At 33.5% G+C, this 144,179-nt stretch overlaps 1 protein-coding gene across 7 annotated transcripts; it reads right to left on the reverse strand.

The window, feature by feature from the left end:
- Window positions 1-1,595: 1,595 nt before the first annotated feature.
- Window positions 1,596-115,484, reverse strand: DMXL1 (Dmx like 1). Of its 7 annotated transcripts, XM_072957823.1 has the most exons (46): window positions 114,925-115,484; window positions 99,945-100,070; window positions 97,210-97,281; window positions 94,237-94,315; window positions 89,700-89,832; window positions 85,896-85,962; window positions 84,617-84,792; window positions 80,442-80,631; window positions 79,069-79,237; window positions 75,432-75,644; window positions 73,285-73,514; window positions 72,498-73,182; window positions 72,243-72,364; window positions 69,723-69,812; window positions 69,540-69,642; window positions 67,173-67,292; window positions 66,699-66,914; window positions 63,780-65,465; window positions 62,418-62,525; window positions 60,214-60,387; window positions 59,600-59,693; window positions 58,439-58,604; window positions 57,378-57,639; window positions 53,986-55,076; window positions 53,316-53,507; window positions 50,749-50,825; window positions 48,455-48,582; window positions 47,695-47,943; window positions 47,236-47,349; window positions 42,377-42,555; window positions 37,776-37,906; window positions 35,499-35,584; window positions 34,164-34,365; window positions 33,018-33,135; window positions 29,781-29,843; window positions 24,269-24,355; window positions 22,539-22,660; window positions 22,030-22,171; window positions 18,544-18,594; window positions 18,226-18,286; window positions 15,356-15,483; window positions 11,529-11,621; window positions 10,686-10,777; window positions 9,438-9,490; window positions 5,497-5,714; window positions 1,596-3,783 (listed from the first exon to the last, which is right to left on the reverse strand). In XM_072957823.1, the coding sequence occupies exons 1-46, from the start codon at window positions 115,009-115,011 to the stop codon at window positions 3,559-3,561; spliced, it is 9,270 nt and encodes a 3,089-aa protein (XP_072813924.1). In that variant the 5' UTR covers window positions 115,012-115,484; the 3' UTR covers window positions 1,596-3,558. The 7 variants fall into 7 exon arrangements, with proteins under 7 accessions (XP_072813924.1, XP_072813930.1, XP_072813926.1 ...); XM_072957829.1 differs by lacking the exon at window positions 47,236-47,349; XM_072957825.1 differs by lacking the exon at window positions 29,781-29,843.
- Window positions 115,485-144,179: the final 28,695 nt, after the last annotated feature.

Raw genomic sequence — 144,179 nt, forward strand, 5'->3', positions numbered from 1 at the left:
AAAACTTAAAACAGATATAGCTTCAAGAATAACTGAAGCAAAAGCAATACGCATTTCTGACTGACAGGTGCATTTCAATAACCCATGTTTAACTTTTTCCAAATACTCTTAAGGGTAACATCTTAACCTTTCCACCTAAGTAACAGCAAGTATCAAAAATATCTCAATAATTCAAAGAAGACATAAGACCACTTCATGCAACAGAGCAGGTCTCAGTCATATGTCCTATTTGGTATAAAAATTCAGCTTTTCTTCTCCAATGCACACAACTATTTCTGGTATCACATTTAAAGGAGTTTAGAATGAAGTACCACCTCCTCCTTCCCTTCTCCCATGTTAAAGTTTTGTGTTTTCTTCCATTCGTATTTCTATGTCTCTACATATATACTAAAACTAAAGATTAAAAAAACCTGCAACAATATGGGATATAATGCCTTTAACTTAGAAAATTTTTCTCACCAGCCTCTTTTCAGATCAACGGATACAAATCTAACATTCTTTTAGGGTTGACAGAACAGTCCACTGTATGGATGTACCACAATTTATTCCACCATCTACATACTAATTAACATTTAGATTTCTATTTTTCTTGCTCTACTAGATGTCTCAATAAACATCTGTAAACTTAGTATTTTTGTACATAGGTGTTTTTACCATAAAGGATACTCTCAAAAAATTATGTGAAAATTATGTTTTCAATCTTAATATGTACCTAGGTAACTTTGTAGTTTTGTTCTGCCAGCAATGTTTCACAGTGCCTACTTCCTTGCATTGTCGCCAAACTGCTATCACTGTTTTGACTTCATACTAATTTAATGAGCAGTAGTATTACATTGTTGCTTTAAAAAAAAAAGCAGTTGTCTGATTTCTCCATTATTTATCACTTTAAAATTCTCTTTGTATTAGGGACAGTAATACTTTTCCTGTTTTTTTGGCTATGGCCCCCTGCATTATGACATTTAAATTTTTTGTTCAGTAAAATATGTCTCTCTGGGTTTCCAACACTGTTATAAAAAGATCATCACCACTCTAAGGTTGTATAAGGATTTTCTTTAAGTAGGTGTATCTCTGTATTGGGTTCCAATTGTTGAGACCAGTTTGAGAAATTCTGCAACGGTTTTTAAAACTTCTTTTTAAAAGAAATGAATTGGAGCAAGAAAAAGAGAGCATGAAAGGAGAATTGAATTGACTGTCCTATGATTCTACATTAAGAAAAATTCTCCATTTTAGAAAATGAGACTTGCAATGTTGTGAATTCCTCCATCATTACAAAGCCTCATTCTCAGAAAGCACAACATTTTAAAAATGTATTTTGATGTATTCCTTCCATTAGTGTGGATGAAATTTTACATATATGTACATCATTTTATACTTAAACATATATTCCAACTATTTTTATCCTCACCTTTTTCGAATAATGCTTACCCATTAAATAAAAAATATTCTAGAAAAGGAAGAACAGGGTATCTGGGAAAGTTATGCAGTCCTTTCCACATTAACCAAATACAAATACAGAAATTCTCCAATTTAAAATGTCACACATACTTCAAGTCAACTGAAGTGGCAGAAATATTACTTAAAAATGCTAAAAAAAGTCACAGCATGATTGTTTATTTAAAATATTATGACTCTGGATGTAAATACATATGGGCTTACATAATTTATTATTCATATAAACCCTCAATTAAAATGCTTAATTCTTCACCTATAATGCCGTTTTCCTAATAAGCATAATAGTAAATTTTCTATCTCACCGAAAGTGTTCAAAGCCTTCTGAATCTTGAATCTTGATTTGTGAAGAAATTAATGAAAAATAACTTAAGCTTAACTACATCACACAATAGTACTGTTTGCAATGCTGTCACAGATTTCTCCATGGCAAAATAGTCACATATCGTTATTGCACAATTATAGGTACAGGTTATCATGTGCACATAAACTTTCTACATAATGACAGTGTCTTCACTGCAACTTGCTCAACACATTTAAAATTATGAATACAATTTACAAAATCTTTTAACAATATACTTTTAAGATAAAAGTATCCTGAGGATATTACAAAATTCATTTTACCAGCCCTTCATTTCTCTGCTTCATTTGACTCTTTAATTTCCAAAATAATAGCTGTCCATATTTTCTTACATAAAAATGTTCTATTAATGTTCCTATTAACAAAATATATTTAAGCTAATAGTATATAATTGTCCCTTAAACACTTAGTCCCATCTGCCTCCAGTCTCCTTGGTTAAAATCAAGTATTATCAAGTTTTCTGTAATTCTGAGTCAGAAAAGGTAGAGCACAAAACAGACAGAAATAGGGTTAGCACACTTAAGTTAAAAGCATTGTGCATTTTTAATATTTTGGTCATATTTTATAATAAAATATTTTGGCAAAAATAATAAAATATAAGGTTTAGTTTATTTTCTATTAATGGTAGATCCGGCAGGTATTTTACATTTGTAAATACTATCTATTTAATTTGACTGTTTTCACATTTGTGTCTAAAAACACTGCTATAAGGTTTTCAGGACTTTGAGACTAAAAGCACCTAAAAGACAAGAAATAAAATAACATTTAAGTAAAATATCTGGTGCTCAAAAATCCTTTGACAAATTTATAAACTTACTTTTAAGTGCTGCATATATGCCAACAAAGAATCATTGTTGCCTACTAAGACTTATTTGACTCAATGTAATCTTTAAAATAATAATCTTGGAAGTGTTCCTGAAGTTTATTTGAAACTTAGAATGAGAATTCGAAAATTAAAAAAAAAAAACAGTTATGAAAAAAGTTGTTATTCTGGTGGCAGTAGTTGTTATGGCACAAAAACAAACGGAAAAACAAGTAGTTTTCTCTTACATATATATATATACATACACACACACACATACACACACACACACACACACACACACAAACTAAATTCAAATAAGATGTGTAAGATATATTACATATATACACAAAACCACACACACACAATTTGGGCTCCAGAGGAGAAATGATGAAAACTTTACGTAACGAACTATTTGGCTCATTTCTCACAGAAGTCCCAATGACAGTCTTAATGGACATGTTCATTATTTTTTTGACTCTTATCCAAATATCAATCTATCATTAATTAAGACAGGAGTCTGAGATGTATAAGTTTGAAAAAGGAAGTGAGAGTGTGGTGACTTAAGTGATGACTAATGTGCAACTGCCTTTACATAGAGGGTATTTTTACTGTGAAACAAACTCATGCAGAGATATCTGCAGAAGAATTTATCAACAACAGAAAACAAAACTACTTTTACACTATGATATACTCACTATAACATACTATAAATATGTATTATTATAGCATTACTTACACATTCTACTTTAGGCAATATAGTCTAATTCTGAATGACCTTGTTAATTTTTAAGGCATCAGTGCATCAAGGGCAAAGCTCCATAAAATAAATATGAAAACAAGAAAGCATTAGCTTATTTGTGACAAGGAGAGTAATCACTGTACATCGTATGTGTTGGCCACTTCATGGAATAGGGAATAAGTTACACATCTTATTGTCAAAATGCTACAGCATAAATTTCACATCATTTTTCAACACTTCATTTAATGGGCTAAATTGATCCGGCAGTATTCTCATTTTCATTGTTCCATCAGCTCCACATGAAAAAATGTGATTTGCTGGCCCTGTCTCAATTTGCATCACTCCAGTTCCAATATTTCTGAAAATGGACTGCCGAGCATGTTCATTAATAAAGGTGTGGAGAAGACTAAAGGTAGAGAGACTCCAAATCTGAAAGATATCAAGAGCAAAATAAAAATTAGGGTTAAAAATCCTTAAAAATGTTCAAATTTTAAACCTTAAAAATCCAAACAAAAGATTTAGGCATGTCTTCCTGTACAAATAAAGAATTTCTATGGCAAAGATGGAGAAAAATCCATGTAGGCCTATAGTCATAACATTTTGATTCTGTAGAGGGTGTTATAATTTTCCAAATCTCTTTGATATTATTACATTCTTCAAAATCAATCCAGCAAAAAAGGAAGGTATTTAAAACCCTTCGATGGAGATGAGAAAACTTTAGGAACAAGGAAGTAAAGTATACAACCCTACAGAAACTTGTAATATTATAGGGACTACAATCAAGATTTCCTATCTCTCAGCAAAATTTTTGCTATGCAGTTGTACAGTGGGGTAATCCTTTCTCCATAATATATAGTACCCACCAGGTGATCAGAACCATTGGAAAGAGGAAATACTAAACATCTAGAGGTCTTCAGACCAGGAAAAGCCATATTCCAGTGGCAAGATAAAGTTAATTATCATAACTTCCTGACGTTTTGAGATCACAGTTAAAAAAAATCTTTCTTTTCCCTAAGAAATTTATTAATTCATACTTCAATAGATATGAATATTAAATTTTAAATTCTGAATACTACCTGGTATACTATCAAATCTTTTAACTTCATTAAATAATAAACCTCAGGATCAGGATACAAACTAATCTAAAGAACTAATCTAAAACATAGGATGACTTATTCTAAACTGCAGGCAGTTCAAATAAGAAACTATCTTCCAACTGAAAAAAAGAAAAGAATTCTGTATGGAAGTTGGTGCATATATTTGATTTTAAGAAAGGTCTTTTCAAAATTCTACAATTCTAGTTAATTTTTTTCTGGCTGAGAATTATGAAAACAATATGCCAGTTCTAAAATAGTCCAACTTATTTGTACCAAGTAGTATCACTAGCACTTCATGGATTCTGAAAAAACTAGACTCCTCCAGTGGGTTGCTGGCCATTAGAATAATTTAGGGACAAGTCTTATGACTGCAGATCTTCCCAAATGTGACCAGAGACCTCTCCATCAAAGCCACTATGTCTGTGTTCTAAAAATGCACATTCCTGAGTCTAGGACTTACAATTGAGTATTTTGGGGATGAGACCTAGCAACAGTATTTCTGGGGTGGGATGCATTTTTCATAAGATGCTTAATATTTTCAACAAGCTGCTTAACATTCAAACTTCTAGATTTGAAACAGAGTAGAGTTTGAGAAGGAGCCTTATAGGCAAGGCTTATCCAGGTACACTCAGAATTCTTGAATCAGGCACTGAGTGGTTGGATGCTAATACAATGAACGACAAAATAGGGAGAAATTCGGGATAAGGGAAAATGACAGTATATTTCATAGCACTTGAAACTGAAGAGTTCATAACTATGAACATGGAGTCAAGACTAATTCTAATGTCTGAAATACGTTTATATCCATGGAAAATTCAATTCTTTTGTATGCATTAATTAACCATATTTGAAAACAATAAAGAATACAATTTTCAAGTTAAGTATTATTTCATTCATTTTATTAAACAGCAATTAACATTGTTGACCACACAGGGGTTAATATTCCTATTATTTAAATAAACTGGTGTCATCAAAATGATTAAAGACCTAAGATTTCTAAAGATTTCTTTTTATTTTGTAGACATTGTGGCATTACTGTATTTACCTTTATGTTGCCTTCGGCAGATCCTGTAACAAAATACTCTTCAGTTGGATCAATAGCAATGGCTTTAACAGGAGAATCATGGCTCTGGAAAAGCTGCCTCTGTTGTCGTTGCCGAAGGTCAAATACACATGTAAAGCCTTTTCTGCCACCTGATATTAGCACCTGATGTTTTGGAGCATATGCTACAACAGTGGCTCCACTATCATGGCAAGTAAAAGCTGAATAATAGAGGGAAAAAAACGTAAAATTTATTTACGAGTATACAAAAGAGACTTTTGGCATTTGGCCAAAGTGGAATGATGAACTAGATTTAGTCTCCTGCCTAAAATAGTTACAATATCAAATGATATACAGGAAACAATGGTTTGAGACACTGGATATTAGGCAATGAAGAGTCATCTCTGAGAAATGTGAAACAAAATGGGTGAGTTACATAACTGCCCCCAGCTCACTGTGTACAGAGTGTTTTCTACCCATAGCGTAATAAAGGGCAACCCAAATTGATCTGGTTTCTTGTTCCCACCAACCGTAGTGGAAAAAAAAAACCCTATAATTCATAAGGCATTCTAGAGTATTCAGGAGGGTATTGCCTCAACAGTAGGGTAAAATTAGCCCTATACCAAAGGCAGCTTTGGTTATGTTTAACATAGGGCCCCCAAGTTGTTTCCACGTAACTTAGTCCCAGAGCAAAGCTCAAAAATATTTACACAATACAAAATAATCAGCCCCTAACACGGTAAAAAATTCACAATGCCTGGCATCTAATAAAACATTACTAGGCATGCAAAGAAGCAGGAAAGCACAACCCAAAAGGAGAAGAAAATCCATCAATTGAAACTAACCCAGAAATGACAAAGATGACAGAAGTAGTAAATAAGGAAATTAAAAGTCATTATAAGTGTATTTCCAATATTCAAGATGCTGGATGAAAGACTGAGCATGTAAAGCAGAGATATGAAAAGTATTTTTTAAAAGGACCCAAATCTTTAAAAGTCTAGGGATTCAAAACTATAATGTTCAAATGAAAAAATACTGGATGGGATTAAAAGTAGATTAACTATTGCAAAAAAAAAATCAGTGAAGCTGAACATAGCAATATAAATATCAGAAATATAAGAATATAATTAATATTTTTCTTAAAGTTTAGCCTAACAAATTTTAGGGAAAAAATTGTTTTTAGGTCAAAGACAATACGGTATAATGATAAAGAAGGAAGATGTGGGAGTCAGATCGCCAGAGTTTAAATTCTGGTTTCTGTGTGGGTTTAAATGTATACTTTAGGTGAATTATTATCATTTGTAAAAGAGGAAATAATACCACCTGCCTAACATGTATGTGTTAAGATGAAATTAATTAATACATTTAAGGTCTGTACAATACCTGGCATATACTAAAGTACACAATAAAATTTAGTTATTATTTTAAGACTCTAAATAAAACTAATTATAGAGAAGAGTTTTTTCTTTTTTTATTTTCCAGCACTTGAGATATAATTTACATGGAGTAAAAGGCAGAAATTCTAATTGTACACCCTTGATGGGCTTTGACAAAGGAATACATCTGTGGCACCAACACTCGGATCAAGACACAGAATGTTTTCATCATCCTTGAAAGTTTCCTCATGCCTCTCCCAACAAAGGCAATCACTATTCTGATTTCTATCCAATTAGTTTCACCTATCTTGAGCCTCACAAAAATGGACTTTTATAGTATATACTTTTTTTGTGCCTGGCTTCTTTTTCTTTAACATAACGTTCATCCATGTTGTCCCATGTATCAGTAGGTCATGCTTTTTAATTTTGACTAGTATTCTATTATACACATATGCCACATTTTCCTGTTGGATGTTTGTGTTGTTTCCAGTTTTGGGCTATTATAAATAAAGGCTGCTAAGAATATTCCTATACCAGTCAACATGTGGACATGTGTTTCCATTTTTCTTGGGTATATATGTAAAAATACATACTACTGGGTTATGCTAGATGCATGTCTAACTTACTTAAAAATTGCCAGTTTTTCAAGGCAGTTGTACTATTTTATATTTCTGTCAGCAAATCGTGAGGATTCCAGTTGCTCCATAGCCTCACCAACACCTGGTATCCTAGAATCTTGAATTTTGACCATTTCAGTGTTCAGAGTAGTATGATGAATTGCGGTGAATTTAGTTTGCATCTCCCTGATGACTACTGATGATGAGCATCTTTTTATATGCTTATTTGCTATTCAGATATTGAGAAAAATGGTAATTTAAAAAAATCTTAAATATATTATTTCTTTCATGGATCATGCTTTTGGTATTGTCTCTAAATCTCATTGCCAAAGCCAAGGTCACCTACATTTTCTTCTATACTTCCTTCTAGAAGTTTAACAGTTTTGTTTTTATACAAAGGTCTATGATTCATTTTGAGTAAACTTGTGAAAGGCATGAGGTTGTACCTACATTCATTATTCCACATATCAGCACCCAACTGTTTTACAGCACTTTTTGTTCAAAAGACTATCTGTCTCCATTGAATTATCTTTGTATCATTATTAACGATCAGTCTACTATTTATGTGTGGGTCTACTTCTGGGTTCTGTATTCTGTCCCATGATCTGTGTCTATTCTTAAGCCAATACCACAATGGTCTGATTACTGTAGCCTTATTTTAAGTCCTGAAATCAGGTAGTGTGAGTACCAATTCTGTTCTTCTTCAGTATGTAGTGTTCTAGGTCTGTTGCCTCTCTACACAAACTTTAGAACCAGTTTGTTGATGAACACAAAACAGCTTGGAATTTTAATTAGCACTGCACTGAATCTATAAAGTTGGTAAGAAATGACATCCTAACAGTATCAAGCCTTACCATCTGGGGACATGGAATATCTTCCCATTTGTTTAGATCTTTGATTTCTTTTACCTTTGTTTGTAGTTTTCACCAACAGATGCTATACATATTTAGATTTATGCCTCAATATTTCATTATTTTGGATGCTATTTTAAATGGTAATTTTTTAAAAATTCCAAATTCCAATGGTTCATTGTTGGTATAAATGAAAGCAACTAATTTTAATGTATCGATCTGGTATCCTGCAACTTTGCTATACCTGCATATTAGTCCCAGCAGTTTTTTTTTTTTCTGCATTCTTCAGGATATTCTACACAATCATGTCATCTGTGAATGAAGATAGTTTTATTTCTTCCCTTCCAGTCTATTTACTTTTTATTTCCTTTTCTTGTTTTACTGCATTAGTTAGAACTTCTAGAGTGCAAGGCTGAATAACAGTGGTAAGAGGGCATATAATACAATGCATTAGCTGTTATTTACAATGATGATCTGTGGCTATAAGATCCAAAGAAAAGACAAATGATTTTTGTATTATCTATGTTCTACTGTCCTTCATTAAAGTACAGTGAAGAGTTAATTATGTATATTGCACTTTTCTACTTTCAAACTCTGCCAACTATGGCCAAAATAAACCTCACAGGCTAATGAATATGTGTCATTAAAAACAGATTTATTTTAAAATCATTTTTACTTTATAAATTTCTGATTTATAAAATCCTTTCAGAGAATGAAAAATACCACATGATATCACCTACATGTGGCATCTAAAAAAATGACACAAATGAACTTGTTTACAAAACAGAAAGAGACTCACAGACATAGAAAACAAACTTATGGTTACCTGGGTGGGAAGGGATAAACTGAGAGTTCGGGATTTGCACTAACTACTATATATAAAACAGATAAACAATAAAGTTCTACTGTATATCACAGGGAATATTCAATACCTTGTAGTAGCCTATAATGAAAAATAATATGAAAAGCAATATATATATGTATGTATATGTATAACTGAATCACAATGCTGTATACCAGAAATTAATAACACTGTAAACTGACTATACTTCAATAAAAAAATTAATTAAAAAAATAAATAAAATGCATTCAAAACTTACCATGTACTAAACTATTGGCAGGTGCTACAAGAGTGTCCCACAAACATATGTTTCTGAGGGGAAAAAACAGATTACTTCTTAAGTGACACAACAGAATGAAAATCAGTATGTCTCACATTATATAATTATAAAGGGATCAATACAAGATGAAGATATTACACTCATTAACATATACACACCCAATATAGGAGCACCTAAGTATATAAAGGAAATACTAACAGACATAAAGGGAGAAGTTGATAATAGTATAATAAATAGTAGGGGACTTTAACACCCCACCGACATTAATGGACAGATCACCCAGAGAGAAAGTCAATACCCCAGAAATAAACCCAAGGACCTATGGTCTTTTAACGTATAGCAAAGGAGGCAAGAATACACAATGGAGAAAAGACAGTCTATTCAACAAGTGGTGGTGGGAAAACTGGACACATGTAAAATAATGAGATTAGAACACCACATACAAAATAAACTCAAAATGGTTTAAATATATCTTTGCTGAGCTTTTACATTTCTCTTGAGGCCTCCCTTTGCACTCAAAATGGGAATTTAAGGAATATCGAGTTTTCAGCCCATTATTCCTAGAAATTCTTACATATATTTGTGCCCTCTTTGTAACTCACAGAAAGGAATAGAAGCTGCTTCTATTCATAGCAGAAAAAAGTTTTCTTTGTGCTCAAGAAAATCGTTGCTCAGCAACTTCAGAAGGCCTTGACCTCAGAACTTAGCTGTATGAGGGAAGTCAAAAGTGTGTGTGGACATGGAGGCAAGAGAAGACATTTTCTTACGGATTTAAGCTTTTTTAGGAGACAGGGATGAGCTGCCACTTACTAGCTATTATATAACTAATACGTCTTCCTGAGTTTCTCGTTTTCTTACTGTGAAACAGTTATCGATATAATAAAGCTATGGTGAGGATTAACTAAATGGCATGGCTAATAAACAGTAATCTTTTTGGCCTCAAGCTAACACATAGGAAATAATATGGAGAAAATCTCTACCAACAATCAAATTCTCTTCTACTAAAGCAAAGTCTTAACATTAGAACATTAAAAATCCAGGAATGGATTTTGTTTTTAATCACCAAAATTTCCTTAGCTTTACAATGAGAACACTAAAAATGCTCTAAGAAACAAGTCTTTGTAATGAAAATATTTAAAGGCATAAGAGATGTAAGGACATCAAGCAATCAAAAGATAAAGCTTAGCTAAACATACACAGACTTCAATTTCAGCTATAGTCTCTTACCTATTGTCAGTCGAAAGACCAGCTGTAGCTATCAGAGAGGAGGAACTAACGAAGACAAAATCATTGGCTGTTTTGTTGTGACACTGCCAAGTCTGTAATGGTTATAAACAACAAACGTTATTGTTGTCACTAACAATTTTATAAGCAGGTAGATGCATTAATCAAGAAGTGATTATGTAATCTGTCGCTTACTTAAATTTTTTAGGTTTGCTTCTGCACCCCCAAACTTTAGAAAAGTTGGAAGAGTAATAGAGAGAATTCTCACAAACTTTTATCCAGATTCACCAACTTTTATTATTTTGTCACATTTGTTTTGCCTCTCCTTCTCTTTCAGACACACACACACACACATTTTCCTAAATCATTTCAATAAGCTGCATATATCATGACTCTTTTGAGTCCCTCTGCTCCTGTTTAACCAGAAGTTCAAAGGGAAACAAAAGGAGGTTAATTTCAAATATTTTTCTTAAAATATTTGTGAAAATTTTTGTATTAGAAGACAAAAACTAGAATTTTAGGTTATCTCAGACTAAACTATTTACTTTCAGAAATATTTAAACTTTTAAATAATTTTTCAAATGTGAATAAAGACATATTACTAACAGTCAACAAATTAGAAAAGTTACTAGTTAATTTTCCAGTTCCCAGAGACTAAGGATTTTTATACCTCATAGAGTAATTTTCACATAATACAAGAATAGGAGCTTACAGTAAAGTGATAGAATACATAGGACTACAGAGACTTTATATTTTGGCTTTGCTATTTCTTGTCTCAAGTACATATTCTTGGTTTCCTTAAAATAAAAATTCAAAAAATTTTAAAGGTAGGAATTCTTGGCTTACCAGGTACGGCTTAGGCATACTTCCAGTAACTGGACAACATTTCCAGTTTGTTTGATACAAACTTAAATATCCATCAGCATCAACTATTCCAAACTTAGAGAAAAAAAATATTTAAAAGCATTTTAATACAAATACAAAAGCACATATTTACCCTTATCCTTACTGTGAATCTCATATTTTAAACATTTGACTGATAAATTGTTTGACTTTTCACTTCACCTATGCATGGATCTAGTCCATAAAAACACTAAGTTAGTGCTTCAAAGAATTCCAGGGTGAATATAAAGCAAACTAACATCAGATACCCATTTTATTATGCTAATCAACAACATAGTCTGTATATTCTCTATATGTAATTCCAAAAATAGGAAACTGGATTTACACATTAAGCCATGTGACAAAGTCTTAGTACATATAAGATAAAAAGCTATTCATTCTGAAAAAGACAAATAAGGACTTCGAGAGATACATAATAAGGAAAACAGGTAAACAACAGTAGAAAGCAAAATGAAACAAAGATTATCACAGTGAAAGAATCCCACTTATGGGAACTCTGTATTTTCTGTCAATTCTGCTGTAAACCTGAAACTGCTCTAAAAAAATAAAGTCTACTGAAAAAAAAAAAAAAAAGAATCCCACTATGTATGGGAACTCAGAGCAGTTTGATTGGGAAAATGGCAAAATAATGCAATAAGGGAGTATATAATACATAAAATAAAACAAATGTCTAATTTGGATGCCTGCCTTTTCCCATCTATAGATATAATAAATATTAAGAGTTTGCTGTGTTTCCTTTCAGATTTGTTCTTTGAATATTCAAAATTCATACATGCAAGTTTTTTTTTTAAAAATTAGGATAATAATATACAGTTCTACAAATACATTTTTTACTTTTTTAGCCATTGTCCCACACTGGTACATAAAATCCACCTCATTCTTGTGCTATGTAGTACTACACTGTATTGTATTGTAACTTTTTAAAGCTTTTCCCTATAGAATTTCCTATTTTCCCTACTATAAAAAGCCCTGCTTTGAACATTCTTACATATGTACCTCTGAGTATTTATGCAGGACAGACATCTAGAAAAGGGAAAGCTTTGTCAAAGGGCGTAATTTAAAATTGGTAGATGAAGTCAAAATTAAACCCTAAGTGGTAATATTAACTTACACACCCATTTTTCTTTATAGTCAACAATGTATACTACTAGAATTTTAAGTATTTATTAGCTTACAGAAAAAAAGGCTCATTTTAATGTGCATTTCGTCAGTTATTAGGGAGTTATTGGTCATGTATAGTGCTTTTTTTTGGTAAACTGATTATTCATATTGTCTTATTCTCTATTAAGTCGTCTTTCAAAAAAATTGAATGATAGAGCAAACAGTAGGAATACTGACCCTTTGTTTACTGTATTTATTATAAATATTTTTCCAGGATTTATCCTTTTTGTGGTTTCTCCTATGTTTTTTGGAGTAGGTCTAGGTACATTCCTTAGAAAGAGTGTTTGGAATGTGCTAGGTCTTTGCATACTTAAAAATGTGCTTTACTTTGCCACCAAATCTGAATGACAGTTTGACCCCATTCCTTATTCAACAGAATTTCATGAATATTGTTCCACAGTCTCTGTGTAAACTCTATTTATGAGTAGGTCAGTGCCATTAATTTTAAATGGGGGGCCTGGAGAGGTTGTAAGTAATCATTTTTAACCCTACTTCATCCTAGAAAGCTCTCTTTATCTTTCAATTAAAAAAATCAAATAATCAGGATGTGTCTAGGCATGTGTTGTTTCTCAATACTTTTGCCTAGTACCTGGTAGCCCCTTTCTTTCTTAAAATTCCATTTTCTGCTTTGGGGAAATTTTTATTTTTCCTTTTAATGTATGTTTCTCTTCCATCACTTTTTTCTTCCTCTGAAACATCTTTTAAATGCCTTTTATGAATTTTCCTGGATCTAGTCTCAATGTACTTTTGGGGTTAATTTCCTAATGTGTAGTTCCCAATCAAAAACTTGATTTTCAAATATTTGCATTTTGCTATTCAGCCCTTGTAATCAGTAGTTCCCCTCCTCACACGATTTTTGGGAATCATGTGTTGTTAATTTCCAAAAATTCCTTACTGTTCTGCTGCCTTTGTTTCATAGCATCCTGATATTGTTTTTACAAAGGAGGATCTTCCTGAATTCAATGAATTATTCCTCACAGGTCTTTTTTTCTGCTAAATGCCCCCTTTAGGCTCTTAGTTTTTCTGATGTTCAATGACTTCTGACAAAATGATCAGTATTACTGTGATAGAGTATGGGTTATCTGTTTCATTTATTCTAGTAGGCTTCCCTACTAAGGGAGATAGTTGTGCTATTTGGCTCCATAGTGGCTATGGTGAATTAACAGTAAGTTGACTGCCAGTCCAAAGATACTAGGGCAGGCAATAAAGAATAGTTTGTTGTGCCTTAAAATAGCCCATATGGAAGGTTACAGTGAGTGTTAAATCTGTAAAATAATTCCAATTGCAGAAAGACTTCAATGTCACACTAAAGAATTTGGGCTTTTACATACAATAAGCAAGCTGAGGGTTCTTGAAAAGAACAATATTATCTCATCTATAGTATAGTTATATAATTATGCTATTTGTTATATAACTTTGTTGGCAACATGAAGGAAGCATTAGAGAGAGAAGCATTGAAGTACAGAGATTAGTTAGGAGCAATATAATACTGACAAAGTGGGAAAACATTAGCATGTAAATGATACTGATAGGTTATATATCTGAAATCATAGTAGAATTCTAAAGGCTTCTAGATGAAATCCATTTAATTTCCCAATAAGAAGCAAAGAATGTTTCTAATTGGTATCAGGAAATTATTTGCTCTCGATTTTGCTTCATAACTACAGGAAAAATTATCACTGACTTCTGTGAAACAGCAACAGTCATCTGATAAATGTGGTGGGCAAAAAGGTTGCAGCACACCATGACACAAGTAACATGTGAGGAGGGTGGAACACCTGGAGGTTGAGGGTAAAGGAAAGGCAAGATGTACTATTAGCTAAGGCCTAAAGAGTAGGCTGATTTCCCCTTTAATAGTTGTTTTAAGTGCCAGTGAGATAGCAAGGGCAGAGACAGGCAGTTTGAGGAACAGAGGATTATGGGAAATGAAGACAATAAGAGCAGGGTTGGCAAACTTTCCTAAAAGGCCCATACAGTAAATATTTTAGGTTTGCCACTATAAAGTCTTTGTTCTCCTGAACTCTGTTATTATACTGGGAAAATATCATAGAAAGCAAATAATGAATGGGTTAGCTGTGTTCCAATAAAACTTTATTTACAAAACAGGTGGCAAGGCCATAGTTTGTAATGCCCAGTCCCAGTGCAGTGCTTCTCAAAACTTTAATGTGTACAGATCACAAGAGTAACTGAACAAAATACAGATGATGATTTGACAGATCTGGAGTAGAGTCAACAACCTACATTTCTAATAAGCTCCCAGATAGTACTTACTACTTGGTATTTGACCATACTTTGAGTATAGGTTCTAAGATAAAGAAAGCAGAAGTATTTAATAAAAAATGTGTAATATAAGGTAGTGCTATAACCATTTGGTCCTTAAGCATCATTTAGGAGAATTTTAATGGACATACATTCACTGACTTTCCAGGAAGAACCAAGTGAATTTAAGTTTCCTTTGAGATAAATTTTTTAAAAAGGAATTCATAAGGATGAATTAATACTTCACCATTAGCTCATTGAGCTGCTTTCTTTAGAAACCCAAATGAGTAACATTTATAAACCTCCAACAAAAGCAAACCATTTTCTCTATATACATTTTTATGTACTACCTTATTTCCCTGATAGTTAAATCTCATTCTTGTAACTCTTGAATTGCCACCAGATCGGAAACAGGTTATTTGTTGAGAATGGCCCCATTCAAACATTCTGACACTTCCATCTTGAGCTCCTGTCAGATCTGCATTATGAGGGAAAAAACTTCAAATTTATTTCAGGAGTCTTTGACAAATTTATTTTTTAATCCAATGAGAAAATCTTCATGGAAGAAATACCTAAGAAATGAATCATAGTCAATTTAAGTGAATTTACCTTCATAAGAAATTCCCCTTGAATACTCTTAATCCTAAAAACAGATAATTATATGATCTTTTTTTCATCTGACTGAGAATATATCCTTCCACAAAATAAAAGAAGCAATTAAATCAGACCTCTATAAACTTTATTTCCTATTGAAATTATCTCAATTATGCTCTAATAAGCCTTTAGTAAATAAACTTTTATGATAAAGACTTAAATTCTTGGGATTACTTAAGTTTGTACAGTGACAGATGGTTAACTATACTTATCATGGTCATCATTTTGTAATGTATAAAAATATTGAATCACTACAGCTGAGACTAACATAATATTTTAAGTCAATTGTATTTTTTTTTAAAAATTGGCGATTACTAACAGCCAATTCTTATCAATCATATTATTAATGTTTAAAAATTTATGCATTCTTCTCTGAAAAAAAGATTTTGGAAGGTCTGGAAAGTCATGCTAAAAAAATCATTTCTAATGGTTACTATGATTGACCTGATATCTCTAATATATGTTATCTGTTTGTTTTGAAATGTTTTAATGCTGGGCTGGGATGGAACCTTGGGTAGAATTTCTTGAGACTAGGGATGTTAATTCTATTCCCTCTCCCATATAATCTTCCTCAGCTTAATCAAAAAAAATTAATTAGATGAATTTTAAAACCACTCAAATTTTTCTATTATTTATGATTTTATTTAATTTATTTGAAAAAAATCCCTACTAGAAGCTTACATGTAAAATAATAGGCTCTCTTAAGAGAATATTTAGTTCATAAACTAAAATTTTAAAAAACAAAGGTTTCTGTAATCAGGCTGTCTGAGCAAATATCCCTCATTAGTATCTGAAAAGAGTTACATCATATAAGTAAAGAGTTAAATGCAATCTTAAAAATCTTAATATGTTCATTATTTTTTGTAAAGTGGGGCTTTCGTTTTAAGACTTACATTTCTATTTTAATACAAACCAGTAGATTAACTTCTAAAAAATTTCTCTGGAGTAGAAATCCAAAAGTATTTGTTTATAATGACTGAGATTTAAAAAAGAAAGAAAGAAAGAAAGAAAATCTACTCCAAAGGAAGAAAGCAACTGTTTTGAGCTATCTGTAATTCAGAATAAAATTTTTAAAATTTGTTTCAAAACACTTCTAGTACATAAAAAAAGCCTACTATGGAACTAAATTAGTATCTGTGGGACTTGTTCATGACATGAAAAAAATACTGTAAAAAAATTTCCGTGATTAATTTAATATGCATTTAATTTTTCAAGCTCTTTATCTTCCAGTTATGGTAGTTCTCTGATTGCAGAAAGTACTTACCCCAAGACAGAAGTGACCTGATGTTACCCAATAATTTTGAAAATAAGTCCTTAATTGTCTTTGAGGCCAGGGATCATTTAAATTAGTCACCTGTCATGACACATGATTTGGGGCTGAGAAAAATAAAGTCCCTTCAATATTTCAGGAAACTTCTAAACCCTACTGCATAAAGTATAGATTTTAAGTAATGCCAAATTTTCTTGCAGTGGGTGTAATAATATTTAAGCTTTGTATATAAAACACCTTTGACTCCTTACTGTATACGCTTCATGACTGTTTCTGGTTCTCACTTTACGTTAGACTTGCAGACAGAAAACATATACTTCTAGTGTTGAATAAATTCAGTGTAGTGAAAAGAAACTATAAGGTTCTCCTGAGCCCTTTAACTGGACATTGGTATACAACTTTGATAATATATGCTTACAGCACCTATGATAATTAGGTAGAAAGGATCATTAGTTTTGTCATTTGTATTTTATCAGAATATCTCTCATAAAAAATGTGGTACCTATAGGTTATTAAATTGGAGGGACATAAATATCTTTTTAATCCACATGCATTGTTTTCACTATTTTTGTTACTGTATTATGTTATTATAAGATAAAGGGCACAAATTAAAAATTGTATTAAAAAAACTTGAAATACTCACATGCCAATATGAATACTGATTCCAACCCACCAGTTAATTTTAAAGTTGTGTTTATTATTTTGTCTCTGCTTCAACACTTCCAATAAATTCCCCATTAATTAAGCTCTTTGTTAAAGGAAGAAAAACTTTTGAGATTCCTAGGAAGATTAACTGAAAATAAATATATCCTGCCTTAGAATCTAGGAACTTACTAGAAACCATTTCCTATACTTACTATTAGTGTATCTGATAAAAGAGAAATTGACAAAATATCAATAAAATAAAATAAAATATAAACTGATTATGATGAGGCTATAAATGACCAAGATATGGTTCTGGTCTATTTTAAAAAGAGATAAGAGTGATCCTATTATTAAAGCGATAATTATCAACTATAATTTAACATTGTGTAAAAAGTCTAGAAATGTTCAAAAATAAAATGTGCCAACTTAGAAACATGCAGTCAAAATATTATAAATTTACACATTAAGTTAGCCTTCTCTATTAATTCAGGAAAATTACTTTTTCTATTTTTACCCAATTTTGAAATAATTTTATTTGCTAGAAAACATTCTCCACAAAACATAAATAAAGTAAGTGCTGACTATCTTTCAATTGAAACTAAAAGTTCTCTTTAAATTCCTTAAAATAATGGCTAATTATTATCAACTTACAGTAAGGAAGAGTTGGATGAGAAGTCATTCTTCTGACATTATTAATGGCTTTTTTAATCATCTGTTAACACATAAAAATCATTCTTTTATAGTTACAATAAAAAGTAGTATTAAAAATTTAAACTGTGACAGGAAATTCAAGTAACATTTATTTATATGTGATTACATAACATAACTAACATAATGGGTGCTAAAAATACTAAACGTAGTAACAAATAAAATTAAATAACTCAGCTCTCTTACATATTAGTGTACATAAATTTTCTGGGTCACTGACTTGGATCTAAGAACAAATTCACCTCAAGAATTTAGTCTTACCTCCTTTCTTGCCAATTCCTTTCTGATCCCATTAAATTTATTGGAATAATCCTGAATAGTATAAGGTTAAAAAGACAGGCAGAGCATGTGAAAAAAAAGAGGTAAACAGAAGATTGTATAAATTTTTAATTGATAGTTTGGAACTATTTATTTACCCATTTTTAAATCATGCTTAAATCATTTAAGTAGCCTGTCAAGTAAGGGTAAAGAAATATGTGAAATTAAAGGGATAATTTTAATTTATAGACCATTTCCTATTTATACACTGTAACTACAGGTATAGGTTATCCTAAGATTGTAGCACCAGTCTCATGTACTTTTTTTGTTGTTATTATTCTTTTGCATTTTAAATTGTTTGATTAGCCCAAGGTTGTAGGTAAAGTGGAGATTTCATAGGGAAGGATAGGACTAGGCCAGCAGAACTGCTGAGAGACAGAAACAATTAAATAAACATATGGAAGCAGGTATACTCCAAAACAGCAGAAACTGGTCATAACCTGTATTCCTTTTCATTAGTATTCACAATTTAATAACATAATAGGATTAAGAAAATATTTGATCAAATTATCCACACAAAAAAACGAAAATCTGCTGAATGTTACTTTTGTTTAGTAAACTCCATGTTTAAATCTCATGCTCCTTTTAATTAAAAAAAAAAGCCTAACGATTCCTGTTCTTTCTTTTATCACTTTTTTCTGATTAAAGTATCAAAGGAAAATAATGAGTAAAAAAATAAACAGAGGGTAAATACGTTTCTGAAAGCATATGTAGAATATTATAAGCGAAAGAAATCATTAATGATTTTATTAGATCCATATAAAAAGGAATCACTTTATTATGTTGGTGTCTTTTTCCTGAGGATGGAGTAGGGTAATCTGAATGTTTGTGTTTACAAATCACAATGACCCCAACTAAAAAGATGTCCTTCTAAGATTTATGTATGAAGAAATTGCAATCCTAAGAGGAATGACAAAAGTGAATTTCCATATTGTAATACTCTGGAGAATAAACAAATATTTTCTGAGCACCTACTAAATATTAAACACCATTGTAGTTAGAGATCATCAGTGTATAAGGCAGGCATAATGTAATCTCTCAAAAAGCTTACATTGCAGAGGGTATAAAAAAGACAACCAAATAATGAAGAGATAATTTCAAAACTGGTAAAAGCTGTAAGGATGATAAAAATGGGATAATAAGATGATAAAATGTGACTAGGGGTAGAGTATGAAGGAGCAGATACTTTTCCTAGGTAAGCAAGGGAACTCTCTGGGAATTTGAATTGAGGTCTGAATGGTAAACACAGAGCATTTTAACATGCTGATCACCCACCGTAGATCGGGTGTGTTTCTTGTGGGGCCCAAATTCACACTTCACTGCAGTATGATGCACTAACAATATATGCGCTTACAAATGATTTGTTTGTTTTTCCAGTATAACTGGAATTGTTTTATAAAACAATTTATTTTCAATTTTCAGCCTCTTTACACTGCTATTTCTTCTTGGAATGTTATTATTCTGCACGGAATAAATTCTGCATAACTGGGATGAAGGAAAGCATCACCCATATCTGGATGATGAGGCCCCTGAGGAAACTCAACTGTCACCCAGATTTGGATGACAAGGCGATCAATGTGTTAAGCAGAAAACAAGGCTAAGGCTCTGACATGGCAATAAACTTGATGTACTCAAGTAACAGAAAGAAGACAACTGTGACGAGAGCAAAGAGAATCAGGTGTGAAAAAAGGGAGACACTGCAGCAGGAGCTAGCAGTGGTAAATCACACAGGACCTTGGAGGCCATGTTAAAGACTTGTTTTAAAGTTATACTGTGAAATCTGAAAGTTTTAAGCTGGGGAGTAATAACCTGAATGGTGCCTTAGAAAAGAGAAACTAGCTGATGTGTACAAAACAGAAGGAACAGTGTAGAAGCAGAGAGACCAGAAAGAAAGTTGCTATAGGAAGTACTGTACTGTATTTTCTGAAAATGGAGTTTGAAAAAGTCATTATTATTATTTTTCATATATTTTGTTATATTCTCTTTAAGTTCTCCTTTAAAGGATAATAATATCAGTAGGTTTTACAAGTGAATTTTAATGTATCTGTGCACTGGGAAAAAAATTAAATATTAATGACCAACTCTTTTCATTTGAATAATTACTAGATGGCTTTTCAATTTCTTCAATTTAATACTTAGAATATTTCTACCCGAAATCGCTGAGTGAAGGGGAATGGAGGGCTTTAACATAAGCACTACCACAAATTTGAGACAGTGACCTGAGTTAAATTCCTTGACCTTTCTGGATCTGAAGCTTCAACTAAAGAATGGTAAGTAGCAGTAATTATAACAGCTACAACAGATATCTCAAACAATAATATGGTTATATGAGTGATAAAGGAACTGCATTAAATATAAAATATACCAGGTATTATTAAAGATGACTGAGCCTTTATTTAATTAATTACCCCTATTAACTGGTAAAAAAAATTTTTTTTTGTTTTTTTGGCCAAGGAAGGAATTCTACAGGACCTAGGAAACTGGAAAGGAAAAAAAAAAAATAAAAAAAAACAAAAGACCATACAGCTAGAAAGCCACTGAAAGAATTGCTGAGGCTGGGTTTCTTTGATTCTGTGTATCAACTCCTATACCCTACGTGTCAACAAAGGAATCTCAAGATATAAACATGGATCAAATCGTAGGTAATCAGGGCTCAAGAGGATCCTCCATTACTATGGAAAAATTCTGTTTCAGTTCATCTGCATATTATATTTTGCTTAAACTTAACAAATTTGTATCGTTTTTATTTGTTCAAAAAAAAGAACAGTATATTTGTCTCAGCATTAAAAAGCCATATTCAATATAGGCACAGATGTTAGGTGATAACCATTTAAAAATATTATCTAGACTAGGGGTAGACAAACCTTTTTTGAAAGGACCAGATAATAAATGTTCTGGACTTAATGGGTATATGGTCTGATACTCAATCCTACCAGTGTAGTGTGAAAGCATTCATAAATAAAATACTAAAAAATGACTGTGGCTATGTACCAATAAAATTTTATTTACAGACAGTGAAATTTGAATTTCATATAATTTTCATATGTCACAAAATATTACTGTTCTTTTGATTTTTTTTTCAATGGCTGAAAAATATAAACAGCATTCTTAGCGTGTTGTCCACATAAAAACAGGTGGCAGGCAGGATCTGACCCAGACTAGTGTGCTGAGGCCTGATTTGGACCAGTAAGTTCCAAATTATTATTTGATACAGCTCTTTGTATTTTAAATTTTATTTTATTTTATTTAAAATAATTTTGTTATCCTTTTCAAATGAAAACATACTGTTCTTCATAATCAAAATTTACAATTTCCAGCAAGTATGATTTACTAAAAAAGTTAGGAATTAAAAAAAAGTTTATATCATCCTTTATCAAGTTAGAGGGAAACAGAGGACATTTATACACATATATTTTAATTTTTACATACCACAGATGCTCCTCTGCCAGTCTGTGTGCTACCAAGCCATGGCATGTTAATTGGAGTACCAGGATTGCTATGTGTATATGGGGTTGTACCTTGCACAGCTGTTAAATCATCACGAGCATGTATAACCAAGAAATCTTCTGACCTACAAAGGAATGCCAACCAGAATGAAAGCAACTCATCAGTTGTTTATTTCTTCTCTTATACCTGGAAGCTCTAACACATGACTGTATTTCCCTATAAAATTAATTTTCTTCAGCTCTTCACTCTTAATTTGTAAACAATTGTTTCATACATGAACCATTTCAGATCCTTTCACTTATTTTCTTCTAAACCTCAACTCCTTTCTTTAAAACTCCTGCCATCCCTTCTTTACTCTTTAGCATTATCAGCTTCTACTTTGCTTACAATCTAGAAATATTCCTTTAAAAAAATCATTTGAAAATTATAGTTCTGTGGGTATCATCATTCATACTGCAATGTCATTGAATAAAAACCAAGTATAACAGTACCCTTTGGTTTCCATTTCTATATCATCATCTACCCAAGTATAGATCTGTGTGGCCAGAATTCCAGAAACATCCAGTTCTTGAACATCATGGCTCGAAGCAATTGCTATGCAGTTTCTATTTGCCTGAAAAATAAATCATACAGTAATCTTTAAATAAAAAAGCATAATATGTATATGGGCTACTTTTGAAAATGGAGACTACAATAGTGTCTCCATAAATGATAACTTTTAAGGTACAAAATACATACTAGTCTCACAAATCAGCATTTTAAATTAATTTTAATAATTAAACTTTGAGTGAAATAATCATCAGCTTGAGCTTAGAGATATGTTTATGTTCTAAGAACTCAAGAGTATCCAAAAGAAAGCCAGTTATAAGTGAAATGCATGTGCAGCTTTATTTCTTCTTCCAGCATTGTCTCTCTAGTGTACTAAAATGGTACAATCTCCCTAAAGTTTGCACAGCTCAGACATGTAGAAGGAGATGTTGAGGAAGACAGGAGCCCTGGAAGGCACAGAAAAGTGAGGGAGATAAGGAACACCAAACTAAAGAAATAATTTTTTAGCAAAAATGTGAAAAAATTAAATGACACACTCTTATACAGTCAATAGCAATCTTTGTATATATGGGCCACTGTTCATTACTAGTTACTTATACACACCCAAATAAAAGAAAAAACCCAGTTTGTTTTATTGCAGAGAATGTTTAAAATAATATTTTCTTCAGGGGAAGGAAGGTACTTATTGGGTGTAGATAATAATTTTGTATTTCACATGTATATATCATATTTATATCTATTACATCATGAGAACTGCCTGGCTAAGGGCTAATTTCAGCCTCGACTGTCTTGTATCTATAGTATTCAAGAGTGTCTATAAGGAAAATGAGACAAAGAACACAGGGAAAGATGAGGCCAGAATGACAAAGGAACTACCTAGGAGAAATGAAAGAAAAGATAGACACAGCAAAGGAAGATAAAGAACCAACTGGTGAAATGATTATTAAATGGGTAATGCCATAGGATACGTATATAAATTTTATTTTTAAATTATTTTAAGAATAGGAATAAGTGAAAAAAATGTGTGTGTGTACACACACATACACACACACACATACATATCCTTTAAGTTAATGGAAATAAAAGGAAACAAGTAACTAGAAGTCACCGTACATTTTACACTAAGGCAACAAGGAGAAAATGAGTAAGACAAATTTTAACCTTGGACCACTGTACCTAAGGCTATCTCTTCTGCGAGTAGCTTAGAGACTCTTCTAAGAAGAATGCTGATTAGAAAGCTAAAGAATACTAGCTGGGCAGGTATTGTAGCTGAAAGTCAAAGAGGGAGAATGTCTGTGAGTCATATATAAGCTTAATTTTGACCTATATTAAGAATCAGATTCAACATATTCATATAAGGAAAATAGAAAACATTTTCTTTGGATTACTGTTACAATCTGTTGTAAAAATTCTAAAGGCTATCAAATACATAAAAACTCGATACTTCTCTCTGTGTAGTAATGAAAGATTTTATCTGCTATACATCCAAAATCAAATAAATTATCAAACAATATAATCATTTTATTTTAAAAGATTATTCAGATTACAAACTGAGGAGTAGAAAGTAGCTTTAGGAAAGGGAAATACTGATACTGAATAAACTGATAGAACAGGAGACATTCTCCAACTATGAATACTTAATCAAAGAAAAGAAAAATGTCTATGTACTTACTTTATTAACAGCAAAGGCAGTAATGATGTCAGATTCTTTATGAATAATTCTTGCTTTACCTCCAGGATATCCCAAATCTGCTTCTATCTAAATGAAGGGAAAGAAAATATAAAAATAATTGATTTTAGTAATAGAAAAAATTAGTATATGTCAGTCTTTCATTTAACAATGGCATAAATTAAGAAACTTCTTAGATATTTCAAATCCAAGGGTAACATTTTACATGCTAATTATTTCTAAAACAAACAAAATTTGGCAAGAGGAATTTAAAATTTTCTAACTTGCTTTTTCATATATAAAGATTGATATACAACTTCATTAACTGCTTATGTTCTTAAGCTGCAATGAGTTAACTGTAAGACGTTCTAATGATTAAAGTAAGTTTACCATGTTTCTTGGCATTATAATCCCTTGATAATATTTTATAAATATTAAAAGATCAGAAGGTAAACGTTCTAGGTTTTGCAGACCATAAAGGGTCATGTTGCATATTCTTTTTTTTAACAACCTTTTAAAAATATAAAGACCATTCTTAGCTCGTGGCCTATATAAGAACAAGTTAGATACAGCCAGTTGAATGAATTTTACTGACTCCTGTCTATAATAACTTTTAATTTATAGAAGAAACCTGAAACCCTGAAAGGCACAGTAATTTGCCCAAGTCAGTAATCATTTTAATAACTGAATAAACCACAGTTCAATGTATCTTAGATGAGGGAAATATATTTGATCTTTTGCTTACCCCTTTAACTCAGGTGTATACACCTTTCAACTCAGAAGAGAGTACTGTATAAAATCAACATTTATTAAAATAAACACAGGTAAAATGAAGAGACAGTTGTTAAGAGTTAGAGATGTTACTTAATGTAGGACATTGTTTCATTTTATTTTATTTCCTTAACCTTCAATCTCTAAAATACATTACTATAAAATGTTTCACAACTCACTGTGAAGTGCAAAAGTTGCTAATTTGAAATTAGAAAATAAATTTACGTCCTGTAAAATTTGGATAAAAATATCAGTAATCCCCATCCACTGTCTGACCACAGAATTGAGCAGGGTTAGCAGTATTTTTAAAAATGGCAACTAAGGTGACTGTTCATTTGCAAAGTTGAAAGAGGCTTATAATACAGCCAAACAGAAATAACCATATGCAAACTAAACTCATAGTCACTAGATGCAAGAATGTCAAATATATGCTAACCCAAAATGCAACTTGATTACAAACATAAAAGAATTTCACTGTTCATAACAGCATTTTGGTTGATTTGAGGGTCAAATTCTTTTCTAAAGAAAGTCTTAGCTCTGGCTGAGACCTACCATGCAGTAAGAATGTCTAAGTCAAATTGTGTCATTTTATGGCAAAAAACCAATTTAACCACCTATCTGCCTGGTATCTAAAGCATACTAAGTGTCCACTACTGGGTTCTGAAGACATTGGAAATAGAGACAAATGGTATTTCTATGGAATAGAGGAATATGCTATTTGCTGGTAAAGAATGGGTGGGTGGATAGGGGAAACATAACAGTTTCCCTGGCAGCACTTCTTCAAACTTTACAGTCATGGGAAGGAAAGCTGCAGGCATGGACTTCAAAAAAGCTTCTTCAATGCGGGAATATCTTCCTGTCCTCATATTTTCTAGATTTTCTAAAATACTGTTTCCTAATACTGTGGTTCCAAGATAACCTGCATGAGAATCAATTAAAGGCAGTGGGAGAGGAGGAATGGAGTCTAGCATCAAGAGTTTACACATATTAAAAAAATGCAAACACCTCATAGCTTGAATGAAAACGTGGAAAGTAAAAAAAAAAGTTTATGCATATTTAATTTTGAGAATAACTGTAAGTGATAGGAGGTGAGATGGGAGAAGCAGGCAGGGTTCAGTTTGTACAGGTCCTTAAAAGCCATAGTAAATAGCTCAGATTTTATTTTAAGGCTAATAAAACTACTGGAGGGTTCTGATAACTCTGGATGTTGTGGACCAAAACATAAAGGGTACAAGAATGGCTACCAGGAAACTAGTTAAGAAGCTACTACAGTAGCTAAAGTGAGAGGCAGTTGGGGATTTGATTAGGGTAGCAGGAATGGTGGTTGTGGTTAAGTGGCTAGAATTATGATGAATTTCTGTAACAGCTGAAACTGCAGTATGAGTACAAGAAAGGAAGCAAGGATGACTCCTGGTTTTCAGATCTGTCTCAATAAATGGTGTGAGACAAAAATGAAGGAAAGAGTGGGTTTAGGTTTAGATGAGGGGAAGACAGAAAATTCTGTTTTGGCATTCAGAGGGAGGTAACTATTAGATTATATATGCAAATATGGAGTTCATAACGTGAGTGAGGCTAAGGAGATTTAAGAATTATCAGCCTATGGATGATATTTAAGCCGTAAGATAATCCAAAGAGAAAGTAAAGATAGGAAGAGAAAAGGTTAGAGAACTAAGTCCTGGAGCACTCAACATTTCAAGGGTGGGAAAAAAAGACTGGCCAATTCAGGAGTGGGAAAGAGAAACAGTGACACTAAATAAACTGACAGGAGACATTCTCCAACTATGAATACTTAATAATCAAAGACAATGTTATGGGAACCAAGTGAAGCATGAGTTCCAAAAAGGCAGCTAGAGTCAACACTAACAAAGGATACTGAGAAGGTGAATTAAAAAAAGGCAGAATTGATTGCTGAAGTTAGCACAGTCATACACTGGAACAATTTCAGTGGAGTGGGCTGGAGATAATACCTAACTAGATTAGGGAAATGTGTGACCTCTGGTAAATAGGGAGGGAAGTCCCTTAGAGACATAGAAAACAAACTTCTAGTTACCAGGGGTGGGAGGGGGTGGGAAGGGGTAAATTATTGGGAGTTTGAGATTTGCAGATACTAACTAATATATATATAAAATAGATGAACAATAGGTTTATACTATATAGCACAGGGAACTACATTCAATACCTTGTAGTAACCTATGGTGAAGAAGAATATGAGAACAAATGTATGTTCCTATGTGACTGAAGTATTGTGCTGTACACCAGAAATTGACAAAACATTGTAAACTGTCTGTACTTCAATAAAAATATGTTTTTTAAAAAGTACATGAATGATAAATGCTGGAAAGGGTATGAAGAAATGGGATCACTCCTACATTGGTGGTGGTAATGTAGTTTGGTGCAGCTGTTATGGAAAATAGTATGGAGATTCCTTAAAAGACTAAAACCAGACCTAACCATACGATCCAGCAATCCCATCCCTTGGCACATATCTAGAGGGAACCTTAATTCAAAAAGATACATGCATCCCGATGTTCACAGAAGCAATATTTACAATAGCCAAGACACAGAAACAACCTAAATGTCCATCAATAGATGACTGGATAAAGAAGTTATGGTATATTTATACAATGGAATACTACTCAGTCATAAAAAATAATAAAATAATGCCATTTGCAGCAACATGGATGGACCTGAAGATTGTCATTCTAAGTGAAGTAAGCCAGAAAGAGAAAAAAAAATACCATATGATATCACTTATATGTAGAATCTAAAAAAAAGACAAATGAACTTATTTGCAAAACAGAAAGAGACTCACAGACATAGAGAACAAACTTGTGGTTATCAGAGAGAGTGGAGATGTGGGAGGGTATAAATTGGGAGTTCAAGATTTGCAGATACTAACTAATATATATAAAACAGATAAACAACAAGTTCATACTGTATAGTGCAGGGAACTATATCCAGTATCTTGTAACTTATGGTAAAAAAAAGAACATGAAAACAGATACATGTATGTTCATGTATGACTGAAGCATTGTGATGAACACCAGAAATTGACACAACATTGTAAACTGACTATACGTCAATTAAAAAAATATATATACATGTATATATATACAAAAAAAAAGTTAACCATACACCTACAATATGATCCAGCCATTCCATTCCTAGGCATCTATCTACACAAGAGAAATGAAAGCAAATGACTACACAAAGAAATCTGTGCGTGAATATGATAATTAGTCTTACTTGAAATACCCTCAAAATGGAAAAATCTCAAGTGTTCATCAATAGGTAAATGGACAAACAAACTATGGTATAGCTGTACAACTGAATATATCTTAGAAATAAAAAGAAATGACCTACTGAAATACACAATATGGAGGAATCTCAAAATAATTATGCTAAGAGCAAGGACACTGGGAAAAAAAGACATACTGTATAATTCCATTTACATAAAATTCTTGAAATGCAAACTAGTCAATAATGTCAGGAAGCAGACTGGTAGATGCCTGAAGAGGAAGAGGGCAAAGGTAGGAAGGGGTTAAAGTTTTGGGGGTGATGGACATATTCATTATTTCATTGTGGTGATGGCTTCACCAGTTTACACATTCACCAAAAGTGACAAAACTACACTTTAATAAACATATGCAGTTACTTTAAGTCAGGTATATCAAATAAAGATGCTTAAAATAAAACATAGCAGAAATCTTGGAAAATTCTGGCCAAAAATAGTTATGATGTTAACCAAAAAGAATGACTGTCTTTTGATATAGTTTGATGACTATAGAAATATATTCTAATTATTAACATCTCATAAATAGTGTCAAAAAGAAGTCTTAGGATAAGAATTTCTGATAATGTACAGACTGCAGTATTTAATGATTACACAGGAAAAGAATATTGTTAACCAATTAAATACATGAATTACATTGTCTCAAAACTTCCAAAGGCTATTAGAAATTTCCAAAGTATGAGCTGCCTACATTTATTTTGCCAAAATTATAATTATAAGATACACTTGACATCAAATCAGTCTTTTTTTTTTTTGTATTAATTGCATAGAATCCTTTGGGAAAGAAAAAGAAGTGGGAATTAGCAGCTTTAAAAAATATTTTGAGAAGTTTTCCTCCTAAAAATTACTCTTTCGAGATTGTCTTAAAATCAGAATATGAAACACATGAGTTAAAGATCAACTTAATATAACTTATATTTGAATGTGTGATCACACAACATTTGGGAGTTATCCATGATTGTACAAATTCTCATCCTTTTTGTTCCTGTTCTCAAGTACTTCGAGAATACCTGTATGCACCAGGCAATGTGTAATCTGCTATTGGTACCACAGTAAAATAAATGCTACATCTGATATATTTTTAAGAAATTAATATCAGAGGAGAGAATTTTAACTTCAAAAGTGATAGTTGCAAAAAACAGATTACGATAGTATACTTCTATAATACCTATTGTAATTACACTTGATTAAGAACTTTAGTTTTATTTACCCAGAAAAATCTGTAGCCAAAACAAGATACATTCAACTCCCTTTAAAATTGCATTCTCTTAATAAAAAAAGAGAAACAATTCTTATGATTGCAATATTTAAGTTGTTAAAGAAAGAATAATTTGAAGAAACAGTAATTTAATGACATTGGAAAAAAAGTCCAGATCAAAGCTGAAATGCAAACACTTACTTTTTCTTGTTAAAGAATGCAATTTCTAATTTCAGTTGAATGATATTTTGTACCTTATTGATGTTTGGCTCCTCCATCATAGAATTTTTGATGGTTTCACAGCTGTCGTCTAATGACTTCATCAAGAAAGAATAACCACATGACAAAGAGTAAAGATGAGATGTAACATGCAAAACACTGGGGATATTCTTTAAAATTTTATTTTTAATCAGATTTACCAGAAAAGAACACTGGACTGAGTTACTATTTTTTAAAATTTCAAATATCTTAAAAGAAGCATGTGTGGGATACATGATTAGGGGTTAGGGAAAACTTACTCCCTCAGAACTCATTTAACCATCACTATAACTTTTATTCTATTTCCTAAGAAATTTTTACTAAATTCACCCATTTCAAATATTTACTTTAAAGCAAGACTGAACCCAAAATACTTTATACTACAAAGTTCAGAGCTACTGGTGCCAGAGTACTAGCAACTGAAAATTAAAGTCAAATTGTTCTCTTACAACTACATCTGTCTCTATTATGATACCGTATTCCTCAAGGAAAACCTCCTGATTAGAAAATTTTGATTTTTAGGTTTCTAATTCTCTTCTCTTGATTTAGCCAGACATAGGCAATAAAGTGCTTAGAGGAACATATCCTCCTTCAAAGGGGATATTAGTATTTGTTAAAGAAAGAGTTGGTTTAAGGCTTTTAGTTCTCAGAAAATGAAAGAAAACAGAAAACAGAACTGGGCATAAAGATGACAGCTGCAAAGCATGTTTTTGTTGGGAATGGTTCAGCTATAGTCCACTTGTTTCCAAGTAAGTAAAAACAGGGACGAATTTCTATATTAAAAATGCCTGTGCCAGCAAACTACATTACGCAGGAAAATAAAAGATCTGAGGATACACCAAAACTTTAATGTCAGATGAAGAAAGTTTCATTTCCAAACACATAAAGGAATAAAGAAACAGGAGCACTCCCAAAATACTCTCCATCGTCTCCACTCAAAATAGAGGGCCTGTCGCTTATCTATTTCCTAACCGTCTGAAAAGTCACAGTGACCTGAACTCAACTAAGTATAATTATCATTTATAAAACAGAGAGGTGAAAGGCAATTTTGTTAATACCAAAAATAGGCTGGACAACTTTCTAGTAAAGATGAAATAATTCTGTATCAACTCTATAAAGTTAATGTTTAAAAAATTCCATCTATTCTATGTTTCATGGTGTAAAATTTTTCTTTTCATATCCTCTTTATCAAAATGTCACTAACTTTAAGAGTACCACCATCAAGAGTAAAACAAAAAAGCAGTAACAATAAATTTCTAGTAACTACCATTAGTGATGACAGGTTTTAAATAAGTTAAATTTGCTTATCAAAGTATTACAAAGTGCATCATATTCATTTTGGAGATTAAAAAAACTATAATTAGAGAAAATATTTAGTTTACTGATAGCTATAAATCTTAGTCCAACATTCACATTCATGCTTTTGATTAAAATAATTACAAAATAAAAATACCTAAAATTTTCTTCAGATAGCATGAAACTCCTAAGAAAACTAAAAATAAAACAGGAATTTAAAAGGTAAAGTTGTACTCATTGATCTGCTATCCTTTCATTACTCATGCTGGCTTGATTATACTCTTCTATTCCCTTAATGATTTTATTTTGTAATTCAACTAGGCAATCTAATAGTACAATAGATTTTTGTTTTGTTTGTTTTGGGAACGATTCCATTTCCCAAATGTACTAAATATATCAGCATTAGAGAAATGTTTTTATTTTCACAACTACATTAATCAAATATGGCAATGTTTTTAAAAAAATGATTTTGTACTTGACATTATTTTGCCAAACGTGCATGTTCATGTTACAAGGTAACATTAACGAAGCCAAAGAAACGAGCACAGTGAGCATGCTTTTTATACAGAACAATACAGCAGTGCTTTATATACCATTATCAGAATGCCCTGATTTGTAATAAATTATTTTTTGGCAAAGATATATTTAAAAAAAGAAATATTGCCTCACCAGCAAACATATCCTAATTAGTCTGACACTCTTGTCTAGCACATTCATTTTAAGTTTTATTTATCCAAAAATTTTCTTGAGCTGTTTTAATGGTAATTCATATGCTAAATATTTAAGATATAACTCAAATAAAGTTAAACAGAAATACATTAATTTGTATTGTATCTAACTGCATCTACCGATTGCCTAGATTTCAATGTTACACTAGGTACCCCTGTGAAAAGTCTTCTAAGTTAGCAAAACACTATATATTTTATTTCCTGGCTTGGCTAATTCAAATATATTTACATAATCAAGCCAAAAGTAAATAACAGCACATGCAGTTGCCTCTCATAATTAGTTCTTAAACCCAGAGACAATGAAATACAGGTAATTTTCCTTTTTCACTAAGGTTAGACGACATCTTGCCTTTTGATAACTTGTCTATTAAGAAGCCATTCTATTTCCTTATTTTTCCAACTGAAATATCTTTCTTTTTCCCTCCCACTTCAAAAACAGCAAAAAGCTTGCTTTCAGATTAGTCCAGTTCTTCTCAAAATGTGATTCACAAAACAGCTGCCAGTCTTGAACTCTACTGATCCATGAGAAGATCAGGAACTAACTACATTAGGTTTATATGTTTTAATAGCAAAACTATTTCAAAAAAGAAAGCAGTATGTCAATTTACGTTCTGGTGCAAGTTCCTCATATCATCAAACTAGAACTGATTAGTATCACTGAACTTAATGAGAAACATAATCTTTATGATGATAACATCAAGTTACAAATCAACTATTATAGTATAATTATAAATTAATTTGAGTTTATAAAATTTCACTAAGAAGCAAAATCAACATAATAAAACATATATTTGAAATATTTTCAGTATACAAATCTAGTTTCAATTAAAATTCCTTTTTTTTCAATTAAACTTCTAAGATAAACTTTATCACATGAAAATAATGGGAAATTTCTTTTTTGTCTCTTAAAATGGTAATCTTGACAACTCAAAACATAGGAAAAAGGATACAGAATCTTAAGTCAAAGAGTATATTTTTGGGGAAAAAAAGCCCCCAATACATCTGAATAAGTTACTTTCATTTAAATTGGTTAGGAAAATAATTACCCTATCCTTTTCAATCACTTTTCTATGCATTAACTGCGTAATATATGTTTGTGATATAAAAAAAGTTTTTTAAAAGTCTGTAAAATGTAACTTTTTCTTTACAGTTACAAAATACAAATGAATTCAATAATAAAATAACAAACAAGTTTCAATTTATACAGACCTCATTTAGACACCTTTTCTTTGTGAATATATTTCTAATAAAGGTTTCTTGAATTTCTTCCTGTTTCACCAAGTACTGCCAGAGTCTCTTCACAGACAGTGCCAGATGGTGTTTTGATCTATAGAGAGACAGTATATTTATACACTCCAGAGATTTCTACTTAACCCGACTACCATTTCCTTGGTGCTATTAAGAATGCTTATAATAATAAATTAACTAGAATGAGACCACATCATCTAGGGCAGCAATCAGCAAACTTTTTCTTAAAGTTTCAGACAGTAAATATTTTAGGCTTTGTGGACCATATGGTCTCCCTTACAACTACTTAACGTTGCCACTGAAGTGGGAAAGCAGCCATCGGAAGTAGTAAAATAAATGGGCGTGGCATGGCTGTGATCCAGTAAAACTTTATTTACAATGCAGAAAAACAGGGGTGGATTATTTGGTCCCATGGGCTACAGTTTCCTGATTCCTAACCTAAGACCACAAAATCTAACAAAGAGGTGCACTTCCTATAAGAGATTAAGAAGCAGAGCTACTCAAAGCGTTGTGAACACATACTGGACCATGAAGTCCATTACTGATGCACAATCAGGTAAGAGCTTGTGAAAGAATGTTAAGTCAATCATGTCACTAAGCCATTAAGTACACTGTTTAGTTCAGTTAACATTTTTTGTAGTGAGACTTCCTTAATGAAGCAAGCATTGAACTGATTTACCCTTTTGTGCACATGCTTTATCTCCTCACATGCTAACTGACTATTCTGAATAGCTCTGCTAAAATGTAAATGTCAGTAAACACCGCGCCATAGGTCAAATCCAGCCTCCCTTTCATATTCTAAAATAAAGTTTACTGGATCACAGACATGCCCATTCACTTACTTATTGTCTATGATTGCTTTCACTGTACACTGGCAGGGTTGAATAGCTGCAACAAGGATTGTAGGGGCAGCAAAGCTTAAAATATTTACTATGTGAATATTTGCAGGAAATGTTTGTTAACATCTACAACACGTACCACACAAAAATACAGATATAAGCCTAGAACAGCAAATTAAACACAGAAGCACTTAAGTAGCTTTTCTTTAAACACCACCTGATTTAGTAAAACTCATACTTAAAAAACAGTACCCATAAGAAAACCTACTTGAAAGGAGTGTTTGTAGGTTCCAGCAAAGCTTTGTGGCGGAGAATTGCAGGACCTGCAGACACACTGTCTTCAGAGGTATGACTTGCAATATAGTTTTGAGGTGGACCACCATGGATTTCAAGTCGTCGTCGAAGAACTTGTTCCCAACACTGTAGAGTTTTTAGAACAGCATGACAAAGTGGTGAACTAACTGGAAGCTCTAAAATGAGAAAATAAAATTGACTCATATTTATCTTCTGCAATAAAATGCTATATTCAATGGTAAGAATGACTGAAATAAGGTACTAACACACATTTTGGCAGATTAGATATGGAAGAGAGGTGGGCATAGAAATCCAGAGGATTGAAAGGAAAGATGTCATAAATTTGTATAGCATTTCAACATAATTAGGTGGCCTTGGACAACAGGAAAAAAAGAGGGCAATCTAAGACAAAACTGTACTACTAGAACTTGAAATAATATTTATGACTTGTGATTTAAATAACTGCTACATCAATTACTGCTTTTGACTTAAACTTTACATAAAAAAGTACCTGAATATTGTAAAAATATGTCTGGGAGGAAAATTGCTTTAAACCTTTGTATCAGGCCAATTTTGATATGGCATATAACTAGACTTATTTTGAAAAATTAAAATACACAAATTGAAAAAAAGTAAAATAATATTACAAAACTCAGCACTTTTCAGTTCTACACTCACATACTCCTGAGTCCTGATCCCACTTTCAACTGTCAGCTATTCCTACCATTTACCTTCGAGAATCTAAGTAACATGCTTATTGCAAAATCATTTTTTTCAATTTTAGAAATGATCCACTGATTTACTACTATGGAATATGAGAGTAAACTTCTCCTCTCTCCATCATTCCAATGTAGTCACATAATAACCGTTGGTTAAATTGGTTATTTTAGTGTCTACCTTGTTGTATATATGTAAATATAGATCACAGCTGAACTGCTTGATATACTATCACGCCCCTTTCTTTCCTGTACAACCTTTTCCTCCCTCAGAGTTAGTAATTACTAAGTTTTTGCATTTGTTTAGTTTCCTATGCATCAGCAACTACTAAATTCCCAATACCTTAGCTAGAGCTATAAATACAGTCTCAATACAGTCATTTATATCAGGCTCAGATACCCTGCTTTCCTGGATGCTGTCCTCCTAACAGCACCTAACAATATGACAGACCCATTCACAGATGGGTGCTTTGGTTAAAAGAACCCTATCTTCTACACCAAGAAGTTACTAAACTTCTTCACTATTTGAAAAAAATACAAAGCAGTAAATCAAAAGCAATTGCGATATTAGTGCATGTTAACATATTTATTACCTGAAAGATCATGACCTGCAAAGGGATAGAAAGTCTTCAAATTGCTGAGTACCAACTGCACCATTGCCAAACGCATCAGTGACCAACTGAAAATAAAGCAACAGTAGGTCTGTTAAAAATTTACTTAGAGATTTAGAAGAGTACACCACTCTTCGTTCCAAGAATTCACTATTAAGAATCTACCCTGAAGATGTACCTCCACAAAAACATGTCAGTATTCTCCACAACAGCAAAAGAATAGAAACAATCAAATTACCCATCAGGAAAGTAATGGCTGAATAACTACAGTTTTGAATCATGGAATATTACAGTAGCCATAAAAAAAGATCAAACAAGGATCTCTAAATGTTAATATGGAGTGAACTCCAGCAGGTATTAATAAATAAAAACAGGTTATAAACATTACATATAGTATCCTACCCGTTATCCTCTGTGTAAGAAAGAAGGGGAAGTAAGATTTTACACAGACACACACATATTTTTGAAACCAGAAGGATAAACCAGAAACTAGTGTAGAGGGTGTAGAGGAAGACTTGGGTGGAAGAATTATATGAGACTGTGGATTTTATATTTTCATATATATTCCTTGTTTTGGGGGGGGGTGGTTTTCTTTTTTTAGCCAAAAAAAGCTACTTCAGTTTCTTTTGTTTTTTTTCCAAGCAAAACATTTATTTCTTAGAGTGCTGGCTTTTTATTAATCTAAATTCTGGTAAAAATACACATGACAAAGTTTACCATCTTAACGATTTTTAAGTGTATAGTTCAGTGGCAATAAGTATATTCACACTGTTGTGCAACCATCACCATCATCCATTTCCATAATTTTTTTCATCTTGCAAAACCGAAACTCTATAAACATTGAACAATAACTCCCATTTCGCCTTCTCCTGGACCTGGCAATCCCCATTTTACTTTATATTTCTATGAATCTGACTATAGTAGGTATCTCATGTAAGTGGAATTATGTTAAGTACTTGCTTTTTGTGACTGGATTAGTTAACATCCTCAAGATTCACCCATGGTGTACATGTATCTGAATTTCCATCCTTTTAAATGCTGAATAATAATCTACTCTATATATACCACATTGTTTATTGCATTTAATCTGTCGGCAGACACAGACACTGGGTTGCAGTTACCTCATGGCTATTATGAATAATGCAATTATGAACATGGGTGTATTGATACCTATTCAAGGCTGTGCTTTCAATACTTTTGGGTATATATCCAGGAGGGAAACTGCAAGGTCACATGGTAATTCTATTTTTAATTTGCGAGGAACTGACATACTGTTTTCCATAATGTTTGCACCATTTTACATTCCTATGAATAGTGCATAAGGGTTTCAACTTCTCCACATCCTTGCCAACACTGCTATTTTCTGAGCTTTTTGATAGTAGCCAACCTAATGGGTATGAGGGGATCTCTCACTGTGGTTTCGATTTGCATTTCCTTAATGATTTGTGTTGTGAACATCTTTTCATGTGCTTTTTGGCCATTTGTATATCTTCTTTGGAAAAAACATCTGTTCAAGTCATTTACCCATTTTTTAAATTGCACTATTTTGGGTTTTTTGTTGGTGAGTTATACAGTCTGACTTTTGAGCCATGTAAATATTTCATATATTCAAAAAGAAATTGAGGTAAACAGGGGAAAAAAACAAACAGTACACCAGGAAGTAAAAAACTCGATTTCTCTTTTCAATAAAGGAGTACTTCATTTTCCCTAATATAGTTACTGGTTTCTTTTGGAAAATTTATATTTTTCTGTCACACAATTTACATAATCATATTGTAATAAAAATATACACACTTTTCAGATATAAACAACTTGTCAGCAGAGACAGGATAATACACCCTCACTGATGAATGTAAGGACAATGCAGCACTGAAGTTGAGGGTGAGCATTTTGAACATTTATGATTTTCATACATAGAAGCCATTTTCAAGACAGTAACCATTGACATCTTTGAGTACTAGTGTTTTACTGAAAAGACATTAGATTTTTTTAGGCTAAAACAATGGGGTTTAGGGAGCAAAGGGAAAGAAATAATAAGATAGTAAGATCCGTGAGAATTGAAAAAAAGTATAGACTGTCCATTCATGAATAATCAAAAATAAACTGTGGAATTATTGTCAAATAAGGAACTTAATAATTTCAACTAAAGAAATCTGAATTATAACGTGTTATAATTTACCAAGCTATTAATTTCATGTGTTATTTAAAAAAATACATAGTCAATTTTTAAAAAGAAGCTTAAAATTAAATATTCCATACCTATATGAATTTGAATTAGAGTGCTCTTGGAGATGAAAATCTGAAGCTAAAACATCTTCATCTTCATCATCACTTTCCAGACTCTCCTCTGAATCATATTCTGCTCTACTTTGAGAAGGGGGTAGAAAAGGCTAGAATAAAAAAGTTACAGAATTTATCATCTAACCATCTGATTAAATACATTCGATTATACAGTCTGGTATCAGCAATTTAAGCCATTTTCAGGCACTGCATTCTAAGAAAGCAAAGTAACCAGTATTTGGCTGTTGTTTCTTTAACATTCTATGCCTTCAACGTCACTTTACACAATTCCCTTATTTACTTATCCAATCAAAGGAAAATTTTTAAGTATCCACTATGTATCAAAAGTATACCCAATATAAGAAATCTTAAGACATATACAGAGTCACTGCCCTCCTTGAACTTTTATTGTAGTGGAAAATAAAACAGGCAAATAATAGAAAACTAAACATAAATAGTATTTAGTTGTGTTATTAAAAAAGTAGTGTTGACAGAACGGATGGGATTACTGTGAACTGGGAAATACTGTCAGAAACCAAGTTTTGTATTAGAGGGCAGAAATTTTACTATTATCCAAGCTTTATCACCTAGATAACTGAATAGGTAGTTTAATATGTAAAAGTCCTATAAATTTATGTGTTTTTTTCAAAATATCATTACAAAATTTGTCTAATTAGAAGACTGTCTCTATCAATAATAGATGTGTGTGTGCATGCCAATAAAACATGCACAAGTGTGCATACACACACACTCACAACAAGCCATTAGAGAAGTTCTAGTTTTCACTCCAGTTAATGGATGACCACTCTCCTGCTTCGATTTTTGACATCATGGTGCTTGATAGGTCCTGTGGTTCAGATTCTTCTAACTTAAGCGTTAAAGCTTTGAATAGATAAACAAGTGCCAAAAATAAATACTCTGCTTTCTTAAAAAAATAGTGCTGGGATTGAAATATTAAAAAAGTTGAGGTAAGCTGATTATGAAAGTTCTCTTTGAAAAGTGGCATTTAAGTGAAACCTAAAGGGCAAGAAGGAATAAGCAATATAAAAAGAGGGAAGCAAAGCATTTTAGGTAGTAGAAAGAAGATGTAGAAAGGTTTAACATGTGGAAGAGTGTGGTATGAAAAAATTAGTTTGGCTGAAGCGTAACGAAGAAAGAGGATAAGTGTTGGGAGAAAGCTGAAGAGAACAGCAGATGATACATTAGGTAGAGTTTTCATACAACACAGTAGAGAGTGTAACAGAATGCCACTAATGACTTTGAAGTAGAGGACAGGTATTGAGATTTATGCTTTAAGAATATTACGATTACCACTATCTTATGAGAGTCAAATGGCAAGACTAGAAATGGAGACATCAGTAACTAAGGCAGGAACTGGCAGTCTGGATACAGGTGTTAATGATGGAGATGGAAAGAAATAACACATTCATGGTGTATTTGGGGGGGAAGCATCGACAGATTTGCTATCAATTTGGAGAGCAAGGGAAAGAGAAGGAAAAGATGATTTCTGGGTTTCTGGTCTGAGCAACTATGAGGATGAAGATGTCATTTACTAACCTAGAAGGACTTTGGTTGTGAGAGGAGAAGTACTGCAGAAAATAAACATCAAAAAGCCAAATCTTGAAAAAGTTTAAGATTCACACACAGGTCAGGTAGAACAGGAAGGGTGAAAGGAGACTATGAAGGAATAAATAGTAAGGTTGGGGGAAGAAACAAGAAGACACTGGTATCAAGAGAATAAGAGAGAAAAGTAATTCAAAAAGGAGGAAATGATCACATGGGTTGAATATTGCTAAGAGGGCAAACAAGATAATGATATAGAAATTTGTTATATTTGATAATAGGATGCCACCTGGATCTCAACAACAGCAGTTTCAGTGGGTTAGCTGTATCAGAAGTCATACAATGAGTAAATATGAAAGGGACCAATGGTAATAGAAGGAAAATGTGTACACCATTTTGAAAAGTTGAATGAGGATGGGAAGCAAAGTAATGGGATAATAGCTGGAAAAAGTTTTGGAGTCAAAAGCAAAATTTGGAATGGGAGACAGTAGGGCACATTTCCAGTCTGATGGGAAGGAGCCAACAGAGAGAAAAGAACTGAAGACATACTAAAGAGTAGAGAAGAAAAGCAAGGATGGGATTCAGAATAGCACTGGAGTCTCTGATAGGAAGGACACTTTCTCGATAATAATGGGAGGAAAGTATAAAGTGGGAGCTTCACGACAGAATGATGAAAGGGTTTTGTCTGGTGTTTTTTTTTTAATTAAATGACTTACAAGATGAGGTCATCAGTTAAGAGTGAAGATGAAAGAGGAGAGGTGGGATGTTTGAAAAGAAAACTTACAACTTATAAAATCTTGGGTTCAAGGAAGCCCAATAAGAAACACAGGGAGGACAGAACTGGAAAAGCTGAGTGAGGAGCTTAGTAAGTCCTCTCCCCTAAAAGTAGTAATAAAACTAAGTAATTTGTTGAAAACAATCATTTATAGATATTGGAAACTGACCAAATGCATACAACGTATAGAGAAGCATTTATTTAAGAAAAATCTACCGAATTAATAAAAGTGAGCATTTGGCATTTTGGCCAGGGGCTACTGCTACCCCCACCCCTGCCCTATGTGGCCCATTTGTCCTATCAAGGCCAGCATGGCAGTTTGCGAGGACAAAGAACTCTGCTGCCAGACTAGTGGGGGCTGACTTTAATAAGAATTCCGTGTCTAGCAGCTTTGTCAAAAATAAAAGAGTTCTAAGTAGCAAACAATTAGGGGAGGCTAACATCTCAACTAGCCTGAGGCTGTGACAGAGACTGGAGCAAGGGCAGACCAGTCGAAATTTAACAAGATCCAGGAACAAGACAACTACAGAAGGCTTTGCTAATCAAGAATCATATACACAGCAAAACTGTGCTTTAAAAAGAAAGATGAAATAAAGATATTCCTATATAAAGTACTCAATAAACATTCAGTGAATGAATCAACGACTCTGCAAAAGACAATGTGCAACAAGGTGATATAAATGCCTTTCTTTATCCTGAAGCATGCAGGATACAAGATAAATAAAATACACTGCTTAACAGGCCTCAGGGATTGGTTCATCAGGAAATAGTGAGGTGTCAATTAATATAAGGAAGTAAGTAAGGAGAACATCCAGAAATTCAGGATGTGAGGGATCTGGCTGATCACAGGAGAAGCGTAAGAGATACACATATAGGCAGTTCTTCCTTGGCTTGGTAGTGCAGGAATGTAAAAATAATGACACAAGCTGAAACTATGAAAAGCAACCTTAATAATTCATGAAAAAATTACAGTTGTTCTGTGACCATTCAAAAAATTTGTCAAAACACTAATAACCTTTACAGTCAGTTATAAATGTACAGGAAATTCTATAAAGTAAAAATAATAGTATTTAGTACACTGTAACCAAAATATTAGAAACACTGAGAACTAAAGTGTTTTATTTCTATGAAATTTATCAAGGGTACTTTGAATAGTGCTTGCCTTCTTCTAACTTTATAACTCAGAATAGAAAGCAAGCATCTCTTTTAATCCTTAGCAAACTGTCATACTCCCTTTTAAGTTTGTATCAGCTTCCAACTTTTTACGTTTTGTACTTTCAATGTTGTGAAATATTACTTAAAGTTCCTTTAATGTGAAGTTTTTTGTCTATTTCACTTTCTTCGGGATATCTTCATCCTCTTGTCACATTTTCCTCATTTATGCTGATAAGGTGTCCTTCACTAGGTTCCTCTGGCTTCACATCTAAAGTCTCTCAAATGACAGCAACGGCAATATTCCCAGTTAGCTTCTTCTTCTATAGCTTTACTTACAGTGGGTTGCAATTTTACTTCCAGTGCTATCACTTTTCATTTTTTGGTTCCCCTTTCATCTTTGTCAGCCAATTCCCTCTTCTGATTAACAAATTTTGTGAAATGTGACTTGGGTATATCACAGGAGATAAGGAGGCAAGACAATGACATGCTCTTCTGTCTGTGTATGAAATGAATACTGAGTAACAGGTACCAAATGACCAATCACCAACAGACTTTGGAAGAACGGTTGTGACTAGTCACTGATTGTCCGGTGCCTCTGTTACTTACACACAGATTTGTAGACCAAAGAGATAGCACGAAGTTTGTATTTTATGGGGTTAATCATATTTAATATATTGTGGTAACTTCAAATTTTAACTATGTTGTTGAAGTATTGATGTTATTTAACTAAAAACTGAAACCTCTGTATATCAGAACAGTGCAGGACTGTGTGGAGTACAGAAAAGGAATTAGAGAATGGATGGTACTTTGACTTCCTTGATTGTTAAAGTGTTAATCAACCTATTCTTTCATCTTACTAGGAACTTTGCTTTCTTTAAAATGCAAAAGTCATAATTTTTAAAAGAACTGTATTAAATACTGGTTGAAATATGGCCAAAATATTTTAGAGTATATTTTGTCATAATGCAGCCTGATGAAAAGAAAATTTTCTAAACCAGTGTGAGAAAATATTGGGAAACACCAACAATTATGCTAACTTAAAACATTTTCATTTCTGTTTAAATGATCTGTATAACACTTCTATTACCTTGGCAATGAAGTAGTCCCAGATACTGAGCTCAGGTGGGATGAATTTCTCTTTGACTGTCAGTGACTCCTGGCTTACTGGTGGTGAGGAAGAGGTCACTGGGGCAGATTCTCTGCAAGACATTTTTGATGGCCTAAAACGTTTGCTCTGTTTCTCTCCTTCTTCCACTAGTGAAGAAACTAATAAGAATAAAATAAAGTATTAATAAAATAAGTACTATTTACCTGTACTGATTTCACTTATTTTTACATAAGACCTAAGATTAAATACAAATAAGTATATATACAAAACTGAGATTATTATTATGATAGGAAAGATGGTGTGAGAGAAAAATTACCTTGTATAGCAATTTTTGATTTTGTCTCAACTTGTCCCTTACTCTCTGAATGTAGTTAACAGGGTATAATATCTGCCTGTAAATGAGCCTGTAATTTAGCTAAGACCCATGACAGAAAATTATCTACATGTTTCTAGTCTTTTTTTTTTAAGAATATCATGGGGGGTTGTGGAAAGAGTATCATGAGATGTCAGCAGTAATTAAAGGCAACAACTCACTTATCAGATTCTTCACTAATCACTTGGCCTTCTATCTACTACAAAACTACATTTTTCACTGCTAATGTAAGAAAAATTTAAACACCATAACTACTTACTAAACCGATTCAGACCTTTAGAAATGGCTTGAAGACAGAATTTTCTAGTCAATGGAGTAGCAAAGAAGGAGAAAATCCAATCTTTATTGTTTTAACTTCTAAATATTTAACAGTTAGCCAATATTCTCTTAGTATTTTACCTTAGAATATAGAATTACAAATAGAATTACAAATCTGTAATCAACACTAAGCCACAAGATGCAAAACACCAGTAGAGAATCAAGGATCTCCTGGACATAGGCATGATCTAGTAGAAAAGTAAACAACTCCATATTGACACACCAGTATTCTCCTTCAATGGTTCCAGTGAGAATTTACTTACCTTCCAAAGGAATACAAGTATTTGTACTGTAATACGATTTTGTTTTACTGCTTGAAGCTACTCAGCTTGCATAAACAGCATGCTCATGCATTATATCAAGCTACAGCCAAGCCAAGTTTAACAGAGTAATTATTTCAGAAAAAATGAAATTAACATCAATAAAATTAGTATACTAAGAGATTGCTAAAAAGTGGTATGATTAATACATAATCTTTCAAATGACTTTAAAAGGAACCATCAGATTCAATGTGTAATTTTTTTCTCTGTTCTTATAAGCAATTGATAAAAAATAATCATGCTTCTAATATCTGTTGCATGCATTTACATACATTCTAAAACTTGAGCACTGGTTTTACCAAATTCTCACTAAGTAAAAAAATTTAGAATACAGAGGTATTTTTTTATCTGTCAAAAACTAATGCTTTAAGATAAATTTATCATTTCATTTTCACATTTCAAATTTATTATTTTACTGTTTTGCCTGTTTTGGTTTTAGATTATTAGAAGGCATGTAACGTGAACATAGATTCTTAGGAAAAAATAAAACTTACAAACAATGCTAAATTCACAGATTTTTACCAAGATTGCTATGTCATAATAAAGCAGAGTTTTCAAAAGCAAAACATAGGAAAAAGTTTGTTTACAGAGAAAAACACTTGGAAGTACAGTGTGTAAACCCAGACACATGACAAGAAAATAAAAGATCAACCACACTGCGGGGAAATGTCTAAAATTTCAAACTCAATTGCAGGAGTATAAAACTACTTATCAAAATACTTGTGATGAAAGGACAATAGGGGGAAAACGGCAAACAGGTTCATAGTACTGAATGTTGTATTACGTGAAATGCTACAAGTAGAACGACCTAAGTGACACCTCTCAGCAAACAAGAAACGATGTGTGGCCTGGCATTGGGGTAGATCCCCCTTCTCCTTCAAACTGCAGTTAGACTTGAGACAGCTTTATGCTTAGGTCATGCTGGGTGTATCATGAAGCGCAGGGACACCAACAGAGACTGTACAGCTCTGAGTGCTTGACCATTTGTCTCTGAAAAGAGCTAGTAATAAAATATCAAGAACTGTGCAACTCCTTGGATAAAAACTGACTCTACTGTTTATTGTTAAGGCAGTGAATGGCCACTTTACTAGTAATAAAAGAAAAAGTCAGTATTAGGGAGAAATAAAAAGGAACACGGGTACAGATAGAGCTTAGGAATTGTAAGGGGCATGAAGATGCTAGAAAGTGGGTAAAGAAAAACTAAGGTATGCATCGGAATAACAATTCTTATAACTGCAAATATTATTATGAAACAATAAAAGTTCTTTAAAGATTTTGTTTCACTTTACCATATGTAATAAAAAGTGAAAGTATGGATTTCTGTTTGCAGAAAAAAAGTAAGTTTTTGAAAACTGCTATTATTTAGCTGATTGTCCACTTTAAAAATTAACCATAGCAACAAAATAATTCAGAACTTCATGAACATACGTTCACATTATAGTTTAATTAATTAGAAAAAATAAATCCCTCGTTAACAGGTAATGTGGAAATCACAAGGTAGATTAAAATTAAAAAATAAGTTACTAATTTATGTACATTAACATTTTTGTTAAGAATTCTAACCTGCCAAGCTAAAGTCTAATAAAAATCAACTGTCATGTTCCTATATTATTAAACTTAAGTCATATTTAAATTTGTCACTAAAAGTACATTAAGCATACAACATACATGCAGAGAGAAAAATAATTTAGTTCATAAGACCATCACTGTAAGAAAATTAAAATCAGAATTTACATCAGAACAAGGAAAACAAATGGTGATTTTTAAAATCCTCTTAAAGTACCAAGTTTAAGAAAACACTTTTTAAAAGACAGATTTTTAGGGGTTCTAAGCATGTATTTCACCTTCAATATACAATACATTGATACTGAATAAATTGTCAGGAAAATGAAATATTCTAGACTTCTCAGTTTTCATTTGGCCAATTTTAAATACTAGAAATTTATATATATACATAAAAAGACTCTTGGCTGAATTCAGATCAACTTTTCTAAAACACACTATTTTACTCCCTTGGTCAACAATGTATACTGAATATTATTGAGTGAAGTTACACTCCTGGGACATCATGATTACGTTTTGCAATAATTCAAACATGCAGGGTTGCTGCTTACTTATAACCTAAAATTTATCAAGCTGCCATGCTGCTGTAGTTGGTGTGCTTTCAGAACAACATAAGAATGCCTTCAAACCCTGAGATTTCAGAACTTTGCCTTATATTGAAAGCCATCCTTGCTTGTCTCCTGTCTTGGTTGATTTTCTGTTCTTAGATTTTGTCTCTCCAACTGTCAGTTTATCCACTTCACAGGACTACTACTCCTAATTACTATTACTACCTTTACTATCTACCATTGCACTTTTCCTTTTTCTTTTGTTTTTCTATTTCTTTCTTTTCTGTCTACTCTTACACAAACTAGATCAGCTTTAGAAACAGCAGGCCTTTGGATTCATCATTAAATGAATATACTCCTTTTTCCTGGTTAGCAAACTGATGAATCAAATCATTCATGTTTTCTATAAATGCTCCTTTAGTTACATCCATGATTGATTGTATTCAGAAAGGTTCCTGGGTTCTCACAGACAGATGACCACCATATAACCTGGGATGTGCTATATCCAGCCCTACCACTAAGTAAACCACATGTTTAAAGTATCCTATATTATTTGACTATCATGTTTCAATCCAAGAGATTAAATGTATAGATGCAGATAATTTTGTTCATTTTGATTATTTAGGATTTAATAAGTGGTGAGATAGAGTTTACGGTATGGTATTTGTAATTATAGCTAAATCTGAGTGGTTAAACGAACAACCTGGACTTTGAGTAAGGTTGCTTATTCACCTGTGCTCAGAAATGCTCCAGGAGTTGTTGAAACTGAGACCTGCTGACTGGTTAGTAAGAATGTATTTTTAATTTTTTATAGCTATATAGACATTTGGTATCAAGAATTTATCCCTTTTTAACATTTTACATCAACAAGATCAGAGTCTTAAATCATTTTTTCTTAGAACATACTACAAAATAGGGCAAAATTTACCTATCAATTATTTATTTAAAACTAATTTTAGTAGACTTTATAAATCTTACTCCCTCTTAGACTTTGAAAGTTTTTCTTTAAATGAATTCAAATATCTGAAGTTAAGTATATGTTCCAAGGTAAGTGTCTAAGTTAGCTTTTCCTTTTTTTTAATCCATATAAAAAATAAAACACAGGAAATTACTCTTTAAAAATCATAAAGAGGATGTTACACAAATTAAAATATTGTTAAAAATTTGAATACCAAGATTATCACATATGGGTTAATAAATTACAAAAAGAAAACTTAGGCAGAAATCATCATGAAGATGTATAATACATATTGTTTCAATATTAGAGACTTTAGAAAAGAGGATACAATTGTTTAAAATATTTATTTTACATGGTATTATGAACACTTACAAATCTAAAACCCCTAATGGCTGGAATCATAATATGCAGAACATAAAGCAACCTTATTTGAAATGTTTTCCAGTCACTTCAAGTCATAGTCTGATTTATTCTGGTTAGCACTGACATTTCTTTATTTCTACACATTTAAAAATGTTAAAGTCTAAGGAATAGAAAATACCAAAACAAGTAATTTAAAAGCAGAATAAAAGAGCAGAGATGGTTTTCTAAAATGCTAATTGTTCTAAATCAAGAATATGGCTTGATTAACGGAAATTTTTCAATTCTCTGTTATAAATGCCAAACAAAATAAAACTTGCCCACTGTACCCCAACCCCTCCAAAACAACACAAAGCAAGCTGAACTATAAAAGCCTATTTCTAAAGCTAATATCTTGCCTGCAAGACTGGGAGGGCTATGAGAACTGATGGTTGAAAGAGCTTTGGAAAAGCCCACACATTCCATGGAGAATACCACTACCTGGTGGGGACTAGGCATAGCAAAGTACCTTCCTGCCAAAGAAAGAAGAGAGAAGCTGTATTTGGGACAGAACAAAAACCAGTGTTACAGTATATTTCAAAACAAAAGAAAATTTCAATAGTAAAAGGTTTAAAATTATATTACATAGTTCTAATTACTGGTGCACAAGTATTTTAAAGTTTGAAAATTACACCAGAAATTTTATAGTGCATTTCTACCATGGAACAATTTGTTCATGCTTTGAGAAAATGGTCTATAACAAGAACTTTCTGTGAATAAACTAAAATGTAATTACTTTTAACAAAGTTATCATTCACATGAATAAATAAAACTTCAGCCTAAAAAAAATAAGTAAATAAAACAGATTAAAAACTAACCAGGTACAGCTTTTGAGTGCGTCTGTTCTTTGCTGGGGACATGTGCACCTCCACCAAATACAGCAGACCACATTTTTTCATTTAGAGGATGGGCCACAATCCGAAATAGTTCGTTACTAGAATGTGTTGCCAAGCCATGGATGAAGAGACTAAGATACACCGCTGTGAGAATCTCACAGAGTAAGACTGTAAGCCCTGACTGGGCTTCTTCCCCGGAAGAATTCAGAAGTCGAATTAGAGAAGTTATTCCTAGGAGAAACAACAAATGTAGTTACCATTGACAATAAACTTAAAAAATTTAAAATTAACCATATTTTCTAATTTTTGAAAAAAACTTTATTGCATCAGGATTAAAACATTTTCTTCTCTAAATTCATAGACAGGTAGCAATTACTGTAGTTAATGCATAAATGCTGAGCTATTTGCTGAATTTAGAGAAACGCTAGAAACCTAATCTGATTCAAATCAGATAGATAAAATTTAGTTGTCACAACAAATGTTTTTCTATTACAACAGAAGTAAAATTATAAAAAGTGATATAACAAGACATTTGAGTTATTATAATATGACAAGCAAGGAAAAACTAATGTTATGTAACTAGATAATTTATAATGAGTGGTGAATAATGAACTGGTATCAATTCTAATAATACTTAACAATAATGATCACATAGCAAAACCAAACCAAAACTACTTTTTCCTCATCTGATTAAGTTCAATAAGGCTAATAAAAAACTCACACATATATAAATTATTTATACCTGGCCACTGAGCTGGTGATGTATTGGGAGTGATGGCTTCATCTAAGCTTCCTGTTTTCAAAGAATGTCGTCGGGGAAGCAATACTGTCTGATACACCATTCCAGTAAACTGATTTGTTTGAAATGAACTAAGAGAAAAAAAATCAATAATAATAATCTACAATGATAATAAAAACAATATAATAAAACAACAGCAATAATAATAATATATAATGAACTAAAATAATTTTCACATGTAACATTTTCACGTCTTTAGATCTAACTTCTAGGATACCTTAAATACAAAATTTTGTGTATTAGTTATACTGCTTTACATTTAAGTACTGTACTTTTCAGTCCAGTACTATAATACAACAAAGTGTTCTTTAAATTATCTAAATTAAAACAGATATGAAAGCTTTTAAATATATTTACTAAAAGACACAGAATATGTACAAATGAGAGAATCAAATCATTATTGACCACAAATAGCAAGCTTATATATCACAATTTAAAACAAGGTTATTGAATTGAATATAAAGCCAGTTTAGGTTCAGTGTGATATTTAATGGCTATTCTACCCTACATCATGCTAGGTTACATTAGATACATGCACCAGGTAACCAGCCATTTAATGAAAAACCTGGTTTGTCTTCCTGTGAAATTTACAGTCTGATAGGGAATCAGACACACATAATTTTATCACATTGCTTTTAAAGACAAAAACCTGTGCTCTGATAGCCAAAGAGTAGTATTCACACAATTTGGGAATTCAGGGTAAGCTTCTCTTAGTAAATGGCTAAAGCTAAAATAAACTAAATAAACAGATAAATGAACTAAATAAATTACAGCTTGACATAAACTATGAAATAAATCTGAGAGAAAATGGTATGAAAAATCTGTTAAATACTGTCAGTAGTTCCTATATAACACGTTAGGTAAATGAATATAATATTTAAATATAGCATATTTATTGGTTTAGATCTGTGCTAACTGTCAAGTCTTACTAGTCACAACATTTTGATGCATATGTAAATGGTTCTCTTGCTTTACTTTCCATTTTCAAGGTGGCAGAGTAACAACAAAAGAATCCCCCCTGCTAAAGTAAGTATAAGGAAATAATGAGAAGGATTAAAAATAGGTTGATGAAAATAAATTCACATTTAATAACACGGAAGTGAACTTTTGGAGGACTAAGTTAAAGAAAATCAGGATGAAACTACCACGGGATTCCATAATCAGAGTTGTAAGCTGAGGTGACTCATGGGAGAATTCAAACACATAAGATAAATAATCAAAAATCAACACAAAGGAAGGCTGACATGTTAAGAGACAACAAACTCAGAGAAATGCCTACACTTGAGGAAGCAGACTTAGGAGAACATTAAAGAAAGTGGTTAATACACAGAGAAGGTAAAAAAAGAAACTCAAGAAACAGTAAGTTACAAAAAAAAGTGGCTACTTAAATCAATAAAGAGATATTAAAAATGAAAAATAGAATTTCTAAAATATAAACTCAAATAGCTAAATAAAAGATAGGACATTGCTGAAGAATGAATTAGTATCTGGAAAATGAAGCTAGGATTTATTCTTAAATGAAGCAAAAAGAAATAGAGAAGAGGATCATTTGAGAGGAAAGCTAAAAGGCAAATAAGAGGGACACATACAAGTTCTAATATCTATCTCATAGGGAAGGAAAGAGAAGAGTGAAGATAAAATATTTAAAGAAATAGAGTAAGGGAATTCCAAAGAACTAAAGAAAGACACAATATCCCAGTGTCAAACTATTTTTTAAAAGCCTAGATAAATTATAGTGAATGTGAAACCTTAGGACATAAAGAGAAAAATCATAAACATCAAATATCGTGTAAAATTTTTCTCAATTCCAAGTCAGTCACTCCCTTCTCTGTGCTTCCTGAGACATTTACTATCTATTATTTTATAAGACGTATCATTTAAGTATTATGTCATGCTACATATCATTAATCAGTTCACATGGTTGTCTCTAATTAGACAGACCTTAAGGAAGGAGACCTTATTCCAGCATGTATCACAATACCTAACACTAGGCAGTGAAAAATAAAAGGCTGCTAAATAAAGTTATATTGTGAAGAGTTTACTTGAGATGCATTTGCCATAAAGACATAAGCTAAAATTTCAAAGATGGAAACAAAAAAAGACTCAATACCTCAGCCATATGCTTTTGCATTATTTAAAGTGGACTGCTGTGTACAGTATTTCTAAATCAAAATCCTACAAATTATCAAACCTCATCAGTTACTGCAAACATTCTTAAATTTCACAAAGATATTTACCTGTAGTTATGACTACCACAAAGGCACTGATAAATACAAGCAGAAAGTGAGGCTGCTAAAGTATGCATTACATATACCTGGGGGAAAAAACAAAAAATTACTTTAAGTATAACTTTATTAAAAATTTATTTTCAAGATCCAATATAACCAGCATTTTTAAAAAGATGAAAAAACTATTTTCCCCTTATAAACTGTTTCCTTTTTCCCTTAATATTAATTTCTGTCTGGAGAGGCCTTGCTACAAACAAAACCTGAGGCCTCTGGCAGAAATTATAAAACACACATCTGCCACCTAATTTCTATTTCAAGCACAAATGAGAACAGACATTAGATATTCAGTAGTGCAATGAACCATGCATTAAAAGCAAGCCCCCCAAGACTCAACGTGCTCCTTCCTCAAGCAAAATATGAAGCCCAGCCTGATGATGACAGTTCACTTACAAACAGATCACTGAAGAATATGCTTCTGCACATTCAAGTTACTAAAGAAAGCAATTTGGAGAGTGGCATTTCAGAGAAAGAGGAAGGTATGAATGACAGCAACTGAAAGGCAAATATTTGAAAAGGAAAGACAGGACTCTTAATATGGCATGAGAAGAGAAATAATAGAAGTAGATCTGAGGATGGAGACGCTTAACCTAGGTAAGAAAGTAGACTAGACTCTTAAAAGGCCAGGTTCTTGATCTGATGATGAAGAATGATACTCTTACGTGCAGATTAAAATCTAATTGCCATTTTTCCTTCTATTATGAATAGCCATGTGATATGAATTAAAATCAAAGGTAGCATCATATAAAGGAAGACAGCAAAGGCCTCATATAGGAGACTACAAAAATAATCATAATATTTTCCAGCTTCTCCAATCAAAAGGTGAAGTCTATTTCTCCATTTATTGAATCTGGGCTGACTTGTGATGTGCTTTGCCTAAAAGGACCCAGCAAAAGTGATGTGTGATTTCTGAAACTAGTTCTCAAAAGTCCTTGCAAATTCCACTCTTGCTCTTTAAATTCCTGGAACCACTATGTGAAATAACCTAGGTGAAATGGTTAATTTTATCTGTTTACTTCATTAGGCCAAGGGTGCCCAGACATTTGGTCAAACATTATTCTGTGTGTGCCTCTTAGGGTGATTTTGTATGAGATTAACATTTGAAATGGTAGACTGAGTAAAGCAGATTGCCCTCCCTAGTGTGAGTGGCCTCATCCAACTGAAGACCTGAGTAGAACAAAAAGGCTGAGTATGAGGGAAATTCTGCCTGGCTGCACTGAGCTGGGACATTGGTCTTTTCCCACTTTTGTACTAGAACTGAAACATTGGCTCTTCCTGGGTCTCAGTCCTGCTGGTGTCTGGACTAGAACTTACACTAATAGCTCTCCTGGTTCTCAGGCGTTTGGACTCGGAATGGAACTACAGCATCTGTTCTCCTGGGCCTCCAGCTTGCCATCTGAAGATCTTGAGACTTCTCAGCCTCCATAATTAAGTGAGCCAACTGCTTATAATAAGGCTCTTTCTACACACACACACACACACCCCCTATTGGTTCTACTTCTCTAGAGAACTCAGACTAATACCCTAGGGTTGCCCGCTGGTGGATAAGACACACATGACCCAGTCTCCTGTCAGTCCTGCAAACAGTCTGCCAACCACCAGAAAAGTAAATAAGGCCATCCTATGTCATCCAGAATCCAGTCTATCTGCCAGCTGACCAAAGACAAGTGAAAGTATCCAGCTATCAGTCGAGCTGACTCAAAAGAGAACTGATGAGCCAATCCGCAGAATCATGAGCAAAATAAATCATGGCTATTTTGAGCTACTTATGTTTCAGGATGGTTCTTTAAGCAGCAAAAGCAGATATACCAGGGGCCTACTTATTATTAAAGTTAAATACAGAATAAAGTTTGGTTAAAATGAGCACAATCTGAAGAAAATTAAATTTCTAACTGTATAATACGCAATGTGGGCATTTATACTACTGAGCAGTATAAGAAATAAACTGGCAAAATTAATTTATAAAAGTTAAGGTTACCCAAGAGGGTAAAACTATAGGAGAAGCCAACATTAGACAAGAAGAAAATGGAAATGGCGTGATATCACAGCCATCTGATTCTCTCCCAGATGACAGATTATGCAGAGAAAAAAAAAAGAGAATCAGATGACAGATTATGCAGAGAAAAAAAAAGAGAGACACTTACACACTAGTACTTTTACATGATATTAAGTTTCTGTCTCTAAAACACCACCAAATTTTTCGCTAAGTTTACTGCTAAAGAATTACTCATACATGTGCATACACACTTATTACTCTTACCTTAATGAAGTGGTTAAATAAAACTAAATAAAAATTAAAATTTCAAGTACCCTATTAGGTATAAGTAACATAAGTAAGATGAGCCTGGCCTATAACCAGAAATTTTCTTTGATCAAGATCAATAAAAACCTGGTAATGTAACAATCTGAATGTATAGTCTGATGTTTAACATTGTTTATAAAAAGCCTTAACACTTATCTTTTCGTTTTATCATACATAGTATACAGGAAATTAAATGTCTGAAACCAAGCATACTTACTTTATTGCTCTGGACATCAGGATGGGGTGGTGAATCAAAGTTTATGATGGCGTGTAGAATATCATGTGTTAAATTACTAAGGTGCAATAACGGATTGGCAACTACTGTTTTGGCACTGGCTGTACAAGCAAAGAGAAGAGGTACTGAGGTTTGTTCTGACAGAGGGCTAGAAAATATTGGTTCTGCTGTTTCCTTAAAAACAAAGCAAAAAAAGGTTAATTAATTATTTATAGTCACAATCCATTACTTAAGTAATTCAGGGGTCTCTCTGAAAAACTTCAGAACAGTTAAAATTGAAAGCATAACAGAAACTTTCACGGGTAGAAGTGACCTGAGGAGGTCAACATTCTACCCATTACAATGAAAAATGATGGGACAATACTCTATTATCACAAGGAGAAGCTCATAACCTCACAAGGCATTCATGTAAGAATGTTTAATATGAATTAAGCAGTTCATAGGGTCTGATAACAAACTGTCCTTAAACCACAATACATACATAACTCTAGAAATTCGTAATATGAATTTCACAAAAAATTTTGGAGCTTTACTTAAAGGAACCATAATTAAGAAAATCAACAATTTTAATACTTAAAAACTAAAAGAGCAATCTCAAAAACTGTTTTTCATATATGCACTATTTTGACTGGTTATCACGTAAGTTACATACCTGCTGAGATTCTTGTAGAAGCAAAATCAATTCCATTCTCACAGATGCAAGACCCCCACCGTGGGACCCATGCAGTATGCAGTAACTAAGAAACATCCTCAAGAGTGACTGATACTTCAAAAGCCACTGTCTTTTTTCCTGAAAATTTTCTCTCAGTTGTTTCACTTTTGTTTGGTGAAGCAAATCTTCAGCATCTTCATTTAATCCAAATTCATCTCCATTTTCACCAAATGCAGACTGTAATTCTTCAGGATCTGAACAATAGTCACAAGTCCTCTGAAGAGCGATCACCTCTTTTTCAAGCCAGTGGTACAGCTGATACCGCAATTTCCCACCATCTATTTCATAACCAGTAGATAAGGTACGGAGTTCTACTGTGAGAATCTTTAAACATGCTCTAAATTTTAACTGAACTGCAATTATATCTTCTGATGGATCTAAAATGTCATTTTCATCTAGTGTGCTGAGAGATTCTGAGTAATTAGAACTTGTTTCATCTATTTTTTTCCCTATTTTTCTCTGTAAAGGTTTTAATTCTTTCATTGAAATAGGGAGATCCTCATTTTCTTCATCATTATCACTGTCCCATTTTAATTCTAAAGAGTCATCTTGAAATACAATACTTGGTTGGCTCCAGTCAAAAGAAAGAGTGGAATTTGACTGCTTCTCTGAGGAACCCTCTGAAGAAGATCCAAAACCATTTAGCAGTGACTGTGACCAATCAATAGCAGAAGACTTATCCTCCTTTGCATCCAATTTTAAGGAAGAAGGCGAACACACTTTACTAGTATCCAGAAAACTAGATGTTCTACAAAAGGGTTTCGTTTTCTTGATGACTTTTGGCATCTTGGATAATACTTCCAAAGCCAACATGGGGCAGCCAGCTTTTAAATGAGCACTCGCAGTAGTAAAAAATAATCTTCTTTCACTTAAATTAATTGTTCCTGCCAGTCCACTTTTTCCTGTTAAACTCATGTGTGTGGAAAATGCATCAGATGATCCGAAATGACGTCTCAGCAAAAGAGGATGTGTTCTTAGATAATTGTAGAAATTAAAAACTGCAGGATTACAGGCTGACATCATGACATGATCTGAAAGTAAATTCATTTTATGAGCCAAGAAAAATTCTCCAAGAGTTGTCCTGTAGTCATTTTTCTCTATCACGGCATCTTACCCACCTGGTCTTGTGAGAAAAATTTAAGGCAACACGAATACATAGCATCAAAGAGACAAGAGCACATTTATAATAAGAATGTTCTAACACAGTCAGAAATGCTGATTTCACATCTCTTCAGGTAAAAATCTAACACATTAAAAAATATCCAGTTACACACTCTTAGTTCTTTTTCTCCTCCTTCCCTGGACACTCCTCAGTCTGCTTTGCAAGATCTTCCTCATCTTTTCTACTTTTAAATGTGGAGTGTCCTAGAGTTCAGTATTTGCCTTCTTTTCTATCTACACTCCCTGAGTGAACTTCTACAGTCCAATGGCTTTAAACACTATCTATATGCTGATAACTTGCACATCTCTATTTCCAGTCTCAACTTCACCTTGTGAATCTAGAATACTATATCCAAAGGCTTACATTTCTATTTACATGTAAAAATCTCTTGCCTCAATGCCCTTTTTATTTAGTGTGCTCTTGGTCTAAACCACTCTTTACCCAAATATCTGCACTGACTCATCCATTTCAATTAGGTCTCATTTTAAAGGTCACCTTATTGAGAAAGTCTTCTCTATGTAAAGCAACACTCTTCAAAATCTGCTCCTAGCTTTCCCCATATCATTTATCTACTGCTCAAATTAAAAACCCAGGAGTTAACCTTGACTCTTAATTCCTTCACATTCCATATCCAATCCAGTGCTATCAAGTCAACCTTAAATTTATATTCCAAATCCAACCACTTCTCTCTGTCTCCACTCCTACCATCCTGATGCAAGCCACTATTACCTTTTATTTTTTTCTTTTAGAATATAGGTTTAATTGGCTCTAAAAGTATATGATCATGTATGAATCCCAAATCAAAACACATCTTTGACATGAAAATGTATAGGTATAAAAAAAGTGACTGGAAAAGGCTTTTCTTTTCCCTTTTCATTATACATAGGCCAGTTGGAAAATCTTCAGTTCCAATGTCTAGGAGACTTAAAAAACTGAGTAACATGGCTTCCTCGTAAGTCTCTCCTAATAAAGACACACATTACTTCCTGATTAAATGATGCTACGTAAAAAGCTATGAACTTTTTATTAACCTTTTCCAATTAGTACACCAAATGATATGACACCTGCTATACTCGCTAAATATATACTACCCATGGAAAAATATTTGAAAAGCATAGCCCATCATTTTTATATTAATTTAAATAAAGAATTTCATTTTATATTAGCCTCTTGAAAAGCTTTAGCAAAGAGGATTTCTAAAACAAAAGGCAGCAGTAGAACTCAAATGGGTACATTAAAAAAAATTCCCTACTTTATTTATCTCATGAACAAGACAGTCAAGAAGTTATTTAGCTTATTCATCACATCAACTTTCTCTATACTGAATATATTTTTACTATAAAAATTATAATAGGATATTACTCAGCCATAAAAATAATAAAATAATGCCATTTGCAGCAACACGGATGGACCTGGAGAATGTCATTTTAAATTAGGTAAGCCAGAAAAAGAAAGAAAAACACCATATGATATCACTGTATGTGGAATCTAAAAAATGAGACAAAAGAACTTATTTACAAACCAGAAGCAGACTCACAGATATAGACAACAAATTTAGGGTTACCAGCGGGGAAGAGGGTGGGAAGGGGTAAACTGGGAGTTCAAGATTTGCAGACACTAACTAATACATCTATATAACAGATAAACAAGAAGTTTATACTGTATAGCACAGAGAACTGTATTAAATATCTTGTAGTAACTTACGGCGAAAAAGAATATGAAAACGAATATATATATGTACATGTATGACTGAAGCATAATGCTGTACACCAGAAACTGACACAACATTGTAAACTGACTATACTTCAATTACAAAAAAAATATATATATATAAACTGATAACAAATACACTAACTTCCACCTAAGATAAACTGACTTTGTATCATTATCTTCTTCAAAACATTTATATTGAAATGTTAATAACATCTATGTTCAATACATCAATTACATAAAAACAGAAAATCCAAAGTCCTTGGTTTTCAAAGGATTTAGTTTCACAAGGAAAAAAAAACCAACGTGTATATATAACTCTGTGTCCCCAACTAAACCATAAATCTTAGATCATGCTTCAATTTGCTTTGTATTATCCCTTAGCACCCAATGGTGTGTTCTGCACCTAGCAAACACTAATAAAACTCCTGATTATTAACATCTTAGAAGTGTAGCTTACCATCATCCTCTCTGATAGGTTGGTTTATTAATGTTTCCAGAGCATTACTATAATCTTCCAAAATCCAATATGCCATACTCCGAAGAAAAGGATCATAATGCATATTTATATTCAATGAATTGAGTTCATTGATAGGAGAATCAATTCCCAAGACTTTTTTACATAAAATAGATTTGTATGTTGCAGATGCATCAAATTCAGACTCATAGAGTCTTGCTATTACAAGAGCCAACTGAATGTCGTTCAATTTCTCAAGACATACCTTCAAAACAAGAAATTTTGTTTATAAATAAGCAAGGGTATCTTTTGTTTTAAGGTAAACTCAATAACTAGATGAACACAAAGTTTTATTAATATCTGAAATTAGTGAAAAAGGATAATTGCAAACAAAACAACCTTCAGCAAATTTACTTGGCAATATTTATGCTAATCTAACAGTAGTACTAAATATGTATTTGTAAAAAGAATTAGCCTAACAAGGAAATACTGAATAATTCTTAACAGCATCATTTCAGATGACATATTTTGTTGTATTCTTGAACTTTTACTCTTCCCCATCTACCTCAGCAGACTATAGTGTTTCCAAATCAAAAAGTTGTTTTGAGTTACTTGCATGAAACTGAGCAAAAGGATAATTTGAGAAAAATGTTACATTTTAATTTTAAGTGTTTATAATTTTTTAAGGTTTACTGAGAAATAATCAGTTAAAAATTTGCTAAGGTTCATCAACTAACACAGAGACAAATACAGGTTCACACATGATAAAAGTGATAGGACAAACTTTTTATTTCTTTAATTTGTTCATAAATATTCTTAAGAGTCAAATCAACAACCTATCTCTACCAACCAACATAGGCTGGTGAATTTTAATTCTGTATAAATATCATTCAAGCTAAAAGACAAAATTTTAAAGTAACTATTAAATATTACCAGTTACTACAGGCATTAAGCCTTGTGTTATCTAAACTGAAATTAAAAAATAAAAATTTAGGCTATGGCTTAAAAAGATAAAAGAGCTTAAAAGGATGACAATGCTATTTTTAAAAATATTCATTCATTACCTCAATTGCATCTCTGAGGCAACCAGCTAAAAGAAAAAATGCTGCAGAGTGTTCAAATCTTTGTTTTCCTAACAAAGAAAAAGCATTCTTTAAAGCTGCTTTACGCCATCTTTCATCCTCAAAATTGTGTCCGAAAAACTGTGTCATCTTGGAATCTTTTTGGGATCTATCAAGAAAAAAGAAAGTATGAAAATTCTGGAACACAATGTTTCTACATCAGACCCAGTAAAGCCAGTCACTTAAAAGTTAAGACTCTAAAGAAATATTTACCACTTTATAAACTACTGTGTATCTGCTTCTTTTCTGAGCAAAAGGACACTTATGGTAAACATTTGCTTTTCCATATAAATTCCAGAGATTACTGAAAAAATTTATTTCAAACTACAAAGAAAATTGCATTAGCAGCACTGTGAGAAATTATTTTTAAGCCCATGCAAAATATATAATTTATATTAACTTCTGTACTATTTTACCATTTAAACTTAATCAATCACCTTTACCCCAAATGCCCATCTGAAGATAACTTCAATAATCAAAATGCAAGGAATCTGTCCTGATTCAAAACAATCCTAAAATACCTAGTCTCTCAGAAAACTGACTGATACCATGATTTTCCCCCAAAGGTTGCAGTTCATATGGATACACCTACAACTGAACCCAAAATGAATAGTGGAGTATTTATGGTAATCATGTTCACTAAGTCTAGCTGGGAACAAGCAAAAGAGAAAAATTCAAAGTGACCCCAGCCCAAGAATGGGGTCAGGGTCCTTAGGAAGAGGGGGTAGTTTGGAGAGAGAGCCTGATCCACGAGCTCTTGACAGGGCAGAGAGTAGATGTGTTTTCCAGACTCCACCAATTCATCTTCTTCCCTACTCCAGATAAAAGTTGCTGGTTTAGTTCTTTGTTCCATAGGAACATCATGAGAATTATTGAAATAAGCAAAAAAGTGTTTTGCTGGACTAATAAACTTAAAAAATCTAATGCAACCTCATGTAACTAATGTAACCAGGTGTCACTAGAAGACATCTGGGCTTCTTCCATATAAAATACAAAAATAACTAAGAATCTACATAAATCACACTTACAAGAACAACAAATCGTTATTTCATACATTTACTCTTTATGAAAGGTTTTTCATTTTGAAGCAGTTTTCTTACCTACCTGTATAATCCCCAAATCACAGCTTTCTTTTTCATTGCAAGGTAAAAAATGGCAGCATCTAAAGGATCATTCTTTTTATAAAAGGCTGCTTTGGCTACCTATAATTAGAAAATTTCGGTCAAAATTTCACAGAAACAGTTTTTAAGTAAACAAATACTTTCCCTCATATGTAAGACTGGGATACATTCTCTATTTAGATGTTCAATAAGTTTTTTTAAAAGTGTATGAATGCATGCACTCATATGCAGATTTATTTATTCATTCATTTTATAATTATAAAAATAATCATGGTGGTGGCCTACAAGATTACAGAGAGGTGGAAAGAGGAGTATGCTTTTTATTACAAACTCTTCTGTACTGTTTTATTTTCCTAAATGTGTATATATATTATTTTGTAAAAACCAGACATATACTACTAAACAAATATGTCAACTAACAATTTAAGAACTAGATTCTAAATTTTAAAAACTTATGCTAACATGATATTGTGAAATATAAAAGCTATTTAAAAGCAATTTACTGCTTAAAAAAAAGAATCAGGAGAGAAAATATGGAATATCAATGAAAGAAACATGCAAAATATATTAATTCATTTTTATATCAAAATGAAATACCTACCTTTTCTATGCATTTGCGTAAGATGCGGGTATTCCGGACCCACCATCCCACTCCCATAGCTCTAAGTTCAGACCATGTGGGATCATCTTTCTGCATTGCTGGCAACATGTTCAGCAGTTCTTCTTCTGCTACTGAATGAAATGCCCAGGCAAAATGACTAGTAGACAGGCCTGAAGAAATGTCAAAATAACATTTATAAGAAATATAAACATCATTACATAATGGTAATCAGAAATATGTGTTCCATATTTGCAATAAAATGCCTAAACTTTATATGAGACACACAGAGTTATAATTAAGTGTTTGGGGTTGAAGGGAATATGGATTATTTTTTTTCTTGCTTCTCCAAACAATGAGATCACATCAGTGTTTTCTACAATGAATATGTATTTTCTATAATTAAAATATGTATTTTTTTAAAAGATAAGAAAAAATGCTTATGCGCAAATGTCACTGTGCTGAGTATTTCTGTTCTCTAGTATGTTTAGTCTCCTATGGTCAACATTTGTTGCATGGAGTTAATTCCATGGAATTAAAAAAGCATCTAGGAGACAGTATAACTGATGAACAGAACGTAAGAATGCAAAAACTCTGGAATCAGAATCCATAAATTAGGGAGGGAAGGTATAGCTCAGTAGTAGAGTGCATGCTTAGCATGCGCAGGTGCTGGGTTCAGTCCCCAGTACCTCCATTAAAATAAATATGCAAATAAAGCTAATAACCCTTCCCCAAACAAAAAAAAAAAGCAAACATTAAATAAATGAATAAAATATTTTTAAAAACTAAAAAAAATGCATAAATTAAATTCCAACTCCATCTTAACTATATAACTTTGGTCAAGTTATTTAGTCTCTTGATTCTTCAATTCCCTTATTTATAAAATGTGAATTATCATGGCACCTACCTTATTATATTGTTGTGAGGATTAAAAGAAATAATACAGTTACCAGTATTTGGGATAGTACCTGGCACATAGTAATTTTTATTACCCCATATCTTCATATTAATAAGATACTTTTATACTTACAAAGCATTACTTATATCAGCAAGTCTCTCAACTCACTGGCTCACATATGTGGTGTTTATTGTTCAGTTTCTATTTTGTTTACTTTACATTTTGTTTAGTATTGCTGGATGAAGTAAATGATTAATTATAAGATGTGACTTTGACTTATACGAACATAACAAATTCAGATTTTTAACCTTATAAACAGTGTCAAGGAATCTGAAATGCCCACTACACCCAAGTTTTTGGAAATAAACTAATTAAACAAACAAACATCTATGCTTTGAATGGACTGTTATTCTAAATTATTTTTAGATTGCTATTATCTCTCAACCAAGTTTAATCATTTTTCATAAATAAAGAATCTGACTTAGAATTTTAAACTTCCCTTTTCCAAAGCTAAATGCAAAATGAGGGGAAGGAGGAAGCAGAAGGAGAATCAGAGACAGAAAGGAAAACAGAAAACAAGAGACAGAGACCAATGAGCAGAAGCTAACCTGTGGAGTCCCAATAACACTGTTTAAACCTTCAGATCCAATAATGCTGGAAGCCAGCTCTATCTCTTGAACTTGCTGGGCACTGAGCCAATAATAAATATTTTGTTTTGCTTAAGGTTACCTTAAATTTAAGTAAAGTATTTGTCACTTTGGGAGTCTTGGCTAACAATATAAAAGTATCTGAGATGTTATTAAACTAGTATCTGAAATACATGTTAATGTTAAAAGAAGTTTTGGTGGTGAGTAGATTTTTATTTTCTATGTTCTGTACCTTTTTGGAAAACAATTAAAATATAAGTATGTATTATTTTTACAACAAAATAATATTCAAATTTTGTGGAAAAATGATTTTAGATAGATGTCAAAAAAAAGAAAAATGAAAATTTAAAGAAGAAATTAAAGAGAACAAAACAATACCAACTGGCTTTTAATGTATAATGCATTTGAAAACATAACATATAATATCCATTGCCCAAATTCTATTTCTTCACTAGCTCTTTCCATCTAAAACAAAATTCTAGTATTGTAAACAAAGAAGATGAAGTTAAAATAAACATTTTTAAAATAAATTAAGGAAATTTACAATGTGTCAAATTTGTCATCATTATCATGTCTGGCATAAAACAACCTTAATTTTCTCAAGCCTCTCTTTTTCTACTCGCCCAACTTTCTTTTAATAGATTACTACCAGAATCACCTTGGTGAAGCAGTTGAGCTCGATAAGCTGGAAGAGAAGTTGTAAGAAAAGTATGAAGTCGAACAGCCAAAAGAAATTTTAACCCACATTCATCAAGAGTTTCTCCACCTATAAAAAAGAAAAAAATTGTATTTTTATTTGTATTTTATTTTATTTGTAAGTGTATATTTTTTTACTAGTAAAACACAAATAAATGCTAATAATTCTGGCAAGCAGCATGTTACAGCATCAAATACAATGACAAAGACTGTAAAACTGACAAAAGTTATAGTCTAAATATTATCTAATATATCTTTTTTCTATACAATTATATATTACAAAAAAGTTGCATAGTTAATGTAAAAAACAACAAAGAGAAGAATGAATTGATTCAGGGTCTTTGACTTTTTAAATAATATTATTTCCTCTGATATGAATACTTAAATTAAAATGTGACTCATTTTTCAAATAGTTTAAACTTCTCTGCGGTACATGTTACAATACTTTACATAGTCATTCAAGTCATATACCCATTCCGATAATCTGCTAACACTGGAAGAAATGGCTATACGGTGGAGGGCCTGATTTCTACTTTAGGTAATTAAAAACATAAAGCACGTGTAAGACAGTGGCATCAAAAATAATGTCTACTAGTAATATTTCATTTCACAATTCATGACCAACTTATTTTTTCTTAAATTTTTTATTTTTATTATTGTTATTTTTTCTTAAATTTACCCCATATTTTCCTTTCAAGCATAGTTCAAAGAGTGCATCCTACTGACCTACATCTGGTGCACAAGGTTGGACTGTTAATTTCAGATCTTATTCGAAATTTGATGAAAATTCTACAAATCTGTTCATAACTTAGGAGATTAAAAAGAAAAAAATGCTCTTTGAGTGACAAAGAGACCTAATTTTTTTATGCTTATTTCTGCTATTGTAGGAAGGAGTATACATTAATGCTAACTTTAAAGAAATCGTCAATATTAAAAAAAACAAATTAATAGTGAGTTGTTACAATGTGAGAAAAAATAATAAAGGAGAAAGCATATTTTATTTTCAAGTATCTAAAGTAATTACTTATTAAGAATGTTAAATTTTGCTAAACTTAAAATCGAGTAGTTGAATTTTTAACATAATATTAAGAAGACAAGTAAAAATGACTTGGGATATTGAATCTTTGTGCATTTTCTTAGGGTACTATGATTTATGAGATAAACAGTATATATTCAAGTTAAAACTATTATGAAGGCCATAATGGTTTACAAAAACATTCATGGCTATCATTTTTATAAAAATTAAGATTATTTCCTATGGAAAAAAAAAGTAAAAATATTATCATTAGTTTTTCCTCTAATCTTATACCAAATTTAGTATTACCTTGGCTTCTGTCTCTGCTTTCTCCAATATCAGTGCTGGTAGTTGCAATTGTATCCGCTAAAGCCATCAAAGACATCTGCTCCATCCGGCTGAGTCCTGGTAAACTAGAATGAAGTAAGTGGCCAGAAAGAACCTGAGCATGCTCAGGACCAAAGTAAGTTGGACTGTACTGTGAAAGGTCAATGACTCTGGGCTTTGTATTTTCTTCATCTGTCTCTAACACATGACTATCAGTCGTTAAAGCTGAGATCTGAAAAAGCTCATCATAATTTTCTTTTGACAACTTGTTTGAGTTATTTAAGGTACCCTGATTACTAGATTTCTCCAAGGATGAGTAACAGCTATCATCATCTGCAGCAAGTAAGGCATATAAGGGAAGTGGAGGGACAGAATCAATTTCTGTGTAATCTGTATTTTCACTCTTGTTGAATGCCTGAGGGTCTCTGGTAGTGCTTCCACTAGCACTGATGGTGAGAGACCTGAGTCGGCGCTCATGATTAGATTCAACTTCATTCAGAGCCACAACTTCCCCAGCAATGCACTTGACAAGATGCGATAAGATGGCCTTTGCTCTCCGAACTTTTCCAAGATCCATGAGTTCTAAAAGCTGCAAAGGATGGTACTGAGGTAAAGTTGGGGAAAGAACATGAGCTGCTTCAAAAAGTCCCGAATCTTCCATATCCATAGAGGGATCTAGTGCAGTTTTCTTTCCACAGATTTTCTGTGCAAGACTGGTCATGGACCGAGTCAGAGTTTTCTTCGGAGGATGTAATCCAGAACTTGATGAGTTACTCTGTTTTATTAAACTTATTATAGATGGAGTGCTCCCATTGTATGAATCTGTTGTAACAGGTTCTTGTTTAGAAGATGGCTGCCACTGGGAATACACGTGCATTTCACAGTCCATTCCTACCACCAAGATGCCATCCCGGACCCATGATAAAGAAACAGGAAAAGGTGGAGAGCCTTCTACAGAAGAAACCAAGTCCACACTTCGTAACAGTACAAATTTAGAAAGAGGCACAACTTTAGTACTCTCCCAGAGAGGGAATGCCAGGCTTTCCTTACCAGTCTGTTCTTGTACCTTGCCAGACAGGGGTCCATACATAAAAAGTTTTGATCCAATTCCTACAGTCAGAATATGAGAACCATCTTCTCTAGACATCCAGTCTAAGTGAACTAAATGCTTTGTGTTTGATGTGATACTCTCTTTACTGGATAAATATACCTCTTGTTTATTATAAGCCACTAAATTGCTATCAATACTAATGCCAGAATCCAACACTGTATTTAACTCATCTAAATGAATTGTCTGTTCAAGGACCCAACATGAACCTCCTGTAGACTCACATTCGAAAATACTCACATGCATCACAAAGTCCTGAGAAGATCTACTACTAGATGCAGGCTGCTTATACGCCACTGCTAAACGATTTGTGTGTGCACAGCTGACTTCTATAGGCCTACCAGGTACAGTTATACTACTATTGCTCTGCAGTCCGTCTTCAATAAGTAATGGCCATTCTTCCCAAATGTACGTAAGATTCATTTCTCTATTCTTTGATGTGGCAGATTCTCCATCTGTTACTCTGCATCTCCAGAATCTTACTTTCTCATCTGAGCATGAAGTTGCCAATAAATAAGGAGCACTGCACATGGGATATATGGAAGAAGAACTCAGATGTCCTAAAATAAGAATAATCCATTAATAAAATGTCAAATTTGGTTAAATATATCTGTTTTCATGTACTAAAGATTTCAGTCTTTTGTATGGACTAGTGTTAACAACATGACAGTCAGTACTTAGTTTAAGGATCAGTGAGATCAGTAAGAAGATTTTAATGACATCAAAAAGGTATATAAAAAGGACATTATTACAAAAACCTAGAGCTGAAAGAGAATTCTGAGATAATTTACTTCAATTCCTGTACTTTACAGGAACAGCCTCTGTTAAAAATTAGAATTCAGTAGTGAAGATTACACAGCACTAGCTAAGGATAGTTCTTAAAACTGTGTCAATATAAACGTCACTCTTTTTCAAACTTTACCTTTCCTTGCATTGATGCCTCTTTTATTGAAATATTCAAACAAAAACCCCAGAATGTAAAAGTTATCAGAACACTGTTAATACTCCAACTCCTGCTAACTTCACCAAAGAGAAAAGATTAAGTACCTGATAACATGGCAAACTGAAAAGCATTCAAAAGTAATTAGTCAAAAAAATGATAAAGAAGTAGAAAATATCAAAACCCCACACTTTGACTATGAAAATGAAAGAACTTGAGTGACAAAAAGATGGATTTTGCCTTGGTGTTCTTAATACCCTAGAATAGGGGTTCTTGGATCTTTTGTGTACATTGGAATCACCTGGAAGGCTTGTTAAAAGAAGACTGCTGGGTCCTGTCCTAGAGTCTGTGATTGAGTAAGCCTAGGGTATGGCCTAAGATTTTTATTTCTAACAAGTTCCCAAACAGTGCTGATGCTGCTGGTCTGGGGACCACATTTTGAGAACCACTGCCCTAAGATAAGGATAATAAATATGTATTGGGAGCCACACACTCAGAATCCTTCACAGCACACAGCTCCAGGCAGTCACTACCAGTATTATCAAAACTGGCAAATAGGGTGCAACCCTATTATTACCTTTGCCATGGAAACTTTTACTCTGTCTTCACAAAAGGATAATATAAATTTGTTTTAGAAATCAATATTTAAGACTACAACTGGCTAACAAAAGTCAGAGTAATCTGAAAACATAATGAGAAATTTAAAATTTCAATTTAGAGTACTTAAAGACATTCTTTCCATTTCTGCTTCTGTGTGGATTTAAAAAGAGGGAGATGCACCTATTTTTAAATACACAGTAAACACTCATGTATTACAAAGTTTGATTAGTCTCTTTTCACAAAATTTACATACCTGCTGATGGCTTAACACTTATTATTTCAACTCCTTCTGGCAAATCCAACTCTTGGCTATAAACCATTTCTGAAGACAGAGTCAGCTTGCTGGTACTCTGGAGATTTGCTCTGCAAGCCTGATACTTTTGTGAAAAAGGGGACAGGATCTTCTCTGGAGAATAGTGTTCTTCTGGCTGCCAAACTGCTTCAGATACTTTTGTATCTGCCTTTTCATCTATAAAACATAAGAACCAAAAACTGAGAGGGAAATCCCATAAACATTACAATTGCTACATTTTATAACTCAAAACTGTCTTACAAAAGATAAATAAGTGAACATATTAATGATTTTTTCAGCAAGAAAATCAGAGAAGTGTTTTTTTAATTAACAGAATAAACCACAATTATTCTCTCTCAAAAAGAACAGCTTTTAAAAATACCCACTGAACAATCTAACCATACATAATCTAAGTTAAAAAAAAAAAAAACTCACCCAGTGAGACAGGAATAGACTTTAAATGTAAATTCCACATGTGTAACAATGAACGATTGTCTTGGGCACTCTCCATCACAATTAGGTAGAATTTTTCAGAAAATCCATTAGATGAGTTGCCTGTTGGTATAAATGATATATTTCGCTATTAACGTGAATAAATGTGATAACATTAAATATCCCTAGTTAACCAAAATTTTTAAAAATTCAAAATTCTTACCTAAAGTTCCAAATAAAAAGTGGCATTACAGAATGTAACCAAATTCTTTACCACATGAATTACTTGAAATTTTAACAATTATATTCATGCTACGCTTAAATTTCATGTTTGAATTGACAAGCTTAAAAAAATTAACTAGTCATCGCTATCACATTGTTCACACAGATTAGATCATACCATATGAAGTAGGAAATTTCTGAACAGATATGAACTATGTGATAGACACTGTAACTCAACATATCATGATGAAAATTGTGTTGCCAAACATTCTGAAGTCAGTCAGTCCCTTAATGAAATGACCTATTAATGATGTTTATCTAACATCAAAATTTAAGTATTTAATATACAATGCATTATTCAAAAATTATTTTCTTAGTCACATAATTTAAGCAGCACACAGGTTGGTCAAAGTAGACTAAAAAAATGAATCTAGCTAAAATATGTCATAAAATCAGTGGCTTATTTTGACTTGAAAAAAAGAACTTTTAAAATGATAAACTTTAATCCAAGTTTTCTTAATTATAAGCTGGTCTTCATTATGTACAAAATTATGTAAAGAAAAATCACATAAAAATTACATAAATCATAGAACATATAAAAAATCAGAGAGCAACTATTACTAATGTGCAATGATTTTGTACTTTGAAAATTTACAAAGCAAAAACAGTTTTCACAGGAACATTAGGAAAGAAAGATAACCACAAATATTTTAAAATATATTATGTTAAGAGACTAAATGAAAAGGTAACTTCGGTAATGTGTTCTGGCTGAGTTAGGCATTTAAATTACAAGAATTAAGAGGAAGGACAGGATAAGGGATTATAACAAAAGAAAAAAGTACAGAAATCAATCTACTTCTGATAATTTTACTAACAAGAAAGAATGCTCCAATAATGAAAATATCTGTAAAACATTTCTTTTCTTCTTGACATTAGAACAAAAGATGAAAACATAACTCCCTGGGTATTTTCTGGGAAACTCTGATAATGAAAATAATAGTTCTGAAGAAAAAGTTGATAAGAATTCCCTGAGTATTTGAAGAAAAACTAGAAAAAATAGTCTTAAAGAGAAAAAATTAAAAATTGAAGAATCATAGAAAAGGAAATACTGGAATAGATGAAGAGCATAGCAAAACTCAACCTTAAGCACAGGAAAGTAATTTCTTTAAAAAGTCTTAAAGAGATTCGAATCATTAACAATATCAAATTCTTATTAATGTTTTAATATAAAAAGGAAAAATAAACAACATTTTGTTAATATAAACAACTCTATCCTGTACCTGACACCTTTATTTCTCTTTTTTAGCATCTTCCCATCATTATATTTAGAAGTTACAAAAGAACTGCAAGTATTTTGGCACAGTTCATGAATTCTCAGGAAAAATGACAGAAAACTAAGAAAGCAGTGGTAAAAAATTAGACATTTAACATAAAAATGCAGAACTCAAAAACATACTTCTCAAAGGAGAAGAAAAACAGAAAAAAGGCAGAATAAAGAAATGATGTGCAAGAAAAGAAAAATAATCTAGAAAACAGAATGCAGTTATTAATGTAACTTGAGGTTTGATAACTGACTTTTAAAGCAAAAGGCACATATTGCACAGTTCTTTGGTAAGTAAAGTCATTTTGAGTTCAGTTTGGCTCTGTAACTGAAACTGATAACTAACACACTTTAGCTTTATTTTGCTCTGTTTTCCTTTATGCAAAGTATCAATTAATACCAGGTGAAGGAGTTAAATATAATTTTAAAAATTGTTTAATTATAAAAGCATTAATTAAGACACTTGGCCTTTATAACTTTAAGTTTGAAGCTAATGCTTTAAATTATAGATTTTTAAAAGGTTAGGTGTCCATACTACCTAAATTGTCAGGGCAGGACCCCTCCCATGCAAAGAGTACTCACACATTAATGATAAAGAATATGTCTATTAAGCTTTTTAAAAAACATAACTGACAAACCCCTTTAATTTTCTGTTATTTCCTTGTTAAGAATAAAAATATACTGATACTTATGATAAATGAGATCACATATGTATATAGGAAAAATTTAACCTCAAATAAATATGAAACATTATATCAACTTATCTTTATTAACTGCTTAACATATTCTACATTTCATTTCACATTACATATAAAATTCTTCCTTACCTTCATCAGATAATAGTCTGCCTTTTCCCAGACTTTTCTTCTCAAAGTTATTCAAAATGAAGTCTTCTTGAAAAACATGAAGCAGCTGTGTTTTTCTGCCTTGCTGAATATAAATAAATACCAACATAAGCTGACATACATATTATTTACCTAATGCTAAGCAGCCAGAAAAATAACACTTACAAGTTTGGTAATGGGATCTAATGCAATGATGCATCCTGGCCGGGCTGTTGACTGTTGACTTACGATGTTAAACACTTCACCAACATATTTCTGTTTTGGGGAAAACAGGTAAGTCCTTTATTAAACAATAAATTAAAAAACAGTAACAAATGATGTAAAATTTCAAGCATAATAGATAAATAAATTCAAGTGAGCCTAAATAAGTTCCCACGTCCCTTTCATTATAAACATTCTAGGAATTTACTAGGAAATTGCTAGGAAATTACATAGGAATGAATAGAGTTACAGATCAGTTGGTGCAGAGAAGAACAGAAGCAGTGCTTGGTAACTGTTAAGGGGAAAAAAGTATTGTATATTCGTAAGTGTGAAAGACAGACTTCAATCTCATGGAAATGTTCTAAGATTCAATGCTTTTTAAGCATTAATTTTGACTAAGACAAACGAAGCTAAAGTTGCAATGCTATCTACATATATTGATTTCTTGAGCCATTTATCTTCTGATTCCTCTAGTCTGGGTCACACTGTTAAATTCAATCTTCATCATACTTATCTATCAATAGCAACTGATTCTGTTGATTACTCCCTCCTCTTTGAATTAGTTTTCTTCACTTTGGCTTCCATTATACACCAAGCTCACCCTACTTTTTTTTTTAAATTGAAGTGGCTTGATTTAAAATGTTGTGTTTTACCTCACTTTTAACAATGAAATGTCCCAGAGTTCTATCCTTACATCTTTTCTACTATCCAATCATATCCTTTCCCTCCGTGATTTCATTCAGCTCCATAACTTTATGTTCTGAGAACTACTTATCTTTTATCTTCAGACCAGGCCTTCGTCTAAACGCAAGAAACCAGCCTACTAGAACTCTTGGTTATCAAACAGGAATTTTAAAATTAACATATTCAAAGCCAGGCTCTTCTTGAATCCTCCAGCTCCTGAAAATATGCTATTTATACACTCTTCCCATCTCAACTCAAGGCAATTCTATTCTTCCTAGTGCTCAGACACAAACCCTAGGAGTCATCATCTTTTCCTAACACAAATCTCATATCCATCCAATCCTGACTATTCTGTTAAAAACACAACAAGATTTGACCAATTCTTATCATCTTGTCATCTGGTAGCTACCACTTGCTACCATTCTCAGTCCCTTTGACTCTTTCCTAGACTACTGTAACAGCTTTCCGAATTGGTCTCTCTGATTCCACTTCTGCTTCCCATATCTAATCTATATACACCCAGAGCAATTCTTTCAAAATCTGTCAGATCATATTACTGTCATTCTCTTTATTAGTTTATGTGTTATTAAAAGTAAAAGCCAAAGTTACTACAGTGACCTATGAGGCCTTTAATGATCTGGCCAGGCTAACTTTCTGACTTCATCTCTGATTATTCTCCATCTCACTTACTCTGCATGAATCCACAATGGACTCTGTGCAGTTCCTTACATACTAAACATGATCTGGCCTCAGGATCTTAGCACTGGCTGTTCATCCTCCTGGAATACTCTTCTCTCTAAACATTCACATCCTTCATCTCCTTCAGGTCTTTACTCAAAGGGTACCACTTCCGTGAGGCTTACCCTGACCAGCACTTTACTTGGCACTCCCTTCTACTTCTGCAACACTGTTTCTCTTCAAAGTATTTACTAATACATTTTTACCTTTTTTCTATATTCCTTCACTAGAATATAAGCTTAGATTTTTGTCTGTTTTGCTCACATCTAAATCCCCAGCACTTAAACCAATTCCTGAAAAATAGAAGGCCCTCAAGAAATACACGTTTCTATTGAAACACTTTATATATGTTTTGAAATAAAAATAACTTAAGGAAAAAACAGGATTGGAGTAGACCAATGACACCTATGCAATTCTGTAATCAAAGCATTACCAAAGACCTTAAATGGTAGTTAAGGAGATAGCTTGAATCTCCTAAATAGGAAGCTCAGTCCAGCCAAAGATTGCCTCAGAGCATATTTTAAACACCAAAACCCAAAGAATGGAAATACTGGCTTGCTGGCGGTGCTGACACAATGCAGATGATGGGTTGCTATTAGTGGGTCACAGGAAAAAGTGCCCTCTGTCACAAGACAAAAGCTTTGCAATGGTGTTGAAAGGACTCCTGCCTATACTGCAACCAAGCTGAAAGCTTTTTTCTTTCCTGGTTAAGATTAAAATTCAACTCCTGATATTGCAGCTTCCCATACCTAGAAAAATCAACATAACTTCCACATTATATTGCCAGTAGTCTCCATTTATCTTTGAGCAAAGAAGTATTACAGAAACACATATGGTAGGACACTAAACTACTTTTGGAATGAAAGAAAGATACGGTTTCTTTTTAAAGGAGCTTAGAATCACTGTATGGGTACAATGCAAATGTGAAAAAAAATAACTAAAAAAATTCATATTTTATTACAAATTCTATGTCACAATTTTAGAACATGCCCAATAGGTATAAATTAAGTATGTAAAAACATCATGTTATAATATTACTAGTTTTAAAAGCCATTTACTTACAGAAATTTCAGGACTGGAAAGCTCATATAGAAGTTTCTTGGCATCAATAACCGCTTCATATAATCTAAGATATTGTCCATCACTTGCTACAAAGCATGCACTAGGAGAGTTGCAGTATGCACCTAGAAGTATTAAAAATTTTTTGAAATTTAACCCTTAAGGGGTTAATAATGTTAGAAAATATAAATTCCTTTTTCTTTTTCAAGAAAATCTACACTTCCCAAATAAAAATCAAGTAAAAAAAAAAATACTTACCTAGACAGTAACTGGGTATAAGAGTAGGCAGCCATGCCACATTGGAAAATGCAGAAACATGAAGAGAATTAATCCGGGCAAGCTCAGAAACGCCTCCAGAAAAAGACAATGGCCCGACTGGATCAACTCTCCAAAGAATAAGCTCACTATAAACTGCACTGGGATCCTGAAAGGCCATGTCAGCAGTGTTTTTATTCTGTTGTGCCAAAGAACATCCTTCAGTATTCACAGTATCATAAGGCTCCTTCTGGTTATCAACATCTGGTGTCCTTAATGCATTATGGTGTGACGTTGTTAGCAATAATGGTAACACTGAGTGACAAGCTAAATCGTTAAGATGAAAGCGATGACCACAATATCTGGATTTGTGGGAAATACTGAGAACTGTAGAAAAAGCAGATTCTTCAGCAAAACTGACCAGCCATTGATTTAGGGAGCCATCAGCATGCTTTGAAATCATCATAACATTAGGGGTAAAAATACTTAATTTTAAACTATTAGTTGATTTACTGTGACCAGAAGAGATAAGCATTGACGTGGAACGCGTCAGGCTGGAAGGTTTTTGTTTCCCTTGCTGAATAGCCAAGTCAACATTCTTGGTACAGGCATACATCACTATGCTTTTACAGAGAGAATTTGCATCACCTGTGGGGAAAGCTACCGGAATTCTGGAAACAAAGGACACCTAAAATTAAGAAAGCGAGCATTAGAATCGATGAAATTATATGAAGAGGTTTTACAAAACAAGTTCCAAGAAGTAGCTCTCCAGAGATCATAAAAACAGTACCTGTACTTGACGAAACATACCAGGCTGGTATTCATCCAGCCAATCCACATGCCAGACCAGCAAAGAACCATCCATTGGATGAATACTGAATAGCATGTCTGCATTTTTACTCCATTCAGACAGAAGCAGTTCAATCTGATGATCAATGGCAGCTGATGGTATCAATTTATCACCACCCAATTCCTTCTTTTCATGACTTATTTTCAGATCATCAACACCATCATCCATTTCTATAGGCAAAAAGGTCCACAAACCAAGTATATATAATCAAGCTACTACTATAAATTAAGAAATATCTTTATAACTGCATTCAAAATAAAAAAATCAAGTTTTCATATAAACAAGAAATGGGATTCCCTCTAAAAAGAACTTTGCTCCAGGAATATAATGCCACTGGAGCTAACTCAGTATCAGAAGGTCTATAGGGCTGAGTCAGTGGATTATTAGCAGAAGGACTAATATTGGACTGGAAAATAGGTAAACTGGTTTCTAAACCCAAATGACCCAGATGTATGACAATTAACAACTCAGAAGAAAGACAAAGTAGTTTTCTGGACCTTGGTTTTGCTCATGTTAAAATTAAGGAGTTGGAAATGGGCTGAATTTTTTAAATATATTATTGGAATGTAATTTGTATTTTCTTCAAAAATGAAATTCATAAAACCTGAGTGTACTACACTAGCTATCCTCTAGGTATAGGCACTTATAATTGTTAAGACATTTTAAGGAAACCATTTTGAAGAAATACATTTATAGTGCCCGATTTCCAGATCTCCTTCAACACATATGTAATTAAAAATAATCTAGTAAGTTAACTTATTAATACAGTTAAATATATATATCTATATAGTCTTAACTCTGTGTCAAAAATACCAGCCCCTATTCGTGGTTAGGAATATAGAGTCTTTCTTAAAACTGACTCTCAAAAAATGTTAGGCTGTTTACCAGATTTTAAAAATTAGCCAAAACATACAAATAATTCAGAAAAAGAAAAATAACTAAACAGAAGATTAGGCAAAAAGCATGAAGAGGTAAACCACGGAAGGGCTAAGATATTTCTGTTCAATTTAACTCAAGAAAATGCAAAGTAAAACAAGATGCCATCTTGCCCATATCAACTAGCCAAAAAGTAATATAGTAAAAAAAATTCAGTGTCGGCAAGGATATGAAAAAAGGACATTTGAATATAATTGGAGTATAACCTGGTAAAATGTTTCTGGAGGGCAATTTGGCAGAAGTTATTGAAATTTAAAAATATTTACACTCTCTGCTAATTCCCCATCTAGGAATCTACCTTACAGAAATTGTCACACAAAGATGAAGGCATGTGTCATGGTATCATTATCACTATGTTGTGAAAAACAATTTAAATCAATTTAAATGTCTATCAACAATGCTCAAGTTTTCTCTTGAGTCTCCTGACTCAAGAGCTGTTTAAAACAATGAGACAGAAAAGTGCCCAATACTGAATTTAAAAAGCAAACTGCAGAACACCATTTTTGTTTAAAAATGAACTCCTATAGTACAACTTTATAAAAAAAAAACTCTTTATACATATATTTGTATGAGTATAGAAAAGAATAAGTCTGGAAGGACACTCATCAAACTTAACAATATGGAAACTTAGTATCTGTCTACTGTTTGAATTCTTTTTTTCTAATAAGCATATACAATCTTGTAACTAATACAAAACTTTTAAAAAACAAAACCATTTTTGATCTCTCTCTCTACCTTACTGAGGCTAAATGCATAGAGGCTGAAGGCCCTACTGTAATTCTTCTCAAACGTTAATATGTACACAAATCATCTGGGAATTTCATTAAATTACAGATTCTTGTTTGTTTAGTAGCTCTAGACGGAGCCTGAGACTGTGCATTCTAACAATGCCAACGCTGCTTGTCCACAGAGAGTCCTAGTGGCCGACAGAAGCTTAAGTATGGAGAATTCTAAGTCCCTATAACAACTGGAAGAATGCCACCTGGAACAGGAACATCCATCTACACTGGAATATGAAATGAGCTAGTCCAAATCTGTATTATGCCACTGCAGTTTTGAAGGTTATTTCTAACAGGAGCTGGTATTACCCTAATATAAAAATCTTTGCCATTTTTAACAAAATTTTCTATTTTTTATCCTTAAAGTTTTACCTTCATCAGATTTTACATCTGTCTGATTAGAGTCTTCTACGCTGGCCTCAGAACACGGCTGTTCAAAACTTTTTTTAAGTTGCTGTAAAAAGACTTCCATGGACAAAGTAAAATGCAACTCTTTATTATTTAGCCAGTGTACCACAAAAGGTCCACTCTTCTCTTCACTTTCACTTAGACTCAGAGATGTAATAGAAGGAAGAAGTGGAATGTCTGTAAAGAACAACAAATAACACAATTAAAATTTCTATCATTCTAGCAACAAAACATCCAGGTCTCTTATTTTTATTACTGGGTGCTAAATTTATTTTCAAACCTATTCCATACATTTTATTTAACTTACAAATAATACTCCCAACATAATGGTTCCCACAATTACTACTAATGAAAACAGACTTAAATGGTAAATTTAACGTATTTATTATAAAGATAATATAGATAGATAACTTATCTATACATACATACATATTTTCTTTAATTCTAAAAAAAATTCTCATTAAAAACATGTTTATAATTTGTAGACATGTTAATAGGATAGTCTTCTTAATTTACATACAAACTCTGGTTAGAAACATATTTTAACCTGATCTAACATTAAAAATGCTATTATCATGTTGTCAAAGAACTACTGACATGTTTATCTCAATAGCAACAACCTTCTCCTACTTAATGAACTGACATATTAACTTTTTTAAAGACATACTTACCTAAGAAAGATACTGCTTATTCATTAGCATCAAGATTGAAATTGGAAAGTGTAGAGACGGCTGACACTCTCTGAAGCCGTTTTCAGAAAAACCCTTACTCCTGGGCTCTCCAAGTGCCTGGATTCTATTGACACCTTAACCTCCACTTCCCACTGTAGGACCCTTAGCATACTTGCACTTCTTCTTTCGATGTGTGTTTACTCTAACAAAGCTAAACCACCCCAAGAAATAGCCCATCTCATAATACCCTAGGTAGACAGGCCTCACATCCTTCCCTTATCAAAGTCATAAATTCTAGTATTCAGAGTAGTCCCTGACAGATCTTACAACCATCCAGGTACCTGTGCAGGAATTGGTCATGGAGCCCCCTACTCCTTATGTTCACAGTCCCTTCCTCCCGCCCCCACCCCAGTAAAAGACCCTGCACTGCTCACCCTGGGTGCTCACATAGACACCTCTCATCTGTGTGGCCTGCTGTTGCCTGTAGCAGCATATCTATTACATCTTCCCTTTGTTCTTAAATCCTTGTGGTCTTTGGTCCTTGGTAAATTCTTTTGACACCAGTGCACTGGCCCGCCTGTGACCCCCAACAAAAAGTATGAAATTGAGGCTCCCTTCTAATATTCAAGAATGGCAGTCAAGATAAACCAACTCAAATAAAAAATTGTTCCTTGGTATTTCTCTTGTATCACTGCAAAATTAAGTATATTGAAGTACAAATTCAGAGTAAACTGTGGAAAATGATAATACTTAATTAAAAGAGGCAAAGAAAAATTTACCTATCATATTAAATCCAGATCTAGATCATGCTGCTGTCTGCTGAACAGTAAAGGCTAGAATGAATTCAGGGAATGTAAACAATTCTCTCCAGAACAAATCTACTGATTTTTTAAAAGGAAATATAAATAATTTGAATTAATTATTTGTTCAAACACTTTTCTATTGTTGAACACCAATAGAAATATTATTATAGGGGATGAATGGCAAAAAAAAAGGATAAAAGAAAATTTTTCCTGTCCCTTCTATTGGAGGTAGGTTCTAGGAGCTGATGGATACTATTGAATCCAAGAGCTCTCTTTATAACTATATACTCACTAGTAATAATTACTTGATTATTAATTATCTATCCCCTGCCTGGTTATATGCTTCACGAGAGCAATGATCACACTGTTTTGATCACCACTGTATCTCCAGTTACTACCACTATTTCCAGTTCCTATACTGGCACAGACTATAAATATTCAATAAAAGCCTCGAGGGGCTGAACTGTCGATCCCACTGTTCCTAGGCGGATACACAATTGTGCCAGGGACTGAGAGAGTGCCTACAAGGAAATAGATAGGATTTTTTTATTTTCAGCTTACAATCAACCCAAAAAAGGTAAGCAATGCCTCCAGCAGATCACAGGCCTAGCCGTTAAATACACAAGAAGGAAGACTTATGCTTTCAGCAGCCACATTCTGGCTAAAAAGAAACTCACATTTCTTCTGTCTCCTGACCTTACTCAAATCATTTGATAAAGTCATTTTTTATGAGAAATCTCAGTGGAAAGGATTTAAGAACTAGAATTATGAGGACATAATATTATGAAATCCTCTCCTGTATCTATTTCTACTGATGGATAAATAAGTGAAGCCAAATCTGGCTTGGGCCTTAAGTAAGAAACAGAACATCAGAAAGGTGGTTCTAACAGATCTAATTTAGGGAAAGGAATTCTCCACAGGGTCTAATATAGCTCCTAATATTATTATTTTGCTTTGATTTGCTCTACATGTATTAATTGTTCTTAGAAACCTATCAATCTAGGAGAGGTTTTAGAATTTTCCTTACTGGAAGGTAGTCAAGGAGATGACACATTAAAGTAAGAATTCAAGCTTTATTTTTTCTCAAAATATTGCCCTTTACTCAGCAGAGACTTTAGAAATTATTCCACTAACCTTACAGTTGCCTCTGGGTAATACAAACACTGTCAGTGTATGACTTTTGGGGAGGACTGTTGTTAACCAAATAAAAATTAAAAAATATCAGCAAATATTCTTCATTCCTATCACAAGTATCTCTGCACTTTCACTTATCAAAGCATTTCTCACTTTGATTCAACTAACTAATGGATCCTATGTATTGCTATGTTTCCTTGAAGAATGGAGTACTGTAAATTCAGTATGTTATATGGAAAAAGGTTATGCTTAATTTATGTTTAAGAATATCTCAAAATATACAAAAGCTCATCAATAGTGGTTATATTCTAGGTTAGGACTAGGGTGAAACAGAGGTGAAATTCTACTTAACACTTTCTGTACAGATGGCATTTATCATATGCGAACTATTGTTTTTAACTTTTTTCCTACTAATACTCTAAGGTTCTACTTCAAATGCACCAACTATGATCACTTGGTTTTTAAACTCACAGAAAATATTTACTAAAATGGTTAAGTACTTAAATCTTCAAATTCATAGACAAATCCAGATATTCTAAAATTTTCAAACTATCTCAGAGTACATATTTGACTACAGAGTTAAGTTTCTTAATTCTTCCAGTTAGAATTACTACTATTTCAGCCCTATTTCTGAAATGGCTCCAAAGATCAAATGCGAAACACTCTGGTTTTATTTTAACAATAGTTCAATAAACATAAAATACTACTCTGAGTTGTTAGCCTTTATGTTAAATATTAGCTCAAATCTCAACTTTTGAATAAACAAATTCAGAATTTCAATGACTTATCAAGATCTAAAATCTCAGACAAGATTATAGTCTTAAAAAGTAAACAAACAAAAACTTTTAATCATTGAGCTAGCTATAATGAAAAAATTAGCTTAAAAAAGTCACTTCCAATTTTTTACTTATTGAAAAACTAAAAGTATAACTTATTTGTTATAAGATCAGTCTACTCAATTTGAAAATAATTTTCTGAACAGTGCTTTCTTACCCGTGGCTGGGTTGATGCTGGCTGCAATGTGAAAGTGGCAAAGTGCATTGGCATGCAGTGGAGCGTTCCTGTGAACGCGATGAGGATCTTGCTGATGTGGCAGGTATCCGGTATGTGCCACAACTGCAAGTGATCTCCTATGACCTTTACGAAAATGTTTGAGATTAACCTGTGCGAAAAAAAACCAAAGTCAAACAATGCAAAACAAAGTAAAACTAATGCCTATATTGTCATAAGCGTATGTACAGGTTACATAATGACTGTTAGACATTACATAGATCCTATTTCATATGAGTTTAAATGTACAAATATCTTGCAGTATTTTTGTACAGCAAATTTGAAACCTGAAATAAGTTTGGAACTTAAACTGCCTTACTCTTCTTTTAACCACCACACAATCCTTTAAATTTTTATTTGGTATTTTCTAATAATTAACTTCCTGAACTTGAGAACAGTTTACAATGTGTCTGTGGAAAATGATGTCTCAATGTATACTGTTCTCTTTATAGCTACATTTTACTCCCTATGACCACAAAGCATACCTTAGGATGATATTTCATGGTTTATGAAGCACTTCCACAGAGATCATCTCATTTGACCCATAAGGCCAACAATGCAAGTATTGTTATTCTCATCTTTCATATGATAAAACAGTTTATACAAAACCACAAGGTCACCCAAGAGTGTAACAAGAGTCTTCAGATTACTAGCCAACCATTCTATCAGTTGTTGAGTCTGTATACACTATATACCTAATTATATTCTGTGCCATAAGAATACAATATAAATTTGAGAAATAGTTGTTTCATAATCACATAACACATTCTAAGATAGATCATTTTAGATCCCTTACCTTCAATATTAAGAAAATAATAAGAATCTGTGTTACTAGTCTATGCCTACTTTCCACATTATAGTAATTAGTAAAATAAGTGTATCAAGTTCTTTGGAAAACTCTTGAAAAATAACAAATGTAGAACAGAGTCAGATAAACTATTCTAATCATTCCTGTAATTATGACAGAACACACCAAGCTTTAAAGAAAGAGAAATAATAAATTATTTTTACAGTCACATCTTTGCATTCTAAGATTTTAATTTACTTTGTTATTTTAGCTAAGTATAATCATCCATTGCTATCATCAGCTAATCTAAGATTAACTTCATAATTATAGGCAGTTTTATGCTAGACAAAATCCTTAAGATTTTTGAACCCAATAAAATTGAAACTTTTCTAATAATTGTTTTCCTAAGACATATATTATTTTTTCATAACTATCCATGACTTTGAATATTAATTAACATGAATATTTCAAAAAAGGCCAAGTACACTTTTAAAACTTGTAGGAAATAATATCTAACAAAAACACTCACATCTAAAGCATTTTGAACTCGTTCCTTACTGGAAGCATTTCTCTTGAAGTTATTTGTTAAATTAATTGGTTCAGTCCAATGGTTGCAGTCACCTCCATAGAGCAAACAATCATTCGGTAAAAATGTCTCTACCCATAGACGACATACATTATCTTTGCAGCAAGTCAACAGTACATTACATACAGAAGCCCTAAGGAATAAAAACATGTTAGAGGCAAAAATATAAATTTCCTAGAGTATCACATTCTACAATGTTTCTATAGTAATTTAAATGTATACAACTAAGGAATCAATGAGGAAAATGTCAATATACACTTATGCAATGTATTAAATCAAAACCATTACAATTGAGTAGATATTTAATCACAGCAAATACTTGCCAACCTATTTCTTTCCTGCCTAGAACTCAGTAGTTCCTGTTCCAATAATCTAAAATTCTTCTTACATCTAAAGAACAAAAACTGAGATCATGATATAATCCCTGTTACCAAAAAAAAAAACCCTACATCTTCTATTAAAATTTTCTAATTTATTCAGTAGATATTTATTTGAATTATTTCATAATGCTTCATTTTCACTTTCTATAAAGATACAAGCATAATTATCACTAATAAGCTGCAGTAATTATTTAGTACCTTTATTCTCTAACATATGCCTAACATATACCAAAAGTAGTCAAGTGCAAGAATAGAATATTCATGATAAAGTAAGTATTCACCACCTCCTTCCTTCTTGACTTTCAGTGAATTTACTGTCTTGTCACCCCACAAAATAAAAGCAAAACAATTACAGATATGTTAATAAACCTCGTAAGCATAAAGAATCAAGAGCTCAAAAGCTGAAATCCTATCAGCAAAGGCTACCTTTCTACTGGATAACTCAGCAAATTTAGGAAAAAAAAAAAAAGGCTGCAATATCCTAAAACAGACACTTATTCAAAAGTACCTAACTGATTTAAAAATGAACAATCAATAGAAGGTTTCCATCAAGTAACTCAGTAAGTTAAAGAAAAAAATTAAATTAAAATATTCTGTAGTAGTCACTTTTTAAAACAAACATATCTACCTGATTTAAAAAGAACAACAGTAAAGGGGAAGAAAAGGGAAAACAGCACGTTGTCTCTGTAGCTCTCCTTTAAGTTCCCTCTGTTTTCTCACCTCCCTCCCTCCTTCCCCTCTCCCTCTACCTCTCTGTCTACTCCCCTGCTTTCCTCCCCTCTTTCCATCCACTCTCCGGGCTTCTCTCACTCTGCCTTCTCCTACAATTTTCTGCTTCTCAGCCTCTTCAAGCCACCTTCCCTTTCCACCTCTCCCTCTTCCTAAGGCCTCTCCTTCTCACCTCTCTAAACCCTCTGTTTCTCCTTCCTTTCCCCATTCTTATGCCTCTCCCTCCTCCTCCTCCTCCTTTCTCTTTTTTTCCTCTGTTTCCCTCTGACCTTTTCCTACCCTCTTTCTCTCTCTTAATTTCTCTCCAGTACATTGACATACACACAGACAGTGGCAATGAGATTAAAAGTAAACAGAAACAGAAGAAAATACATCGAAAAGTAATACGGAAAGTACAAGGTTGACAGTGTCAATTAGTAAATGGTAGAAAGGGAGGGCTTATAGACAGGGCAAGCCAGAAAGGTCCACAATTCAGAAGCACAGACGGGGCTTCCACTCTGGAGTGTGGGTAGCCCCATGTGACTCTCTTTAGGATACCAAGCCTGACAAACAGTGTAAACAGCTAACAGGTAAAATAAGCAGGGCATGGAAGAAACACCCTGACATATTTGAGATATTTCTCAGACAATACCTCCCTTCCTCACTTCTTCATCAAGGTATGTTATTCTCTCTTGAATAAGCATATCATATTCAGGTATAGTGCCTCCCCCCACAAATATATATATACAAATGAATGACCTTATAGAGGGCAATCATGTGATTGGTAAGGTCTGTAACACCTGTCCTATCTTGATGTAACAACTGGCTAAAAGGCTAAGATGGTTTTGAAACTAGTTATGTATAACCAATTTTTGGAGGTTTTAAAGGATATAATCAAACCTTCCAATCTGTCCTATATTCACCAATTTTTAATTTGTAAACAAGTGTATGCTCATTACAAACACTTCTCCATCCTTCTCTCTCATTCCAGCAGACCCATTGCATAAAGTACAACCATTTGGTTGAGCATCTTAATTTTACATGAAAAACAAAGCATCTAAATCACTCAGTGAAAATGCCATATAGAAGGAACAATAGTCTTTGATGGGATCTCATTCTCAAGAGAAAGGGGCAAACTTCCCACTATGTATCTGCAGGCAGCTGGTGAAACAAAAATGAAAATTAAAAAGAACTAAGGAAGGTTATTAGCTGGCTTTTTATGCTGCAGAATTCAGTTGATAAGAGATAAAATGAACATAAGCAGAGGGGGAAAAACTAGTATGCCTAATTTTTACTGTCATCAGGCATTCATAATGGCCCAATTTAAGGTATCTGCCTCTGCCTCCACTGTAATCACTTTCGCCAACACAAAGTAAACAAGGGTCAGGAGATGTGACTGTCCTGTCTCAAAAGATACAATATTTCATAAGCTTCTTTTTTAGTATTCTGGTGGTCTAACCAGCTGCATATGAAAATACTTGGAGTACCGGAAGAAATTAGTCTTTGAAATGATGTAATCTTCTGATAGTCCTATAAGGTTCACAGTTTGTGATGGCAGTTAATTTTATTGGGGTCATTTACAACTTTAAAAGGAGAGGTAATGTATACCATAGCTCATTCTATTCTAAACACATTTTTATATATATGGGCAATGGTCTCAGAGGTACTAGAACAACAGTTCTCAAAGTGAAGCTTGGATGAGGGTGATTTTGCTAACAATATATAATGTCCACACCACTCTCCTTTAGCCCAAAGACTGGGACACATCCACCAAACAAAAGGAATTGTCACTGTTCCTGGAGTATCCTGTTCCTATGCTTTGCCAGATTGGAGAGCTAGGGTAGGAAGTACAGTAACTACCACACTAGAAAATAGCTCCAAAAAACCTAGGTATAACAATGAAGGATATGTCATTATACACTTGTCCACACCCACAAAATGCACACCAGGAATGAACCATATTGTCAACTATGAACTTTAGGTGATGATAATGTGTTGATGTAAGCATCCACTGTAACAAACGTACCACACTGGTGGAGGATGTTGATAACGGGGAGGCTGTGCCTGTGTCTGGGCAAGGGTTATATGGGAAATCTCTGTACATTCCCCTCAATTTTGCTGTGAACCTTAAACTGCTTAAAAAAAAAAAGTCTTAAAGTAAAGTAATTTTTCAAAAATCTAGGTATAGTCTGTTGGCTCAGAAGAGCAAAACTAAAGTCGACAAGTGATCCAGTACCATCGATCAGCTTAAAACATCTCAGGTGACAAAACGATAAGGGAAAAACTATATTGCTCCACAGTATGGACAAACTGAAAATGGCCATGTGGGAACAAAAAGGAATTTCTACCTATACTTAAGTAATATAAGTATACACTTAAATAGTATCTCTGTAACTTACCAAGTATAGGCAAAAATTTAATGGGATATCAAGTCTTGCAAGGACAATAGGAAACAAAAGAAGAACTACAGAAACGAAAAGAGGTACTAACAGTGTGTTTGTGCATGCATGCGTAGGTTAAACTAATACCTAGTTCAGGGCATCATAATGTATTAATTCAAACACTTTCCCTCAAAGCTGCTGGGTGCAGTTAAAGAAATACTTGAGCCCTCATGGTAAACTCTGTCAATAAAGCTGTTTTTCTTTCTTTTTTTAATTAAAAAAAAAAAGGAAACCAGAGGAGATACACATAGAAGGTAGAAGATAAGGGAGTTAAATGTGAAAAACAGCAATTTGGAGAATGATTAAGAGATTAAAGAATTGGATACCCAACAAAGGGAAGAAAAAGATGCCCTACTCTGTCACTTAAGGACATCTGATCTCAATTATCATTTCACGTGGCTCTTCTGTTAAGCATCAACCACAGCTGACCCACGGCCAGAGGTTTGCAGGGAAAGAACTATCTAATATTACTTGAATCTTCATAGGCAAAAATCCTATAGCAATGGATTCCCAAAGTGAAAAAAAAGAAGTCAAAGTCACAAAGATGATGTTCTCTTAATACACGGGAAAAAAAGACTAATCCACTGACCTAGGCATGTATTTACTTGTTTTACGCCAGGAAAATCCATTTACAGCTCGAGGATGGGCCAGATACACGAAAGAAAAGTCAATTTCTCCTTCGGATTGTTCTGAATTTTTATCTGGAGAGGTAACAGCTGTCCGCCAGTTTTCTACATTATACCATATCTTTAAAAGACAGTCATCCTAAGGGAAAAAAACCCCAAAAAACAGAAAAACATAAGATCAGAATTTAAAATATAAAAGTTAAGTCAAACAGCAATAGATTTTCTCCCTAATTAAAGGAACTTAGGGATGTGAGGAGGGGTTGGGCATGGAGGAATTAAAAAGAAAATCTCTGATTCTGATAATTCTCTATTAGCATTCCTTAACTGTACTTTAAGAATTAAAATATATGAATGTGTATATTTTGCAAGGATTATTTCAAGGAAAATGCTACTGGCCATACGGAATGGAAAAATACAGTCCTTTGGGAAAGACCTAAACATGAAGTTAAGGGTTCATTCTCCCACTTAGCCAACTATCAAGTAAGAAAGCATTGCCACTAGCAGACTTGGAAAGACTGCTACTTCTTGAAATCAAAGAGTAGTTTTTTATATCATGTGAATGTTCAAAGAAAGTGTTGAAAATCTCCTAAAAAAAATAACTCTCACTGAGGATTTAGGGCATATCTCATAGTCTACAGGTTTTGAGTCCTGGGAACAATAATTTCAGACTATTAGTTATACGCAAACTGCTCTGTGAACCAATGATAAAAAATAAAATAATTTCAAGGGAATACATTATTCTGAAATCAACGGGTAATAACAAAGAAAATGGTTACAAATGTCTTTCTAGAAAGTCTGCAAATTCTTCTACTTTAAATACATCCTATCATGGCTGTCAGCTAAAACAGAATATAAAAAGTAGCTATAGTTTATTACTGACAGTATACTACATCCAAGACACTGTCAGTCACTTTACATATACTGTCTAAACTAATCCTATGATCAATGACCTATGAGGTCATTACCATCTTCAGTTTGCAAATGAGAAAACCAAGGCTCAAAGAAATTAACATGTCCAAGATCAAAAAGTTGGTGAATGGAAAACTTATACCCAGATCTACCTTTAGTCTCTGCTGTTTCAATTACACCATACTGCCTTTTAACACAATAATATGGAGCCAATTTTTGCTGTATCATATTTTTAACAAAATGTTTCAACTTAAATAATGAAGTCAGCTACTGTTATTGAAGTTTCAAAATACACCATAAACACAATGTGACAACAGCAATTTCACAAATTACCTTTCCAGCAGTGGCAAAAAATTCTCCATCTGGTGAAAATTTCATTAAATGAACTTGGGAAGCAGTTCTGTAAATTAAACAGACAAGGAATAATTTTCAAGGAAAATTAAATGAGACAATGCAACACTACTTCTGTAAACTAGTCAGCAATTTGCTTCAAGTAATAGAAAATATTGTGATGACACAAGTTTAACACTCACTTTAAAGTATATCTCATAAATTATAAATGGAAAACATTAAATCAAATATAACAATTATTCTTTATGTAAAAATATTCATGTATAAGAATCATGTAAGGAGTGATCTGTCAGTCTTTAAAGCTTAAGACAGAGAGTCATAGCTCTCAGTCCCTTAGAATGTGGGAAAGATTTCTTTTTTCAATCTCGAAATCTAATTTCTGGAGCCAGAGATACCTATACTCCAACATACATTTTCATAGACAATAAATCAGTATTTTAAAATGAATTCTGCCTTGGTAGCATTTGCATAATTAAAGATTATGTGTGGGTTAAAGGGAGACTTGCAACCATCATGGATGCAGCCTTCCAGGTTCACCAATATATTTAGTGAGTAAATGCCTTTTTTCTCCAAGGAGCTTTGGCTCATTTTCCTTCCCTGCCTTCCCTTCTGGCTACCCATAAGACAAGTCTCACTATCACTGCTTTCTTTTTCTTTACCCAAGTTCATGTTTATATAGATTCATCCTAAATTTATTTGTAAAGCGGGCCATAGAGGAATTCTGTCACAGTTCATTCCAAATAAAAATAACTTTTTCTGCCAATCTTAAATGTAATAAATACGTTCACGAAAAACATTGATACAAATAGGTGAAAGGAAAAAAATAAAATCACCTACAGCTTCACCAATACCATGACACCCATTCCCAGGCAAAACCACTATTCACATTTTAATACACAGACTTCCAAACACTCTCTCCACTCTCCCCATCTACTTTCAGAGGGAGGGTGTGGGGAAGAAGGAGATGGAAACTGAGGTTATATTCACAATTTGCTCTGTAATATTTATTTTAAAATATGTCACGAACATTAAGTGGTGCAATGAACATTTTTGCACACACATTTTTATGCATCTGTTTAATCCTAAGCATAGCTTTAAAACAAATAATTAAAAGTGCCTGGTCTCCATGATTATGACCTTGTTGTCCCTACAGTAGCTAAAGTAGTCCTTTATAAAGAGAATCAGATCACAACAAGATCCCCAACAGCTTCCCAACTCGCTCAGAATAAAAAGTAAAAGCCTCACCATAACCTATAATCTGACTCCTGACTCTGATCATCTCTCTTATCACTCCTCACCTTATTCACTTTACTCCAGCCACAAGCTAAGCACACTTTCCCCTCAGAATCTTGCACTAGTTCTCTTTTGCCACATTCTTCTCCCAGAGACATGCACACATGGCTTACTCACTCACTTCCTTCAGGTCTATACATAAATGTACCTCTACTCTTCTTCCCCTCACCCTGCGTCTTCTCTGTCGTACTTACTGGTCTTCATCTAACATGTGTAACCAGTGTTCCAAATGCACCACAAACGGACCGTAATCAAATTCAACTTTTAAATGTATTCCAGTTAGTGTAATCTTCAGGTGAACCTGAAACAAAGCTAGCATAGTTTCTAGCCCCAAGGCTTTGCTGCTTAAATAGCAAACCAAAATTAGCACGTCCAGTCCAAGTTACTACTGTGTAACTCTGATGGTGATTTAACTGAAGATTCTTCCCCTCTCCCAAAGGCATGAAATCCATTTCAAATCCTCAGTTCAACCCAAGTAAGCTCCTTCCTAGTCCTGCACAGAAGGCAATGTAACACTTCACTGCTCCTCTCTCTCCAACATTATATAAAAGACTCAAAAGCAAAGTCATAGCTCTTTCTAAAGAAATATCTTTGCAAAATCCTGATTTCTTCTCTACACATCAACCCATTTTAATACCCATGATTTACCTGGTGGTGCAAAAAATATGGCACCGGCTCCTTTGAAATCTCCTTTGTAAATTCTATATATAGGAGGTCTGCTTTACTCTGACTTTGGTATCTGTTTTATATCCTATTACCACTTCATATAAAACTGACTCAGGAAGAATGCCATTCCTAGCATCCTGTTGTACTGATTTATTGTCTATCTCCTCTTATCCGTTCACTGCTGTGTTCCATGTACTTTTACCACTGTCTGGAACATGATAAGCACTCAGCAAATACTTGCTGAATGAATGAAAGAAACTTGGAATTGATATCTAAAAGGTATAAAAAAATTAAGCCTGCTGATTCATATTTTCAAATTGATCTCTAGAAAGATGATACCAGTTGTATGCCCTTATTAGCAATATGTAAGGCTACCTTTTCTCCACACTCTTACTAGTAATAGATATCATTCATTCTCTTCTTTCTGGATATTTCACATTTCTTGATTTCGAGTGTGGTCAATCAACTCTTAATATGTTCATTATTCATAGGTACTACTGTTTAAAATTCTCCTCTTCATTGTCCATTTTTGTTTACTTTTGAGACATATGTTTCAGTCTAATTTTTAAGACCTCCTTTTAAAAAAGGCATTAACCCCTAATTGCACATACTTCCCCCAAGTTTTCAATTCTTCTCCTTATGTTCTTTTTGCTTTACAGAAATTTTTTATTGATACACAAAACTATTTATTTTTTCCTTTTCTTCCCTTTCACTTTCTAGTTTTGGCATCCTATTTAATTTTTCCCTAACTCTAAAGCATCACTTCTCATCTAATAGTGATAAAACACAATGATAAATGCTAGCACAATACATAATTTTAAATTTTCTAGTAGTGACGTTTCAAAACACAAAAAGAAACAGGTAAAATTAATTATATTTTATTTAACCCAATATATCAAAAATACTATTTCAATGTGTAATCAATTTAAATTTAATAGGATTTTCACATTTTTTCCCTTGTGCAAAATTTTTGAAATCCAGTGTGTATTTTACACTTACAGTATATCTCACTTCAGAAGCCCTATTTCAAGTGCTCAAGTGAAATATGGCTAGTTGCTACCATACCAGACATGGTAGTTTTAAAATATGAAAATTTGCCTATATTTTCTTATGAAATTTTTTTCATTGCATAATAATGCTTTTTCTTCCTTTGAAATCTATTTTGGTGCCAGGTATGAAGAGTTTCTAATATTTTCTTCCCCAGAGAGCTACCAAGTTTGCCCTACAGATACAAAATGCCACCTTATATACTGAATCTTTATGTATAACTGGGTCTAATCCTGGACTCAAATCTATCTGTTTCTGTATTAACAACAAACTTTTTCACCAGTTGTAGTCATTTTACTATACTGTGTATCTTCATTCTTTTCTTCTTTCAGAATTTCCCTGATTTTTCCTAAATTTGTCCTTCTAAATAAAGTTTAGAACTATGCTCAAAAGTAGAAATTCCAGCGAGATTTTGGTAAGGATGATGTTCAACACACAGGTTAATTTGGGAAAAATATACTTATCCACAGTAGGAAAACTTCCACTCAAAAGCATGAAAGGTATCTCTGTCTCCTTTTGTATAATTTGGCAAGTTCCTATTTAATTATCTTCATATAGGCCTCACACATTTTTAATGTTTCTTTGTAGTTGTTTTATTCAACAATTTAAAAAAAAGAACATGGGAAATGATGAATCCTCTGTATATAAGGTATGTCACTATTTTTAAAAAGTCAATACTTTTTATGTTAGTGTGAAATGAAATAAATGAAAATGCATTTATAATAAAATAAGACCACATAGAACAGGTTCATTAATTTAATCCCCTAAGTAATTGCTTACTTGCAATGCCAAATGCATCTCCAATCCCCAAAGTTAAGATCTGTTTTATCTGGATTTTCATCTTCAGCTGGCTTCTCCAAGTTAGCATTAGACCAGAGTTGCAAACAGCTAGAACCAGTTAAGAGACGATTGCCTAAAAATATATCATTCACCAATTATTATTTCAGTATTTAATTAGTGAGTTAAGTTACATGCTCAGGAGTTTCATATAATACTATAAAGAAAATACAACTTTTTAAAAAGGTCTAATAACAAAAAAGAGATTTGGGGTATGAGGGAGTTAGGCTATATTTTAACTTTATTGAAGCAGCTTAGACAAAAAGGGGAAAAGATCTTTTAATCTCTTATTCAAGCAACATTTAATGAGCATCTTCTTTGTAACAGGCACTGTGCTAGGCACTGGCAATACAGCGACAAATGAAACACTGTTCTTTTTCATGATGGGTTTACATTCCACTAGAGAAATATTATGAACAGAAGCATGAAAACATGTGAGTTCAAATCTATTCCGGAGAATGTTTCATAACCTCGTTATGGTTAAGGAGTAAGGTGCATAGTAGACCTGGAAAAAGAAGAGAGGGATAATACTGTGGAGCATTTTTGAAGTTCATAAAGAGTTCAGAGTTTGTTATAGGTAGCTGGGAGTAGTTGGGGGATAGTTTACATAAGTGGATATGTATTCTAAAATAAGGGGTCTCAAGTAGGAGGGAGATGTCAACAGATGGATATGAAGAGGTCTACACACATCCCTCCAATGACATAATATGCAAAAATTAGAGGTAAACTGTGTACAATCTTCTTGAGAGATAATCTATAATTTTCACCATGCTTTCAAAAACTCCAGTATACCAAGGGTAAAAAGTCTTTTTTAGAAAGTAATTCTCGAGATAGACAGAATTAGGGAAAACATAAGATGCTGGGAAACCTGGTTAAATGATACATACAGATGGGAAATCTTGAGGATCTGAATCAAATATTATAGTAATAAGGATTTGAAAGCCATTTCAAAAAACAAAAATTTCAAGGCTTGACACCAAGTAAGAAACAGATACAAACAAGAGGTTTCAAGGACAGATTCGAACTTTATGACTTGGGTAATTGAGTAGAAGACTATGCTATCATCCAAATGATGAAGCTAAAGGAAGAGATGCAATTTTGGCCAAAAAGCTGACAATAAATAAGGCATTCACCTTATTTATGGATTTGTGTCTCTCTGGAAAGATGACTTTATTTCAAAAGGAAAGTGGGTCTGTGGCAAAACAAGTCAGTCATTTAATCAGCCATGTGAATCTGATCTAGTTGGGCAACCTGTGAGCCTCAATTTTCTCATCTATGATATTAGAAATGTGCACAGATTTGTTATAAGGATTAGTTATAATAAGTATAATGTATCTAGCAAAACCTATGCACTTAGAAATTCAATAAATAGTAGCATCTAGGTGGAAAGTCTCACAGACGGATAAAAACAGTCCAGAAAGTACTAATGAGACATTCCATTTAAATATGGTTTTTATTCCACTGTTTAGCTTACCAACAGACACAAGTTTTCTTCTTCTTCTTTTTTTTTTTTTACTGAAATATAGCCGACACATAACTTTACATTAGGGTCAAGTTACAATATAATGATTCAGTGTTTGTATATAGTGTGAAATGATCACCACAATAAGTTTAGAACACCACATACAATTTTTTTTTCTTGTGGTGAGAACTTTTAAGACCTACTCTCTTAGCCAACTTTCAAATACACAATACAGAACTACTGACTATAGTCACCATGCTGTGTATTACATCCCAGGACTTACTTATTTCATAACTGAAATAAATTCACCTATTTCACCAACTCTCCTCCACCCTACTCCAGCCCACTGCCTCTGGCAACCACTAATCTGTTCTCTGTATCTACGAGGTTCAGTTTTGACAAGCTTTCTTTTCTTTAACATAAACTGAGGATGAAATAAAGGTGTTCCGTGAAGGATTAAGAAATTAATATAGAATACAAAAAACTTAATCCCAGTTATAAAATGAAACAAAAGTAGGAAACGTCTGGTATAAAACACTGATTAGAACAGAAAGAGCAGAGGTATGGATAGCAAAGTACGGAAAAGAAGCATTAAGTCTAAACAGCAAATTTTATGATTTAAGCAAGATGCAATAGTAGGTTTGGAGACAACACCAAGGAAATACTGTCAATTTACTAGTACCACCTGAAAAAATTTCTTTATATCCCAACACATAGTATATAATAATAAGTAAATATTCATCAAAACCAAAAGACTAATATTTATCTTAATGTATTTTAAATCTGTTTATAATTACAAAGTTCATTTGCAAAAGTAGTAAGTTAATAGCTCCCAAATATTTATTTCATTAATAACTCATTTCTCAACCAAAAGCCAATAAATTTTTAACTCTTCAATTATAAAAAGAAAAATAATAAACTTTTATGTGAATTTTAACTAAATTATGATAAAAAAGATAATGGTCATGAACTATTGGCAAGTCACTATTAGACATGTTCAAAAAATAAGTAATTATCTTCTAATACTACTCTGTAATGATGATTTTCAAGGAACTTAACATCAATACTATCTTTTGAAGCATTAGTACTTACAGACCACAGGTACAAAAATTCCAAGCAACCACTGTATCATTACTAAAGAAATATCACTCAATTCAAATAATAAATGTTTTTACTGAAGTTATTCATAGGAGACTTCAAGTAGCTGTTTGCTTGCCAACAACATTTTTATAGGAAGTATCTATATAAATACCTTTTTATAGAAAGTTCCAAGTACTTTCATGTATACTGCCACATTTGATCATTAAAAAAGATCTTGTGAAATAGATATTACCTTAATTTACAAGTTAACCATTTTTGATCTGTTATCTGCTTATGATCACAAAACTAGTATTCAAATATGTAAACATTTATTGAGAGCTTAATATAATGGCCCCTAAAAATAAATTAAAAAACTGAATAAAACAGAATCTCAGCCTTTGTCTACTAAAAAAAAAGGTAAACAAATAATTACAGTAAATTATAGTGCTATAAGAGAGTAACCATATAATTTATCACCCAAATAGGAACACTTCTGAAAATAGAAGGTGACACTATTAATTATTAATTAATATGAGGACAACAGGCATAGACTTGGACATGAGTCATTCTATCCAATGTAGAATTATAAATAAAGTACTGTACTAAACAGATTTTAAAATCTGAACCCAGGGTAAATTTTCACTCTTTTCACTGTATGCATAAAATACACATGTAGGATACCAGCTAGTAAGCATCAGTCTCATGAGAAAAAAAACCATTTTAAAACATTGTGTCATTAAAAAAAAAACTAAGATAATCTCTTTCATTCTCTAATTTCCAAAGGTTCTGAATCTTATTCTAAATTAGCATTCTTCTCAGCTATTTCATCTACTATATTAAAATTTAAACTATTGTATCTATCTTAACTGATGACTTCTAGTTATATGTTCTAAAGATGACTTCTTTCATACATTTAGATTCAAATTTCTAACTACCTATTGAATATCACTATATGATACGCAAGCATCTCAAATTCTATACATCCAAATAAAACTTACGTTCCACTATCTCTAACTCCTATATATCACTCTTCTTTTTGTGGTCATAGATATTCCCAAAGTAATCTGAAGTCCAGTTGTCAAGTAATGTCAATTCTACTACCTAAATATATTTCATATCTATGTATTTCTTCCATTAGTCACTTGATATTAATTGAGCACCTACTATAATAAAGGCAACGAAACAAGCTCTTATTTCTCATTCAGACTACTGCGAATGCATACTTTCCAAAGGTAATTATAAATTATAAAGTATTTATCTTCCTGTTCCTCTTGTCTCTGATCATTACTGCCACCAGAAAAATCTGGCAAAACCATAAACCTTAGCTTGTCACTAGACACTTTCAAAAACCTATACTTTTTATACAACTAAAAAATTAAATTAAAATTCCTTAGTAAGACTATAAAGATTTTCCATATGCTGTAATCTTATCTCCTCATCACCAAACTCACTCCAGCCTCAATGAAGTACTAACCATTATTAGCATATATCTCATGCTTTCTTTGTGTCTTTGCTCACTGTGGTAGATTGGTAAAAATGGCTATGGGATGGTTTTTTAATGCAGAAATAGATAACTGATACATATACACATTATCTCTTCTTAGTATTCACTTTTTTTTCCCTCCTCAACCTAACCCCACCCTCACTGTTAAAAATCTATCTACTCTCAGGGCAAAGTTTCCTCTTCAATGAAACTGATTCTTCAGAGATAATTAGTGTCTTCTTCCCAAAACAACACATACTCCTACAATAGCAGGACACTCTTACAGTACATATTTTTCTCATTTCAGTAAGCTCTAAAACAGCACAATCTGTTTTACTTACTTTTGTGTTTCAAACAAGCTCACACAAAGCAGAACCGAATACATGAAAGTAAAAAAAATCAATAGCCCAAACAAGTGTTACTTCATTTCAGTTAAATCTTTCTTATATTCTTACCTGCAGGATCCCAAGTTATATTGTGTGCTATTGAGTCCAGAAAAAATTGGCCACTTTTCTGCCACTGACTATATAATTCCTAAAATTAAAAAAAATTCATTTAGCCAATTATTATTGGCATCTTTTCTCTGTCAAATGTATACACTGACATTTATTATTTTTAATAACACATGCACTCATTTTTAGGCATAATTGACCAGGTAGTCATATTTAAGGAGAATAAAATGTTCAGTGCAGTCAAGAAAAATAAGGAGTATGTGATGGAGAAGAATAGTCAGAGAATATCCATTCATAGAGGTCCAAAAGTCAGTCTTTAGCATATTTAAACAACCAATAAATATTTGCCACCTTGGACAACATATGTATTAACCTCAGACTTTTAAACTTATAATTATTGCTTTATCATTATAGTTACAAAGGTGTAATTTAAAATATGTCTTTGTCTCTGCTATTTGAGGCTTCTTTCTTTTTTAATGCTTCATCTTCACCTGAGATTATATGGTATATGTGAAAATTCATAGTAAGAGGTGTTAACACTTTCACTGTATTATATAATTTAAGAAATTTAAGTTTTTCATTCCTTAAAGTAATATTTTTCAAACTTTTTGTTTTTACCTGAATACCAGTAAGAAATACATGTTGCACTGTGACACAAAACACACACAAATACACAGATAAATGCAATCTCAGTTTACCCTTACTACATGTGATACACTCTAACATTTTCTATTCTATTCCATTTTCTTTTAAATTCAAGTTGTAGCCTACTAAGTTGATTTCTCTAATCTCTAATAGATTGAAACTCATAAACACTCTCTTAATGCAGTGGTTCTCATACTTCAGTATGAAAATAGCCTGAGATATTTACTAAAAATTCAAACTGTCAAGATCCATGCCCAAAGGTTCAGGTTGAAAAGGCCAGGATGGGGCATAGGAATCTATATTTTAACATCTCAGGTGATTTTGATACAGGGGGACTGCAGAATATGCTTTTATCAAACACCACACTACAGCAAAGGCTGTCAGTCACAGCACACATCAGAACTCCCTCTAGAACTAGATGTACAAGTACACAGGCACAAACCCATGTATTTAGAATTCTCCAGGGCAGGATCTGGACACACTTATCAACTAGTGATTCTGAAGTGTACCTCTCATGAAGAAACATCATCTTAAAAGAATATTCCAGAGTATGCAAATAATATATTTTTATGAGGATCTGAAGATTCTCTGAAACTGTATCTTGAGATAAAAGTTTTTTTGTATTTTTTTTATTGAAGTCAGTTTACAATGTTGTGTCAATTTCTGGTGTACAGTATAATGCTTCAGTCATACATGAAAATACATATATTTGTTTTCATATTCTTTTTCACCATAAGTTACTACAAGATATTTAATATAGTTCCCTGTGTGAAACTGAAGTTTTTTGCACCTTCCACGTCTCTGATTTTTCCATTTGATCCAGTTTTCCCCTTAGTCATCAGGCTTTTTTTTTTTTCACCCTCTCTGCAAAATCAGTGCTGCCTACCAATAAACCAGCCTCTTCTTAATAATTTTTTCACACTATTAAACAATTATAATTAGTACAAGAGAAAGTAGGCAAAACCTAAAGTTCTCAATTCTACCATTCTACCCTTATTAATAAAGGCATTTTAAAAAAACATAAAAAACTGATTTTGCAAAAGTCAGGAATTTCATTCAACACATATTTTTTAAGTATTATTTGAAATAATAGTGTTTTAGCAGAGAAACTATTTTAAAAATTTGTTTTAAATACTGTCAATTACTAATTCATAAGAGTGTAAGAGCCTCCAGTAGTGGATTCGTTAGGTAATATATCTACACAAACAGAAATGGGAGGAGAATTATGGATTCTCCTTCTATTAAATTTAACACATTGATCATGATGGCACCCAAATCTGGGTGACAGTTGTGTGTCCTCAGGGGCACCCAATCCACAGTAGGCGATCAACATGTTAAAAATGGATATCAGTTAACCCAGAGAAAATATTTTTTAGTAACACAAGGTAGGGGAAAATCAACACAACTGGTTTAACTCTTAGTTCTGTGGCTCAATAGCTGTTTCACTGCTTGAGTCAGTTATTTTCTTTGGGTCTCTGCTGCCTTACTTATAAAAAAGAAATAATAGCTGCCAAACTAAGTCAGGGAGAATTTATAAGATATTAATCAGCTATGTGAAAAAGAAATTAAAAATATTAAAAGATATATGGTAGGTGTATTATTAAAACACTTTAATTCTTTACATTTAACATATTTCCACAGTCTTTTACATCAAGAATGAATAGATATTAACCAATTTTGGAATTGAAAAAAGAGCCTCTTGAGGCTGACATGCTTAGTATCAAACAGCTAAAGAGCAGCAGAGAAAGAAGCCAGCTCTATGACTCCTACTACAGTGATCTTTAGAGCACAGCATGCTGATGGTCTTAAACATGGTTAAAAAATCACTAGTTTAATCTTCAGTAGACATGGGTAAAATAACCTGGTCTGTCTGTTATATTTATGAGCATTTAAACACCCAAGAAATCTACTATATAACCTCAATATTTATACACTATTCTTTTAAACAACTTTCAGAACTATTTCTGAATTAGTTTCTTTATAAAGAAAAACATTCGCTGACCTACTAACAATTATATTACATGATATATGAAGTGCAAGAAAATAAATCCCGGGGGCATGTTAAGACCAAATACTTATTATAAAAAAAAAAGACATACGGAAAAAAAGTAAAGCATCTCAAGACAACTGACCAAGCACAATTTAGTTTAACTCCATTTCAGTGAACGATGTAAACATAGTTTTTATAAGGAAATGGCATTTAACATGTCTTTAATTGTACTGTATAATTTATACTGATTTATGTGATGATCTAATTTTGTACTCTTAAAAATAGTTATCTTTTAAGACACAAGACATTTCCATTTCTAAAAGAAAAGATAAATTACTGACCAAATTTTTCTTTTGCTTCGGTAGGTTAACTGGTTCAAAAATAGAGATAACATTTCCATAGGATGCAGCAATCTTTTAAAAAGAAAAAAGAAAGAAAATTTATGGATATGTTAACTTGCTTATGAATCAAAAGAGCAAAAGAGATTAATACTGTAACTTGAAATATACCCATCACAAAACTTCTTTCACCAATACTTGAGAATATCAGTTTCAGGGACTACAATATTTAGGTCAGAATCCCTACTGTCATTTGCTATGCTAACTAGTAAGTTAATCTCTCTGAATCTATCTGTATTTATAATATATATAATACTATCTTTTTAGTAGTATTTGTAAAACATCTGGTATACAATTATCTATATAAGATGCATATGTGAAAAAAAAAGAGATACATAATAAATGTTCATTCTCTTCCTCACATAATAAAATCTATCGATGTATTCTTTGTCAAGTATGGAATTTGACCTGACTCTAAAATCAGTTTTTAGGTTATCTGTCCTCAAAGATCACAACTCTGTCAGTGAACTGTCAGTATGTTTCACTTTTTAGAATTAAAACTTAGATCTATTCTTTTGTGAACCCTCCAAGGAGTATATGTTTTCAATATTCTATTTTATTTGAGTATCTTTAAAATTTACCATTTAAATTAATGGAGCATAACTCTTCCTGGCTCTGTTTTATAAGGTAGCTACTACTATAGTTTCAGTGAGTCACAAATATCAGAAATCAGACAGATACATAGATAGAATGAATAAATTAGGGATAAAAATAAGAACATATAATCTAGTAAAGAGGGAGTAAGGAATAAGGATACAACATTTACATGGGAAAAAACTCTCAATGGGTATTTTTAAATGTTCTGAGCAATTCTTAGAATGTGGAAATCAACCACACTGAGTTGGTCTGGGAGTGTTTTGTTTGGGCCTTTAAGTTTGGGTAGGACATCAAAGTGCAGTGAATATTCAATTTTAGAAATAAGGCACAGTATGAACACAAATGTAAAGATTAAAAGAAACAATGTATGTTTGGAGGTGACTGACCATCTGCCCAGCTAGAAGATAGAATAATGGACATGAGGCCAAAAGGCAGGTGAGAGTCAGATTACACAGGGTCTCATATCAAGGTGAACAATTTGAACTTTTCTAAGGTAATGGGAAACTAAGAACGTTTTTAAGCAAATGAACAACAAGATAAATGCATATGAATTTTCTCAGAAAAATAAATCTGGTCGTACCACAAAGAAAAAAAACAATAATGACAAAATATTGATGACCATGGTGTTAAGAAGTATTTCCTTTTTAAATGTAAACAAAAGTCCCAAGTACCAGGACCCACAAATTTTCTTCCTGATAACTATGGAATCATTTGATTATACTGATATCTGAGAAACAAAGGAAATTTACCCTTTATTAGAATGATTATAAAACCAAATGACCTTTTCATTCTAACCTGGACTGTTATGTAATCTAGCCTATCACAAAAAGATAACTCACACTGGAAATAATTAAAATTAGACTTCCAACATTAATGAGCCCTATATGAATCAAGTGGTGAGAGCAAATTTTTTTATACAAGAACTACAGAGCTAGGAGATCAAACAAACATGAAGAGAAAGGGGAAAAAAAGTCTGAAGGATTTTTAGCATTCTATAATAAAAATCATTTTTGTAGTACAGTAAGGATGAAAGGCATGAACAAAAGAAAGACAGATGAGAAACACTTGTAACTCTATAAAGGGAAGGGACATACGAATAACAAAAAGAATAGTAGTCCAAAAAATAGGTAAAGACTACAAGAGCTGAAACTCCTTTATCATGAGTATCTTTAAACTAGGTCCCAATAAGTGACTTTTCAGAATGGCGGGTTTATTAAGAATGATTAGACTAAACTTAAAAAAAGAAAAAAAGATTGGGTCCATTTTGATTTCTCACACAAAACATTCTAGTGGAATCACAAGAATCAAACAATAAACTTACATATCTTGCTAAAAAATTAAGTTTGCAAAGTTCAGCCCAGTCTAGCTACAACCTAGACCTGGTCATCTATGCCCATACAGTGCTATGGTAAGCTATCTATACACTATACTGCCTAATAGTTATGATTCTCCCAATTCTGGTACTATATAAAACTGGATTTAACCTAATATAGAATCATACGCCTTGTTTCTTTTGTTGTTGTTAGTGTTTTACTTTCAAGGTAACTTTTTACTTTTCATACGTAAATAGAAGTCCAGATAAAATTTTTCATTTTTCTTATAGACTTAAATAAATTAATAAAAAATTATAGACTTTAGAAGAGTTTATCACCATTTTCATACAAAGTTTATCTAGAAGTTACAAGGAGATAACTACATGTTTACAGACAAAGAAGGACTCTAACAGTAACTTGTCTTCAGGAGTTTATTTACAGACTGAAATTTACTGTCATTCTTTCCCTCAATTCAATAAATTTTTAAATAAGTACGTTTTAAACCTATTTTACAGGTAATGAATATTATATTTCTTTATTAACTCATAGATAAAATTATGCTATATTTTAAAATTATACAAGAATAAATTCCTAACAATCTCTAAGATACATCTGAATCAGGAATTTTGTTCCGCAGAGTACATCTCAGACAGCCAAAGATATTTGTAGCTACATTGTCCTGGAAACAAAGCAAGTCTCTAATTCAATAGACTATCCTGACAAAAACCATATTCAAAATAAATCTCATATTACCACAAGATTACAAACCTTGCCTTGTTGCATTGAACAATCTACACATCCTACTTGAATATTTCCATGTTTAGCTCCTGGGATTATTTGCAATCTTTCAAAATCACTTCCCAGTATAACAACGTCACATCCAGATGCATAAGCCTAAAAACAAACAAAAAAGAAAAAAATAAAATAAAAATGATCAAATTGTCAAGAAAACATTTATCATATAGAACACTGGCATTAAATGTTATGTTTTATCAAATTTTAAATATTCTTTAAAGAAAAAAAACTTTACTATTTGAGAATACTTCCTTTACTGCCAATATACAGTCCCATCAGCAAATTCAGTCAGTCCTATCCGCAAAATATACACCAGTTCCCTTCACTTCTTCCATCTCCACTGAATACTACTGCCCTTATGTAAACTACCATAATCTCTCTCCTGCACTACTGTTTATATTCTGACTCCTTCCATTCTTGCTTCCCTCTAATTCCTTTCCACACAAAGTCAAGAGTGATCTTTTTGTTGTTGTTGTTTTCTGGGGGGAGATAATTTGGTTTATTTATGTTTTTTAATGGATGTACTGGGGATTGAATCCAGGACCTTGTGCATGCTAAGCATTCACTCTATCACTGAGCTATAGCCCCCTTACAAGAGTGATCATTTTAAAATGTTAATTACACCAAGTAATTTTCCCTGCTTAAGTCCCTTCAATTGTTTCCTCGTTGTACTTGGAATAAAATCTCAACTCCTTACCAATGTCAATGCCCTAAATGACTGTCCAATTCCCCAAACCCACGTCAAGCTACTCTTTCCTTCCCTCAATTGCCTCCAGCTCCTATACTGCCCTTCTTTCTGTTCTTTGGGCACGTCAAACTTTTTCCGTCTCAAGGTGGTTTATCTTCCTTTGATCTGCCTGGTCTTTGTCAAGCTAGCTTCTTTTCAACATTCAGGTCTCAGATCCTGAATATATTCGTATTCATTAATATTCTCCCCTCATTACTTTCCATCACACTACTGTTTTTCTTCTTCATAGTATACATCACAGTTTGTAAGTATCTTGCTTATTATACATTATCACTACAAGTTAAGTTCCAAGACAAAGAGGTAGAGTTCAAGTTTATCTTTTCTCTACTCTTAGATCCCAGAAGTTTCTTCCATTTAAGAGTACATGGCTGTCCTCTGAGAATTTACATATATAGACCAGCAATAAATTTGACAATAAAATTTCTATCACAAACTGTTTTTTATCCTGATATGTTCTTAAAATTTTTTAGTAATTCTTTATTTTCTCATCACATTTGCACATGCACATACACCTTATTTAAGGAAAAAAATAGTATACTTAATATATACTTTATGACCATAATTTCTATCAATTCCAAAATGGTTCTGTACAAGCTACCAAAAAATATTAGAAAAGGGACTTGAAAGACATTACAAATAAATCTGCTCATATTACTAACAAGAAAATAAGACCTAAATAGGCTGACAACTTCTTAGCGACTGAGTGGGCATGAGAACTCTGACCTCTTCATTTTTGATCTAGTACTATTTCCATGGCAGCACAGGGACTTTCCTAGTTACGTATGCTTGCCTGAAATTTTCCTAAATGGAATTAGGGGAAATCAAGTCTGGTTCCATTAGTGTCACATACTGGAAAAAACTGGCTCAGTAAACGAAAAATCTCATGATGATCTGCTCACCTATGTAAATATCCACAATACAATCATAAGGCTTGCCACAAGACTATTAGTAAGAATAAATTTCAAAACTAATTTATTTTAAGAAAAATTTTCATTAACAATAGTCTAAAATACCTTAATATTTTAGAAACTGATTTTCTCCTTAACATTAGATTTTGATTAAAAAAGTCAATTATCATTGTTCCCCAAAATATTGTGCTAAATTTGGAATGTTTACAATTTAGATTTCCTTCTCACTAAACAAAATTTGCTCAGTTTCCATTAACCAGAATACATATATATAACCAGAATATATATATAACCAGAATGTTGCACCTAATCTTGACAATCACAAGGCTAAATTTTCCTGAATAAAGTCTACATTAATCCTGAAGTACCTTATAAAATTATTGTTTAATACAAGTATTAAAAACTCAGAATTGATAAATGCAAAGTTATCTCAGAAATAAATACCTAGCCCTATAGAGAGAAAGACGCCAACTTATAATACAAACAAGCCTTGATCACTGAAAGACTTACACAGCTCTGGATTACCCTTGTTTTTTTGTTGCTGCTGCATTATACTATCACTGTCTGTCATTTGATGTTTTCTTTGCGATAGTACTAGAAGGTACAAAGCTATTCTCCCCATTTTTGATAAACTTTAAATAAAATTATTGATATTCATCTGAAATATCTCTCTCATTCAGTCCTCATTTTCTTCTCTAAGAGTTGTAACTAATGGATGACAATAAACTAGTAAATGGGGGGAAAAAAAGATATAACCAAAAGATACAACCTTCATGAGCTAACTACCATGCTTGGGGCTTATAAAAAAGATTCCTAGGTTTCCTTGACTATAGAATGCTAATTTTTATAGTTTGTATAATTAAAAATAAAATCCATAGAAGATTCAAACTATATTTCCATTTTGTTCTATTTCTTAATCATTTTCAAGAATGTATAATTATCTCCTTAAAAATCCTGCTCTGCATAGAATACTGGTTAACTAAAGTATGGTGCATACCCGCAATGGAGTATTACACGGCCACAAAAAGGAGAACGTTATCTATGAACTGACTGGAGTGATTTCTAGGGGATGGTATAAAGTGAAAAAAAAGCCAAGTAGGAAAGGGCATATATAGCAGTTTATGCGTGTGTAAACAACAAGGAAAATCTGAAAACACATGTACCTGATTACTACAAAAAGAAACAATGGGAGAAGAAAACTAAGAAAGAATAAAATTATTTACCTACCAAGGGGGAGAGGATGGAGTGGAAGCAAACAGTAACATTTCCAAGTATAGGTTTTTATATACTTACGACTTTTTAAAATTGAAATATAATTGATCTACAACACTATGTTAGTTTCAGGTGCACAACACTGTATTTCTGTATTTCTATACATTATAAAATGATCATCACAATAAGACTAGTTACCATCTGTCACCATACAAAGGCATTACAGTATTATTGACTATATTCCCCATGCTGTGCATTTCATCCCCATGACTCATTTATTTTGTGACTAAAGTCTTTATGTCTTAATTTCCCTCAAGTATCAGCCCCTCTCCATTCCCTCTGGCAACCATGTTTGTCCTCTGTATCTATGAGTCTGTTACTGTTCTGCTGTGTTTGTTCACTTGTTTTGTTTTTGAGATTCCACATCTAAGTGAGCTCATATGGTATTTGTCTTTCTCTGACTTCTGTCACTTAGTATAATATCTTCTAGGTCCACAGATATTATCACAAATCACAAGATTTCATTCTTTTTTATGACTGAGTAATATTCCAGTGTGTGTGTGTGTGTGTGTGTGTGTGTGTGTGTACACATACATATACATCTTCTTTATCCATTCATCTACCAATGGACACTAGCTATAACTTTTGAAACATGTTAACATTATACAAATTTAAAAATTAAATTAAATCATTCAGAATGTGGGGGTGAAACAAAAGAACTGACTGCATTTTAAACAAATATTATATCTACACTGAAAGAAAGAAGGCAGGGAGGAACTAAGTAATTTATGAACACAGATTTTGAGTATACATTTTCAGTTTTAGATAGAGAGAAGGAAAAACCTAGTCCTTCTCCCGTGTTTCTCGTTTACTCTTACATTATTACCACATTCACAATACTTTTGAAAACAGACATGTGGGGGTTTTAACCACACAAAGCAATTCTGTGACATCAACTGGGTGTCCCACAATTTAACTCAATTCTGACACTATCAACCTGGAGACAGCATCAGATCCCACAAGTTAAGGGCTCAGTCTTAACTGAGACTGCCCTCTACATTACATGCTAATCACAAGTAGTAGGTCCCCAGATTAGCCACACTTCTGTCTGACTTGGCTACAAATGAGAGGTTCCAATGACCTCCCCCCCACCTTGGATATATTTTCCAAAACAGCTCAGAGAACTCAGGGAAACACTTATGTTTACTGGCTCATTAAAAGATATGATAAAGTATACAGATGAACAGGTTCATAAAAGTCTGGGAGCATCCCAAGTACAGGAGCGTCTATCTCCATGGAGTTGGGTTGTGCACCCTTCCTGTTACCTGGATGTGTTCACCAAAATGGAAGCTCCCCAAACTCTATACTGTTGGGATTTTATAGAGACTTCCTTGTGGAGGTATGATCAACTGTTAACTCCATTTCTAGCTCTTGTCCTCTCTAAATAATGAGGGGTAGGGATGAAAATTCCAAGACTCTAATCATGGCTGCACCTTTCTGATGACCACCTGCTATCGAAGTGCCCATCCAGAGTTGCCTCATCAAAACAAAAGATGCTCCTTGTGCTCTTATGACTTAGGAATTTACAAGGGTTTCAAGAGTCTTGTGTCAGGACCCACATTCAAAGACCAAATATTAGAATATGAGATGCTCCTATGTTCTTATCACTTAGGAATTTACAAGGGTTTCAGGAACTATGTGCCAGAAATGGGGGACAGAGACCAATACATATATTTTCTATTATTTCACAGGCAGGGTGAAGAGAAGAAGTACAAACAAATCCTAAACTCTTCAGTAGGTTTTTTAAAAAATTGTAGTGGTATGGACAATGTAATTGTGAAACCACTTTAGACACATTATAGGATTGAGCAAATGAGCCAAAGTTCTTACTGTGTAAGAAAGAACAAAGATATGAAATGTGGAAGACACAGCAGAGTCAGGTAAGGTTGGAATGAAATCAGAAATATTGGTATATAAAATCATGCTTTCTAAAATATACATATTTTCATATGCACATGCAAACATATGTTTGTATATGTGTATGTATGTGCATGCTATATGCACATATGTGTGTATTTGCTAGTTCTGTCCACTGAAAGGGCCAAGAAACAAACACATTCCAGTAGCAATGAGATCACCTAGTATCTTGATCTTGGTTTCTACATTGTCTACTAAAAGAAACCAGGGCTCCTCAAAGAAATGGTTAATTACAGGGTCAGGTAGGGCAGCTACAATGAGAGCCTAAAGCACCTTGTTATGCCAAACAGAAAGGAGGTGCTCTAAAAAAAAAAAAAAGAAAAGAGCAAAGAGAAAAAAATACCAGGAAGAAATCATCATCAGTGGATGCTCAATCCAGAGGGAAATCTTGGTGAGGATCAGGATAATTGCATGGTCTTAAATGTCTTTCACACACTGCTTATTAGTTGTGAAGAGAAAAAACAAAACAGTTACACAGTGGAGAAATGGATAGAACCATAATGGGTCATCAAAATTGACACTGCTAATGATAAATATCATGTGCCTCCAAATGTGATAACCTAGAGAAGGACACAACATCATCTATGCAGAATTTTGGCCAAGAATGCATAACCCTGACCTAATCTAGAGAAAACATCAGATAAATGCAAAATGAGAACAAGTTTGTTTTTTTAAGGAGGAGAAGGGAACTATATTCTTCAAAAATCAATGTCAAAATGAATAAAGAGAAAGGAAAAGAAAAATGACACTGACACATGATAATTAAACGCAATACCTGCCCATGGACTGAACTCTGTACTGGAAGGGGTAAAAATGCTACAGAGAACATTGTTGTATCAACTAGTAAAACTGGAACATGGACAATACATTAAATAAAAGTGGTATGTAAATTTATGAAGTTGATAACTGTACTGTGATTATGTAAGATAATATTCCTACTACCATGAAATACAAACCAAAGTGTTTAAGGGTAAAAAGTTATGACACATGTAACTTACCCTCAAATGGTTCATGAAAACAAAAATGTAGGCACACACATACATATAAGAGTGTGCACAAATGATACAGAAAATTGGGGTAAATTATTAACAATAGCTAAATCTAGGTAAAGAGAATACAAGTTTTCTTATAATATTTTCATTTTACTTTTTCTAGGTATGAAATTATTTCCAAATATTTTCCATTTAGTAATGAAGACATCTCAAACCTAAATAATTATTTCAAAAGGTTAAAACAAAAAATGTTGCCACTCATTTGTGCTTTCCTCCTTCACTTACTGTAGTCACCTGAGCCTATTTTTTCTCTTTGGCAGGGCCAAAGGCTAAGTGATTTTCACTAGTATTCCATTTAATCCTCACAGCAAATCATGTGAGATATTTACTATAATCACCCCATTTTACTGATAAGAAAACTCAAGTTTAGAGGACTGAGTAATCTGGTTCAAATCTCAGAGATAGTGTGAAGCACAACTGAGAGTGACCACCAAGTTATAATAATGAGAAACAACATGCTCTTACTCCTTCTGCTATGCTGCCATACAATGCCTTATAAATAGACACTGATATAAATGTAATAATGGTCCCCTAATTTCTTCCCTTATTAAAAATAACTTCTTTGGATGTGAAGCAACTAGAATTCCCGTAATTGCTAATAGGAATGTAAAATAAAATGGTATCACTGCTTTGGAAAGCTAAACACATGCACACTCAACAAACCAGCAATTCTACCTGTAAGAAATGTGTCCATATATACACTAAGAGACATGTACAAGAACATTCATAGCTATTCATAAAAGCTCCAAAGTAGAACCAACTCAAACATAAAATGGAATGTATGAATAAATCATAGTATAATCATACAATGGAATACTATAAAGCAATGGTTCTCAAACTTCCTGGTCTCAGGAATCCTTGGCACTCTTAAGAAAATATTGAAGATAACCACCCTAGCTCCCCCTCCCCAAGAGCTTTAATTTGTGTGGGTTATCACTATCAATATTTACTCTTTCAGAAATTAAAACTGAGAAAATATAATATACCAATTTATTCAGTAATCAAAACTTCCCAACAAATAAAAGCCCAGGGCCAGATGACTTTACCAATGACTTCTACCAAACATTTAAAGAATAATTAACACTAATCCTTCTCAAACTCTCCACAAAACACTTAAGAGGGAATATTCTAAACTCATTTTACAAGACCAGTAATTACCCTGATACCAAAGCTACGCAAGGACACTCCAAGAACAGAAAATTACAAAAGCCAAATTCCTTGATGAATATAGATGCAGAAATCCTCAAAAAAATTAGCAAAATGATTTCAATGGCACATTAAAAAGATCACACACCATAAATAAGTGGGATTTATCCCTGGGATGCAAGGATGGCTCCATTAAGGCAAGCCCACAGCTAATATACTGAATGGTAAAAAGCTGAAAGCTTTCTTCAATGATCAGGAACAAGACAAGAATGCCCACGCTCTCAACAATTCTATTCAACATAGTATTGGAAGTTCTAGCCAGAGTAATAAGGCAAGAAATAAAAGACACTCATATCAAAAAGGAAGATGTAAAATGGTCTTTGTTTGCAGATGGCAAGATATCACATATAGAAACTCTAAAGACTCCACCAAAAAAACTGTTAAGAACTAATAAATGAAATCAGTAAAGTTGCAGAAAACAAAATCAACATACAAAAATCAACTGCATTTCTAAACACTAACAACTATTTGAAAAAACAAATTAAGAAAACAATCCTACTTACAACAGCATCAAGAAGAATAAAATACCTAATAAATTTAACAAAGGTGAAAGATCATGTAAATTGAAAATTGTAAGACAATGATTACATAAACTGAAGATGACACAAATAAATGAAATGACAGCTTGTGTTCTTGGACTGGAAGAATTAATATTGTTAAAATGTCCATACTACCCCAAACCATCTATAGATTCCACATAATCTCTATCAAAATTCCAGTGGCATTTTTCACAGAAGTAAAAAAAATTCTAAAATTCACATGAAACTACAAAAGACCCTACCCCCAAAACCCAAAGCAATCTTGAGTAAGAAGAACTAAGCTGAAGCCATCAAATTTCCTGACTTCAAACTACATTACAAAGCTGTAATAATCAAAACAGTAAGGTACTGGCATAAAAACAGACACATAGACCAAAGCAACAGAATCATAAGTCCAGACATAACCCACACATACGTGATCAACCAATCTTCAACAAGGGCACCAAGAATATATACTGGGGAAAAGACAGTTTCTTCAATAAATTGATGTTGGGAAAACTGAACATCCACATAGAAAAGAATGAAAACTGGACCTCTGTCCTTCCTCATACACAAAAGTCAACTAAAACTGATTTAAATACTCAAACATAAGACCTGAAACCACAAAACTCATATAGGAAAACAAAGGGAAAAAGCTCCTTTACATTGGTCTTAGTAATGATTTTTGGACACCACAAGCACAAGCAACAAAAGCAATAATAAACAAGACTATATTAAACTCAAAATCCTGCACTGCAAAAGAAACTACCAACAAAATGAAAAGGCAACCAATGAAATGGGAGAAATTATTTACAAACCTATCTGATAAAAAGTTAATATCCAAAATATAAGGAACTCATTTAATTCAAGAGAAAAAACCGAACAATCCAATTAAAAATGTGCAGAGGTCTCAAACAGACATTTTTCCAAAGATAATGTACAAATGGCCAGTAAGTACATGAAAAAATGTTCAACATCACTAATCATCAGGGAAATACAAATCAAAATACAATGAGAAAATCACTTCACACCTGTTAGGATGCTATCATCAAAAAGGCAAAAGATAAAATGTTGGTGGAAATGTGGAGAAAAGGGAATCCTTGTGCACTCTTGGTGGGAATGTAAACTAGCATAGCCACTGTGATAAATAGTATGGAGATTTCTCAAAAAAGTAAAAATAGAACTATCATATGATTCACCAATCCAACTTCTAGGATTATATCCAAAGATGATGAAATCATTGTAAGAGATATCTGCACTCCTATATTCATTTCAGCATTGTTCATAATAGCCAAGATATAGAAACAACCTAAGTATGCAACAATGAATGAATGGATAAAGAAAATGTATTTTATACACACACACAAAAGATTATTCAATCATAAAAAACAAGAGCATTCTGCTACTTGTGACAAACTTGAGGGCATTATGCTAAATCAGACAGAGAAAGACAAACACTGTACGTATGTATTTCACTTATACATGGAATCTAAAGACATCCTACTGACAGAAACAGAGAATAGAATAGTGGTTGCCAGAGGCTAAGAGGGAGAGAAATGGGAGTTGAGGATCAAAGGATACAAGCTTTCAGTTACGAGTTAAGTTACAGTACATGCCTAATGTACAGCATGGTAACAACAGTTAACAATATTGTGTTGTATAGCTTAAAGTTGCTATTAGAATAAAGTTTTAATGTTTTTATCATAAAAACAACAAAATAGTAATTATGTGAGGTAAATGATGTGTTAACTAACTTTATTGTGGTAAAATTTTCACTATATATGTATATCAAATCATCACATTATACACCCCAATCTACACAATGTTAATGTCAGTTGTATTTCAATGAAAAAACAAGAGAGATGAATCTGTACACATAATCCAAACTGGGTATCATGCAAAAATCGCTTGAAACAGACATATCTTCTAATGAATATCTCTAATAGATTCTTAAAATTAATCTAATCTCTAGAGTTTATACAACATGATGAGCTAATAAGCATGGAAGTACACCAAACCAAAACAAACGGTACCAAACAAAACAGGGAAAAGTGGATTTAATTTAAAACAGGCTCTGCACCCAAAGTTCACAGCAGCACTATTTACAATAGCCAAGACATGGAAACAACCCAAATGCCCATCAACAGACAAATTGGTTTAAGAAGATGTATATATATATATATATATATACACACAATAGAATATTACTTAGCCATGAAATGGAATGAAATATTGCCAATTGTAGCAACATGGATGGATCTAGACATTATCATACTAAGTGAAGTCAGACAAAGATAAATATTTTATGGTATCACTTATATGTGAATCTAAAAAATAATACACATGAATCTATATACGAAACAGAAACAGATTCAGACATAGAAAACAAATTTATGGTTACCAAATGGAAAAGGGAGAGGGTCAAGAGATAAATCAGGAGTATGAGATTAACAGATACAAACTACTATACATAAAATAGATAAGCAATAAGAATTTACTGTATAACACAGGGAATAATATTCAATGTCTTATAATAACCTATAATGGAAAATAATGTGAAAAAATATATATATAAAACCTAATCACTTTGCTGTACACCTGAAACTAACACAATATTGTAAATCAAGTATACTTCAATCTCAAAAGTTCAATTACTGTAATTCACATATTAACAAAATGAAGAAGAAAAAAATAAATGGGCTGTGCATGATTTCAAAATGGTCCACCTGCTACTAAATTCTTAAAGAAATGTAATCCATCTACTTGATATTAAATAAAAACCTAGGATGTAATATTACATAATCTAAACCAAAATCTAAAACTAGATTTATACATTCTTCTAAAATAAACTGTTCTCAAAAATTCATTTCAAGGTGCCCTATTATTATCAAAACAGTAGGAAGAGAACTGGTTTATTAAATAAATGGCCATACCACCTGAGCTTCAAAATTAATATACATATATTACAATTGTTACACTAGCTGTTTCTGTCAAAAGATCTGTAGCGAGAATAAACTATTAATTAGCAATGAAAATTAAACTGACAAATGAAAATCCTTTTATTAGGCACATGTAATGTTAGGCTGAATAATTCTGAGAATATACAAGGTACATAGAAAGAACTGAGTTCATATTGTGCTACCAAGCCTATAACTGCAAAATGATTTTTAACTTTAAATTTTGGCAGAAAACCTTCTCAAATATTCTAAATTTCAAAAGTTACCCAGGTTGTAAAAGTCAGCATTCTATTTTGGAAATCCTGCGATTTCTGTTAAAAACTTAAGATTTCCTGTTTTCACTGTTTTGTTTTAACCAACCATATCAGGTATATATATCCCAAAGAATTTCTTCCTGGTATACTTCCTGGTGAAATGCTTTGGTTGGCATGTTATAATTAACAGTATTCTCTTTTTTTAAAATGCAGCGTTAACTATTAGTATTATTTCAATAATCTTAAAGGTGCCTTAATACTATTTAAAACATAATATTTTAAAAATAGGCCAAATATTTAAAAAGAAGTCCAATTTGTACTCATAATGGCATATGAGCACCACAAAAATCATTCTCTTTCTCCAGATGCAAACAGTATTAAGCTTTCCCTTTCTGTATTCTCTCCACCTACAAACATTCACGTGCTTCTCCAAACAAAACAAAACAAAACAAATAGTTAAACAAAAAGTTAAAGGATGCTGACTATTACAGAAAGCTGAGGAAGGAGAATGCTAATTCAGACTCTATTTCTCTACCAACACTCAGATAGCTGCAGTCAGTGTTTTTGACTTCTAACCTGGGACCCCTTGGCTGGGAACACTGAGTTTTCTAATACAATAGGGAGTCCGGAGTTAGTACATATTTGCTATATCTTGTATAGCATAGGTATTTAAATTCCAAACTAGAGACAAGAAGTTCTAAATATTAACACAATCTGTCTCTTGGAAATTATCTCCCTTTCCATTTCATTCAAAACATAATTTCAGCACTAAGTATGGACAATCTATTTTATATTAAAGCACATGTCATGCACAGACATATTAGAAAAATCTAGATTCTAATTAACTATGCCTGTTTTTAACTTATTATTTGTCTTTTACAAATAAAGTATTTTTTAATCTAGAAACAAAAGTTGTCAACAGATCAGGACCAGGTTAGTCATATACTTTCATTGAAAAAAACAGTAAGAAACTAACAAGGAAAAAAGGAGTAAAGGAAGAATTCACGTACGTAAAGAAAAAAATTAAGAATTTTCGCTTAGTGTAAATAAAATCTCTCCTGGTTGCTTATCTGATATTTATGGTAAAATGCGTAACAACTGACTTTGAAAAAAAAAATTTTTAACTAACTGAAGTATTTTATTTGGACTCAAATCTGAATTATTAAAGATATTTTTTAAAACAGCAATTTTTAAATATACTGCAATAAGGCTTTATCCACCCATTATTCATTAATTCAACCAGTATTTATCAAGCACTTTTTATATGCTAGGCATTAGAATAAATTTAACCTTTATAATAATTGATATTTTTAAGGGTTTTACAGGTACTAAGCAATGAATGTAACCATTTTTCATGTAACAATCCTATGAATTTCTTCGTTAGCCCATTTAACAGATGAGAAAAAAAGGAATTCAAAAAAATGTAAAACAACCAGTCCATGGGAATACAACTAAAAGGAACTAGGCTGGAAAACAAATTCAGGTAATTATAATTAGGTGACATCAGTCCCTTTAGACTGTTCTAGCCACTCACAATGAAACTGTGGCAGACACACACTAGGCAAGACAAAGTTAATGATACAGTGAAAGGGCAAATAAAGTACTATGAAAGTATAAGAGACATGGTCACTGCCTACTAGAAGCTTTCTTAAGAGAAAAGTTAAAGTAGTTTGATGCCAGTTTAAGTACTACAAAATGTTTCCAATACTTAGCTATACTAACTATATCAGTAATTGCATATTTTAAAATCTAGAACCCATGAGAAATAGCTTTCAATTTCATTTCAATTTAAAACCTGTCAGACTGTATTCAGGAAATAGGATCTTCTCTCTTGTAATCTTTCAAAACAAGAATAAATAAGTTATCTGCAAACACGCAATGGGAGGAACTATAAACACAAGTCTGTCTTTAAAGAAGGCATAATGTACCAGGAAAAACAAAATGATTCCTCAAGTGGGCCTGCAAGAGGAAGATTTCATGTTCCTACCTCAAGTAAAACTGGAATTTAGAGTTTTTTTAGTCTGCACAAACCATCTACCATTAATGTTTGCTCTCTTCCTATGAAATAAAAAGAAGCAAAAAAAAAAAGAGGTTAAAAGAAAACTCAAGGAGTAAATAATAGATTCTTTTTAGAAAAAAGGATGATTTCAAGAGAGAAAAATTAAAGATGTCCAGGAGACTGAGGGCCAGAAACTTAGTTTATAATGGAAATGTCAGTGTAATGCTCAAGAGTCAGGGATGGATTAGCTGCAAAGGAAAAAGGTGATTGTTAATAAACTACCACCAAAATTATAGAGAGCTGGGATCTCTTTATACTAAACAATAACAATAACAATTTCTTTTTATTTTTACCGTATTAACTGGACTGCTTCCAGAGATCTGGGAGAAGTCTGTAGTAGGCTTGGTGAGAGATGATTAAAGCCTGGTCTATGGAAATACACTTGAAAATTCAGTAGAAATGAACAACAAGCTACATGGTGGTGTAGGATGATCATATCTTTGGCACATTAACTCACCTCTCCTTTAAAATAACAGAAGCATTCATCAAGATTTTACATACACATAGAAGGATAATCTAGGTGTATAAATAGGCCAACATATCAAAGTTCACCCCACTGCTTAAAGAGATTCCGAAAGCCTTCTTAGAAAAAGCTGTTAGAAATTACACTGGGGGAAGCACTCACTTAACTTTAGATGTCAGAGAATGTAATGTTACCATCCTACAATATCCCACTAGAAAAATCTCCTTAGAATGCTCTTTACCACCTACCTCTAAATAGCAACAGCAGTGAGCAATGTTCAACTGCAGGGAGACTACAGTTGCTCACTGAGACCTTCAGAATTCACTCTTCTGAGTACTGAGGCTAGGTTAACATTAGAATTAGAATCTCTAAAACTGCTGTCAAGTGCAAGCTAAGGTGTACGTAAGACACTGTATACGGAAGGTACAAACTATTTGATAATAAAGTACTTGGTTGGCACAGATCTAAAAGTACAATTCAGGCATTAAATACCTACATCAGGTAAAATAATGACTACTAGTTTTTCTATTACTTATTCCGACTGACAAAGGCGACAAAATAGTCAAAAGCAGATGAGAAGAAAACCTGGTAAGCTCTTTGTTTCACTTATTTACGCACAATTAAGTTTTACTTTTAATCTCAACTAAGAGATAGCTATCAAGGTGTAGCAAAAACCATGAGCACTGTAAATATATTTAGATAAAGGGTACTCACTTATGGCTTGAAATTTTTATGAAAACTATAGTTAAAGCAGAGAATGTCACTATACTGGTAAGTAGCCTGTAGTCTAGGGCCCTCTTCTTTCCAGTATCTTGGGAAAACCAATGAAATTCAAGTCTCTTTAGTAAACCTTAACCTGGAATCACCACTACATAGCAAAGAGCAGTTTCACTGAAAAACAGTGGTGCAACTTTTAGTAATTAATCTGAACAATCTAAGATAAATAAGTTTCCCAGAACTACTATACTGTTACATATGGAATTCAAAGAATGGCAGGAGTCAACTCTTTACAAACTTTTTTTCTTTCCGAAGTTACCAGTCAGTGAATTTGGAAGAAAAATAAATGAAAAGCACTGTTTTCACTATATTTTTACTCAGCGCTGCTGGTTGATACAGCAAACAATTAGTAACTGTTTTAAGACACCAACTCTTTTTAACTACAGAGATACTTGGCTTTAACTTTGAATAAGAAATGAAACCAATCCCAACTATTCCCAAATGTGACAACTAGAGCCTATGGAATGGGGCAATAAAAAAGCCCCACGTACATTACACAATTCTTGGATAAACGACTTTGGTAAACCATCCCAGCCCAAGGACGTCAGATCTAAAACTTAAAAATCCTACAAAACATTCTAACTTCCGAATTCAGGCTCTGTACATTAAGGACACCAATGACCGAAGCGTTACTGCCTCCATGGTTCTCAAACGCCAGGTCCCCGGGCCCTTAAGGGCAGGGACATCCATGGGGGGGGGGGCGTGGGGCCCCCCGTGAGGGCAACGAGGCTTTCTTGCCCTCTGTCCGTCATTCTGGGCCGAGCTCGGCTGACTCAGAGGCGCGGACTCGCCACCGGCGACACGGAAGCCTCCCTCACTCACCGTGAAGCGCTGGTCGCCGACGCTGCCCACGGAGAAGCAGTGGTCGCCGGGGTTCACAGCCCCGGTCAGCACCTGGTGCAGGTTCATGTCGACGCCTTAGTCCAGCAACGGACGCCGCGTCCGGCTCATGCCCTGCGTCAAGTCGCTTCCCTCCCTCTCTCTCTCTCAGGGGCGGCGGCCACTCTTGGGAGGCGCCAGGCGCCAGAAGCCGGAGCCGCTCCACTGCGGCCCGCAGCTCATCCCGAGGCCCCACGGGCGAGGCCCGAAGGGGGCGGGCCGGCGAGCGGGCGGAGCGCCGCGCTCGTCCGAGCACCTGTCACAGCCCCCGTGAGCCCAGGTGAAGCTCGGGGTCGACCCAGCGGCCGCGACCCCGGCCCGACTCACCGGCCAGGAAGGCCGCGAGGTCCACAACACTTCCTCCGGGCTCCGGGCGGCGGGCTCCGATCGAGCCCAAGCGGCATAAGCGACACACGCTCGCCCTCCCCACCTGACCTGGCCCTTCCCGGCTCCGGTGCCTGCCACCCCGACTGGCCTTGGCGGCTCACTACGCGTCGCTAGGTCCCTTCTGCCCAAATATCGCGAGATCTCTCGCAGCGATGAGGACTACTGCGGTAAAAGATTCTTTTACCACAGTACAGAGACCGGCAAGTGAGAAACGCCTCTTCGGGGAGATGTTGGCCAATCCCGAGCCCCAGTCCACTTAGGGCTCCGCCCACCACTGAGGACAGACCAATCTCTTTGAGGCCTGTGAGCGACGCTGTGCGTTTGAATGTTGAACGTAGGGAGTCTGGTAAAACAAAAAGAGCCTTGAGTGAGGCCAGGTTTGTCAAATTATGCTTTAGCTTTGGCCAGAAAGCTTAAAAGGGAGAAGTGAGTTAAAAATGCCGTTGCAGGGTGTCCTCGGTCCTGATGGAGACTACAAGTCCCAACAAGCACCGCTCCCCTCGGCCGCCCGTGAGTACTCCGAGTGAGTGTGGACTTTGAAGCCTCTCTGCCCTCGCGCTGTGTTTACTCTGGCAGCACGCGCGTTTTCAGTCCGCTAAAACAGAAAATTTTGAAAGGCTTAAACACTTGACAAGTACTAAAATGAAATGTTTTCACCTAAGTTTACCATAACGTTCGTTTTGAAGTAGTGCTGGTTGTAATAATACACCAGCCGTGCGTTGAGCTGCTGTTTTTAAATGCTCAGTGTCACAGTTTCCCCTGTGAGATTCAACTTTCGTTGTATTTTGACACAAGTTTTGTATTATTATTGATAAACATCTGCTTATGTTTCCTCTCAAATACGGTAAACCTCTTAGGGACAGACTGTCCTGTATCCCAAGTGTCTAGCGCAGTGACCTTTCTAGCCTAGATGTTGAGTAAATCTTAAATGAGTGAATACAAATAGGAACTCTCCAGTTAAAAAGAGAATTTTTTTTAAATTTCTAAATTGATTTTGATTTTTATATACTTTTGTTATGGTTAAAAAAAAAACAAACCTTCACACCAATACTTGGATGGGAAGAGTACTAGCAGTTTTATGTCCTTTGGCTTTCCCTAAGTTTTTTGCGATGTGCATTTACTTTGTTTTGCAATTTTAAAAAAGTTACTTAAATAATAAGTTTGTCATCTCCGTTTTTTAATTTGAAAAATGTAAATGAATGCCATTATCTCAGTCTCCTCATAAAAATGAGGCATTTAAAATCTAACTTGTCTTTAAAAAAAACTTTTATTGAAGTCTAACATATTTAGAGTTTAATTTGTCTAATCCAATCTAATTATTAATTTCGATTTTATTTAAGGTGGCTTTAAGTTAGTTTTATATTTTAGATCTTAAATCAAGATATTACATGTTCCACATAAATTCGGTGTCTAGCCCAAAGTTTTTTCATTCTTTTCTGACCAGCTTTTGGTTTTGAAGGGCATGCGGTATATATAGAAGAATGAAAGAAACTAAGGGACCTAGTAGTTAGGAAATCTGAGATTTACTCCTAATCTCGTATTTGTTGTACGATCTTGGAAAATAACTTTGACTGTTTTTCTCATCTGTAAAATTAGCAAGTTTGAGTTAACTGTCAACATTTTGCTTGGCATTTTTATTCCTAATAAACATCTGTTAGTTTTTATTAAATTCCTTCATCCTTAAGACAGACTGAGTTTGAATCTTGGCCTAACCACTCATTTAGACAAGTTACTAATCTCTCTGCTTTACTTTCCTTATCTATGAAGAAGGGATAGTAGTAGACTTTCTTCATATAATTGTCATGAAGATTAAATGAACACATAGAATTCAATAGATGTTAGCTACTATTGTTATCATTATTATTATTATTAAATAAACCTAACCTTTTGACATATTCTTACTTTTTCCAAAGTTTTCCAAATAGTGTCAAACCTTAGTCCAAATCAAAATTTCCAGGAATGTTTGAGCCTGCCACAAATGTTCTGAGGCCATCATGGTCTGTATCCCAAACTGTGGGACTACAGAACAATAGCTAATGAAAAGTGAGAGCATTCTTTTGCCTCTTATTGATCTGAAACACTTCTACTACTTTATTAAATTGTCCATTAAACAACCTATCTTTGATGTACAGCAGATGAACTGTTCAAGTGACACAACTACATGCTTGTAATTTATCTATTTCTTCCTCTACAACTTGGCCTACTGTCTAGTTTTATACAGTCCTTGAGCTGAAAATGGCTTTTATATTTTTAAATGGTTGAAAAAATCAATTTAAGAAATTATTTTATGATACATAAAAAATATATGAAATTGCCATGTCCATAAGTGAAATTTTATTGGAACACAGCAATGCATAGTCAATTAAGTATTGTCTGTGGCTGCTTTCACACTACAACTGCAGAGTTGAGTAGTTTCAACAGAAACCATATACCCTGTGATAAAAATTTATACTATTTGGCCCTTTAGAGAAAAAGTTTGCCAACCCCTAATGTGTAGGAAAGATTCTTTAATATTCTATGATCTTTGAAATAGTTTTCGCTAAGCAGAATGATTGTTGCACTGCATGACAACGCAGCTTAATTAGTAAAATGTATAATGTTAATGATTACACAAGCATCTTTAAATACACCCATTGTATCCCTTATTTCCCAGTATTTATCATAGCACAGAGTAGATACTCACTAATAGTTAAGTGCAAGTATGAATAGAGACAGGACTTACTTACATATATATAAAGAGTCCCTGAAGGACTACCCTGGGTAAGTGGCCATAGACAATCTCTTTGCTTTCAAACTCCTTTTCTTCATAGATCACCCCCTCATGTCACTCACCTCCCCTTAACAAGGCTCTATCCAATCCTAAATCCAGTCCTGACTTCTTATGCAACTTGAGCAAACTCTGACCTTGTGGCAGAATTACTAAGATAAGGAAATGGAGGAGATGAAAGTAAATTATACATGTTTGCCTTTCATCCTCCCCTTCTTGTCCCCTTCTGCCCAGAGGCCACAAATCTACCTCCTAACACAAAAAGTCCAGGAGAATTCTTGAATATAATTACTCCCTGAACTGTAATTAAATTTTGTCATTCTGTTCTTTGAATATGGAAAGCCTGGGTGCTTTTTTTTTTTCCTTTTGTTTCTTTCATGCTTTTTTTTCCTGTAGTTTCTTTAGTGTTATTCTTCAGCTGTATTACTAAGAAATAAAAGAGGAAGGATGGTTCTAAAAAAGGAAATAAAATCCTTCTTTTTTAATAAAATTCTGTATATTTTGCCTTAATTCTAGCAGCAGAATCTCTTAGAAAACCAAGTACTATTTTTTTTAGGGACTAGCAGGCCAAAGAGAAGTTAATGCTCTCTTCAGTGCTAGTCTTAAAGGGAAAGGGGGACTTTATCAGGTGATGACAGTGTAAAGAAAAGCAAACAGGCTAAACCCTACGATTCTTGGGGGTGGAAAGGAGCATATAGGAAGCCAGCTCAGATGAAGAAGTAGTCATGACTCTTCCTTATTAGTTTATTTCCTGAAATCCTTGTCATTACCTTCCTCCCTGCCACCCTCATCCTAAATTCATCAGTATAAATCCCTACCCTCCCAGGGCCTGTGCCAAGGGAGCCACCAACAGGGGCTTCAGTCCTCACTGCCAACACCCAATAGATGAAGGAGGTTAGAAGTAAAGGGAGTCTCTAGTCCCATAACTAAGGCTAAATCAGAGGGACTGTGTTGCTGAAATTTCACACAAGCATTCTGAACTCCTTATCTCATAAAAATAATGTGAGGGTCTCTGTGTCTCTAAGATATTGACTGCCCCACACCCAGCTAGTTCAGTCGGTAGAGCATGAGACTATTAAGATATTGACTGCCCCAGAAACCTGCCTGTGCTGCCAACAGCAATCTTGCTACAGAAAATCCATCAGTAATATTATAGGTTAAATAGATATTTGAGCACTGATTAGGACCCTAACCATCATCTGTAATATTGTTACTATAGAAAAATTAATTCCAGTACCTCTAAAATTTGAAGATTGCCATTAAATACTCTTGGTTCACCCTCTTTTCTCAGCTGAGGGTTCTCATAAACATTTAAAAGGAAATTACTTATAAAAGCTACTCTTTATTAAACACCCACTCTACACCGTGATAGGTATTTTGTTCATCTCACTTAAGTTTCAACAACCCTGTGAAGGTAGAATCTCTGTTTTACAAATGAAGAAACCTAAACTCAAAGAAATTAATTAACTTGCCCAAAGTCACATTAGATTTATGGTGTATCACCAACCAAAGATACGAATTTACATCTTTTGGGCTGCAAAGGCCCTCCTAATGTTCTTCAAAGATGCCTGAATCCCAAAGTGTATGTAGTTAAAGCCTACTACTTACTCTTTACCTGGTAAGGTGAGAAGAGACAGGTGAAGTGAATTGACTTATTTGAATTAGGTCTTCAGGGCTTCTCTAGTAGGAAGAACCATTTTCCCAAAACAGTTTTCTCTTCCCCTTTCTCAAGATAGAAGGGAAGCTTACCTCCTTACCTTGACACATGCCCAAACTATAAAAGCCAGCCTCTATGAAAAGGCGAAATAAACATCTCCAACCAGAAAACTCTCTGATACACAGCCATTATAGGTATTCACTTGGTTTAAGACAAATACTTCTAGAGATGTTTTGGAACTGCCAATAAGTCACATACATCTACTGGGGCTTTAGTCAGATTATGACTCTTAACACCTACTGCAGTTTTCATTAGAGGGAAGCAGAAGTTAAGAGATGGAAAGGAGAGGCCATGTAGAAGATAAAAGCAGGGAGTTTTGTTTAGCCAGGAGCAACTTGAGAGAAAAATGGGCCCTGGGATAGAAATGAAGAGGAGTAACTATCCCAGTCAAAATCCCAGCAAGTTATTTTGTGGATACTAACAAATTGATTCTAACTATTTATGAGAGGCAAAAGACCCAGAATAGCCAAAACAATACTGAAGGAGAAAAAGTGGAAGGACTGATACTATCCAATTTCAAGACTTACTGTAAAGCTACAGTAATCAAGACAGTGTGGTTTTGGTGAAAGAATAGACAAATAAATAAGTGGAACAGAATAGAGAACGAAGAAAGAGACCCTGATCTACAGTCAAGTGATCTTTTACAAAGGAGCAAAGGCAAAATAATGAAGCAAAGATGGTGCTGGAAAAACTGGGCAACCATGTGCAAAAAAATTAATCTAGACACAGACCTTACACCGTTCACAAAATCTAACTCAAAATGGATCACAGACCCAAAATTAAAGCACAAAACTCCTAGAAGATAAAATTAAAATTAAAAATCCTGGAAGCTAACATAAGAGAAACCTAGATGACCTTGAGATTGGTGATGACTCCTTAGCTATAATATCAAAGGCATAATTCATGAAAGAAACAATGGATAAGCTGAACTTCATTAAAACAAAAAACTAGTCTTTGAAAGACAATGTCAATAGAATGAGAAGACAAGCCACAGACTGGGAGAAAATATTTGCAAAAGATGCTTCTGATAAAAGATTATTTTCCAAAATACACAAAGAACTCTTAAAATTCAACAGTGAGGTGAGGGGCGGGGAGGTGGGTATAGTTCAGTGGTAAAGTGCGTGGTTAGCATGCATGATGTTCTGGGTTCAATCCTAGTACATCTTAAAAAAATAAAATAAGAAAACAAACAACCTGATTGAAAATGGGCCAAAGACTATAACAGATACTTGATCAAAGAACATGTATAGATGCCAAATGAGCATATGGAAAAATGCTCCACATTGTATGTCATTGGGGAAATACAAATTAAAACAACAGTGAAATACTACTACGTATTTATTAGAATGGCCAAAATCTGGAACACTGGCAATACCAAATGCTGATGAGGATGTGAGCAACAGGAATTCTCACCCACTGCTGGTGAGAATGCAAAATGGTACAGTCACATTGAAAGATAGTTTGACAATTTCTTACAAAACTGAATATACTCTTACCATACGACCCAGCAGTCATGCCCCTCAGAATTTACCCAAAGGCGGTGAAAACTATGTCCACATAAAAACCTGCACATAAATGTTTATAGCAGCTTTATTTACAATTGCCAAGAATTAGAAGTGAACACTATGTCCATCAGCAGATTAATGGGTAAGTAAACTGTGGTACTTCAAGACTATGGAATATTACTTAGTGCTAAAAAGAAATGAGCTCTTCAGCCATGATGAGTTATGGAAGAACCTTAAAAGCATATTGCTAAGTGAAAGAAACCAACGTGAAAATCTACATACTTTATGACTCCAACTAGATGACATTCTGAAAAAAGCAGAACTAAAAAGGTAGTAAAAAGATCAGTGATTGCTCTGGATTGGCAGTAGGGGTAACTAGCTAGAGCACAGAGGCTTTTTAAAAGGGTATTAAAAATTCTCTGTATGATACTATCAAGATGGATACATGTCATTTTACTTTTGTCCAAACCTATAGAATGTACCATACCAAGAGTGAACCCTAAGGTAAATGATAAACTTTGGTGATTATGTGTCAAGGGACGTCCATCGGTTGTCACATACGTACCGCCCTGCTTAGGGATATTGATAATGGAGAGGCTGTGCACGTGTGAGGGCAGGGATATTTGGGAAATCTCTGTTTCTTCCTCTTCATTTTTTTGTGTACCTAAAACTTCTCTAAATAAATAAAGTCCTTAAAAAAAAAAAAGGAGGAGGGCTATGATTTGGTAAATCATCACAGCCTACCACTTCCCACTAGCCGAAAAGATGAGAAGAGGTAGGGAGATAAATTAATTAACAGACGTTTGGGGAATGTTCTTCAAGCTTGGGATAAATTACAAAAGACTGATATATTTTGAAAGCAAAGAAAAGAGATGGTGTGTGCAGGGGAAATAGAGGTTTTTTTAACCTAGTTAGATTATAAACAAAGCTTAGCAGGAACTATGCTTGCACTCACTCATGTATGTGTTATGGAATAACTGGTGAAGCAGAACACAAAATTTTCCAGCATAAGAAACTGCTAGCCTCTTTTCTGCCTAGGACAACATAGCAAATGCCCTTGAGTCGTCCTGTGTCTAGATGAGAGTCACTTGAGTGGCTCCTTTAATTACGCAGTATAAGCTTAGCTTATATATGCTTCTGCATAAAGATGATGGGAGAGTGAAGTTGAGAGACACACTCTGTCCATCAATATCTAACTCTCTCCATATATATATAAACCAGCAAAATTTTGTCAGTAATGAGCACATTAGGAAAAGAATACAACCTCATGAGATAAGCCAGAAAAAGTGATGTCCACTACACAAGTGTAAGATTCTGCTGAAGCTCAGTCAGTGTGACTCGACTTGCATCTCCCAGAAGCAATCCTAGAAAGTTAAAAACAAATCCTTAGAATTTTCACAAATTATCCCCAGAAAGAAATGGACTGAGAATATATCTTTATTTTTTCCCCTCTTCTGCCTAGGGCAGTAGACATAGCTGCTTAGTTCATTTTTGATTGAGAGGAAGAGGACACCATGACAACCTCACTTGAACCTTTGGTCCAGTGCTGAGGGATGATGCCCATCCTATCCAATTATGTGAGGCCAAAATCTTCCCCACCTGCTTTTTTCTCCCCTTAAATTGGTTTGAGTTTAATTCTGTTTCTGTCACTTTGGATCACAAGACTAATAAATGATAACTTACAGTCCAACCAGCATGAAAGTTCCAATTTTCCTGACTGGGAAATAATAGCTTGTTGGGTTTTAAAAAATAAAAAATAAAAGTATAGACACCAGGCAGAAAATTATTTCCACAGAAAAACATCTAACAGCTCTGAATGAACAGAAAGAAGCAGAGTTGATAAATGGATGATTTAGTTATTCTGAATTTACCTGCTGATTTTTCCTTCCCATATAGTAGAGGAAAGAAAAAAGAAAAACGCTTTTAAGAGAGAAATTCAGTAAGCAACTTTCTAAAATAAAAAAACAAACCCGTATTTCTGTAACTGAAATTGCTAGAAATTCAAATGGCAACAATTTCCCTGTGTTCTGGAAGAACACTGCCATATTCTCAGTACAGAGGCTTGTCATTATAGCTCCTGAATCAAAAGCATCCATAAAGAGAGTGCTCCAGGTTGTAAATAGTGCTTTAATTATGGCACATCTATCTGAACTAATAACGGATTTTTAGTAACTAGGATCTTTTGCTTTCTGAATCTTAAGAGCTTGAGGTAGATAAAAGAAATGCCTTTTTGCTATACATGAAAAAGTCACTTTCACTGTATTTCTGGGAAAAAAATCTCACCCTCAAGTTTGTTTTTTTCAGAAATGAAATTAGAAAATCTATAGGATGGTATTTTTATAGGTTTCTAACTTTCTCATATTGATAATGAAGTTTGGTGTCTAACATAGTAAATTTGTTTGCTTAATATTTGTCCCAGAAAGTTTTTACCCTGGAAAAGAAGAGGGATAAGATTTTGAAAGCTTCTCATAAAAGAGTAGGAATGGAGACGGGCTGCTGATTAACAGTGTTACATGACTGGCATTTTACTAATGTAGTGAAACAATAGGAGAATATGGCAGGGCAAGCCGTTTTGGGTAGGTAAGGTTAAGACTGATTTCAGTGTTTGAAGTAATCAGAGGACATCCCTGGTAGAAGCTAGTTGGAGAAATGGGATTGGAGCTCAGGAATGGTTACAGAGCTAGTAATACAAAACTGAGAGCTATCCATGAAAACTGTCAAGAGTTGACCCTCAGAAAGGTAGATGGTTTCTAAGGGAGAAAGAGTGAAGAAAGCAAAGAATGGAGAACAAAGAACTGAAGCTTAATGACTACGCAATAGGAGTAATCAGAGTTCAACTCGTCTAATGTAGTCAGGTGATGGGAGAGGCATCAAAGAAATAAAGCAGAAACTTTTTAAGAAGAATGTTGCTTGAAGGGAAAAAAAGTGCTCCTCAGACTGTAAAAATAATCAAAGTCCAATAAGAGAGCATTAGGTGTAGGATTTTAGGAGATCATTAGTGATCTTCTAAATACATGATAAGACATGAGGAGGCATCAGCTGGCAGTAATATCTATAAATTCTCTTTGTCTTTGTACTTATTCATTGTCCTTTTCTCCAGGCGGGTACTGTAAGAGGAAAACTATGAAGAAAATTACAAGGCTCTGAAGAATTAGCCCACCATGAGGGACTCAATCCTTCAGCCAAGCCTTGACTCTGACCTGGGCACTGAGAGCTCTTGAATAGATGAAGACAGGATATCTTTTTTTTTTTCTTTCCTTCCTTCCTTTTTCTTTTTCCTTTTTTTTTTCTTTCCATTATTTCTTTTTATAATCTTTTTGCTTTAATTTTTGTTTTAAATGTTCCCAATATCTGGAGCTCTGCCAGGGAAAGGTGCTGACTGGAGAATACCTAGTCTACAAGAAACAGAAGGGCAATGGTTTCCTAGGCTTCAGTCAGAGAACAAGTCCTTTCTAGCACTGGCTCTGGACCACCGTCCTGAAATCTAATTAGTTGCTTCTCCGACCTTGATTGCTACTTTGAAAAGAGGCTTTAAAACCTGTTGAGTCTCCCAAGCTTGCCACGCCCTGCTGCCTTATTTAGTCAGCAACCTTGCCCTGCCCAGACCTCTTGCTGTCTGACCACACTGCTTAGCTAACCTCATTTGTGTCACACCCTATGGCCTATGCCCCCTCTTGAAAGGTCCATTTAAGAGCTAGCTCCTTACACAAATGGAAAGACATTATGAATTCTTGATGGAGTAAAAATCAAGGATATAAGGCATCCAGGGTGGACTTGGAGGGGTTGGACTTGTCAATCCTAAGTGTGGGAATAGAGACGTTTGGCTAGAGAGGATAGAAGTGGGGCAAGAAAGGTTAAATTTGATTGTCTCCATCTTCCCTGCCAAGTAAGATGCAAATCCTTTCAAGGAGGGAATAAGAATTGTATAGTATGAGAATTATGTTTTAATAAATTTGTTTAAAAAAAGAAGTGCATGTAAGAGATGGGATAGGATTAGAAAAGTATTGAGTTTAAAAGTCTTTCATATTAGCATGGCAGTTCCTAGTTATGGATCCCCTTAATGATGTTTTTATATGGAGGAATAGCAATTGCCTATATGTTCCTCTCTTCCTTTCTCGTTGAAATATTAGAGTGCTCCAAAGGTTTCCACAGAACCTGTTCGATTTCTAGCAGTCATTCCAGGGGAAGAACAAATGGAACATATAACTATATGTTTCCTAATCAACAAATGCAGACATGGTGGATATACTAAATATTCTAATGCATAAATAATACTTATACAGTCTGTTTAAGCTGTACATAACAGACTATGCAACCAGTGGTGGCCTAAATAATACAGAAATATAATTGTGTCATAAAATAGTTCCAGCGTGGTGCAGCAACAAAATGGGATTTCCTCTGATGGGCACAAATGGACTATAGCAGCTCCAGATAAATTTGCTCGCCAGAAAACATATAGGAAAGCAAGAAGAATGGGGGAGGGAAGAGGCATTCTCCTTACTTTCTACTTTTCTTTTACTGGGGAAGAAAATCTCTCTGGGAAGTTACCCATGGCCAAAAATCGGTCACATTGCAAACACCTAGCTTCAAGGGAGGCTGGGGAAGTGAATAGCTGGCTTTTTAGCCTTAGAGAAAGGAGTAAAATAAAGGAGGGGACTGGAAGTGGTTTTTAGGTAAGGCTCCCAAACTGTCTGTTACATGATTCACCGGGAAAAAGATAATACAAGGCCAAAAAAATGCTTGCTTGAGGAACTTCCAATATGAGCAGATTTCATTTAAACTAAGGTACAACTCAAAAACTGAGAACTAAGATTTGAAAAACAAAAAATGGCATGTTTGAGTAGTGAACAAAACTTCCAAAACCAAAACATGAGCATATGAAACTATGTTATGAAAATAAATCTGATTAAGATAGCTTTCTGTTTTGGATTCCACTCAGTTTGGGAGGTCTGCAGATTTCTTATAGTACCAGCTAACTTTTCCTGGAATTCTCCTTTATCACCTTCACAGCAGCTACCTAGGGGACCAAGAGTCCAGATGTTCCATCTCAAGTAAGTTAGTTGAGAGGGGAGACGGTATAGCTCAGTGGTAGAGTGCATGCTTAGTATGCACAAGGTCCTGGGTTCAATCTTCAATACCTCCATTAAAAAATAGATAAATAAATAAACCTAAATACCTCCTCTTACCCCACTCACCCCTCAAAAAAAGCAAATCAAGTAAGTTAGTTGAGAGTGTTTCTAACTACTCCTAATCACGGTATTTGTTTTTCTTTCCATTCAATTTTGGATTGGGTCACATTTAACATCTCTATACTTCTCAAAGAGGTTTTAAGTAAAACACTACAAATCCTAAATACTAGAAGATGAAAAAAAAGTGCTGATATTTGGAGAAATAAAACCTAGTTCTCAGACCTTGGATCCCTACAAAAATTGAAAACTTAGAAAAACAACTGTTTTTCATTCAGACTGCGACCAAGTGACTTCTCAGCTCAAAGAATATCCTTTGAACTGTGGGCAAGGCCTGCCATATCAGTAAACTAAGGATGGTGGGCCATCAAGACATCAGCCACTGCAACCACCTGACTATGTACCCTGAGGAGATTCAGGATGAAGAGAAACAGGATACTGGAGAAAAACAGGATAACAGATAATTACTGTGTATACCAAAGGAATAATTTCAATAAGCCCAGACTCTTCTCATACAAAGTGCTAAATTCATTAACTTGAGATGTCTGGTTTTCTTTAATTAACAGTAATTTTTTATTTAAAAAAATTTTTTTTGTAAAAACTGCTATGTATCTTGGCTCCTTCCTTACCTCTCTGGAACAATCCCTCAGAGCTATCTGAAAGCCTGTCTCTTGGGCTTAAGTCCTCAGTATGTCCACCAAATAAAACATAGTTCTCAACTTTTAGGTTGCACAATTATTTTCCATCAACAGTACCTTTTTTATTATACAAAATGAAACAAGAAACCACACTTATTTTTCACTGTTACTAATAAATGGAGTAATTGTTCATACATTCTAGCTTTAACAACTTTGACTACATTGACCCTTAGATTTTTATTTTTAAAAAAGGAAATACAAAACTGATCAAAAAGAGCACCCTATGCACTGTTACGAGAGTGTATAGTATAGAAAAAAAGTTATTTAGACACATTCAAAAGTTAGGCTTCAATTTCTGTGTCTTTTCCACTGTATCACAGCTGACTCCATCTAAGGATAAATAGGAAAAATTATTACCAAACTCTGATTATAATTAAGAATATTCTTTCCAAAGATTGTACACAAAAGACATTAAAGAAGAAAGAAGATTCACAAATAAGAATCTATGGGGGTCCACTCAGAACCCCAGAGTTGGTATGAAGACTATTTTAAGCTAAAGACCTTTGAGATTCAACAGATGCAGAAAGAAGCTGCCTTGGAGCTTCCCTTATTAAAAGCAGAAACTTTGGGGAAAGGAAGTTGCCATAAATTCCCTCTTCTGGCAGCTTTTACTCCCAGGAAGGAAGCCATGAGTAGACCTATCAAAAATCCCCTCTCTGGAGAGATTTATAGATTTGAAGAGGGAGGACCACAGGTACCTGCACAGACAAACATTATCACAAACTTTTTATCTCTCCTTTGTTCTCCTAAAACCCATTTTTCTCCCTTAAAGAAACTTACAACTCTTCCCATAGAAGCCTTTTCTCCCCTCTCCTTTTCCCTTATTAAGTCAAATCTATGAACCTCTAACTAACCATGGAATGAGCTAGCTATTTCTTTTGTTCTCTTATGCATACAAGTAAATTTTTTCTTCAGTTTAATTTGCAGGTCCCCAATTACTATACATAAGAAGGTAGAGGAAAAATATTTTTCCTGTCCAACAAGTAAGCCAGTTTCCACAAATGGTACTATTGGCATTTTTGGTGAGCCAGTTCTTTGTTGCATGGGACTGTCCCATAATTCAGGGCATTAAGTGTTCCTGGCTCCTGCCAGTAGTGCTCCCACGCTCCATTCCTCCCCATCTCACAACGTGTCAACCAGATATAACCTACACATATCCTCAGTAGGATTGCCAGATAAATTTTAGATTTCACATTCTTATAGAGTAGTTTTTTAAACTAAAAAAATAGTTCATTGTTTCTCTGAAATTCAAATTTAACTGAGCTTCTTATATTTTTTAAAAGACTTATTTTCTTGTAGAGCAATTTTAGGTACACAACAAAATTAAGAGGAAAGTACAGAGATTTCCCATAGACACTTACCCCTACACGAGCATAGCTTCCCCCTTTATTAAAGTCTCCTACTAGAAGGTTACATTTATTACTACTGATGCACCTACATTAACACCTCATTAACAAGAGCATAGTTTACATTACCATTCACTCTTGGTGTTGTACATTTTATGGGTTGGACAAATGTGTAATGACATGTATCGACTATTATGATATCTTCCAGAGCAGTTTCATTGCCCTAAAAATCCTCTGTCGGGAATGGGGTATAGCTCAGTGGTAGAACGCGTGTTGAGCATGCACGAGGTTCTGGGTTCAGTTCCCAGTACCTACACTAATAAAATATATATATAAATATATATATGAAAATTAAAATAAATAAATAAACTTTAAAAACCCTCTGTGCTCCAGCTCCTTGTATTTTTATACCCTAAGTCTTGGAATCCTAACCTAAGGGCTCCCTAAAAAGGTGGTACCACCCCTCATGAGAGATACCTCCTCTCAGAAAGCCTCACTAACTTGCTGAACATTCTAGAGTTGAAAATACTGCAATCATCCACTCGTTCAGCAAATATTGGTTTGCAATATTTTAAAGTGTTTACTAGGTATCTTAAGCTTCATTTGATATTGTAAAGCACAAAAATAAATAAGACATAATCCCAAATCTCCAGGGACCATAAAACGCTGGATCCTCCAAATCACCTAAACAACCTGAGAGTAAGACAAAGCTGAGTTTATTGCATGCTAGGGTGGAGAGACTCATGAAAGAGTCTCAGTGATCTGTCAGAGAAGAAAGGGCAAATTTGGGATATTTATTGAGATTTTGAAGTTTGGTTTAAGGCATGTCTTTTAATTAGAGGAGGGGGGTGTTGATTAGGATTGGGTATGGATCAGTATGTGGATCACATGGATGGTATAGTTTAGAATTACCGGACACAGCAAGGTGAGAATTTCTGCCAAGTTTCAGATTGTAAACTGTTGTTTGTTATCTTTTATTGAGGAGTTAATGATTCTCCCAGGAAATTCCACCATGTGACATTTTCCTTTAGATCAAATAGTTAATGCTTATTTGCCTTTTCCTGGGAAAACCAATAATTATCGTGGATAGTTATGCTTAGAATTTCAGGGGTACACTCCTGCTTTTCATAGCTGTACAACCAAGACCTCAGAGACCGTGAATTTCTCTGTGATTCTTAGGTGACCTCTGCCAAATGTGGGTGACCTTTTGTTGTGTTCTGAAGATGACTTTAGGCATGAGACTGCTTCTCCCTATTTACTGTTTTAGCTCAAAAAGGCCATAAACTTCCCAAAGAGAATTTATAAGTTTTTCGGAGTAAAGTTTATTAGCTAGAACATGATGTATCCTACGGAGATAAATACTGTACTTCTGACAGACTGTAGGCTGTTCAGAACACTGCCAGGCCAGTAACTAAGACACAATCAAGGTAGTACTGGCTTTTTCAGGCAGTGGATTCCCAACTCTTCTGAAATAACAATGTCTTTCAGTAGCATCTGTTCAAGCAGCTCTGGAACGGAGGAAATCTCTTCTTCTGAAACCTAGACGTGAACAGGCCTTTTGTGAGTTAAAATGAACTTCCCAGTGTGATTTGTCTAACAACAGCAGTCACAGCAGCTAAACTAGTAGGAACGTCAGCAGCTTGTTCAGGGGACTTCTTTAAAATTTGATATTCCTTCATATTGTGCAGTCTTGGATTCTCACTGGAAACACACTACAGTTCTCTTTTTTAACATCTTACTTTTGAATATTTGTTATTGGAATATACTATAGGTACTTTGTTTAAATAAAATGAATGTGATTTGTTTAAATATAAAATTTACTTTCAATAGTCAATAACATTTAAAACATATTAATGATAAAGTGATTTTTGGAAGGCAGGATTTCAGAAATTTTTCTTTGTTATCATAGTGGGCTTTTATTTTAAATAAATTTCTTTGATAAATATAATTATGCTTTTATCTAACATTTTATTTAAAACGTTTTTTTAATTTTCTTTTTTACTGAAATGTAGTTGATTTATAATGTCGATTTCAGGTGTACAGCAAAGCGATCCAGTTATACATATACTTACATATATATATATATTTTCAGATTCTTTTCCATTATAGCTTGTTACAGAAATTGAATATAGGTGGGAGGGTATAGCTGAAGTGGTAGAATGCATGCTTAACATGCACAAGGTCCTGGGTTCAATCCCCAGTACCTCCATTAAAAAAATAATTAAATAAATAAGCCCAATTACCTCCCCCCAAAAAAGAAATTGAATATAGTTCCCTGTGCTATACAATAGATTCTTATTGTTTATCTATTTTATATATAGTGCTGGAAAACACACCATAGTTCTTTGTGTATAAGCTTACCTCTTATGAAATCCTATCACCTTTTCTGTTGTGTATTTCTGATTATTGTTATAATACTTTAAATCCGACTACTTTCCTGGAGAACCCATGACTCTACCCTCTGTAAAATCTGTGCCCTGAAGAGATTTATTAGAAATATCTTTAGAAAATCCTGACTTAACTTTGTTTTTTGATGGGTCATATTTTAAAACTAAAACAGATAATTATTATGTAAAATTTTAAAAATAGGTAAAAATCAAATTCACTTCACCCCTAGAGTACAACTCTTTGCCAGGTGGAAAAGTCTGCACAGATGGCAGAATTCATTGTGCTCCCTAGGACTCGTTAGCTAGATAAGAGCAATAACATTTACAGGGAGGGTAGATATCCTTTGGGGCAGTGCATGAAATTGAAGTGCTCTGGAGACAAGGAGGGTTCAGGAGGAGCCCAATTAAGAATGGCCAACAAAGAATATGAAAACAATTATATGTATGTACGTATATGACTGAAACATTGTGCTGTACACCAGAAATTGACACATTGTAACTGATAAATAAACAAATTAAGTAAGTAAGTAAGTAAGTAAGTAAGTAAGTAAATAAATAAATAAATAAATAAATAAGAATGGCCAACAAATTAAAGAATTATGAATTTTTTGTTTCCTGAGGAGGTAGCTATTATCAAAACAGGATCTCATACAATAGGTAAAAGGAAATGCCCTGGCATTCAACTAAGATCCTAGACTTCATGATACATCAAAAAAGCTAAATCTTTGGAGAGGTTCCCAGAATCTATTATAGAATGGCATTAAACAGAGTTTACAGTCTAGCCAAGTGAGAGAAGCATGTAAGGTAGTAAATGCAATAAGGGATGTAAGTACTATGACAGAAATAATATGAGGGGCAATATGTAGGGAAGTACAATATGCAGGGAATGGTCAGTTCTTAACAGGGAAGGCGGGTAATAATGCCTCAGAAACAGTGGCTTAGGGAAAAGGATCTTGGAGGTAAGTCTTTGGAAGATGAGGATGAGCAGGGAAGAGGGAATGCCTTCCAGGTAATGTGAGTAACTCAAGCAAAGGCTATGAAACAGGGTGGCCAATCCAGGACTTGCAAATATTTTGGGTGGCTAGAACAATGAGGTGACGAATAAGACATGGTGAGTTTATTACGGAAAATGTAGGTACCTCGATCCGTGCCTCAAATAAAGCAATTTAAAGGAAAGGAATTATTTTGGTAAAAGCATAATTCTTGATTAATAAATAGAGTGCTTTACCTGAAAAGCTTCTGTTTTAACTATTATAAATATATCTTGATCCTGGTAGTCTTACTTATTTTTTAACTGCCCTAAAACTTAGCTTTAAGAAAAGAATTATGCCACATGTTCAATTCTGTTGATATACTTTCTACTACCATAATCTAGTTGCTGCAAATTTTTGAAACTTCATTCAGGATAAGCATAAATTTGTGCAAATATACCTACTTTTAACCAGATGTTATTCAACTTAAAAAGCAGTCATATTCCAATATCCAACTTCAAAAAGCGATTGTTAGACATGGCCAATATTCTTATACCTGAATAACAAATATACATTTGTGTATGTGTCTGTATGTGTGCGTGTATCTGTATATATGTACCCATAAGTGTCATTTTCTATTTTTGTAGTATCCTTTGACAACCTAAAACCAACATTCCATGCTAGCACTTAATAGTTTTCTGATTATTATTATGTAACATTCTTGTTAGTAAACATTGTACCTGGTACAAGTATTACAGTAAACCAGCTGAAGCACAATTCAGTGCCCTTAACCAGGTAGGTTTTTATACATAAGTAATGTAGAACGTAATGGTAGACACAGGAACATGTCATAGCCTTGTTCTCTTTACTTTTTTGATCTTAAGTTTAGAGAGTTAAGCTAATAATCATACTTCCTTACTCATGGCACACTGCCATCATTTAGGCAACTCTTCCTCCCATCTCTTCACTTTTTAAAAATTTTAGGAATAATATTTTATACATGTACTCTTATTCCCCAGGATTTAGATGGAAGTAAAGTCCTAGGAGTCAGAGATACCAGGGGATCCTGATTCTTTGCCACTTCCTGAGCATGCAACCTTGGGTAAATTATTTGACTTCTGTGATACTCCATTTTCTCATCTGTGAAATAGGAATAATAATAACCACCTCATAGGGTTGTTGTGACAATTGGAATATGCACCTAGAGTGCTTGGCACAGTGTGTGATACATGGTAAATGCTCAGTACATTTTTGCTGCTGTTATAAGATTGCCAATTGCAAAAGGGCTTTGATTTTGGACAAAAATCAATCTAGGCTAGACACACCTACTACCAATATGCTGTGTACCTTTAAACAAGTCACTTTGCCAAACTGTTACTCTGTTTTTGGAACTAAGAATGGAAATAACAATGCAATTGTTTGTAAATAAGATTGTGAAAATTTAAAACATTAAATAAATGTGAGTAATTTATGTCACCTCATTAAATCTATAGTTATATTTAATTAATTAATGTTTTGTATTAATAGTGTGCCTTCCACTCAGGCATTAATAAGACATTTCAAAGATGAGCAAGTGTAGAGCATTGAACCTGCCCAAGGTTATAGACTCAGTAAGATAAGAGGAGCAGATATTCTGTAACTGTCGGACAATTAGAAAATAAATGTTAAAAATAGAAATGTTAAAATAGAAAAGATTTTCATGTTTATTCCCAAGTAGTAAATAATAAGCTCTCAGTGAACCTTAGCAGCTGCTCTCTTAGGAAGTGGGTAGTACTAATGACCAGATCTTGATTGGTAGGTGATACTGTGGGTCTTTAGGCCACTTGAGTACATATGGCCATTCCTCTCCCTTCTGATGCCTAATTCTGACATAAAGTTTAGCTCTCCAAGAGGATTAGCGGCAAAGGAGGAAAGGTTATGCTATGAAATGATGGAACTCCTGGGTCCCCTAAGTCATTCTGCTTTGACCCTTACTTTTCAAGGCACAAGATTCATTATTAATTGGCTCACTAGCCTCTTTTAGTTGAAAGGCTGTTCAGAATAGTGACTTAAAGCCTTTGAGCCAGACTGCCTGTTTTTGAATCATGGCCTGGTGCTCACCAGCAGTGTACACTTAACCCCCAGGGCTTTAGCAGGGGTGTTAAAAGTAACACCTACCTCAGACCAGCGCCTAGACCATGCTAAATGTCCACAGTCTACGCTGTATGCCTAACTGGAATGTGGTTCACCTAAAAGGTGAACTGGAGGATAAAGCTAGCTTAAATTGAAAAATTTATATGAGCAGTCACCATCAAGACACCAACGTGAATCCCTTCATAGTGACATAAATAATAACACTTATTTACTCCTCACTGGTGAAACTCTGAAAGTTAGTACAGGCAGGGGATACATGTGTGGGCTTTTAAGTCAGTCATGACACTTCCTTTGTGTGCTTGCCTTGATTTCCCCATCTGTAAAACAGTTAAAAATAGTACCTTCTTAAAAATGTGACAATGAATATATGTATGTTCAAATATAACTGAAAAATTGTGCTCTACACTGGAATTGACACAACATTGTAAAATGACTATAATTCAATAAAAATTTTTTTTAAAAAATAGTACCTTCTTCAGAGTTGTGAGGTTTAGATAATGCATGTAAAGTGATTAGCATAGTTTCTGACAAACAGTAAATACTTAACATTATTTATAATAAATGTTAGTGGTGGTAAAATAACAAGGCAAATAAGCCACTTCTGAGATTCTTAGTTTTAACTATGATTATCACACATTTAAATGTGTTCAGAATGGGGGCTTCTCATTGTAGGTTTAGACGTACATAAACAATTCTAGAAGAACCCTATGCCTGGAACATAGTAGGCACCTGTGTGAATATGTCAGACGAATACCTCTGTGAGTACACTGAGTGTTGTTCTTTCCTCTGTGAACCTCACATTTCAGTCTCTGAGATTTTTTGCTTTGTTTTACCTTACTATTTCAGGTCATTTTAGCTGAGGGAGTTGTTTATGCCAACATTGGGTCCTGCAGTATCTAATCTAATCTTAATCTGAATCTGTTAGAAGCAGCTGAAAGAAGCCATAACCAGTTGGCATTAGCTGAAAAGTATGAAAAGTTTGGGGAAACATTTTTTAAGAGTAATAGCAAAAGAATAGGACGTTATTTCCTTGGATTTAAATGCCTTGCATGTGTATTGGAGTTTGGATTACCTTCTTTATGGATTAACTCTGGCAAAATTTTAGTTGGCATTTTCCCTCATCCAGTTTACTCTGCTTAAAGCTCATTATTGTCCTAATAGACTAAAATTAACTTTAATATTAGCTCAAGCAGAATGTAATAAGGAAGATAGACCTTTAGCTCTGCTCTTCCTCAAATGCATTCCAAAGCAAAATAGTAGTTCTACATTATGAGTTGCTCTCAAATATTCAAAACACTGCCATTGATCATTTAAATAGATGAACAATTTTCTAAATTGTAATAATAAAATAACAACATATTTTAGCAGAAGAATACTTGCTTACAATTGCCAAGGGGAAGCAGATTTGAGTGTACCCATTTGTATACTTTCAATAGGTTTATTAAAATCTCTTTCCCTTACCACAGCACTTAATCCAAATTTTATTTTCATTTGCAATGTTGCATATGTTGCTGTGGGGACTCATGGCACTAGAGTGTGGCCAGGTCAGAATATACCAGAATCTGCACCTCTTTGTGTGTTTCTAGCTCTGTTTGTGGCATTTTATTATCATTTATTGGCTATATGTGATTTCTTTGTCTGTATACCTATCCAAGCGATACCTCTTAGAACTCCTGTGGTCCAGGTAATGTCTTATTGAAAAGAAGGAGGGAAGTAAGCAAGGAAGAAAGGAAGGTAGGAAGGGGTATTAGTATGGAGCTAAAGTCAGAGAAGTTGAGTCTAGGAAAGCACTATTGTCCTAACGCTCTCCCACCTTCTGTATATCACCCTGTTTGCTGACTGCTCTTTTCTGTCTCTGTCCAATTTCTTGATGATTCTAGCTTTAAAGAGAAGTGACTCCAAGATCTTTTCTTTGTTGTCACAAATGGGTTCAGTAATTTCAGTAATAATAGTGTCAATTAGAAATATTTTTATTATAGGATTTAAAATAGGCTACACTGAATAATTCACAGGTCTATCATTTATGGTCTTGTCCAACTTCCTTTTTTCAAAGCTTGATTTATATTTCTGTCAGCCCTGGGATCAGTAAAAACTTCTGAGATGAAAAAAGAAAAAAAGACTTAATGTTGCTTTCCCTCTATACTCGTAACTTACCCTTTTATCTATAAGAGCTAGGAAGTATTCATTTTGAAATCACACTTATTTTTGGCCCTAAAGAGTACATTAAATAATGTACAATGACACTTAAAGAAATACAGTTGTTTAAATGGCTTTTGAGAGTACTGCTCTTTGACACCGAAAGACACTTGATTGAATGCATTCTTTACGATTGTAAGATAGCACAGCTCATTAACATGAGGGTTAGAATGGCATTTACTGTGTATTTTACTGTTTCAAGAATAGGGTTTTTGTAATAGATTATGTTGTCAGTCCAATGTATCGGGAAACACGTTAATCTAATTTTTAAAGTATTGTATTTCCTTCTTTGAACAGATAGTACAGTCATATGGTTTAAAATTTAAAAGGTACAAAAGGGTACATAGTGAAATGTCTCTTTCCTGCCCCTGTCTCCCAGCTCCCTGGTTCCTGGAGGTAAGCACTGTTTGGGGTACACTTCCAGACATAGTCTCATACTGATTTTTGACACATCACATTTACTCTAAGCATGTGTTTGACTCAGCCTCTATACATCGAAATCAGTTATTTCCTAAAGGAGTCATTTCTCCCTGCTGGCCATTTGCTATAAATTAATTCACAAAAGCATTCAGTTTAATTAAACTCCCATTTAAATGAATTTGATAGAACGTTGCAGTTGCTGGGTTTAGTTTAAATAATGTTTGAAAGAAAACCAATTGTTACAGAGTTGAGATGGGCCTTTGAAAAAAATAAAGCAGTGTCTTTTCTTGGGTTTGTCAGTTAAGAGGATGATATGTATATTAGGGACACTTGTCATGTGGGAGAACATCAAGTTAGGCTTCAAATCTAATACCACAGTGCCCTTCTTATCTTTACCTCATGCTGAATGTTTTTAGTAATAAACTTGACCTTAGCCTAACTCCTCTATCCTGTCAACATTTGAGTTCTATGCCCTTTGAGAGCTGCCCAGGGGGTCTGTCCATGTTTCCCTCACTTCCCTGTCCTCCTCTGTTCTGCATCCCATCAGATTTCCCACATATGAACACAGTTACAGCGTCAAAAATTATTTCTAAAGAAATCAGGTTGGATATACCCACGTTTGGGAACAGCATTTCTGTATGAGGCGCTCCATTCCGTGCAATTTGTTGAACTATATCACCTGCTTTACTATTAATGGGTCATTTGTTTGGATATGGGAATTGGTTCACTAAACAGGAACTTAAGTTAGACAAGTATTTAGTTAAATTGGACTTTTCTTGATGACGCAGGGCTGTCTGAAACTCTACTAGGAGAAATTATTTATGAGGTGATCATGAAGGAGGGTGCCTGGTCCCACCCATGAAGGAGTTCTCTATCTGGGGCCCTGGAAGGGTGTTATAATGAAGATATAAGGCAAGGTATTCTCCTCAGGGTACATACTATGAGTCCATGATGAGATTACTTTCTAATGAGGGCTTTTGGGTATTTCCTGGTGTTTTTCCTGCATCACTAGGATTCAACAAGGCCTTGCCTTATACTAAACTATACACACAGTTAGAGCAAGGTCCCAGGGTTTTACTGGTTCTGTCACCAGAAATTTACACTAAGAAATGTGTGTATATATATAATATAAATATATACATACATATATGTATATCTGAATCACTATGCTGTACACCAGAAATTAACACATTATAAACTGACTATACTTTAATTAAAAAAAATTATACTAACAGAACATGTACTAACTAATAGGAACAGTGTTTTTTTTTTTTTTAGGTAATGTAACTAGGCAACCAGGAATTTGATTAGAATCTGCTGTTTGCTTGACACAATAATTCTTGTTGCCCTCAAGGCTTCTACCAACAAGGTTAGAGACTCCTTTGACAATGTCAAGCAGTTCAAGAATTATTGGTTCATCTGTGTTAATATATTTTTTTCCCAGTATGCTTCAGATTAAGTATTTTTCTACTTATTATTCATTTTAAAAACCATACTTCTTTAAATGGATTACCTGAAATATAGTCTCTTACTAGCACAGGCTTGTACATCAGAGATTGAAACAAGCTTACTTGGATCCAACCTATTTTGGGGAATAAGTGAGAACTAATTTTAAAAAGAATTCAGAATTGTATACAAAATATTGATATTTATTTCTAGTATATGTTCTCATAAGAAACTTTATCACTAAATTAAGGAGCGGTGAAAACTCTGTGGTCAGATAGTCTTGGTTTATAGTATCCAAAAATTCCATAGTTATGTTTTCTGCTACAAAGTTATTTGTTGAGTTACTCATAAGTTATTTCAGAAGCTAAGATACTGAGATAGTAATGACAGGATTCACAGAGAGCTATTGACTTGTCTAATGTACTTCCTATATAGGGACAAGAACAGAAAGAACATGTCTTGGAATAGAATTTAAACTGTAAATGGTTTAGGCTGCTATTTGTCCTGAAGATTAGTTTAAATGCAACGGATATTATATACATATATATATATTTTTTAAAGTGAGAAGAGTATCTTTGCATTTCAGTTTATTAGTATCTTTAGGTATTTGAATCCCCAGATTTGGTCTCAAACAACCTACTGTTGAAAACTAGTAGGAAAATGGCTTTTATTTTATTTTCTTAGTATGATTTCAGGCAGTTTATGTTTAAATAATTCTCCTGAAAATTATTTTAGGACTGACAGGTAATGACTAAATGGAACAATTCCACCTCTGACTCACGGAGAATCTGGAATAAGTCATTTGAGTCACCTGCTTCTCTCATTTAGGAAATGTCACTATAAATGTACCATTAGGTGCTTGTAAAATGCTTGAATGCACATATAAAAGGTACTAGCAAATTACAAGGTTAGAGAGTCTTATTTTTAAATATAGCTTTGTAAAACTTCAAACAGATGTTTTAGTTTCATTTTCAATCAATTCTGGAATAATGTGCTTATGCAGGGGGAAAAACCTACCTCCCCTCCAAATGAAATATCTAATTAAAAAGTTTTATAGCCTCTCTCTGCTTCTGGTCATTAGGTTAAATAAAATAAATTGAAAGATACAAACATTCAGTACTGGATTTAATTTAAAATTTTTCCTAATTAAGTTTAAAAATCCACACAATATTCAGAGCCTACCGTAAATTAAATTAATTAAATCAGTTGCTTATTACACTTTAGTTAAGTAGAATTAAACCTGTCTGCAGACTAAGTTTTTAAGATTAAACAAATGTCAGTCTCCTAATACTATTTCCCTTAAAAAAAAAGTACCATATAGTATATACATAAAGTGCTTCATTAGAATAACTGACAACTTTTTTTATGGTAGACTTTAGTTTTTAGAACAGTTTTAGATTTACAGAAAAATTGAAAAGATAGTTTATAGAATTACCATATATCTCATACCTAGTTTCCCCCTTTTCAATATCTTAACGTTATTATGGTACACTTGCTATAATTAATGACATTGATACAGTATTACTAACTAAAGTCTATAGTTTATTCAGATTTCTTAGTTTTACCTAATGCCTTGTTTCTGTCCCAGATCCCATTAAGGTACCACATTACCTTTAGTAGTTATGTCCATAGGTTCCTCTTGGCTGTGACACTTTCCGTGTTACAGTTTTGAGGACTACTGGTTAAGTATGTAAGATGGTCCTCTGTTGGGGTTTGTCTGATTTTTACCTCATGATTAGGCTAGGACTATGAATTTTGGGGAGAAGACCACAAAGTTTGTAAACTGCCATTTTCATCACATCATATTAAGGCTACAGATGTCTACTTGGTTTATCACTGTTGTTGTTGACTTTGATCACTGGGCTGATGTAGTGTTTCTCAGGTTTCTCTACTGTAAAGTTAATCTTTTCCACACCTCCCCATACTGTACTCTTTGGAAGGAAGTCACTATGCACAGACAACACTTTATGGAGTTCTCATAACTCTCTAAGTCGGGAGTTAATTCTCTCTCCTTCAGGGTAGAGTATCTGTATAAATTATTTGTTAATTCTTCTGCTGGGAGATTTGTCTCTTCTCCCTCATTTATATCTTTATTCAATCATTTTTTGTGTTATTATGGACTTGTGGATTTTTCTTTTATATGTTGGTTTATAACCCCATACTATATTTTGTGGCTCAACTTGTTCCAGGTTTTGCTATTGGGAGTACTTTTAGTTGGCTTCTGTATTACTTTGGTACACCAACCATTGTTTGTTGTTTGTTTGTTTGTTTTAGCATTTCCTTACTTTTGTCACTACAAGATGATTCAGTCCATATGGGCATAGCTGACAACTTAAAAAAATATATATTTTAATTTCTTCCTAACTAGGAGAAATGACGATTCTAAAAAAATCTTATTTATCTCCCAAACTATCAGAGACTTTAAAGAACTATTTTTTCTGCATTTAATATTATAAGAAGTAATCATGAAATTAATATGAATTTCATTTCATTTTTTATAATTTCTGTAATATAGCATTACAATTAAAATATAATTTATAATGATGATTAAGACAAATGAATCAAAGATTTAAATGTATTAGGTATACTTTTAATACTGTTCATTATATTATAACTTTTTTAATCAATTGTTCAAATGTCATGTATAAGACACTGAAATGTCCAGTCATCACAGATTATTGGAATTTTACCTGAGGAAATTGAATGATTTGTTTATAAGAATGTAGGTAAATCTGAACATTCGTTAAGCTAAAAGGCACATTCATAACTTAGAACCAGATAGCAGTATGGCAAGACTGATAGATATTAAATGTTTTAATATAAGCAAAATTATATAGCATAGTACCTGACACATTTGTTTGAACCTTAATATTCAGGCTAAAGAGGGCCAGAGATAAACGTAAAGCCTTGTGACACATGCTAGCCTAGAAGTGTTTCATTTCCTTAAGGATACTTAACGTGATTTCAGAAGACTGAGTGTGGCCTGGAAAGGCCTCTTTGATGTTCAGATGTGGATGATTCCTAGAGGCTGCTGGGGCTCTAGGTGACCCTGGATGAAGCCTGAGAGCTCCTGGTAGCAAGACAGTGTAAGAATCCACTGTTTAAGGTTTACTGACTGATAAAAAAAAAATAACAAAATAACGGCTATAACAACTCTGTGGTGACCATTCATGTCAATTTATGTGTATTGCTAGAGTCACACACTGCTCAGGCTTCTTCTAGGCTGCTCCCTGCAGATGGCCTGCAGAAGCTATGGGAAGCAAACTAATGAATAGAATGGTTCTGTTCCTAGAAAGGGCAAGAATCACTCCCCCACCAAATTCCTAGTTGATAGGACAGATAGCAACCCGTATGTTATACCAAGTTTTTGCTTTCATAAGGAAAGTTATAGTCTTGCAGATTAAAAAGTAGTTTAATTTAAATTCAGTAAGTGTGGAATCAGTTAACTTCTCCATTATTGTCCTAATTTCTTCATTATCATCCATTTATCATATGTTGTCCTGTATAATATTCTTTTTCTCCCACATGTTTTTCACAGTTCAAACTATTATGGCTTTTATGCAATTTAAACTTCACAGTAACCCAAGAAGAGAAGCAGAATGAGAAGGGAAGCTATCTTCCTTCATTTTACAGATTAGAAGAGAGACTCAGAGTGGTGAAGTAATTTTCACAGTGAGGTGATTTTAGGTAGTAAGCAGATTAATATTTTAAAAAATGTTTGAATATATAAAAATATAACTAGCTCCTCAAGGTTATGATATAATGGATATTATTATTTTAGGGTAAGATTAAACTAGATATTGAATATGAAAGTCAGTGAATATAAATAAAAATAATGAGTACACAAGAAAAAATGTGAAAATCATGAATGCTTGAAGGTCAATGTTTATTTATTATATATTATTATTATTATTATATTTATTATTTATTATATATATTATTTATTAAATAACCAATACATCACTGAAGAAATCAAAGAGGAAAGTAAAAAATACTTAGAGACAAATGAAAACAAAAACGCAATGATCCAAAACCTCTGGGATACAGCAAAAGAAGTTCTGAGAGGTAAGTTTATAGCAATATAAGCTTCAGGAAACATGAAAAATCTTAAATAAACAACCTAACCTTACACTTAGAGCAACTAGAGAAAGAAGAACAAACAAAACTCAAAGTTACTAGAAGGAAGTACATAAAGATTACAGCAGAAATAAATGAAATTGAGACTAAAAGAACAATAGAAACAATCAATGAAACTAAAATCCCATTCTTTGAAAAGATAAACAAAATTGATAAACCTTTAGCCAGATTTATCAAGAAGAAAAGGGAGAGGGTCCAATTTAATAAAATCAGAAATAAAAAAGAAGTTACAATTGATACCACAGAAATACAAAAGATCATAAGAGACTACCACGAACAGCTATATGCCAACAAAATGGACATTGTAGAAGAAATGGACAATTTCTTACAAAGGTACAATCTCCCAAGACTGAACCAAGAAGAAATAGAAAATATGAACAGACCAGTTACCAGTAATGAAATGGAATCAGTAATTAAAAAGCTCCCAACAAACAAAAGTCCAGGACCAGATGGCTTCAAAAGGTGAATTCTACTAAACTTTTGGAGAAGACTTAACACCTATCCTTCTGAAACTATTCCAAAAAATTTCAGAGGAAGGAGCACTTCCAAACTCATTTTATGAGGCCACCATCTCCCTGATAGCAAAATCAGACAAAAGTATCACAAAGCAAGAAAATTACAGGCCAGTATCACTTATGAATATAGATGCAAAAATCCTCAACAAAATACTAGCAAACAAACTCCAACAACACATTAAGAATCATACACCATGATCAAGTGGGATTTATCCCAGGGTCACAAGAATTTTTCAATATCTGCAAATCAATCAGTGTGATATACCACATTAACAAATTGAAGAATAGAAACCATAAGATCAACTCAATAGATGCAGAAAAAGCTTTTGATAAGATTTAACATCCATTTATGATAAAAACTCTCCAGAAAGTGGGCATAGAGGGAACATACCTCAACAGAGTGAAGGCCATATATGACAAACCCACAGCTAACATCATATTCAGTGGTGAAAAGCTGAAAGTATTTCCTCTAAGATCAGGAGCAAGACAAGGATACCCATTCTCACCACTTTTATTCAACATAGTTTTGGAAGTCCTAGCCATAGTAATCAGAGAAGAAAAAGAAACAAAAGGAATCCAAATAGGAAAGAAGAAGTAAAACTGTCACTGTTTGCAGATGACATAATACTATACATTGGAAATCCTAAAGACACTACCAGAAAACTTCTAGAGCTGATCAAGGAATTCAGTAAAGTTGTAGGATACAAAATTAATATACAGAAATCTGTTGCATTTCTGTACACTAACAATGAAATATCAGGAAAAGAAATTAAGGAAACAATCACATTTACCATTGCATCAAAAAGAATATAATACCTAGGAATAAACCTACTTATGGAGACAAAGAACCTGTACTCCAAAAATTTACATGACACTGATAAAAGCAATTGAAGACAACATAAACAAATGGAAAGATAATAGTGTGCTCTTGGATTGGAAGAATCAATATTGTTAAAACAGCCATACTACCCAAGGCAGTTTACAGATTCAAAGCAATCCCTATCACATTACCAATATTTTTCACAGAACTGGAATAAAAAATTTTTTAATTTGTATGGAAACACAAAAGACCCCAAATAGCCAAAACAATCTTGAGAAAGAAGAACAGAGCTGTAGGAATCATGCTCCCTTGCTTCAGACTATACTACAAAGCTACAGAAATCAAAACAGCATGGTACCAGCACAAAAACAGACACATACATAGATCAATGGAACAGGGTAGAAAGTCCAGAAATAAACCCATGCCCTTACAGTCAATTAATCTATGACAAAGAAGGCAAGGATATACAATGGAGAAAAGACAGTTTCTTCAATAAGTGGTGCTGGGAAAACTGGACAGCTACCTGTAAAAGATGAAATTAGAGGATTCTCTAAAACCATATACAAA

The sequence above is a fragment of the Vicugna pacos genome, chromosome 3 (assembly GCF_048564905.1).
Source record: "Vicugna pacos chromosome 3, VicPac4, whole genome shotgun sequence".
Taxonomy (NCBI): domain Eukaryota; kingdom Metazoa; phylum Chordata; class Mammalia; order Artiodactyla; family Camelidae; genus Vicugna; species Vicugna pacos.

What these genes read in the sequence shown, in the direction of transcription:
- DMXL1 (XM_072957823.1), bottom strand. Translation starts at nt 115,011, where the DNA reads ATGAACCTGCACCAGGTGCTGACCGGGGCTGTGAACCCCGGCGACCAC. An exon ending in ATCACCAGCTCAGTGGCCAG is followed by an intron (nt 47,944 to 48,454) that starts GTATAAATAATT and finishes TGTTTCTCCTAG; the next exon opens with GAATAACTTCTCTAATTCGA. An exon ending in GTATGCCTAAGCCGTACCTG is followed by an intron (nt 10,778 to 11,528) that starts GTAAGCCAAGAA and finishes TAACCATTACAG; the next exon opens with ACTTGGCAGTGTCACAACAA.